This window comes from Mustela nigripes, chromosome 11 (assembly GCF_022355385.1).
Source record: "Mustela nigripes isolate SB6536 chromosome 11, MUSNIG.SB6536, whole genome shotgun sequence".
Classification (NCBI taxonomy): domain Eukaryota; kingdom Metazoa; phylum Chordata; class Mammalia; order Carnivora; family Mustelidae; genus Mustela; species Mustela nigripes.
Window position 1 is genome coordinate 16,045,836 of NC_081567.1, and position 105,698 is coordinate 16,151,533.

General features: G+C 53.4%; 7 protein-coding genes and 1 non-coding gene across 21 annotated transcripts in view; 2 read left to right on the forward strand and 6 right to left on the reverse strand.

Moving 5' to 3' along the window:
- The first annotated feature begins 513 nt into the window (after positions 1-513).
- Positions 514-9,294, forward strand: ZNF629 (zinc finger protein 629). Its single transcript, XM_059414885.1, has 3 exons — positions 514-708; positions 3,151-3,258; positions 3,412-9,294. The coding sequence occupies exons 2-3, from the start codon at positions 3,186-3,188 to the stop codon at positions 5,955-5,957; spliced, it is 2,619 nt and encodes an 872-aa protein (XP_059270868.1). The 5' UTR covers positions 514-708; positions 3,151-3,185; the 3' UTR covers positions 5,958-9,294.
- A 2,948-nt stretch (positions 9,295-12,242) lies between these two features.
- Positions 12,243-23,849, reverse strand: RNF40 (ring finger protein 40). Its single transcript, XM_059414884.1, has 19 exons — positions 23,489-23,849; positions 22,924-23,091; positions 22,648-22,789; positions 21,769-21,975; positions 21,115-21,236; positions 20,867-21,013; positions 20,699-20,773; positions 19,689-19,808; positions 19,414-19,593; positions 19,081-19,216; positions 18,084-18,205; positions 17,576-18,003; positions 17,372-17,489; positions 17,104-17,253; positions 16,740-16,952; positions 16,534-16,659; positions 15,439-15,579; positions 15,228-15,329; positions 12,243-13,521 (listed from the first exon to the last, which is right to left on the reverse strand). The coding sequence occupies exons 1-19, from the start codon at positions 23,618-23,620 to the stop codon at positions 13,345-13,347; spliced, it is 3,006 nt and encodes a 1,001-aa protein (XP_059270867.1). The 5' UTR covers positions 23,621-23,849; the 3' UTR covers positions 12,243-13,344.
- A 56-nt stretch (positions 23,850-23,905) lies between these two features.
- On the forward strand, positions 23,906-27,650 carry CFAP119 (cilia and flagella associated protein 119). Of its 2 annotated transcripts, XM_059414890.1 has the most exons (9): positions 23,906-24,559; positions 24,830-24,861; positions 25,393-25,458; positions 25,616-25,785; positions 26,336-26,406; positions 26,601-26,717; positions 26,791-26,860; positions 26,940-27,029; positions 27,371-27,650. In XM_059414890.1, exons 1-9 carry the CDS (start codon positions 24,353-24,355, stop codon positions 27,547-27,549), a joined length of 1,002 nt encoding a protein of 333 aa, XP_059270873.1. In that variant the 5' UTR covers positions 23,906-24,352; the 3' UTR covers positions 27,550-27,650. The 2 variants fall into 2 exon arrangements, with proteins under 2 accessions (XP_059270873.1, XP_059270874.1); XM_059414891.1 differs by lacking the exons at positions 24,830-24,861; positions 25,393-25,458; positions 25,616-25,785 and having other exon boundaries at positions 26,501-26,717.
- A 201-nt stretch (positions 27,651-27,851) lies between these two features.
- Positions 27,852-37,089, reverse strand: PHKG2 (phosphorylase kinase catalytic subunit gamma 2). 3 transcript variants are annotated; one of them, XM_059414886.1, is made up of 10 exons: positions 37,017-37,089; positions 36,506-36,618; positions 32,311-32,486; positions 31,981-32,035; positions 30,897-30,962; positions 30,647-30,810; positions 28,785-28,875; positions 28,539-28,692; positions 28,341-28,466; positions 27,852-28,235 (listed from the first exon to the last, which is right to left on the reverse strand). In XM_059414886.1, the coding sequence occupies exons 2-10, from the start codon at positions 36,598-36,600 to the stop codon at positions 27,942-27,944; spliced, it is 1,221 nt and encodes a 406-aa protein (XP_059270869.1). In that variant the 5' UTR covers positions 36,601-36,618; positions 37,017-37,089; the 3' UTR covers positions 27,852-27,941. The 3 variants fall into 3 exon arrangements, with proteins under 3 accessions (XP_059270869.1, XP_059270871.1, XP_059270872.1); XM_059414888.1 differs by having other exon boundaries at positions 36,944-37,033; XM_059414889.1 differs by lacking the exon at positions 37,017-37,089 and adding an exon at positions 35,732-35,785 and having other exon boundaries at positions 36,506-36,573.
- Positions 37,090-39,975: 2,886 nt separating this feature from the next.
- Positions 39,976-43,632, reverse strand: TMEM265 (transmembrane protein 265). 2 transcript variants are annotated; one of them, XM_059414893.1, is made up of 3 exons: positions 43,151-43,632; positions 41,967-42,137; positions 39,976-40,460 (listed from the first exon to the last, which is right to left on the reverse strand). In XM_059414893.1, the coding sequence occupies exons 2-3, from the start codon at positions 42,132-42,134 to the stop codon at positions 40,299-40,301; spliced, it is 330 nt and encodes a 109-aa protein (XP_059270876.1). In that variant the 5' UTR covers positions 42,135-42,137; positions 43,151-43,632; the 3' UTR covers positions 39,976-40,298. The 2 variants fall into 2 exon arrangements, with proteins under 2 accessions (XP_059270876.1, XP_059270875.1); XM_059414892.1 differs by lacking the exon at positions 43,151-43,632 and adding an exon at positions 42,845-43,100.
- Positions 43,633-43,735: 103 nt separating this feature from the next.
- Positions 43,736-76,321, reverse strand: SRCAP (Snf2 related CREBBP activator protein). Of its 9 annotated transcripts, XM_059414883.1 has the most exons (36): positions 75,560-75,736; positions 74,789-74,837; positions 74,605-74,678; positions 73,614-73,876; positions 71,987-72,238; positions 70,331-70,516; positions 69,941-70,081; positions 68,942-69,164; positions 68,549-68,826; positions 67,826-67,916; positions 67,595-67,684; positions 66,908-67,096; positions 66,479-66,822; positions 66,198-66,375; positions 65,531-65,667; positions 65,117-65,286; positions 64,809-65,001; positions 63,296-63,432; positions 63,021-63,207; positions 61,223-61,392; positions 60,573-60,838; positions 60,079-60,366; positions 59,442-59,606; positions 58,995-59,180; positions 58,530-58,796; positions 56,720-58,209; positions 53,005-53,270; positions 52,666-52,868; positions 49,781-49,950; positions 49,451-49,647; positions 49,247-49,361; positions 48,673-48,792; positions 47,157-47,351; positions 46,918-47,001; positions 46,758-46,805; positions 45,894-46,005 (listed from the first exon to the last, which is right to left on the reverse strand). In XM_059414883.1, the coding sequence occupies exons 1-36, from the start codon at positions 75,642-75,644 to the stop codon at positions 45,988-45,990; spliced, it is 7,515 nt and encodes a 2,504-aa protein (XP_059270866.1). In that variant the 5' UTR covers positions 75,645-75,736; the 3' UTR covers positions 45,894-45,987. The 9 variants fall into 9 exon arrangements, with proteins under 9 accessions (XP_059270861.1, XP_059270863.1, XP_059270858.1 ...); XM_059414878.1 differs by lacking the exon at positions 75,560-75,736 and adding an exon at positions 76,040-76,321 and having other exon boundaries at positions 43,736-46,805; XM_059414880.1 differs by lacking the exon at positions 75,560-75,736 and adding an exon at positions 75,746-75,849 and having other exon boundaries at positions 43,736-46,805.
- LOC132027349 (small nucleolar RNA SNORA30/SNORA37 family) lies at positions 68,007-68,135 on the reverse strand. The gene has a single exon (XR_009407136.1). It is a non-coding gene; the product is annotated as a small nucleolar RNA SNORA30/SNORA37 family (small nucleolar RNA).
- A 27,875-nt stretch (positions 76,322-104,196) lies between the features above and the next one.
- FBRS (fibrosin) overlaps positions 104,197-105,698 on the reverse strand; it is a 12,368-nt gene continuing 10,866 nt past the window's right edge. For both annotated transcript variants that reach the window (XM_059414894.1, XM_059414895.1), the window contains exons 17-18: positions 105,453-105,660; positions 104,197-105,369 (exon numbers count right to left, since the gene is read on the reverse strand). In XM_059414894.1, the coding sequence (XP_059270877.1) occupies positions 104,781-105,369; positions 105,453-105,660 (797 nt within the window). In that variant the 3' untranslated portion in view covers positions 104,197-104,780. The remainder of the gene's footprint in view (positions 105,370-105,452; positions 105,661-105,698) is intronic.

Below are 105,698 nucleotides of genomic sequence, written 5' to 3' on the forward strand. Positions count from 1 at the left end.
CCCCCCCCCCCCCCCCCCAACTGACTTCCCTCCTGCCACCAGGGCAGCTCAGAGGAGAGCCAAATCCCTTCTGGCCGCCGGGGACCCTCAGCCCAGACTTCTGCTGTCATGACTTATTTCATTCATGCCGTTTTCAGCCCGTAGGATACTCCCTCTTGGCATCTGCCCAGCCAGTCCATGCTCCCACCCCACAACCCAGGCATCTGAGCCCCATGCCTGAGTCCGAGTCCCAACAAAGGCAGGCCCCAGGGGACCGGCAGCCACCAAATCCAAGCTCGGGGTTGCCAGGAGTGGCCGGCGGAACCCCCTTCAGATGGAGAGCGGCCAGCAATCCAGAGACCCCTCACTGGCATCTGGGCTTCCCCCGAGGACGCGCTCCCGCTGCAGCCCGAGAGAGGGGCGTCTCGGCCACCTCCCCCGCTCCCTGTCCTCTTTTTTTTCTTTTTCCCCAGGCTGCGGGAGGCAAAGGGTTAAATCCCATAGAGCTGATGCTCTGACTCCAGGCTAGAGGGGCCCGGGAAGCTGGGGTCACTTCCTGCTCCGTCCCAGTCACCCTGAACTGGTCCCCGGGTCCTCAGCCCGGGATCACCCCTTGAGAAGGACCCCAGCGTCCTCGGCGCCCAGCCTGCCCCCCGAGGCAGGGCATTCAAGGGGTTAAGTCCCCGGGGGCTGGATTCCGCCTTCCGGCCTTCCCCAGACCCCAGAGCCGTGAGTGGGGGACGCCTGGGTTCCCGGGGGGTGGCCCGGAGGGCCCGGGACGGCCGCCGGGAACAATGGGGCGCGGGAGGCGGGGGCGCGCGGGCCTGCGCCCCCTCCCCGCCCCGGGCGCCGGCGGGGGCTGGGGGGGCGGCGGGCCGGGGCCGCGAGGGGCCGAGGATTCTGGGAAGAGCGCGAGGGTCTGGCTGTGGGGGAGGGGAGGAGGGCGTGAGCATGCCGGGAAGGGGGCCGGGGCGGCCGGCGGGCGGGCGAGGCCGGGACGGGGGCTGCGGCCCGGAGCCGGGGCAGGGTCGCGGGGACGCAGGCGAGCGCAGGGCCGGGGTCTGCGCTGCGGCGGGGGCGGCCGGGGCCGGGGCGGGGGCCGGGGCCGGGGCCGGGGCGGCTGCATTCCCGCGGCCGCGTCCACGTCAGGGTCCCCCTGGGCCGCGCTCCAGCCGCCCCGGCCTGCCCTTCCCCGCGGGGGGGCCGCCCGGGGTCCGAGGCCGGGGCCCGCGGCCTGTGCCCGGGGGGAGGGGGGGGGCTCCCGGCGCTTCTTGCCTGCCTCGGTCTTCCTGCTTTCCTCCTCCGCCGCGGCCTTGGCTTTAACCCCTTCCCCTCTGCTCGCGACCGCCGAGCTCGCCTTTCTTGGGACCATCAAGGTACATGAGGTCTTACCTGTCCCGGGAAGGCCAGCGGGCCTGTTCAGAATAGGCGGAGGCCCCTGCTCCCTTCGCTCCAAAGACACTCACAGACGGGGGAGGGGACATTTCATGGCCTACGAAGCTGCAGAAGTGAAGACATTAATTTACTTCCCAAAATCCAGCTCCTGTCTCCCCGGCCGCTGTTCGGCAGGGTGCAGCTCGCTCCTGCTGCACTTGGGTGGCCTCCCAGCTGCCGCCTCCTGAGCCCTGTCTTCCTGCACCACTGCCCCCCTAGGCACTGGGCCCCTCCCACACAGCCTCTGGAAGCCAGGACCCTCCCCAGGGACTCTGTTTAGGCTCTAAACATTGTGGGAGCCTAGAATTTAGCTCCCGAGGACCTATTCCCTCAAGCTGGAATCCCGTCACCCTTTTTGGAGGGATAGCTAGCTGTGAAGTTTTACCAGGAGGCCACTCCGAACTCCTGCTCCTTGGCGCCAACCCGGTTGCAAACTGACCTTTAGAGGCATTAGACCAGATAGGTTTTCCAGGAACGAGGGGCATCTCCTCATTCACCATTCATTCAACAAAATGTCTAAGGCACCTCTACGTGTCAGGCACTGTCCTAGGCACAGGGTACAGCCACAACAAAACAGAACAAATGAAACAGAAGAAGGGCTGTTAATGGGGGCGGGCCTTCAGCCCGGAGTACTGTTTTGAGGTCATCGGCAGAGACTGTCAGATCTAGTCACCAGATCCGACCAGCCAAGGAAAGTGGACAGTCCTGGGAGTTTCTCCATGTCATGGCCCACAGGTTCTGTCTGAGCTTTCCTCATCACCGGTCTCCTGCCAGCAGTCCACGTTTATGAGTTTCACGTGACTCCCAAGGTCATCTCCCTCCCAGAGGCTGGGGCGAGCCAGACGCAGAACCTTGCATTTCTGGTCTGAGCTCTGACACTTCCCAGCCCGTGACCTTGGAGAAATCTCCCTGAGTGTTGATTTCCTGATCTGTAAAATGGACAGCCGGACTCCTCGGTCCGATGGGGAGAGAGAAGGACAGCACACGCACCCGCGCAGCGACTGGGCGGCCTCCACACATTCTCCCCTTTCCATTTCCCTCTCAAGGTCATCTCTGCAGAAGTCCCCCACGGCTTCAGACTGCCCCCGCCCCCACCTCTGGCTTGAACTTTTTGTGCTCGGATAACGGGAAAGTGCCACGGTCCTTTCGGAGGGCCCCATCCCCTCAGGGAAATCTGATTGCTCTCGTGCTTGCTTGGCTTGCTTTTCTTTCTTTTCTTTTCTTTCTTTTTTTTTTTTTTTAACTCTTCAAGTGTTCCAGGCACTGTAAGTTCTCTGGGCTCATAAGGAAAGTTTATTGGTCCCAATTAGCAGCCCCATTAAGGAGGAAAATTAGAGTCTTAATGAGCTTCCTCTGATTAGCAAAATAACAGGTTTCCCAGCCTCGGGCATCAGAGGGGTGGGGTGAGAGCCTCCTTCCCCCGTGGGTGTCAGATCCTTCTCTAGCCCCCAGCCGGGGTTCAGAGGGTTATGACTGATGAGTTTTTAATTACACACTTACATTCATTTACCGGCTTAGTTGTGATCTTAAGATCTGGAGCAGGAATCGGGCCTGCAGGGGTAGGGGGGCCGCTGTGAGAACGGACGCCGGAAAAATGGGGAGGTGGGAAACTGAAGTTCAGCCGAGGAGGAACACGGCCTGGGGCCAGCAGGTGAAGGAGTCGGGCTTGGGAAGTAAAGACACTTGCAGATCAGCTGCGATCGTGTTCCTCTCTTCTCCCCTGTCCCCCTCCCCCAGGCTCCCTGGAACACTGGGCAGTCCTGAGCTCTGGGATGGAGCCCGAGACGGCGCTGTGGGGCCCCGATCTGCAGGGTCCTGAACAGAGCCCCAGCGATGCTCACAGAGGTGAGGGCCACGAGAAGGGACTGCAGGCCTGACAAGACAGCGGCCCGCTTCAGGGAGGGGCCCAGACTCTGGGGGACACCCAGGGGAGGGAAGAGCGCCCCGCCCCGTATTCTGAAAGGAAATGGGGGCTGGAGACTCCCTTTCTCTCTGTAGGTGCCGAGAGTGGGAACGAGAGCCCTCCGCAGGAAAGCTCTGGGGAGGAGGTCATCTTGGGAGATCCCGCTCAGAGTCCAGAATTCAAGGACCCCGCAGCGATGGCCCCGGAGAGACCCTCCCAGGATCCGACAGTCTCTCAGGACTCCCCAACCCCACTGGGTCACCCCAACCCCTTGGACCAGCAGACCGCTCTGGATCCCCCCGCCCCCGAGGTGGTCCCTACGCCCTCGGACTGGACCAAGGCCTGTGAGGCCAGCTGGCAGTGGGGCACTCTGACCACGTGGAACAGCCCTCCCGGGGTCCCAGCCAATGAGCCCAGCCTCCGGGAGTTGGTGCAGGGCCGCCCTTCCGGGGCCGAGAAGCCCTACATTTGCAACGAGTGTGGCAAGAGCTTCAGCCAGTGGTCCAAGCTGCTGCGCCACCAGCGCATCCACACGGGCGAGCGGCCCAACACCTGCTCCGAGTGCGGCAAGAGCTTCACGCAGAGCTCGCACCTAGTGCAGCACCAGCGCACGCACACCGGCGAGAAGCCCTACAAGTGCCCGGACTGCGGCAAGTGCTTCAGCTGGAGCTCCAACCTGGTGCAGCACCAGCGCACGCACACGGGCGAGAAGCCCTACAAGTGCACGGAGTGCGAGAAGGCCTTCACCCAGAGCACCAACCTCATCAAGCACCAGCGCTCGCACACGGGCGAGAAGCCGTACAAGTGCGGCGAGTGCCGGCGCGCCTTCTACCGCAGCTCGGACCTCATCCAGCACCAGGCCACGCACACGGGCGAGAAGCCGTACAAGTGCCCCGAGTGCGGCAAGCGCTTCGGCCAGAACCACAACCTCCTCAAGCACCAGAAGATCCACGCCGGCGAGAAGCCGTACCGCTGCACCGAGTGCGGCAAGAGCTTCATCCAGAGCTCGGAGCTGACCCAGCACCAGCGCACGCACACCGGCGAGAAGCCCTACGAGTGCCTGGAGTGCGGCAAGAGCTTCGGCCACAGCTCCACCCTCATCAAGCACCAGCGGACCCACCTGCGCGAGGACCCGTTCAAGTGCCCCGTGTGCGGCAAGACCTTCACGCTGAGCGCCACGCTGCTGCGGCACCAGCGCACGCACACGGGCGAGCGGCCCTACAAGTGCCCCGAGTGCGGCAAGAGCTTCAGCGTCAGCTCCAACCTCATCAACCACCAGCGCATCCACCGCGGCGAGCGGCCCTACATCTGCGCGGACTGCGGCAAGAGCTTCATCATGAGCTCCACGCTCATCCGCCACCAGCGCATCCACACGGGCGAGAAGCCCTACAAGTGCTCCGACTGCGGCAAGAGCTTCATCCGCAGCTCCCACCTCATCCAGCACCGGCGCACGCACACGGGCGAGAAGCCCTACAAGTGCCCCGAGTGCGGCAAGAGCTTCAGCCAGAGCTCCAACCTCATCACCCACGTGCGCACGCACATGGATGAGAACCTGTTCGTGTGCTCCGACTGCGGGAAGGCCTTCCTGGAGGCGCACGAGCTGGAGCAGCATCGCGTGGTCCACGAGAGGGGCAAGACCCCGGCGCGCAGAGCTCAGGGCGACAGCCTGCTGGGGCTGGGCGACCCCGCCCTGTTGACCCCGCCCCCAGGAGCCAAACCACACAAGTGTCTTGTCTGCGGAAAGGGCTTCAACGACGAAGGCATCTTCATGCAGCACCAGCGGATCCACATCGGAGAAAACCCCTACAAAAACTCGGATGGCCTCACCGCACACCCAGCCCCCAAGGCGCCTCAGTTCCGACCCGCCAGGCTCCCCTTCGGAGGCAATTCCTACCCAGGAGCTGCGGAGGGCCGAGCTGAACCCCCCGGACAGCCCTTTAAAATGCCCGAGGGGCAGGAGAGCTTCAGCCAAAGGCTGGGCCTGCTCTCTTCCAAGTCCTACATTTGTTCCCACTGTGGAGAAAGTTTTCTGGATCGGGCCGTGCTCCTCCAGCATCAGCTCACCCACGGCAATGAAAAGCCCTTTCTCTTCCCTGATTATAGGATTGGTCTAGGGGAAGGGGCCGGGCCCAGCCCCTTCCTAAGTGGAAAGCCCTTTAAATGCCCTGAATGCAAAAAGAGCTTTGGCCTCAGCTCTGAGCTGTTGCTGCACCAGAAAGTCCACGCAGGTGGGAAATCCCAGAAGAGTCCGGAGCTGGGGAAGAGCTCGGAGCTGGGGAAGAGCTCTTCTGTCCTTCTGGAGCACCTCAGGAGCCCCCTGGGGGCCAGGCCCTACAGCTGCTCAGATTGTGGGGCCTCCTTTCTTGATCGCCTGGCGCTCACCCGGCACCAGGAGACCCACACCCAAGAAAAGCCCCCCACACCTGAGGATCCCCCTCCAGAGCCAGCCACCCTGTCCACGGGCCAGGAAGGTGCGGCAGAGGCCCCCACCCCCGCGGGGAGTGGCCACCATGGGGACGGGGAAAACCCCAAGACCGTCTTGGAAGAAAAGCCCTATTTGTGCCCTGAGTGTGGAGACGGCTTCACGGAAGTCACAGCCCTCCTCCTCCATCGGAGCTGCCACCCTGGGGTCACCTTGTGAAATGGGTCTGGAGACCAAGGGCCTCTCTCTCCTGAGAGGAACACTGGCTCTCCCCAGAGATGGTGTGGGGGGGAAGGAGGAAAACCCTATCCGGTTGTAGAGAAGCGGAGGATAAAGAACCCGGGGTAAAAATAGTTCTTTTACATCAGTGACGAGAAACCCTATAAAAATGTTGGTGGGAACCACTTAATAAGGCAGTAGAGAAAAACTGTTGGGTTAGAAACCCTCTAAATATGTAGGAAAAAAAAAAAAAGCCCTTTAAGTCTGTAGCAGAAAAACCCTATAAACCATAGTGGATAAAAGCCCTATTAATTGTAGGAAGAGGTCCCAATACGTCTCTAGACAACCCTATAAAACTGTATCAAAATCCTTGTGAAACTATAGGGTCGGGGAAGTGCAGGGAATCCAGTGGCATTGACTTGAAAGGAGTGACCCTCAGAAGGTGTAGCAGAGCCTCCCGAGGACTTGTCCGCAGTGTCCCTCCCCCTGGAGTTCGGAGGGGGCCTCTCTCCCAGAAGCCTTGGACAGTGGCGCTGAGGAAAGCGTTCAGCTGGGGACTAGTGTGGGGAGAGGAGAGAAACAAGGGATGAGGAGCCCCCAGGCCCACAGAGAAGAACTGACCCAGGGAGCTAGGAGGAGAAAGTTCACTCGCTGCCCTGGGGCTTCCTCGGGGGGCGAGGCCGCTCTTAGGGGATCGCGTGTTAGAGGAAGAGGCCCACGGAATTCCTTAGGAGGGAGAACCCAAAAATGGGGAAGGAAAAAAAAAAAGTGATGTCAAGCCTTTTTAAAGGCTCAAGTTTGGGGTGCATAGAAACTTCAAAGAATACTGGGTAACCACCACAATAGGGGGCAGGGAGGGATTTCTGGGATTTCTTTGAGGAGAGCAAGCCAAGGTGACGCGGTGTCCGGATGGAGGCCAGCAAACTCGGGGCTGCCCAGTGCTCCCCGTTTCCGGGAGCTTGTTAAGCTGCAAGTGCAAGCAGATCCCAGCTCCGGCCACCAGGGCTCTCCTGGAGACTTCGACTCCAAGAGGCCTCCCCAGATGGAGGGTCCCGCCTACCCATTCTCAGGTCTCACCGTCAGGAGCTGTCTCCTGCCATCTAGCTAACTGCCACCAGACTCGCTGCCGTGGCAGCTCGCGTCCTCGAATTCTGTCCTCAGTGGAGAGGGGGAACCCGCTGCTAGTCGACCTCCAAAGAATAAAGCCCTTCAGAGACTCCAGGCTTGTGTGTGGTTAAATCCTCCCTAGACTTCTCTTCTCCGAGTCAAAAGAGCTACGTGTTGGTTCTCTGCGGCCACGAGGGACAGCGAGTCGACAGAACAGAGCGCTCGGATTAGCTGGCAACCTGCTTTTTTAAGCCTCACTCTCCCGTCTGAGCTGTTAGCCAGGCTGCTGGCGGGATGAGCCAGCCGGCACGTAGTGGCGGGCATCCAGACACCCCCAGATGGGGCCATGGGTCCCTGAAGAGCATCCGGAGGCCTGACCACCTTCCTCGCGCTGGTACTTGGAGCACTCTGAGGTGGGGATGACCCACCCGATCGTGGCCTTGGAAGGGGACAGACCCCACCTCTCCTCCTCAGCCAGAATCCTCCAGAGGGAAATGGAAGGATGAGAAACCCGCTCCCGGCCAGGCCCGTCTCCCATCCTCATACACACACAGGGATGCTCCTTCATTAACCCAGCCCAGCCCGCTACCATGACTGGGGGTGTGTGTGTGCGGGCGGCAGGGGTTGGGGGGATACAGAGACTGCTGCCCTAGGAAATGGTCGGGCGGAAACTCTCGCGACCCCTGTAACAAGAGCCACCCTCTAGCCCAGGAGACCCTGAAAGGAGAGGACTCCGTCCGGTGCTGGGTCCAAAGGAAGTGCCCGTGGGCCCCACGCTGGCACCCGCTGTGCGCTGCGGTCCTCGACTCGGAGAACGGAGATGCTGGCTGAGGGGGCCTTTCCCTGGAGAGGGCGACCCGCGTTCCTCAGAGCTGTGGAAGAGACCTCTAATCCCACGACCTAAAAGCCCGAAAGGTGAGAGCACTTCAGCCTTCATCTCTCCTGCCCGCCTGAGGAGATGACCTTAAGTTCAAAGGATCGAAATCTAGAACACTGTAGGAAGAAAAGCCCAGGCCCGCTGGGGAGAAGGGAGTGGCCGGCCTTGGGTAGTGGTGGGGAGACCCTGGTCGCCGTCTGCCTAAAGCCGCAGCCCACCCAAGTGCCGGGTCAGGAAGCACTGCTGAGAGGGGAGAAGGGATCTGCCCCCCGAATCTCTACCGACAGAAGCATCAGCAGAGGGGGTGTCCCTGTGAGACTAAGGAAGAGGAGACCGTCCTCCAAGTCAAAGCAGATTTGTTCTAAGACGGTAGTAGAAAGAAACCAGTTGTAGAGACAAACCCCTTGTAAAGCTAGAAACAGCTCCGCTTGGAAACAGGTCTGAGGACTCGGTCTTCGGAAGAGTCCGGGAGAGCAGCCTGTGGGGCTCCGGGGCCGGTCGGGGGCGGTAGCGGGGGAGGTGGTCAGTGTGGTCGGAGGCCGGCCGTCAGCCTGCTGAGGACTAGGGTGTAGCATACGTAGTAGGACGCTTGCATGTGTGGGGACAGGTGAGTGCCAGCGGTCTTGGCTCCGGTGCTGAATGGATGACGCGGGCATGACTAGTTGGGGTCCGGGCTTTTGTAGCAGGAAAGGGGCAGGATCGGAGACCTTTGGGGCATGACCTGTGCTCTCTTGCCCACGTCCCCAGACGTCTTTACCCAGGTGCTTCCCTCCCAGAGCGAGCTGCATCTTGGGAGGAACGAAGCAGGGAGCTGGCTTGGGGAGGCGGCCGTGTCCAGAGTCCCTCCGGCCAGATGAGGCGAAGGCCCAGGGGGACGGTCGTGGCACATGCCCGCCAGAACTCAGTCCAAAAGGTGCAGCATAGCCAGACCCTCTTGTCCGGCTCCTCGCAGGCCTGGCTTCAGGCTTCAGCAGATGCCCTGGGGGAGGGGCCCAACAGACCGGTCGCAGGGGCACTGGCGAAAGCAGAGGGGAGAGGAGACCCTGATCTGAGCTTAGGGAGCAACTTGAACCTCTGTGGAGGTCACATGGGAACTCGACAGAACTGGGCATGGATCCTGAATGGTGGGGACACGTGAAACGGTCACAGCCAAGAGGGGAGACTCCGTGACCCTGCTCCGGAGGCGGGCAGCCCCCAGACGCCTTGGCCCCCATTAGGGAAGCCCCACTCAACCTGACTTGTCCCCGTGGAGTGAAGAGAGGCCCCACTTTTGAGTGTTGTGTGTCAATAACAGTGTTGTGTCACCGGTGGTCATGTTGATTAGTCGAAGAGAATAAAGGGAGTAAGGTTTCCCAGGTGTTTCCTGTCTTGTCTTTCAAGCCTGGACACGCAGAAGGCGCTCTGTCCTCTCCCGGGGCCAGGGGCTGTGTGTCTGCTCAAAAGCTCAGCTGGGCCCCTTCTCGCAGCTGCCCTCAAATTCCCACACGTTGCTCACAGGGAGAAGCCAGAGGGTTTATGGATCGTCAAAATCCCCGTGCTAGGGAGAAACACGTGGGGATGGTGGCAGAGCCAAGCAGCTCTTGTTGGTGCCCGGCTTTTGTCACCAGCAAAATGACCGCTGGGCGGCTGCCTGGTGATCCTGGCACTTACTGGCTCTGGTCCAGCCAGGCGGCCCCAGGGAGGCCTCTCCTGTCACAAGGAAAAGCTCCAAAGATCTAGTTCCAAAAGCCGGTGGCACCTCCCCTGGTCCGCCTGGGGCCCAGTCAGCCCACCTCTGGAACAGAGCCTCCTAGACCCTGAAGAGGCATGGGTGGAGCTCTCCCCCCAGGAGGCAGCGACAAGCCCTCACTGTGTGGAGAGGCTCGGAGGAGGGCACCCCTTGCCCAAGATCCACAGGAAGGCAGCAAGGGAAACCAGAACGGGCGGGAGCAGGCTCCGTACCCAGCCAAACCTGTCCTCCCCCAGCATGGGACCTGCCTGGGCCTGGCCTGGGCTCCACACTGTCTGGCCAGGCGGGGCTGCCCTCGCTGAATCCTCGGTGCCAGGCCTGCCTCAGCTGCCATCTCCGGGGCCTAGGCCGGGCCACGGCCCCCTGAACAGCCACCTGAGAGCCACAGTTGCTTTAACCTGTAGCCTGCCTCTGCCCCGGCCTGCAGGGAGCCTCCTGTCCCAGCCAGGAAACGTTCTCTCCACTTTCTCTGCACCTCTCTGGCCCAGACCTCCAGCGCAGTCTCGCGGTCTCTCTCCTTCCCCTTCCCTGTCGGGACAGCCGGAAGCGGGGCAGTAAGTTAGGGACAAGGGACTTGCCTTTCACGGGGAGGCGAGCAGGGAAGTTGATCCTGCGTTCTGGGCTCACCATCCTGGTCCCAGCGCAGGAGTCTTCAGTCAAGTGAGGGGACTTCAGGGAGCACAGTGATTGGTTCGGAGACTTAGCACAAAGGGCTGTGGACCCAGACACGGTGCCCGCCACAGCAGAGGGTCAGGAAGCTGGCTGGAGGAAGTGACCTGAGGCAAAGGGCAAGGGGTGGCGTGGGGGGTAGAACGTGCAGAACACTACGCTGGCTAGGCGGTAGCACAGACACCAGTAGAGACAGGTAAGGCAGAGAACAGAAGCCAGAGTGGGGTGCACCTTGCCTGAGGAGCCTGGGGTTAGGGCACCATCTGGAGGAGAGAGACGACCTTGCCCTCCGCCCTCCCCACCATGGTGGCGGTTTTGTAGGTCGAACTCAGGAGGGAGAACTGGATCTTAGCAGCGTAGCTGTAGCCAAAGCCGCGGATAAAGACGGAAAGTAGTGAAAAAAGGAGAGGGGGTAGCCTAGGGTGGGAGGAGCAGGGCGGGCAGAAGACGGCGTGAGAACAACCAGGAGTGCCGCACCACGGTCCAAGGAAGTTTCAGAGAGTGGGCAATGCCAGACACGCCGCCGGACTGCGCGGCCAATCCCGCAGCAGTAGCTCTAGTTCTAGCTAGAACAGGTGCATTCACCATGAGGCCTGCTGAGGTGGAGCTCTGGCCCATCTTAGGGGCCCAGGGTATCACAGAGCCACGGAGGCCACTGGGGGTTACTGGGGATTGTCAGGATCTGACCTGAGAGAAGGGACCTGACCAGCCCCGGAGGCAGAGCCTCCCAGAGATCCTGGCATCTTTATTCTCTGCGCTTCGCTTGAGAAAGTGGTCTGATGCCCACCAGACGAGACAGGAGTTGTGACTTCTCGGAATCCGGACCCCAGCCAGACCGACCTTTGGGGAGGTGATGGGCAGTCGCTAGTGTGCACTGAAAGCGCGCGTGGAGACGCTCGCGGGGGGCTGGCGGACCCCGACCCGCGCGGGGCAGCCCTGCTCTCGGAGCCGGCCCGCGTCTCTGTGATGCAACAGGCCGCGTTTCCGCAGCCTGGCGTGCGCTGCGCTCGGGCGGCCGACACTTCCCCAACGGCGCGATGCCGTCGCCGGCCGCGGCCCGGGTCTCGGTGAGCGCGCCCACCGCGGCCGGCCCGGCGCCGGAGGTCACCGCAGCCCGCGGCTCCGCCTCTACTCCGACCTGGTCCGGCCGCCGCGACCCCGCCGCGACCCCAGACGCCAGGTGCAGCCCGAAGGCGGACGAGGCCGCGAGCCCCCGCAGAGGAGCGGCCGCCGAGGGGGCCGCGGGGCCGCGCGAAGGCGCGACGGCGGCCACCACCCTGCGCCCGACCCCGGCCCCCAGCTCCGACGGGGCCGGCCCCGGCAGGAGCCCCCCGACGGCCGCAGTGAAGGCTCCACCCGCGGACCCGACAGGCCGCTGAGCCCACGGGCAGCCGTCCGCGCGGGCACAGTGCAATGAAGGACGTCACCGCGGCGCTGCTCTCGTCTGTCCGCTCGCGGGGGCGGGGACGGGGCGGGAGGGGACAGCTCGCAGCCTGCGTCCGGGCCGGGCAGGCACACGCCGGGCACCCGCTCACCGCACGGAGGAGCCCCGCGGCCCGGTGCCAGCGACGGACTACATCTCCCGGGGTGCAACGCGGCGCTCCCGGCATCCCATGCGAGCGAGGGGCGCGGCGAGCCCGGCGGAGGGGCTCCCGGGCCGCCAGGATCCCCGCCGAGCGTCACCACCACGGGGGCGGGCAGCGAGGGGCCGGCTGCACGCACGAACGGGCGCCTTCCCCCTGCAGACGTGCTCCTCCTGCGAGCGGACTCCGGCATCCGAGCGGCAGTTAGGTCCAAATGGAACTCGACGCTGGGTGGTTAGGGGAGGTCTATGGAGGGCCTTGGGGTTCCCGTGCCAGCCAGGGCAGCGACGGGAGAAGTGTAGCAGCCCAAGCCTGGGACATTTAGGGCAGGAAGAGGGGGACGTTTATTCATAACAATTAACAGCCTGTACAAGAGCTCTCTAGAGCAGGGCCTGCGGGTCCGAACGGGCCCTTGCACCTGCCAGCAGCTCCACCTTCCAGGCCGCCGTCTGCCGCCTTCGCACCCCATGGGCGTTTGCTTGGGCAGGCGGCACAGGGAGCATCATGGGGACAGGCTCAGTCACAGGGTGTTCGATGAAGCTCCTCCACCTGGAATGATTGGAAGTTGGCCCAGCCCCTCGTCTGTCCCTTCCCCTCCTGGGAAACTCCGCCTCCACTGCAGTTAAGGCCATCAAGATGAAAGCAGGGTCAGGCTGGGGACCCAGTGGAGTCTTGGGAAGCACGGGACAGGGGCAGGTGAGTGGGTTTGGAAAAGAAACAGAGATGGTGTGGGGGAGGCTGATCGGAATAGAAGCTGATGATCTCGCTTCAGCACTCCGGAGATGAGTGCAAGGCGACCGCAGCAGCCGGAATCCCCCCAAAAGAGGACCGTGCCCCCCACCCAGGGGGTACCTCCTTAGGCCCTTAGCGTAGGAGCCAGACCAAAGAGCCCAGGGGAGTCCAGAGGAGGGAAGCCCCACCCAAGTGTGGAAAGTCTCCCTGGGCCCTAGAGTTGAGGGGCTGGGGAAAGTGGCCCACCCTTGGTCCTCACTTGTGGGTAAGCAGGTAGCAAATGAGCATTCTCTTGGGTAGGAGGTCACAGCCTGGGGGATCGCACCCTTTGGACTAGGATGGGCCCGTGGAGACAGCGGACTAGGAGTCAGCCTGTGGAGAAGGGCTAGGGCCAGCTTCCGGGAAGCTCAGGTGAGTGCTCCAGGCTCCACAAGCTGCTCAGAGCAGACCCCTCCTGCAGGGCAGCTGCGCCCCAGGCTACATCTCTGACTGTGGGGAGAAGACAGAATGGAACATGACAGATCTTACTCCCACCAGCATGCACTGGGACCCCCAAACCAATGAGGTGGAGAGGGGCTGGGCCCACAGGGTCTGGAATGGAGCGTAGGGGCCACTGAACGTGGGGTAGGGAGGGACTGGAGGCACAGCCCCCGGGTCCGTGGGTGTTCCGAAGTCCCCTGAGTTGCGGGTTCAGCTGATGTAGACGCGGTGGAAGTCGTGGGCACCGAAGGCCGCGTTGCACTTGGGGCACTTCCTCTGGCGGGCCTCATAGCGGCCCCGCACACACTCGAAGCAGAAGACGTGGAAGCACTTGGTAAGGACCGCGTCCTTCTTGCGGGTGTTACAGCAGGGGCAGGTCAGCCGCGCCTAGGCCGGGCAAAGGCAGCAGCTCGGGCCCAGTCCTGATGGCACCCAGACCCTGAGCTGAGGGCAGGAGGTGGTCCAGGCCACGCCCACCACATACAGACTCTAACTCTCCCCAGAACCAAGAGGTGGGGCAGAGCGCTCTCTGGACAAGGACTGAGCAAGCTCTCAGGACTTGACAGAAGCAGAGTCTGGATTCTACCCTGCTCACCGGTACCCGTGAACAACACGTCCCCGCTCAAGGCTGATACTCTACAGGCTCAGCCTGGGCTCCTCTGCCCTGGGGCTCGAGCTCTCACTCCTCTGGCCGCCTCTGGCCAAACCCCAGTCTTAGCTGAAGCTGTCTGTCTACCTCTCCTCCTCCGCACCTGCTAAGTCACAGCTGGGCAGAGCGGTGCCACCGGAAATCCGCCGTCTCTACCGTGAACTGAGCGCACGCCTGGTGCCACCCAGAGATCTGGCTGGGTCCCTGGACTCACTCTTCTCTACGAAGGTTTACAAATCTCCTCTCCTGACGCCCCCCACCGGCCACCAGATCTCACCTCTAAGTCCGGGAATCCGTCCACTCCGCATCCCCCAACAGTCCTCCTCCGCTCGCCCGGCTTGAAATCGCAGCCCAGCCGACTGCAACTGCGCCACGATCAGGCGTTCCCCCGCTCGCAACCCACCCCAGGCAACCTCTCTCATCTGGGAAACCTTCCCCCCCGCCCCACGGCCGGCCCCCAGCTGCCTCTGCTTCCTCAGGGCCAAACCACAGGCTTCTCTTCCTCTCTCACGGAAGCTTTGGGGTCCCAAGGGGAAAGAATGGGCCGTCTCTTACCGGGCCACAGACCCACCCTGGGGGACCACAGCTGATGGAGTGCGCCCCGCTGCCTCTGCTCACGACCCCCCAACCCCCTGTCGTCCAGACAGTCTCCTGCTTCAAGGGCCTCCCCAGCAAGCTTCCCCCGGGCACCTCATTTTCAACATCCTGGAGACACACCGTCTGCCACCACCTGCTTCTCCACAGTCTCCCTAATGCCGTCACATGCCCCTAGTCACCCAGCTCGTTTCTCAAATCCGGGACGCCGGCGCTCAGCACCTCCCGCCGCCTCCCTCTGCGCATCGACCCACGCGGAGTCCGAGCACTTCTGCCTCCTGATCTGTCGCACACCCAGGCTAGCTCCCTGTCCACTCTTTGCCTCAGTGACTCCCAACAGCGGAACAGGCTTCTCTGCCTCTAGTCTGCCCCTCCTCTAAGGATCTAACAGCACATCAGGCCACATCACTCTCTGACTTAAAACCCTTTGATGTCTCCATGCGGCCTGCAGGATAAGCCACGCAGCTCAGCCGGACCCACCACACGCTCCAGGGTCTGACGCCTCAGGTTTTCCTCGGATGACAGTCATTCCAGGAAGCCTGCTAACCCCCGGAGCTGCCATGCGCCCGGCCTCTGCCACCACAGCGCGCATCACTCAGAATACTCGGCCGCCTCCTCTTGGTCGGCTTCAAGAGGTCCGACACTCAGGCTAGCTCCCGGCCCTCCCACGCCCGGGCCTGGCCCAAGCACACACACGGCACCTGGGCAGCTGTTCGAGTCCCCACAACCAAGGTGCTGTCCACTTTCTGCGACTCGTTTCGGGGGTCCCCAGACTGTGCACTCCAGCTGTCACCAACTCGCCATCTGCGAGTTCCTGGGTGACGGGGCCTGCCTCTGCCCCGAGCCCCACCTTGTACTCTTTGATCTCCTCCTGGAGGATTTCATCGGCGTCCGCGTACACCTCCACCTTCCGCTGCTTCTCCAGCTTGCGCCGCAGCCGTGAGATGTCCTCCTGGGGCAGGGGGAGGACCAGTTAAGTGCAAGGGTTCTCCTCCGGAAGCACCCAGCCCCAGGCCACAGCAGTGACCCTGAGCCACACGGCCCCTGCCCCACGCACACACCTGAGCCCTCTTGAGATTGAAGCTCTCCTTCTCACGAGCAGCCCGGCTCTCGGCCAGGCAGGGCTGGATCTCTCGCAGCCGCGTCTGCACGTGCTCCAGCTGCACCTTCAAATCCTCGGCCAGCTGGGCCGCTTCCACAGCCTGTGGGTGGGATGGGGGGCACCGATCACCTGAGCCTGAGAGTCAGGCGTGCCGAGCCACGCTCCAGATGCCTGTGCTCCGTGTTCCAGTGACTCTTGCTTTTGGGATCAAGTCCGGTATCGTCACAAGAATCGGTCCTGCCTCCTGACCTCCCCACTTTCGCCTCCCCCCGTTCTCCACAGCTCCCGACACACTCCCCCGCACAGCCGCATGATGCGCAGCCCATCCTTCAGCCTCCGCGGGGCTCTTCTCTGCTCCCCTCAACTCCCACAGCGCACACACTTCTTCCCGGTGGCCCCCAAGCCCCAGCTCACACTCAGCTCCCGAGCCAGGCTCCCCCGTTTTCCTTTCACGGCACCTTAGTGTCCTTCACAAGACTTACTGGGATCAGCAACAGCCTATTTCTCCTGTGGGACTATTGGCTGGTTATTTGCCCCTCGAGACCGGAGGGTCCCACCTCTGGTAGGGCCCCCTGGTTCCAGGTTCTCCGCAGCACTCAGTGCCGCGGGCTCACAGTAAGGGCATGACTACAACTGCTTTAATGAAGGAAATGGGGAAGAAAATGAAAACCAATGTTGACCTTCAGCCTGAGGTTTCATACAACTCTGTGACAAGGACCAGCATGCCTACTTTACAGCCAACCAACACGGTGCCCAAAACGTGGGTTATGGAGCCAAGGAGATCCAGGGCCCAATTCCAGGTCCGCTCTTTCCTGAGCAAGTCGGCTGCCCGCCCTAAGCCTCCGTTTCCTCACTGAGGAAAGCAAGTAACAACACACACCGCCTCACGACCGTTCCGAGACCAAAATGCAAGCGGCCGGAGATAAGGCTCAGCGCGGGGACTGGAGCCCGGTAAGCCGTCCAGACATGAGCTGGGCTGGGAGCCGGGGCCCAGCAAGGCTTCAGCTGTGAGCCGCCATCTCAGGCTGCTTTCTCCCCTGGGGCCTGGCCTCACCTTCCTCTTGTTGAGCTCCAGGGCCTGGCTGCGCAGCGTCAGCTCCTTCTCCACACCCCCAAGGCTGCCCTGCAAGGCCCGCTCTTTCTCCTCCAGCTTCTGCACGGTCAGCAGCTGGGCATCCACCTGAGGTCAGGGGTGCTGGCTCAGTGCTGGGGAGCCGCTGGCCCTTCCGGCTCCAGCCTGCAAGCCCCAAGCAGCCTTACCTGGGACTTCAGCCCCAGAACTTGCTCGCCCAGCTCGTCCTTCTCCTCCCGCAGCAGCTTGTGAATCTGGTTGGCCTTGATCCGCTCCGACATCAGCTTGAAGTTGGCGTCATCCTTCTCCCGAAGCTGCTGCAGCAGCCGCCCGTTCTGCTCCTGCATGTCTTCGAAAGCCTGGCCGGTCACATCCATCTCGGACAGCAGAGCCTCTTCTTCCTGCGGCCAACGGGCAAAGAGGACCCCGAATACGGAAACCGTGGGAGAACAGGGCTGAACAGCGTGGGCCCCGACCATCTGCTGGACGCGCTCCACAAGGAGTCACGGGAATCCCAACACTCAGAAGCAGGCGGACCGCAGGGGCTCTCACCTGCTTGGTAGCACCCAGCTTGCGCTGCAGGTGCTCGATCTGCTCCTCCGCCTGCCGAATGCGCCGCAGGGCGTCCTCGTCCGCGATTTTTTTGCTTTCCCGCCTGTCCCTCTCCTCCAGTTCCCGAATACGGTTCCGCAGCTCATCAACCTACAGCCACCAGAGAGTGAGCGCTGGCCACAGCCTGCTGCTGACCCAGGGCACTGCTCTGGTCAGCACTCCCCAGGGCGGCCTCTGTGCAGGCTCTGCAGGCCCTACCTGTCCTCACCTCAGCCTTGGCCTTGCGCTCAGCTGCCATGAGCTGCACCTTATCCCGCTGTTCCTTGGGTGCGGACTTGTACATGTCCAGCAGCAGCTTCATCTCCTTCTGGCTTTCTTGGGCCTTCCTGGGGAGCCACAGGAGGAAGGCTTGGTGACTGGGGCTGGAGGCCACTTTGGCAGGGGTGCGAGGGAAACAGGAAGAGGGGCTCACTTGAGCTCTGCTCGGAGACCTTTGAGGAGCTCTGACTCCTTCCTCTTGGCCTCCTCCACCTTGGCCTTCTCCCGATCAGCCCTTGAGAGAGCTGAGGCTACAGATGGGGGTCCCAGGCCAGGCCCTTCCCGCTCCCGAAGCTCCCGCTTGGGCCTGGGCTCAGGTTCTCGGCCCCGAGAAGAGGAGCCCTGGGACCCAGGAGTTAGGGCCTGGGCCTCCTCCTCAGAGGGGACCAGCTCGTCCTTCTTCACCGAGGAGGCAGTGGTGGGGGCACCGGGCACTGAAGCCATCTCCTTTCTGCCGTCAGGGGCAGTGACAGGGCCTGGCCCACCCTCTTCTTTCCCTGGGGCCGGGGCACTGAGGCTGGAGTCCTCTGGGTGGCCCAGGCTGGGGATGGAGTGGGTTGAGCCGCTGGCCTGGGCCCGGAGCTGCAAAGACAGAGAACAGGGCTGAGGTGAGACGGTGCTCGCCCAGGTCCAGCCAAGGGTCTTCCCAGGCAGCCCCTCACCTTGCCGATCTCCGCCTGCACTTCCCGCAGCTTCCGCTTGTACCGCTGGGCGTCCCCCTTCAGCTGGTGGTTGTGGTTCTGGAGGCTGCTGATCAGGTGGCGCATCTCCCGGTTGATGGGTCCTAGGAGAGGGTTGGGAAGAAGTAGTTCGACTGGCCTCGGCACAAAGGGCCCAAGCCCTCCATGGGGGAAGAAAGGGAGCCGCAGCCATCACTCCCACTGCGGACGACAGGGCAACTGAGGCCTTATGTAGAGCGTGATCACCTCAAAGTGATAACCTAGCCTCAAAGGAAACTCACCCAAAACTAACACGAGACTTCCTACTTGGGTTATTTCTGTTAACGTAGATTTTGTTTTAGTGTTTCCAAATTTCCTTTAAAGGAACTTATGACTAAGATTCACCCAAGTAAATGAGTCCGCTTTCTTTGTACTTTTCAACAAACGTCACCTTGTAAATTTCACTTCTCTGGCCTCCAGAACCGAGACCCCAACCCCTTTCTCCCCGTGCTTCCTATCTTTCTTCCCTGCTTTCTTCTTCTGGACGTATTTGCCACCATCTAAGATCTGGTTAGGCAGGTCTATTTTTTACTTTGTTGTCTTCCTTCGCTACAATACTGTTCCACAATACCAGGGATCGTCTGTGTTTTGTTCATGGACATAATCCCAAAGCCTGGAAAAGAGCCCGGCTCATCGATCGTGTTCAAAAATCTTCATAAAATGAGCGAATACCTCTGAGAGAGACACGGTAGGGCCAGAGAACCACAGGCGGGGCCGAGAGCTCATGTTCTGGCTGTGCCTGCTCTGTCAGCCACCTCACCTGGTTGTGACCCTCACCGTGCCTTTGAGTCCGGTGGCAGGAGCCCCGTTTTGGCCAGGGAGAGGCGGCTCTGCGAAAGGAAGGGGCTTCACCCCCTCGCATCTGGATAAGCGGCAACCCCACACCAGGGACGAGCAATCCCAGATAAGGTCCCCCCTCCACCCTGCTCTCACCACGTACCCGCCTGCTCGTTGGCCGCCAGGTTCTGTTCGAACTCGATGCGCAGCATCTCGTACTCCTTGCGTACCTGGGCCAGCGTGTCCTCCAGCTGGATGACCTCCGTGCGCAGCTTCTTCTGCAGCCCCAGCTCATCGCTCTGTAGGTTGAAGCGTCAAGGACCCACACGACCCCTGAGCCCCCTAGCAAACTCCTCTCCTCGCATCCCCCGAGTCCCCCCCCGACCTCAGGCCTCCGTGGCTTGGGGCGAACTTATTCCCAAGGGACCCCTGGCAGCACACAGGGGCTGCAAAGGCCAGCGACACCTTGACACTGAGGTCTGCTCCAAGGCCGTACCTCCATGTGCTCAATATGTCTCAGGTGGGAATTCTTGGTAGCCAGCAGCAGCCCCCGGGCCTCATCAAGCTGCGTCTTCACTTGCAGAGACTCGTTGTAGAGCAGCGAGAATTGGGCCTGCAGCATTCGGTACTCCCCCGTTTCCCGCACCACCTCCTCAGGAAGGCTCCGCAGGGCCACCTACGGTCAGGGTGCCCATGAGTGATCAGCAACAGGGTTCAGGACCTGGCCACTACCTTGCAGGTTTAGGCCTCCCAGTCCCAAACAGGGCCCACCTTGAGGCGCTCGTTGGTCCGCACAGCTCCCTGAAGTTCGGCCTGCAGCTTCTCCAGCTCTGCCATCCGGCTGTTGGCCAGTTCCTGGTTCTCCTCCAACTCCGCATTCAGCATCTCAAACTGCAGAATGGGAGGAGCTACGGGAGGCAGGGCCGGGCCGGGATGCGGGCTTCCCTCTCATCCCCACCCAAGGTGGGCAGTAATGGGTTCTGAAGCCCCAGGGACAAGCCAAACCCAAGCGTTTTCCTAAGGGCTTCCAGGTAAGTGGGAGAAAACACTACGTCATCAGTGCTGGGAACCAAAGCTCATAACTGACAGGGAATCAGAAAAACCTTCCTGAAAGACCTGAAAAGGAACCTGAATTAAGGCTTAACAGGGAACAAAAATATGTTCGATGAACAAGAAGTGAGATAGCCCTCCTGGTGAGACGGCTCCTTCAGCTAAGCATGCCAGTCAACTCCAACACACTTCCCTTTCCGCTCCCTTTTTTCTGAAGATTTATTTACTTTCACGTGTGAGAGAGAGAGTGTGCACCTGCATGAGCGGGGTAGGGACAGAGAGAGAAGCAGACTCTCCACTGAGCAGGGAGCCTGACAGGGGACTCGACCCCAGGACCTGGTGATCACGACTCGAGCTGAAGGCACACACTTAACCTGATAAACCACCCAAGTGCCCTCGTCTGTGTCTTTTCTGTGCTTTTCCTTTGGGGCACCTTTAACCACCTGATGAACTATCTTACTTCCTGTTTATTCCCCCCACTAGAACCCGAGTTCCATGAAAGCTTTGCTTTTTGTCTCTTTTGTCTTCGCCTGTGCCTGCTTCCAAGCACCGTGCCTACGATTTAACATTAATAATTACTTACTAAATACACCAATCAATGAATAAAACAGAGCAGCATGAATGACAGGGAACGGACTCAGAGCATGCAGCTCTCTGTCCTAAATTCTGAGGGGACTTTCATGGGTGGGGCCGAGGTTGTAGGAGGAACGGGAAGAATGGTGCCTACTCACCTTCTGCATGCTGAGTGTGATCTGGCCCCCCTGGAAGCCGGAGGAGCTCCCAGACACATAGTAGCCAGAGTTGAGCTGCGGAGAGACAGACCCATGGGGGTGGAGGAGAGAAGCAAGGGCTCCACGTGCCTAGCCATGGCTCCGTCTGACCCAGCACCCAAGCCCCACCTGCTCTAAGGCTTCCGCCAGGTGCTTATTGAGCTTCTGCTCACGCTTGCGCAGCTTCTCAATGTCCCACTGCAGGTCCTCCACTGTCGTCTCCATCTCCAGCACCTTGGTCTCTGCTGATGTCACTTTATCCTGGAGCTCAGAGTACTGGAGACAATGACAGGGTCAGATGCTTAGAGCAGGGAGCTTGGGTCCCTGAGAGCCTTCGTATGTGTCTAATCCAAACCCTGCCCTGGTTTTAATCCCACCTCCAACGAGATGCGGTGGTGCTTCTCCTGTAGCTGGGTGGCCAAGTCCTGCAGCCGCCGGTTCTCACGACCCAGCTCCCGGGTGCGTGCCCGAGCCACCTCACCGGGGGGCTCACTGTCCCCTGAGAAGGCAGGGCTCGGGTAAGAGCCAAATCCAGGGCCATGGGGCAAAGTACTAACTCATTCTGGAGTCTGCTATGTGCCCAGTGTGATCCACCAGCTGTCTTGCCAGTTTCTCAGGACAAAGCCCGGAGTCTTTTATCTCCACTGCACAAAGGAGGAAACCAGCTCAGAGAGGAGAACCATCTGCTCAGAATGACAGGACTAGGGCTGGGAGAGCCTGTCAGCCTGCAAAGCCTGGACACTTGCTACTACGCTTTGTGGGTCAGCCGCTGCAACTAAGATCTGTGCAGTGTTCCAGAGAAGTCTCCAGCTGGAAGGCAGTGGCCCCAGAAGCATCAACTCCTCCCACCTCTCTGGAGCGCAACCCCACGAACCAAGGGCAGAGCCGCATCTACTAACTACCGCTTTCCCAAGAACGTGGTTAATTCATTCCCTGGAGAATTATGGCTGCCCCTGGACTCGGGCATTGGGGGGACACAACCAGACACAAGTGGGGACGGACACCTCTGCGGTGGGACACAGAGAACTAACCTCGGCTGTACACTCGCTGACAGAGTTCCTCCACCCGGCGCTGCAGGCGGTCTGAGGCCTCTACGACTCGGGACACGGCGGCCTTGGAGAACTCCATCCGGCCCTGCAGCTGCAGCTCCACCTCCTCACTACTGCTGGCGCCCAGGGCCACCACAAAAGCCAATGCTGGCTCACTGAGCGGGGGCCGCAGCTGCACGGGCAGGGGCTCTGTGGGAGGTGGACAGACCCTCATGAGGATCTCATGAGGTTGAGAGCAGCAGTTACCGCCACTCCATACCAAGTTCCAGACTGAGCCCTTTGACGCCCTGTGGCTCACGGATTCAGCACGCGCAGTGCCCGTTAATACACTGGTGTCCCCATCATCAAAGTGAAACTACGGAGGCCCAGGAAACTTAAGTAATTTCAAGGCCACGGAGCTTCCAAATCATGCCTCAGGGAAGCCGCCTCTGTGTTCGCCATCTCAACGAGACCCACACGCAAGTGCACATACACTAATTCCGTTTCATGGGCTCCTATTCTTTTTACTTGTGGTTTATAATCACTTCCTCCCCGATGGCAAAGACAGTGTTTCTTTTTTGGCTTATCTTTGTCTCATCCAAGGCTGTTACAGTATGAATTCACAACTATCACTTGGTATTGTTATTTTCTGAATTAAATGAGTGTCAAACCTGACACGCACTATGAACCAGGTCACTCAGATTCCAAAGCCTGGGGCCCGAGTCCTTAACCGCTATTGCTCGCTATCCAAACATGCAGTCAAATGTGTGTCTGCGTGAAGGGTGGGGAGGAACTCAGGAGATTAATACAAAAGTTCCCTCTTCAGCAGGACCCTTCCCAGGACTTAATTAAGCTCCCCAGCTCCTAGGGCTCTGGCCCTACCCCTCAGGTCCGACGTCCCTGGCTCTGTGAGAGGGGTCTCATCACGCATCGGCCCCTCCTGGGTCCCAGGCGCCTCTGTCCCTCCAGACAGCTCCCCCTGGCTCTCATGGTGTCGGAGAAGGGCTTCCACAGTTTCATCCAGCTGAAGGGAGAAAGCACCAAAAATGTTAGGACTCCCTCAGGTGCTGCCCAGCACGACGCTGGTTTCCCAGGAGAGCAGTCTGAGGACGGGCAGCTGGATGGAGGCCGGGTCTTGGGAAGCAGAGGGGCAGCCACCTGGGCCCAGTAGCGATTGACAATGAGGAGCGTGGCGTCATCTGTGGCCTGCCGCTTCTCCAGCTTCTCGATCCGCTCTCGGAGCTCGTCCTCACAAGCCTGCCGCTGTTCCAGCCGCTCTGCTAGTTTCTTGTTCTTGAACTGCAGCACCTTGAGGTCCATCTCCTCCTACCAAAGGGGAACAAACGGAGAGGAGAGGGTCAAGCAGGGCCCCAGAGGGCAATCACGAGGGAGAGAGGAGCGCGCTGGGGCGGCGAGGGCAGGACCCCACCGTAACCACCGGCAGGACCTACGGACATCTAGGCACCCCGGAGAAAGCCGCTAATCGAGCGGGGGGCCAAGGCCTGCTGCTGCCTGTGTCTAACTCTCGGGTCTCTGACAAGCCGCGCGCTGCGGCCAGCCCGTTCCCCGTCTGCAGACAGCGGGCAGAGGTCCGTCCCCGGCTTCTCAGCCGCGCGTGCTGGAAGCGGCCCCGCTCGCCTGGGGAGCGGGGAGCACAGGCTCCGGACGGTCCGGCGCTCGGAGACGGGACGAGCGGGGAGCGCCGGGCCAGGGCCCCACGCACCGTGGACGAGATGCCGCCCAGGCGGATGGGCTCTATCAGCGTGGTGGTGGTCTTCTCCTCGCGGCTCGGCTTCTTCTCCGGGGGCCCCGAGCCCCCGTCGCCCGCGGCGCGCTTGTTGCCGGGTCCGGACATGGCCGCGGCTGCGGGGAGCGCCGCAGGGTCTCCCGAGGGACGGCAGGAGGGCGTCGGCGGCACTCCCGTCCCCTGAAGACGACCGAGGGCAGAGGTGGCGAGGCGGCCAGTGCTCCGCAGCCCCAGGCCTTCCCCGCACACGCCTGCCGGGACCCTCACCCGCGGCGGGCCCGGCCTCGCGCCATCTTGGACTGCACCGGACGTCACCGGCCTCCTCGGCGCACTGCGCAGGCGCCGCAGGCAACGCCGGATGTGGCGAAACTTCATTTCCTGTTTCTATTGGTCGCGCTTTGTCCCGCCTCTCGGGGCCGGTTCGGTCTCTTCCCGAACACCGCCTCTTTCTCCCGGTGATTGGCCAGCAGACAGTTCCCGTGGCAACGGACACCACACGCCCATCCTCCAGCCCTAAGGGCATCGCCTACCTCCAGTTAGCCACTTTGAAGCGAGGGCACGGGGGCGGAGCCTGAAACTTGCTGCGCATGCGCCCTGGCTTCTCACTGATTGGTGAGCGCCCTCCCCTTGCTCCCCCCGCCCCGGACTCCCTTAGCAACGGTCGCCGTTGAGACGGAGGGAGACGCTCGCTGCGGATTGGCCGCCCCGGCCCCTCTGCGCCGCGGATTGGCTGAGGCGTCGCCGGAGGGAGGACTTGACAATCGCGGCCCGAGAACCGGCGTTCCCAGGCCCCGGGCGGGACGCGGCCCGCGGTGACCCGCGCCCAGGAAGAGCGACGAGATGATCCGCCCCAAGTGCAGCGAGTTGACGGCCCTGAAGATCCCGTCGGAGCGTGACCAGCCCTCCGCGCTGCCGCGGGAACCCCCGAGGGGCCTCGGCTCGGTGGACGGGTCCGCCACGCGGATGGCGACGGGGGCGCGGCCCGGGCCCGGAACCACGGCGGCCTCGGAAGAAGCGGATGAAGACGCTGCGGCCACCTTGTTCCCGGTGAGGGCGGGACAGCGCGGCCCGCCCCGCCGCGCTGGCGAAAGGGCTCCCCGGCAGGGCGTCCCGTCGAGGCAGGGGTCGTGACTCCAGGTTGCTGGTCCCGGGCCGTGCTCGGGGCCCCCCGAAGCCTGGGCGGCCGGCGGGGCTCGCACACAGGCCTTAGCATGAGAAGGCCCGCGAGCAGGTCCTTAGGCTGGAGAGTCCGGAGGGGTCAGGGACTGGGGCCGGGGTGGCAACGCTCCGCCTGCCCACTCGGCTTTCTCTCCGCAGCCCCCGCTGCCCCAACCGCGGATCTGCCTGTGGTGAGTGGGAAGGACCCGGGGGAAAGCGACACCGCGCGCGCGATTCCCCCGACAGGCCTGTCCGACAGCCGCGGCACCCCGTTTGCTAGATGAGGGAACTGCACTTGTCCACGGCGACTAGAGCTCCAGGCTTCCGGCCTCCCCGGTCCAAAGAGGGGGCTGGGAAGGCGCCGCGGCTGCGGAGGCACCACCCGCGGCTGCGGAGGCACCACCCGCGGCTGCGGAGGCACCACCCGCGGCTGCGGGGCCCTGTGTAGCCGGAGACAGAACTCGCTACCTCACCCTCCGCTTTATAAATGACGAGAACCCCAGGCGCTCCTTTACAGCACACACCACACCCCTCACTTACAGATGGAGAACGTTACACCCGCAGAGGAAGTGACTTGCCCCGTGAGGGTAGTAGAAGGGCGAACCCTCAGGCTGAGGTCTCCTGGTTCCTGGTTCCCAGCCCAGGGCTCTAGCCATGGCAGCCCCGTCAGGGGACTAAGGCCTGCGGCCACCAACACCTGTTCTCCTCTTTCCTTACGGCAGGAAGTACCTGGATACGCATTCCATGCACAGGCTGCAGAAGACAGCCAGCACGGAGGAGATGAGGGAGTATGGGGACGGGGCAGGGAAGAGCAGAAGCGCTGGCTCCGGGGAGGGCTGAGAGGGCCGGGCTGGAAGGCAGGATGCGCAGCTCCAGGGTACGTGGGGCACCGGTGCGGGGTGCGGAAGGGGCTGCTCAGTTCTTCCTTCCTGTCTCCCTCCCAAGGGTGCTAGCTGAGCTCTTGGGGCTAAGCTGTCCTGAGCCAAGCCCGAAGGAGGCCATCACCCTAGACCTCTTCTCCCACGCACTTATCTTCTGCCGTCAGCAGGGCTTCTCGCTGGAACAGACATCCACAGCTTGTGCCCTGCTCCAGGACCTTCATAAGGCCTGTGTTGGTGAGAGGAGGCAGCGACCAAAGGGTTTCAGCCCAGGGGACAGCGGAGGCGGGGACTGCACACAGGGCCACGGGAAGCAGTCGTGGGCCACCCCCTGCAGTCTGGTTCTGCCGTCACAAGCAGCATTTTCACGCACATGCTACTTCAGCTCTGAAACCACCACTTCCTTACAGACAGCACCAACCTGACGGGACCGTTCTGAGGAATACTGTGGGTACTACCCACCAGTACAGAGACAGGGCTCAGGGAAACAGCTCCTCCTTCAGCTCCCACTTTGTTCCGGGAACTGATATCCTGGGGGATGTTCAACAAGGGCTGAAATTCCGTAGTTTTTGTTTTATTCTATGTTACTTAAGGGCAGGATCTCGTCTGCCTTGTCCAGTGCCTGGAACAGTGCATTGTGGGTGCTGCTGAGTGAGTTGATGAAACAAGCACTTAACCTTAGAGCTGTTCACTTCCAAAGCTCATGCTCAGTAAGGTAGCTGGTGAGGGAGCGAAATGAGTGACGATCCAGGAGGGGACTCACTTGTTCATCTTGTTTCTCTCCCAGCAACCCCCCTGGGCAACGTGGAGGAATGTTACCGCTACTTCATCAGTGTCCTTTTTTGCCACGGAGTCAGGGTCAGTTCCCCTGACACGAGATCCTCGGCCTCCCACAGCTAAGCTCTAGCCCAGTCTCCTGGCGCACACGCCTCACCCTCGTCTTCCTCTGAAGGCTGCAGGGGCTCTCCCTGCTCCTCCACAGCTGGGCACCTGGAGAAAAGGTCAGGGTTCCTGGGCGAGGTCAGTCCGCTCACTCCCAACCACCCCCACAGCGGCCCCCCTTCAGCATCAACCTCTTTAGGGAGGAACAGCTGCTGGCCCTGGCAGATTATGTGGTCAACACCTACTTCCGCCACTTCAAGCTCTACAAATACGTCTTCACGCCCCAGGTACGGAGGCCGCCCTTCACCTCCCCCACTCGGCGCAGACGTCCGCCTCTCAGCCTCTCCTCCTCCTCCCCAGGTGCGACTGGATCTGTCTTTGACTTACGTGGGGCTGCAGCCCCCCAAGCTCTTGCCAGAGGAGGAGACAGGTAGGGAAGAAGGCTGGGGCTGGGGCTGGAGTTGGGGCTGGGGCTGGGGCTGAAGGCTCTTCCTGCTTCTGGCCTGCAGAGAAAGGCGGCGAGGTGGAGCAGGGCGTCAGCCCACAAGAGGAACCAGAAACAGGGGTCCAGCCGGAGCCGGAGCCGGAGCCAGAGCCAAGTGAGGATGGGTTAGGGTCCCCCGTGACTTTGGGCAGGTATAAAATGAAGGGTATGGACCACATCAGGACTGCATGTCTGTGTTAGGGACAGTGCCCTTTCTCCAAATGCTTCCTTATGCAGAAGTCCAAGGTGACAAACAGGTACTAAGACGCAGCTGCTGGGGGGGAGGCAGGAGCTATCTGCCTGCGGATCAGCAACCCGGAGGACCTAGGCTGGCCAGCTCCCCCACCTCTCTTCGCGGAAGGGGTGTAGCTGCTTTCCCTGAAATAAAGCTGCAATGCTGCTGATGCGGCGGCACAGCATCTCTGCTGACCTGCCCCTTCTTCCCTGTCCCGGCAGGCCGGGTCTCCAGCCTGCAAGCCTACATCAGGACCCAGATGAACAAGGAGCTGAGGCAGCTCCAACAGCTGATGGAGGAGCAGCTCCAGGCCAGCGAGGACCGGCTCAGCAGCAAGCTGACCACCCTAGAGCGGCCCTTCCAGCCACCTTCTGGCAAAGGCAAGAACAAGACCAAGTGACCCCCAGCATTTTCCCCAATAAACCCCCAGGGCAGGGCAGCCCCATCCCCGCCCTGCTCCCTGAGCACCTTCTGGGCTCCCGTGCCAAAGCCGGACACCAGACACTGGGCACCGGCTCCCTCTGGCGCGCAGATTTTATTGCAAACGTGGCCGAAGCAGCACAGATGAGACCAGGCGTGGTGTTGCGAGTGGCTGCCTTCCCCCTCTGCTCCGACCCCAAAGCCCCGGCTGGTGGGGGCAGGGATACACGGCTGCTCTTCATGGTAGTACAAGCAGTGGTGGGCCTGGCCAGCCTGCGGGGCAAGGCCCGAGGCCAAAGCCCAGAAGAGCTGGAATGATAAAAATCCTCCTCCTGAAGAGTCCTACACTCTGGGGTCCCCGGGGCCAAAGTGCTAGCCCAGCGCCAGCAGCGCATCCTCCTCCGGGATAGCAGTGGAGTCCCCCTCCTCTTCAGGGCCCGGGACGGGAAAAGGCCCGGGGGGCTGGTGCTGGAAGAGCGCGGCGCGGTTCTGTTGCTCCCCCTTCTTCACCCAGTGCCCATAGAGCCGGAAGGCACAGCTGTCGATGAGGCGCCGCACGGGCCGCAGCGCGTAAGGGTCCCTCAGCAGTGCGCTCTTGGTCAGTGGCCGGACACGCTGGGTGCTTAAGGCCACGCGTCCCGCAGCAAGCACGGTCCACACTGCCACCTGGTGGGGAGGCGGGAGGCCGTGTGAACTCCAGTGCAGTAGCCACCGTAGGAGAAAGATCACGGCACAGAGGAGCAGGCGCAACCCCGAAGCTTGCAGGCTTACCCGGAACCGCTGGCGGGGCGTGAGGTTCCAGGGCTGGCTGCCTTCACAGCGCTCAAAGAACGGGTGCTGCAGGGCCTGGTCCGCTGTCAGGCGCTCCTCAGGGTCCACCTGGAGCAGCTTGGAGATCTAGGGGGAACCCCAGAGCGTGAGAGGCAGCGCTTGGGCCTCCTCCCCACCCCACTCACAGCCTCGGCTCACCAGGTCTTTGACCGTGTTGGAACGGTCATCCCACTCGGGCGAGCTGAACTGGTACTGGCCTTCCATGATCATGCGTAACATCAGGATCTGGCGGCGGTGCCAGAATGGTGGTGAGCCAGCCAGGAGTGTGAACAAGATCACGCCGCAGGCCCAGCTGGGGAGGAGAGCGGAGTCAGGCAGGTGCCAGGCAGGCGTGCGGACGACGGGCCCCAGAGGAGCAGGGAGGCGGGGAGACAGGAAACTCACAGGTCGACCTCCTTGCCGTAGCCGGGGTGGGTCTCGTCCATGGAGCATTTAAGGATCTCTGGTGCGAGGTACCCTGGGGTCCCACACAACTCTGGGGAGAGAAGGCGGAGATTGGCGGATGCCACCAGCTCCTTCAAGGGTCCCTAACTCCAGACTCTGTTTGAGCCCCCACACTCCCAGGGCCTAAAGGGTTCCCATTCTGCTCCTGCCCACCCCCCGCTGAGGGCTCACCTAGCCCCATCCCTGCTGAACAACTCAAGTGCCCACCAAGGTTCCTTGTGGCATAGCTGATTTTTGGACTGACTTCAGTCCCCATATCTTTTGGCACCGCCACCCCACCCCCTCACCCCTTACACAGCCTTTTATCACGTTTTGACATACATGATACACATGGAAAACAAACCTTCACTCTTTTTTATGTTCCTTTCTGCCCGAATCGATTCCTCCACCTATGATCGCCATTCTGTATGGTGGAATCAGCACTCAAACCCAAGGAGAATGAGTGGGAGTATGGGATTTCTTAAGGCATGCACTAGCTAAGTCCCTCATTTAAAATCCCTCCCTGGCTGTCCCCGCCCATTCGGCCTTGGGCTCAAGTCTAGACTCCTGCAACACAGAGCCCTCCCCGACTTGATCCAAGCCTGTTACATGTAGCTGCTTCTGCTTCAGGTGCCAAATCTTCCATCTGCAGCTGCCCAACCGTGTTCTTTGCCACACTTCCAGGAGAGCTTAACAGGCCTGACTCTTCTGGGTAATTCCCACCAAAAGTATTGAAGAATGCCCACCACGTACCAGGCACCATACTAGACACTGGTGAAATTAGATGTGCCCTTACCAAGCTGTCTATCCGAAAGCAAACAAGAAATAATAGAGTAAGAGGTGTGTCCCGAAGGGGGGAGGAGAAGAGAAAGCAGGGGACCTAACCTAACCTGGAGCTTTAAAGGGGAACCTCAATTCCTGAAGCCAAGGGCAAGGGTGGTTCCAGAATGGGAAAAAGTATATGGGGAAGCCCAAAGGGAAACAAAGCATCCGCAAGACAAACGTGTTAAGTCCACAGGTCATGAACATGAGCTCTGGAGTCCGACTGCTCAAGTCCCAGCTACCTGGCTGGGCAAGTCCCCTCACCTCTTTAAGCCTACTTATCAAATGGTGATCCAGACACTATCTCAAAGAGGGGTCAAGAGGATCTGGAGAACCCAGCCATATAAAGACTTAGTGGGGTGCCAGCGAACGTCAGCTGCTAATAGCACAGCGCCAAGCCAACGACGGACAGAAAGTACCTTAATAGCTCTAAGGAGTCCACAGTCAGACTTTGTGAAGTCTTCCATTTGCACTAAAAATATCTGTCACAATGGTGACACAGTGGTGTTACAGAGGGCGAGTTCCAGTGCACCAGTGGAGCCGCACAGTCTGGCCGCATGGGGCTCTTCCTAGCTCCTAAGCAGCACACTGCCATCCTATCTGTGCCAAAACCCAAACACGCAGCTGAGGCCTGTTCTCCACCCCCACCCCCACCCCTCCACCGCCTTCTTCCTCAGGGGACAGGCCCAGCTCTGGAGACCCCTCCTTCCGTAGGTCCCTCCAGCTGAATCAGGCGCTCCCCCATCCTGGCTTCCCCTGCACGGTCCCTTGCCTGGCTGTGTCCCACGACCTGCACACCTGTCTCTGTCCCCTCCCCTGCGCAGACCGGGAAGCCCCCTCAGATCCACACGAGGCTCTGCACACAGAAGGTACTTGGCAAGTGCTCACTGACTTCTCCCTTTTTCTTGATACCTGGGTACTCGGTTGTCAGACCCCGCTAACCAGCGTCAGGCCTGGGTCTCCTTCCCTCCCAAGCCTCTTAAGGCGCCAGGCCCCCTCACCTCGGAGCTTCTCGCCAGGTTCCAAGTGGCAGGAGAACCCAAAATCTGAAAGTCGGATCTGCATATTGTCATCTAGGAGAATATTCTCGGGCTTCAGGTCTCGATGCACAATGTTGTTGGCGTGGAGAAAGCTCACTGCTTCCAGCAGAGACCTCATGATGGACCTGGGGGAGGCGCAGTCTCCTCGTCGGCTTCTCCCTACCCCGCCCTGTCCCCTGGTCACCCCACGGGCCACAGGCTCAGTCATTACCTGGTTTCCTTTTCGGAGAGGGCCACCTTCTCTGTGAGATAGTCAAACAGCTCTCCCTTCCGCATCCTAAGGAACAGGAGGGGTTGGGAGGTAGGTGCACCTTACATGGGGTCTAGGAAAAATAAGCCAGCGCTCATAGAATATACCACGGAAGAGGCCAGGGGAGAGAGAGTCCTCTCTGGTTTTTTTTTTTTTTTTGAGTGGTCAGTGTGCCCCAAGAGTGAACTGGATGCCAGGGACAGTTTGGCCCAGGGGTCGCCAGTCAAAATACATGCGCCATGCCACGGCTGCTATGCTAGCAAGAATAAGAACCTTCCGGCAGCAATTTACAGGAGGTCCTCATTATATGAGACTCATTATTCAAAGAGGACCCTCTAAAGTGAATCTATCTAGATATGGGCCAAAATTTCACAGGTAATAATGGCAAAAAAGTTGGGCAGGATGTTATTTTTATCTTGTCTTTCAAAAACCAAGTTTATAACTGCAACTCTGCGTGGACCCTTGAAGTCAGGTGTTGCCTGGGGGCTTGCACCTGTTCTGCAAAGCTGCATGATGAGGGGACAGATGCTTCCTACCTCCCCCGCCCCTTTTAGAGAGGGTCACTTGTATACGAAGACTTTGTGAAATTTTTCCAGGGGTCTCTCTTAATTATTTGCTATTCAAACCACTCTTCTGAAGTGCCTTTGCACTGGTTTACACTGTACTGTAGAACATCTCACACTTGGATTCAGACTGCCCAGGAAATGAACCGATGGGCAGAGACAAACACCAAGTAGGGTGTTCAGAGCAAGAGACAGGGGAGCAAGAATCTGTCGGTAAGTATTCAGCTCTTCAGTGTTCCCTGCTGATCTTATAACCATGGGGACTGAGACAATGAGCCCGGGGGTCACGGAAGCCCTTTTCAACTGGCTGGTCCTGAGCACTCTGGAAGAGCTCGCCTCCTCAGGGCACCCAGGGAGAGGGGCCAGGGCCACGGGCCCATGGGAAGTGGTGAGCAGGGCGACCGGCCCACTGCGCCGGCAGGCTGGGGCCATGCATGGAGGGGAGGAGGACGCGTCTCAGATCAGGGCAGGGAGATACTCACAGGTCAAACACCAGGAACATGAAGCTAGAAGACTCGTAGGAATCGATGAGAGTGACTGGGAAAGAGGCAGAAAAGGCAGAGATACGAGATGGGAAGGAGCAGGAGCAAGTTAAAGGGGCGTTCCACCCCGAGGTGGCAGCGGGCGGTTCCTGGGAAGGAAGGAGAACCAAACGGAGGCAGGAGGGACCCAAAGGCTGGCCGCACTGGGCGGTGGAGCAGAGCCGTGATGAAGGGAGCAGAGGTGTGGAGGCAGTGCTGGGGGGAATGGGCTGGGGGCAGGGCCGGCAGGAGGTGGCTGTCGGCTAACGGGAGCGGGGAACGCAGCCTCACTGATGTGGGGGTGGCCGGCGACCTGGCGAAGGATGTGCGTCTCTCGCCGCGTGGCTTCTCGCACCTCCTCTAGCTGTTCAGGACTCAGCCGCTCGGCTGTCACCTCCATGATCTTCACCGCAAACTCGTGGCCAGTGGCTCGATGAACACAACGGCGCACCACGGAGCTCACTCCTCTGCCAGAGTCAGACCGCACACGCGTCAGGGCCTCCTGCGCGCTCATTTCCACCAAGAGTGGAGCCTGGCCATCCTCATCCCCCTGCTCCGTATTCGGAAGCCCCATCCAGACAGTAAGGCAGCCTGCTGCGGCCCGCCCTGGCCTACGGCAGCTTCACAGTAGCCTCAGCAAGAGGCAACACAAAGCTCCCAGGGAAGGCAGGCGGGGTGCTGGGTTCGAATCCAGCCTCAGCTGCTCCCTGCATAGAGAAGCTTAGGGAGGTCCTTTCCAACTGAGCCCCAGAACCTGCCCCTTCTCCCGGAACCGCACAAGGAGTAAGCAAGAAGAAATGATCTAAGGCTCCCTCCAAATTTTACTCACACTCCCCTTGATTACCCCTTCCAAATCCCAAAGTTCTCCTACAATACCTCAAGTGTAAGAGGCTCCAAATAAACAGCAGACCACTGACTGGAGAACAAAGTTGTGAATCAGGAGACCTTGGTGTAGGTCCCAAATGTGCCACTAATTAACCTCCAAGTGACCCACTGACATCAGGTCTCTGGACTTCCACTTTGCGGGCTCTGAAGTGTGGACAAGGCCAACTTGAAGAGGTGTCCAATGCCACGAGGTAGAAGACGAAAAACCCATTTGGCATGGTGAAGAGAAAGTCCTAGACATGTATTTCCTGGCTTGGAATCAGTCGCCAATTCCTTATGATCCCACGAGTACCTCAGGCTAGTACGAATCTCTCAGGCCGGAGCTCACACATTTCCTGGGCTTGTTCCCTGGCTGCCCTTCACGGCTTCCTTTGCTCTTACGTAATTCCTTTTGCCTAGACCGCCTGCCACCCACATCTCGGGTTCCATCAGGAGATCTCAACCACTGACCCTCCAGCCAAAGGGTGTGTTGTGTTTGGTCAGTGAGCGGTTCTTTTCAAATCTGAATTCCCGTCTTGAGTGGGACGAGAACCTTCCAGCCGCTACAGTGCTCACCACTTCCTACTGTCTTACTCTTTGCCACTTGACAGTTTTAATTCCCCCATTAACAGTAATGCCATTCAATCAGACATCAGACTCCCGGACTGGAAATCTGAGGAGAGTTCCTGGCATGCCCCTTTCTTTCACAACCTACCACATGCAGCCAGGCCACTCCCTCGGGTGTGTTTCTCAAACCTGCCTCCTAGTACTGACCCCATAGCCTTACGGCCTCCTCACTGACGCCTCTACTGCCGACCCCGGCCACGCAGCCCGCCCACCACGCTGCTTCCAGAATGACCGCCCCAATTATGTCATTGCTGCTTAAAACCTTTCCAGCTTAAATTCTCAACTAAGCTCTAAGCGTACCCTCATTCCTCAGCAGGACCCGTAGAGCAAAAACTCTGCTCTTTTTAAGTGAGCCCTAATAATTTCAACCGTACCCAGCGAACTACGGAGGACACGCCACACTGCCTCCCTGTTACCTGCAAGATGGAAGTAAAACCCCAGTTCCTTCACCTGTCATTCAAGGCCTTCACCAAATGGTCTCCAGTTTCTTTGCAGTCTCATTTTTGGCTATGTCCCTGCTATTCAATCTTTGCTTCAGTGACTTAGAACTTATCACCAATTTCTAGAATGCAGCAAGCTCTTTTAAAGCTGCAGACATGAAGATTTCATACATGAAGAAACTGGCACTCTGGGAACTCATTTAGTGAGGGTGTACACGTCATTTACTGTGCAGGAGAAACACAGGGAAAAGACAGAGACCAGGGACGCTGCTGCCACAGCAATGCTGGAGCGAGAGGCTAACGAACCCTCTTCCCTGACCTGCTTCCTCCGAAACCGATCTCTCGGCACCCCGTGGCAGCAGAACCACTGTTCTTCCCGAAGGGCTCTCCTAGCCTCGGTGAGCCCTCCCTTACCTGGTCCTGAAACCCCACCTCAATTTAGGACTTGGGTGTCAGCTCTCTTCTTTTCCAGACACCCTTTCCCCCATGACCGTCCTGTCCTGGGCCATTTAAGTTACCGGTTGTGCAAACGGCTCCCACTGCACTGCCTCAAGGCTTGGTTCCTTTCCAGAATTCCTGATCCTAAAGGCCTCTATCACGTCTGCATGTGGTCTGAACACATCTAATAGTCAGCCCTTTCTGCTTTCCTGGCCTCAGAAGCACGGATCACAGCAGACCGCGCCAGCCTTCTAGAAGCACATTCTTTTCCTGTTTTTATTTCTAACTCAAAGATGCTCTCTCCTTAGCCTCCCTTGCTGACTCCTCCTTTTCTAGCTCCTTAATGGCGACATGCCCCAGGGCCCGAGCGTGGCCCCTTTCGCTTCTTTCCATGTATTTTCTCGCCAGCTACGATGTATATGCTACTGCCTCCCAAACGGACTGCTCTATACAGCTGTGTCTTGAGCTGCAGAGACACGTACCTACTTGACAGCTCTGGCTGGATATCCCAAACTTCCCATTTCCAAAGCTGAACTCTTAACTTGCTCGGCCCTCCCGGCCACCCGATCCTCCTCGGCCTTCCTCATTTCAGAAAATGGTTCTCAGGCGCTCAAATCCAAACCTTAGCCATGATTCCCATTTCCTTTTCTTCTTCTTCTGGCCCTCGTCTGCTCTCTCAGGAAACTATCAGTGTCTCCTCAGTTCATCACCTCGATCTACCCACCTCTCTCCATCTCCACCGGCGCCACTCAGATCGAAACCACCACCGTCTCGGGTCTGAATCAATCAACAGCTTCCCAACTGGTCTGCACACATCCCTTCCTGTCCGCCGCCTATCCATTTTCTACACAAGAGTCGGAATGATCTTTTTTGAATGTAGTAACAGACTCACGTCGAGCACTTACATTTGCCAGAAGTGTACTAAGACAATCATATTAATTCCTCCCATCCTCACAGCAGCCTACATGGTAGGGTCTATTTTTATTCCCAATCTAAACGGCAAAACTGAGGCACAGAAAGGCTGAGTGCCTAGCCCCCAGATCACAGAAATATAAATGAGACCATGTTAATTTAACTACCCTGTTTGAAACCATCAGTTTCACTAGAATAAAATGGAAATTCTTTCTCATGGCCTAAGGCCTCTATTGACCTGTCCAACTGCATCTCCTCCACCTGTCCCACTCTTACTACATCCCAGGCCCCATGATCATCTGCCCACTGCTTTAGAATAGGCCTTTTCTTGCCTGTGCCTTTGTATGTGCTGTTCCCTCCGCCCCAAATATATCCCCCGTTCGTGCCCATCCTTCAAGCATCAGCGCCGTTAATTACTCTCATCCCCTCACCTGAGCAGATGAGGACCGTTGTCTTGGTTTCGTGTTTACTGTCTGTCTCTACCACTGGAATACAAAGTCCAGGAGAACAGAAAACATGTGAGACCTGTATCCCAGTGTATGTGCTAGCCTAGCACACCGGACGTGCTTAGGAAAGCTTGGATGGGTGAGTGTCCCTGCCACTGTCTCTACAGGGGAGCCGTGCTTCTATTTTCTGCTTGCTGAACTACTCATCCTTCCAGACCTAAAGATCACCCCTTGCGGAAAGCTGTGGTTTTGAGCCCCATCCCACAACCTGATACTACGGGAACGCTCATGTGTCTCTTTCAGTTACTTCTCCAGGCATAAATCTCTCTTCTACGCTCCCTGTGTTTGGCTTCGTGTCTGGCAGACCTTCGTTGCTTTAACTACGTCTGGTGAACACATAAATGAGTGAATGTGAAAGAAATGGGGATTAACCCAGACAAAGACTTAAGTCCCCAAATGGTCCTCCACTAACCACTGTTCGTTCCCATTTAGAACCATGCAGGGGCGCCTGGGTGGCTCAGTGGGTAAAGCCGCTGCCTTCGGCTCGGGTCATGGTCTCAGGGTCCTGGGGTCGAGCCCCGCGTCGGGCTCTCCGCTCGGCCGGGAGCCTGCTCTCCCCCTCCCCGGGCCCCCCGCCTACTTGACGTCTCTCTCTCTCTCTGTCAAATAAATAAGTACTCTGTCCAGCCCTCAGATGGAGCCGTGCGTTCTGGCCAGGGCCCGACCCCTCCGGGCCGGTTTCCCTGGCCTGAGCCTCACCTGCCAATGACGTCCTTAGGGTCGTACTTCTGGTAAAACTCCTTGGCCGCGGCCCAGTCGGGCAGCTCATCCTCCGGGCCCACGTCCAGCGTCATTCTGAAGGCGGCGGGCGCCTGGGCGGGGGAGACGGACGGCAGCGAGGGCAGTGAGGCCCACGGGCTCTGGGAGGACGCGCATCGCGGCTCGCGGAGGCGCAGCCCTTGCGGCTGGGGCGCCAGGATCTTCGGGGACGGGGACGGGGTGGGGGAAGGATCGGGGCTGGGGAGACCCCGCGAAAGGGCCTGGGGGCGGGAGGGGTGTCGGGGCAGGGAGGGGCGGGGGAGGGGAAGGGAAGAGGTGCGGAGGAAAAGGGAAGGGGCGCACGGGCAGGTGGCTGTTGCTGCGCAGGCGCACTTGGGCGGGCACTGGGAGGGGGCGCGGGGTCTCGCGCAGGCTCACCCGCGGGGGAGGGGAGAGGAGCCGGGGTCGACGCGAAGCCGCTCAGTCGCGGGGTTCGCCTCCCGTCCCTTACCTTGCACCCGGGCGGCGCCGGCGACGACCCCAAGCCCCGCCCCCGTCCTGTCCGCCAATGGCCAGCGGCGCTGGAAAACTGTGGTTCAAAAACAATTCCGATTGGGAGCTCGCAGTCCAATAGGAAGCGGAGGGTCCCGAGGTGGGCGCGGGCGTGAGAGCTCGGCGTTTCCAAAGGCCGAGACGCCGGGGCGGGGCTTCCGATGCCGCCAATTAGCGCACAGCATCTGCCAGGGCCGACGGGGGCGGAGCGCTGGTCGTCCAGCGCGGCCGGTGGCCGGGAACGCGAGCCGGAAGTGGCTTACCCGGAAGCGAGGCGTCGGGGAGAGCGGGGCGCGGGGCTGCGGCGCGCTCGTTCGCGGTCTGGGGCGGGCGCCGCTGTCCCCTTCCTGGCGCCACTGTCCCCAGCCGCTCCTTGGGAAGTTGGCATTCTGGCCCCAAGGGGGTGCTTTCGGGGGCCGCGTCCCGCTCTGGTCTCGGAGCCCGCGGCCTGGGCCTCCAGCTTGCCCCTGAGCGGCCCTGGACGACGCGTGGCCCGTCCCCCAGCGGGGCTGCCCGGGTCCCTGGACACCTCCCGAGCGCGCGCCAGCTGGGGCCCCACACTGCCCAGTCCTCTACCGGCGCCTCCCGTAAGCCTCGGGAGTAGCGCTCCGTTCCCAGCCCGGCGACGGAGGTCCTGCCGGCAGCGACTCGCCTCTTAAGACTTTAGTGCCCCGCTCAGCCCCGGCATTCACGGGCTCGTTCCGTGCAGACGCGCCGAGCGTCCTACGCTAAACTCCGCGGCGGGGCCGGAGGGAGGCCGTGCCCTCGTGGAGATCCCGTTCCCGCAAGAGGCCCAGGAGGAATCCTGTCCTTCTAACAACTGTCTTAGAAAGGGCACTTGGGGATCACAACCCTGTAAGAGGAAAACGAATCCAAGTAACTTTGGAGCAGAGCACTTCGACTTCACACCACCAATCTAAAGACCAACAATGGCAAAGAAAACTTGAACTTCACTTAGTAGGCTTATCGTTTGTTATTATAATGGGATTATTCAGAAATTGAGCAAGTGAATATATTGTTATACTTAAATAGATTTGCAAGTGAACAACATTCTTAATACGGGACGATGGAATTTGAGATGGGAAACGGAGAGAAAGACTTACGACTGATTGAAATTGGAGGTATGATTTTAAACATAGATCTAAAAATAGATATATTTTCTAGCTCTAACCTCTGAAAGGGCCTAGAAGCAGTCACATCTCAGGAGAATGAGGACCGCTAGTCTAGATACTGATTTCAACGTGACAGGCCCCAGTTCAAGGAACCAGGACTTCTTGGGAGAAATGACCAATTCCCAGGCTGGAGCAGAGAAAGTGTAAGATGAGCCTGGAATAATTTGTGCCAGAAAGCAAGTGAAGAAATGTGGGGACTTATCAGGACAAAAGAACTAGGCTGATGCGATTTCCACTGGTCAAAATCGGAAACAAAAAGAATAATGAGGGCCATGAGGGAGTCTTCTAATGTTCTATTCACCTAGGTGATTATACAGATGAGTTTATATGAAACATTCACCAAGCCACACACTTAAGATCTGTGCACTTTACTTCATGTAAATTATACTCCAACCAAGTATTTTAAAAGGATGACAGTAATGGATAAAACAAATTGAACTAAAAAACAATCTGAGGGTCCCTGGGTGGCTCAGTGGGTTAAGCCACTGCCTTTAGCTCAGGTCATGATCTCAGGGTCCTGGGATCGAGTCCCGCATTGGGCTCTCTGCTCGGCAGGGGAGCCTGCTTCCTCCTCTCTCTCTGCCTGCCTCTCTGCCTACTTGTGATTTCTCTCTGTCAAGTAAATAAATAAAATCTTTAAAAAAAAAAAACAAAAAACAATCTGAGACCATACTGACACTAAAAACTGTAAGTAAGAATTTAGGAATGGGGCGCCTGGGTGGCACAGTGGGTTAAGGCCTCTGCTTTTGGCTCGGGTCATGATCTCAGGGTCCTAGGATGGAGCTCCAAGTCAGATAATGGCTAAACCGTTAACAAAGTCATATAATGGGATACTCTACAGTATGACGACAACTACAGCTACACCAAATATTGACGAATCTCACCAACAATATTAAGTCATAGAAGTCGAACATAAAAAGATACATAGGACTCCATTTAGATAGTGCTCAAATGCAGGCAGAACTAAACCCCACTGTCAGAAGTCAGAATGCTGGTGCCTGTGGGAAAAAGGACGGAGTAGTGATTGGGAGGGGTCTGTCGACAGGTGGTTCGGGAGCGCTCTTCACGTTCAATTTCTTGACTGAATGATGGTTTTCAGATGTTGGCTTTGTGTTACCTTAAAAGCTATGTATTCCTTTTGGATATTTTCCTACATATATGATATGCTTCACAATTTGAAATATGTTTAATCGCTTCTTGGCCTTTTGTTTAAGATCAGGAGGTGTAAAATGTGTTTAAAATATTACTGGGAGGGCCCAAGATAAAGGATATAAAAATCCATGGTAATCCTACAGACTTTCACATCCAGGGCAGAGATTCCCCTGCTGCTGCCATCCCGTTCATTCCTCTCTCAACTCTGGAACCAAAGGCTCTGAGTTCAATGCCAGCTCAGAATCTCACTAGCTGTAGGACCTTGGGGGCCGGCTTCCTCAACTATAAAATGAAGAGTGAAAACACTCTCACTGAGTGGCTGTGAGGGGTGAAGGAGTTAAGTAACAGAAAGTGCTTACGAACACAGCTTGGAATGTAGGAAGCACTCCATAAATACAGGAGCAGCTGCTCCTTGTCTTATCTGGCCGCAGGGGCTCTCTGTTGATGTGCAAGGGAGAAGCTGGGTTCTTTCCAAGGGAAACCCTCTTGCAGCTCCTAAGTAAGGAAATGCAGACTTTTGCCATCAGTCAGGTGTCGGTCTGGCTCTCGCCAAGGGCCAGGGGAAAGTAGGGGAAGAACAATTAGACAGAAGCATTTCACCGCTAAAAAAGATTTTTATTACAAAACAAAGTCTAATAAAATCAGGCCTGGTCTTCAACCCCACCTCTGGGTCGAGGCCCCTAGGATGTAGCAGGCTGGGGGATGGTGGGCACTGAAAGAACAGAGCAGGCTGGCCTCCCCTCGACAGTTTTAGCTGCTGCCCCCTTTTAGAAAGGTCTAGAAGAGCTCTTCCAAAGCCTTTTGAGAGAGGCATCATCCTTCCAGCCAGGAAGGACCACTGCTGGCCTCAGACGCTAGCAATGCCGCACTGCAGGATCCAGGAGGTCTTGCTGACTCTCAGCAGAGGCCACCCAGGGTCACTCAGCCTGGGCGATGGCATAGGAGAGCAGCCACAGAAGCAGGGGGCCCAGAATGAGGACAGCAAACCAGACAGCAAAGCTGGCCAGGATGAAGTTCCGGGCCCGGGCCCCCCAGTGCACTGCCTCCTCGAACCGGCCGGCCTTATGCCGCTCTTCTGCCTGCGGGGGCAGGTTTTTGGTTAGGTTCTTCCCCAAAGAGCCCACTGTCCCATACCAATCCTCCATCCTTGTAATGGCTCAAAACCTGACACCCAAACCCCCTGAAATAAAATGGCTTTTCCCTTTCCAACGTCTATTTCTCATGCCTCCTCTACAAAGTAAGGTTTCTACTCAGCTCTGTGTAAGCTTCCAAGTAGCCATTGTTAGCTCACAAGATCACGGATGGGAAAGTCCTTTTCAAACCTTTTATCCCCAATCTTTTTCTACTCATCCCACATTCATTCAGAATTTGGAATCCTTGGCAAGAAACCGAGAGATATCTTGGAGTCTTTCCCTCCCGTCAGCCAAACACCACCCCCTTCTCATTAGCCCAATGGGCCTCATCATTTTACTAAGAATTCTTTTTTGATATGATGAAGCCAGAAAGTCTCAAGGTCATAAGAATACAGTTTCTGATTATTAAAATAAAACCAGGATTGAGAAAATTCCCATGTGACACTTAAGTTGCCTGTGTGGCCATTCAAAAGGTGCATGTGGGGGCACCTGGATGGCTCAGTCCGTTAGGCGCCTGCCTTTGGCTCAGGTCCTGATCCCAGAGTCCTGGGATCCAGCCCCACCTCAGGCTCCCTGCTTCCCCCTCTCCCACTCCCCCTGCTTGTGTTCCCTCTCTCGCTGTCTCTGTCAAATAAATAATAAAATCTTAAAAAAAAAAAAAAAGGTAAACATGCAGTTTCGGTTAGGTGTTTGGAAATGGTGGAGCCCTCTAAAAAACCCCACAGCTTCTTCCTAACTGCTATAGATTGCTCTAATCACTGCTCAACTGCCTCCAGTCCTGCCCCTTCCAACCCACTCTCCATGTAGGCCTTAGAACACAAACCTGACCATGTCACTCTCCTCTGCAAGGTCTTTAAAGTACTCCTCAGTACTTTCTTTTTAAAAATATTTTATTTATTTGACAGAGATCACAAGTAGGCAGAGAGGCAGGCAGAGAGAGAGGAGGAAACAAGCTTCCTGCTGAGCAGAGAGCCCACTTGGGAGGCCCTTGGGAGTCTGGGCCCTCTGGCTTCATCTTCACCATTCCTCACTGGTCCAGTCGTGGGCAACGAGGAGCCCAGGCCTTTGCACACACTGCTCCCTTTACCTGGAATGCCCTTTCAGCCCTTAGTCACTCATCCTTTAAGGCTACCTTCCTGTCTCCTACTCTACATACACAGGTACGTAATCACACATATATATCCGCCCTTGCTTCCAGAATACCTTGTGTTTCCCCATCACAATACTGATGAGCTACATTTCATTAATTACCCATGTTCACAGCTCTCTCTTTCATTAGACTGTGGCACTCACTCTGAGGGCCAGAAGCAGGTCTCATTTCTGACACCAGGCCCGGAGCCAAGCTGTGACAAGTACTTAGCAGCTGTGTGATCAGTGTACATAGATCAAATACGCTAAACCATCACCTGACTACACCCACCCCTCTGCTCCCACAGGAATCGCACTCCTCACCTTGATGGCAAACACGAGGGCCACAACTCCCAGACAAGAGCAGCCACAGATAATGCTAGTAGCTGCCAAGTAGCGGAGGCGGAGCCAGCAGCAGCGGACGGGGGATGGAGGGTGGGCAGCTTCCAGGTTGCTCACCAAGGTGTCCACTGCCTTCTCCTCGTCCTCCATCACCTGTGGGCGACAGTCAAGGTACTTGTAAGCCCAACAACTGAGCCACTGGCCTGGGTCGTCAGACTCCGCCCCTCTCTCTGCTGTGTCCTCGTGACCTAGCCCAACTCTCAGGAATGCTGCCGTACTGGGGAATTCCTCTCATGACTCACAGACCAAGAGAGGAAACGTTCCGCCGGAATCCTTTTTTCTCAGCCTAAGATTCTGAGTGTTTCAAGGGAAGCCGGCACAAACGTAGCATTGTCTGTATTGCTTAACTGTTTTGACAAGCAGGGAAAAACAAAATGACAGGTGCACACACTGACAAGCAGAAGCCCAGAATCTCAAAAGCTGGTAGGAACCAGACTCCACCAATCAGTGACTTTAAACTGTATTTCAAAGGGTCTTAGCATTCTCTGAAGTCCCTCAAAAGCTGCTCGTGAGTATGAGGAAGGGCTCACGGAACGGCCCCCGAGCCCTGCCCCCCACTTCAAGCACAGCAGCGTCTCACGTGAAAGCAGAGTGGATGAGGACACAGAGATGGGAGAAGGCAGGGGCAAGGACCCCTCTAAGCTGTCTTCTTGGCTGAGGCAGGGGACTTCAGTCACAGCAGACCTCCCCAAACGGCCTCCTTTGCTAGGCTCACTCCCGGCTGCCTCTTTGCCCCATCGTAACCCGGGCCACCCAATGTATTCAGAGCAGCGCCATGACCTCATAGCCCACACAGAAACCTGCATAATGATGCTTCATCATCTCTCCTCTCCCTAACTTCTCAGCCCCTCCGAGCTGCGGCGGCCAGCCACCTTGCCACCCGCATCTCCCACCATCCGCGACAGCCTGGACAAAATGGAGCCTCGCGGTTCTCTGAACACAAGCAACAAGCGTTCGGGTGACAGGAGGCAAGATAAGCAGAGCCAAAGACTCTCGGCCACGCAGCTGCAGGACGGGAAGTGAGGAAAGAACTGATGTGCTGAACACAGACACAGTCATTAGGAGAGGGTTCAGGAAACATAAAAAAAACGAGCAGCGGCTCTTACCTGGCTGTGGGCCTCGAGGGACTGCGGAGTTTCGTTCGGCTCCTGCCTCTGGTTGGATTTGGCTTGGGTGGAGATGGAGCTGACTCAGGTCTCCAAGCCAAGCCCGGGGGTGGGGGTGGGTGGCCAGCCACCACCCAAAAGGCCCCAGGAGCTCGGAAAGGGGTGTGGCTGACTCAAACTAGTTTGGCTAGATGGAGGAGAGCAAAGACAGGGAACGGAGCGACTGAAGGTCGGATGCCTGCCTTCTGGAAAAGGAGTGAAAGCCCCTGAACAAGAGGGGTGAAAGCAGGGACAAGTCCGAGCCATCAGAAAGCTCTGAGTGAAGGTCCAGGAACTAATGGAATAGGAGGAGAGAAAAAAGTGGGAGTTGGAGTGACTCAAAACTGAAAATTTAGGGAAAGGCACCCTACCAGATCAGATTTGCCAATCTTTCCTCCTCTTGCAGGATTTCTGCCTCAAAGACACATAATTCTGGGTTAGGGATCAGGTACTAGGGTTTTGGCAAGAACGAGAAGAAGCAAACGATGCCCAAGTTCCCACCCAACCCTCCACCAGACCAGAAAATCAGAAGCCTCCTTACGCGGATGCTCATACAGAAACTAAGTTTATTATTTTTTCTTCTTAAAAAAAAAAGAAAAAAAAAAAAAAAAAACCTCATGGTAGAGAGAAGCCCCTCCCCCTTCCCCTAAGGGCGGGGCCGTGAAAGATAGCTGGGGAATCAAGTACAGGGGGTGGGGACAGACTATCTTGCCACCCTTAACACTGCCCAGCCACGTGGGGTGGAAGGGAAGGGGTATGTGAAGAGCCCCATTTCCATGACAACCAGTCGCCTACCCCCTACTTTGGTGGGAAGAAGGGAGAGGCCCCTATGTCTCCCGGGAGGCTTTCCCCCTCAAGACTTCAAGTAGTGGTTAACAGAGTCAGGCCTGGTTGCGGAGGGAGGGGGGCCGTGGCGGAAAGCCTAGGTGGAGGGGCAGCCCACTCACGTCTTGGCCTTGCGGCCTCTGTGACTAACGGCAGGGCCAGTCAGATGGGGAGGGGCACTGCTGCGCAGAACGCGCTGGTCCCCTTGGCTGGCGGCCCCACCGAGGCGGCGCGGGCCAGGCCGGCGTCGTGGGGTCCCGTCCCCTTCCTCCTCCTCACCTGAGGCTTCAGCCTCAGACTCCTCTACTGAACCCTCAGGTCCCAGGGGACTTGGAGGTTGTAGGCGGCCCCGCTTTGCCAGCCCAGGACCGCCGCCAACTGGGGCCCCTGCCCGTTTGCGAGGCACCTTCTCAGTCTCTAGCGGGGGCACTAGAGACCCTGGCCGCAGGCGGGTGGAGCGCAGTTTTGGAGCTAGCGAGACCGCAGGAGGTGTCAATTCCAGCCCGCCCGGCCCACTCTCTGCTAAATCCAGGTCATCCTGAATCACAGCCACCACCATGGACCCTTCGCTCTTCCGCGCCCGCATTCCTTCCGCTTCAAGCCGCAAGCGGGCCAGGCGGGTGAGGGGGCGGCTTCCGTCCTCGTCAGAGGAACTGCCCTCACTCTCCCCCTGGCCCTGGGGTTGCCGCCGCCTCCCCAAGCCACAGCTCTCAAGGACTGAAGAGCTGTCACGGTCCAACACAGGGAGCTGGCTGGGCCGAGGTGATGGTGGATTCTTGGGAGGTCGGCCCCGCTTCCGCTTGGGTGGGGATGTTGAAATGGTGAGATTGGTGACAGTGTTGGCGACAGTAGCAGTGGGACAGGCTAGGAGTGGTGGGAGTGGTGGCAGGGGAGGTGGCAGCGGGAGTGGCTGTGTCCGGCTCTCTAAGCTGCCATCCCCTGGAGAGGAAATGGTCCCAGGAACGGGCAAATCTCGGGCCTTAGGGGGCCGCCCACGCCTTCTTTTCTCCACAGGTGATAGGATGAAGGGCTCTCGTCTGTGAACCGGCGGGGCTCCGAGAGGCTGGGGCCCAGGACTGAGCTGGGGTCCCATGACAGGCTCCGCCACAATAAGGGTCTCAGCCCCAGGGACTGGGTCAGCCCCGTTGGTCTTTCCCTTAGAGGCGGATGAAGGTACCTCATCCACCCCTCGCCCAACATCTGCCGGAGACCTGTTCTTCTTGGGGGGCCTCCCCCTCCGACGCTTCACAGCTGGAGGGGTGATGGCAAGCAGTGCCCTGTCTCCATTCTCTGGGCTGCCCCCACCAGTCACCCCCAGCTCAATGCGACGGCGAGCTATGAAGGGCTGCTGGGTTGGGGTGGGCAGTGCGGATGGGGGGGCCGCTTCACAGGGCCCACTGGCGGGAGGTGAGGATTCCGGCCCCGACATGCTGCGGGCAGACGGGCTTCCCGGGCTGGCGCCCGTCTCAGACACGCCAGGCACTAGGGAGCTGGCAGGTCCCCGCTGCTGTCGCCGCCGCCTCACCAATTCCTTCTCCTCGACCACGGTCACCAGCCGTCCCGGCAGCTTGCGGAGCACTTTGGGGCCTGGAGGCTGCCCTGGCCGACCAGCCCCCTGACCCCTAATTTCTACATCGGCACTGGTGCGACGCCGAGGGGGCCGGGCAGGTGAAGGACTCTCAGGCGAGGAGGTGGCGGAGGATGAGGTGGATGGGGCTGCGACCTCTGGTGAAACAAGTTCCTGGGGCTTCTCTGGGCTGGAGGTTGGGGTCTGGGCCTCCATCAGCTCTTCTGAGCTCTTGTCAACCTCCACTGGCTCCGGAAGTAGCTCATCAGATGCTCCTGAAGGTGGGAGATCCAGCCCATTGCTCTCACTCAGACACGAGGGCACCTCCTCACCGTCAGGCAGCACTGTGAGGTCGGTCCCCTCAGCAGGCTCTGGAACTTCCTGCTCTTGACCGTTGGGGACGCTGTCAGCCTCCAGGGTTGGGCTAGGTGCAGAAGAGGCGAGAGAAAGGTTCTTCTCTGATATAGGCAGGATCTCAACAGCAACTGGCAACAGATCCTTAGGGGGCACAAGAGGAAGCGGGGACGTCTCGGAACTGGCCAAGTCAGCCAGCTCCGGGGACTCGGTAGATGCCAATGCTTGTGCACACAGCTCTGTCTCAGGCCCCAAGCCCAAGGAGAGGTTGGTGACTGGCGGGGAGACGGGCACAGAAGGCAGACCAAGCAGGAGAGGGGAGGAAGGAGTTGAGAGAGAAGTTTGGGTGGGAGGGGGCGTATGAGCTGGCGGAGGGGTGCAGGCAGGAGGAGGGGCACAGGCAGAAGAACAAGAGGGAGGAATCGGTGAAGGAGGCAGTGGGGGAGAAGGCAAGACAGGAGCAGGAAGCATGGTTATTGGACTGGGGGCCGGAATTGGAACAGGGATTGGGGCCGGAATTACAGCAGGAGCTGAAGCTGGAGTGGGTCGAGGCCTAGGTGCTGGCCGGGGAACTCTCTCCCTGGCAGGGCTGCAGCGTGGGGTTGTGGAAGTGCTGCGGGTATGATGGGTGGATGTGACAGGAGTGTGGTTTGCCCCTTGAGTCTCAGCCCGGGCTCCACGAAGACGCTCACTGACGCGAGTCCCTGGCCTTTCAGGGGCCTTGGCCTTCTTACTGCGCCGGTGACTGCCTCCACCAGTCCCACAGGAAACCTCATCCCCAGCCCCTGGCCCCTCCTCCTCCTCTTGGGGTAGGCGGAACACCTCCTCCTTGGCTTGGTCCAGATCCTTGCGGGCAGCTTCCACTTGTTCCTACCAACAAGAGAGCCCAAATGGTGGGCGGTCAGAGGGAGGCAAGCAGGGTCAGGAGTGGGTAGAAAGCAGCCGCTTCTCACTTCCATCCCCACCTTCTAGAAATACTCACTTCTGCTTGCTTGAGCTCCTCTCGGCTCACCTCCTCCAGTGAAGCTTCCAGGAATTTCATGGCGTAGCGCTCAATGGGGGTCAGCTGTGGGAAGAAACAGTGGTAATCAACAACATAAGGACTTGATAACCAGGGCCCGATAGCCTTATTTTCACCAGAGAAGACAGGAGGAGGATCACAAGGCCCAGAGGAAGAAGCTGTGAAGGGTGAGGTTGAGAACTAGTGGGTCCAACACTGACCTGTTCTACAAGGGCAGCGATTTCTTGCTCAGCTCGGGACATCTCTTCATCCTCAGCCCCAGGCCGGCTGGCCTCCTCTCCCTCACCAGCAGGAAACCCATCATTCTCATTGAATTCTGCAAGCTCAGCCACCTGTTCGGCCTTGGCCTGGGTGGCTGCACGGATATCCTCTTCATCCTCTGCCCGACACAGTGCCTGCAAAGGTGTGGGGAAGAAAAACCAGGAGAATTAAAGAATTCTACATCCCGTGGTTTGATTCAGACAAAAATCTGAGGCCACATTTATACCAAACCAGGTATATAACTGAACTCAACTCCCTTCTGAGCCCTCGAAGTTATCAAAGCAATGCGATATTCCACATAGGATAAACTAGATCTCACTTGGAAGCCCACTAGTGAGAAAGCATCTGTTTTAAAAACCTCTAGCTCCACTTCCTTTTCCATTCAAGTCCACCTTCTGTCTTCTTAAGAGAACAGTCCCAGAAAGCTGTAATTACAAAAAATCCCTAACTCTTTTTTGCACTGAGATACCGCTTGACAACAGACTAAGCACCTCTGGTTTTTTCCCGTGATGAATAGCCAGAAAGCACACACTGAAGTCACCGAGGAACACAACCTAGAGTGCGTGCAGGGAAAAGCACCTCCGTACTGTACCTTATAGTTCCCAACATCTACCTCTGAAAAAATACAAATTCCCAGCCTTTGCCCCCCCAAAATCATAACTTAGTAGATTCTCAGATGGGGTCCCAGGAATCAATCCTTTAAAAAGCTCTTTAGGATCACCTGGCTGGCTCAGTCAGTAGAGCACACGACTCTTAACCTCAAGGTCGTGAGTTCATCGAGCCCCACACTGGGCGTGCAGCCTACTTAAAACAAATTAAAATAAAAAGCCAAAAGGTTCCCCAAATGAGTCTACTATGTATCAATCAGTATCTGGAAAACAAGAGGTCACACCACACACAAAGCACTTCTTACGTCCACTATTCCATTTTATCTTGTTACTTCCTTCCCATTAGCAGTTCAGAAAGGTGAAAAGCAAGATTCCAGGCTCAGAAGATGAAGCTGACTTGGCTTAACAAACACAGCTAGTAAGAGGTCCTATTAGAATTCAAACAAGTGGGGCGCCTGGGTGGCTCAGTGGGTTAAGCCGCTGCCTTTGGCTCAGGTCATGATTCCAGGGTCCTGGGATCAAGCCCCGCATCGGGCTCTCTGCTCAGCCGGGAGCCTGCTTCCTCCTCTCTCCCTCTGCCTGCCTCTCTGCCTACTTGTGATCTCTGTCAAATAAATAAATAAATCTTATTTAAAAAAAAAAGAAAAGAAAAGAAAAGAAAATTCAAACAAGTAACTGAGGATTCCAAATCCTTTCTTCTATGAAATCTTATGAGCCAATAAGCAATCTACTCACAACTCCTAAAGGCCACCAGTCATTCGGGAAGCAGCAGAAATGTTCTTTCGCCCCAGACAGCCCACACCTTAACTATTCGCTCTACTCCAGAGAATGCGGGCTCTTTTCTCACCTGCTCCAGGATATGGGTCTGCTTGCTGGCTACAGTCTCTTCCTCCTCTTCCGGGGCAGAGGGTACAGATGAGCCAGACGGCTCTTCCAGGGGCATATCAAACAGCTCTCGGATGGTCTGCTTTGGAGAGAAGAGAGGGAAGTGTCAGAGCCAATGGAATGCTGGACCCAAGTCTACTATGAAATAAGAGCTCTTAGAAATAATCAGGAATGCCACTAGTTGAAGAGGCAGATCTGTGGAGAACAAAGCATCTTATTTACTTATTTTTGTTAAAGATTTACTGTCTAACTGTTCTAATACATCCAGCATTTATCTCAGAGAAAAAAAGAGAGCGAGCGAGCGCGCGGGCACTTGAGGGGAGGGGCACAAGGAAAGACTCTTTCAAGCAGACTCCCTGCTGACTGTGGAGCCCAGCGCACAACTCAACCCCAGGAGATCACAGCCTGAGCTGAAACCAAGAGTGGACGCGTAACAGCCTGAGCCACCCAGGTGCCCCAGAATCGACTTTCATGAGCAGGAGCAATCCCTACGGGCACAGCAGTTGTCTTCTGCATAGACTGGAAGATCTTAGTACCTGCTTAAAATAGGCTGTGGTGAAGTTGCCTCCCTCGATGGCCATGTCTCCCAGCATTCTCTTCTGATTTGCCTTTTTTAGGATGTTCTCCTCCACCGTCCGCTCACTGATAAGTCTACGGAGTGACAAAGGCGCCGTGTCAACTGCCAGAGTAATAAACCTACCAGTAAAGAGGCTGCAAAATGAGGGGAGAGTAGGCAATACCTGTAGATGTGGACATCTCGGGTCTGGCCAATTCGGTGACAGCGATCCTGGGCCTGAGCATCCATGGTGGGATTCCAGTCGCTGTCATAAAAAACAACAGTATCTGCTCCTGTCAGGTTCACCCCCACACCCCCACTCCGAGTTGAAAGGATGAAGCAGAATATGCGTTTGTCTGCATTGAATCGTTCCATCAAAGCCTAGAGAGAAAGAGAAAAGACTGTATCAGGAGACACGGCCACCCACACAGACCCAAGGCTTAGTGGGGCCCCTTCTGGAAAATGGAGACCGTAGCTGAGGTGAGCCTCAAAGGGCTGCAGATGTCCAGGTTACCTGTCTCTGTTCAACTCTAGTAGACCCATCCAGACGCAAGTAGAGGTGGCCATGGTAGGTGAGAAACTGTTCTAATACATCCAGCATCCGGGTCATCTGGGTGAATATGAGCACCCGGTGGCCCTCCGCCTTGAGCTGTCGCAACAGCACTGCCAATGTTTGCAACTTCCCTGACGAAAAATGAAGGGTATGGGGAGCTCGTTAGAAGCTGGAATAGGGAGAACACTTAGCACTCAAAGACTCTAGTTGAAAAATAATAAAAGCTTTAGCTGAGGGTTTCAATTAGCCTAAAAGATCAAAAATATTTAACTTTAGGGGTGCCTGGGTGGCTCAGTGGGTTAAAGCCTCCGCCTTTGGCTCAGGTCATGATTCCAGGGTCCTGGGATCAAGCCCCGCATCGGGCTCTCTGCTCAGCAGGGAGCCTGCTTCCTCCTCTCTCTCTCTGCCTGCCTCTGTCTACTTGTGATCTCTGTCAAATAAGTAAAAATATCTTAAAAAAAAAAAAAATTAACTTTAGGAGCGCCTGGGAGGCTCAGTGTCTGACTCTTGGTTTCGGCTTGGGCTATGATCTCAGGGTTGTGAGACGGAGCCCCGTGCTGGGCTCTACGCTCAGCGCAGAGTCTGCTTCAGATTCTTCCTCTCCCTTCTCATCCCCATACACATGCTCTCTAAAATAAGTTAATTTTTTTAAAGAATTTTATTTATTTATTTGATAGAGAGAGATCACAAGTAGACGGAGAGGCAGACAGAGAGAGAGAGGGAAGCAGGCTCCCCGCCGAGCAGAGAGCCTGATGCGGGACTTGATCCCAGGACCCTGGGATCATGACCCGAGACGAAGGCAGCGGCTTAACCCACTGAGCAACCCAGGCGCCCCAAGTTAATTAATATTTTTAAGTTAATTAATTTTTAAAAAAAGATTTTATTTATTTATTTGTCAGGGAAAGGGAGCACAAGCAGGCAAAGTGGCAGACAGAGGCAGAGAGAGAAGCAGGTTCCCCACTGAGCAAGATGCCAGATGTGGGACTCGATCCCAGGACCCTGAGATCATGACCTGAGCCGAAGGCAGCGGCTTAACCGACTGAGCCACCCAGGAATCCTTAATTAAATATTTATTTAAAAAAAATATATATATACATATATACATATATATTTTTTAACTTTATTTCCTTCTTTTATGGGATCCCCCTCTTCAGTCTGCGCCTGTCTAGGATCTACCTTCTATGTCTAACCGGGGGTAGGATAACATAAAGACCCTCAGGGGAAAAAAGGAAACCCTCAATGGTAAATGAACAGGAAGGAAATCTTTAAGGAGCTACTCTGAGTTGTGCCAGCTAAAACACACAACAGATTCACAGGACAGACATCAACAACATCCACTGGATGTATGACTTACATACAAGGATTGAAGATCCCTAAGATCATAACCATGGATAGAGGATCCTATGAGGTTATCTAATTCAATCTCCCATCAAACACAGAAATACCTTCTATAATGTTTCTGATGAAAAGTTTAAATGCTTTTAACAAAGACTTTCAATTTGTCTACTTACTCTAAATGGTTTCAAATGTTACAAAATTGTTTTTTTACTAAAATATTTCTTGAGCATATGTTAATAAAAATTTTGTTGTCTTACATTCTAAGGCCATTTACAAAATCTCCAAACATGTTACTGAAGAAACATCTCTGCTGGGTTGTTGCAGAAACAATTCACTACTGTCCAATAGATACTCTTGCATAATAGAACCTGACTTACACTGTAAACACCCTGGCAGAGATCCCTTGATCCAGGGAGGATAAGCCCCAATCCAACCCCAAAAGATAGATCATGACTGGTCTAAAAAAGCCATAGTTGGGGCGCTTGGGTGGATCAGTCGGTTAAGCCTCTCCCTTTGGCTCAGGTCATGATCCCAGGGTCCTGGGATCGAGCCCCACATCTAGCTCCTTGTTCAGCGGGGAGCCTGCTTCCCCCTTTCTCTCTCTGCCTGCCTCTCTGCCTACTTGTGACCTCTCTCTGTCAAATAAATAAATAAAATCTTTAAAAAACAAAAATAAAAAAGCCATAGTTCCTCTTTGCCATTTCCCTTTGTCAGAGATTATTCTAGGGATGGGCTTATTGCCCAAATTAAAGCAGTGCCCTATGAAGTGTCGTCAATGAGGAGAACTTTCTTCCCACCCCCCAAAGAGAGAAACTTGCTGAGAATATTTTCTCTCAAGCCCTGTTTCCTGCTCAGAGCACTGCTGTGCTCCCTGGAGTTGTGGCAGCCATGGTAGAACCACCAACAAATAAACATGAGAAGAAGAAGATGAAAGCTAAGGATGGGAGAGAGACCAGAAGGTCCTGCGTCCGCGAAAACATCAGTAAGCTGAACCGGCCATACACCACTATTCTCAGAATTTCTCAATAAATGCTCTTGTGGTTCAAGCCACTATTCAGTTTTACAATACTTGTAGCCAAATGCATTCTAACCAAAAAGATTCTAACCAAAGACAGGAAGATCCTTGTGTTTTCCTAAAACACAACTTACTATTTACTGTGCAGTCTTGTACCAACTTGCACCTTTCCCCATACATCTGAAAACTCTCTGCTGTGCTATCTTATTTGGCACCATATCCTAAGTGTAAAATACAACAGATACTCACAAAATAATTACCAAATGCATGAGTTAACACACCATTTTCAACTTTCATCGAAGTCAAATCCACGCATGTCAAGAATCCATCATAAGGTCTACATTTCTCCATCCTACCTATCAGCGTAGCCTGAAAAACTGGCTGATGTTTAATGAAACTCACAAAAATCAAGCTATAGCGTCCCTTTGATATAGTCTTTGCTACTCACAGTGGGGGAAAAGGTCTAGGGATCCTTACTGACCAATGAACTTACCACAGTCATACTGGATGAGCCTCAAGTCAGGGAACTGGGTGCGCATGTTGCACACAATACGGTGCAAAGGACGAGCCCGTGGCCAGAGCTCGCAGGCCAGTTGCTCTTGGAAGGCTGCCTGACGTGGAGCCAGCCAAGGAGGAGGGTGGCAGGCATGCAGGGAAGGGGGAGGCGCCTCCACAGGAGGCATGACAAAGATGAACCTGTGAAGGAAGAAGGCAAGCAGCATAAAAGATGGAACTCGGAAAGGCCCCAAAAGTGCACCTTCACCAGCCCTAACCACTATATCCACTCAGAGGCCCCAAGACCCGGTTCCCATTAGCACTTAGCCCTGCCAACCTCTCAATGATTTCTGACAGCTGGTCTAGTCGTTGCTGGGGAAACAGTACAGCCTGGCGGGCAGCCTCGGTATAAGTCCAAAAGGTGGGGTGGCTGGGGCCAGGAGAACGAGGGCCGATGGGGCTGGCAACAGGTTGGGGCAGGGTACAGAAATCCAGGACTTCAGTCCCATACACAGGTGCCAGGGCCCCATGAGCCTCACTAAGTTGGAAAATCCGTTCCAGGCGTTCAGACCGCTGCCGCTTCCGCTTTTCCTCCAGAGAGTCCTGGGGATGAGAGGAAAACACGCGCACACGCACGCACACACACGCACACGCACACGCACACAGAAAAAGTGATCAGTGTCCTCATAGAAAACCTGACCATTCATCCCAGAATTAAACATAACCTATGGAAACCACAGGATTCAAAACTACATTATGCTTTTAGTGGTTTTTTCCAAGCTGTCAATAATGAGAGTTACTCTTTTCATAATTTTATATGAAATAACTTCTCTGCAAAAAAACCCCGATCTTCCTTTATATGTTACCAAAACAGAATGCCTAAATATTCAAAACTAAGATCTGTATACTTAATAAGCTTATAAAATGGATGATTTCTGGGAATTTTCTTAAATAACACTTAAACTCCACAACATTCAAATTAATTTGGCTTTTAGAAGTGGACCCGAAACAATTATTGAAAGCCTTCCTCCAATCACTGACCAGGACAGAGTGGCTAATCAAATCCATGGGAGGTTTCACCCAGGAGCCATACTAGAATGGGGTAGAATTGGGAAAAGCTAATCAGACACCTGGGTTTCATCACCCTAAGAGAGAAAAGGGGAGGGCCCTGGCAGACAGGAAATTTGTAGGACTTTGACCCAGTCCTTTCCCATCACTAGCACTTCAAGTTTCACAGGCTAAAAAACTACCTCTTTTTTTGCAGCACTCACCACATTGTTTTACATCTGTATGAGTCTTTGACTAATATCTTCTATCCACGAAACTGCAACCATAACACAAACTGTATCTTACCTTGCTCACTATAATTACCCACTATCTAGCTCAGTTATCTGGCACCAAGCAGGCTCTCAATAAACAGCTGCTATGAGAATGAACAAATGAAGATGAACCCTAGGAGATGATCCTGAGAAAAAGCAATGTCCCAAATCTCCCTTCCTGTCTGCTCCCTTAAACTTGAGGCTCCTGGGGATCAAAGTGAAAAAGGAAAAAGCATCCCAGCAGAGCATGTCACTCTCAAAAGTAGTAGCAAAGGAGAAAATATCTGCATACCATGTATCTGAAAAGGTATTCGTATCCAGAATGTATCTTTCAAATCAGTACAATAACCCAATTAAAAAGGGCTGGCTCAGTTGGTAGAGCACAGTTTTGAAGAGATTTTATTTATTTATTTCTGAGAGATAGAGAGCGCCTGCACACGCGAAATCACAGGCAGAAGCAGAGAGAGAAGCAGGCTCCCTGGGGACCAAGAAGCCCGATGCAGGACTCGATCCCAGGACCCTGGGATCATGACCTGAGCGGAAGGCAGTGGCTTAACTGACTGAGCCACCCAGGTGTCCCTAGAGCATAGTTTTGATCTTGATCTCAGAGTTGTGAATTCAAGCCCCACACTGGGCATAGAATTTACTTAGAAAAAATAGTAATAAAAATAAATTTAAAAAAATTAAAAACACAAAGGATCTGAGTACCTAACATTTCTTCAAAGAAGATACACAAATGGCAAACCACCAAAAAGATGCTCAACATGACTGGCCATTAGGAAAACAGACCAAAACCACAAGATACCACTTCACACCCACTAGCACAGCTACAATCATAAAGACATAACAACAAGTGCTGGCAAAGATGTGGAGAACCTGGAACCCTTCTGTGCTGCCTGTGGGAATGTAAAGTGGTATCAGTGGTTATCGCCACTTTGGAAAACAGTTTGGTAACTCCTCAGTTAAACACAGTTACTATCCGACTCAGTAATTCTGCTCCTAGGCATATATCCAATATAACTGAAAACATATGAAGACAAAAAAAATCTTACAAGTGAACTTCAGGGCAGCATTATTCATAAGAGCCAAAACGTAGAAATATTCCAAACGTGTCCATCTACTGCTGAATAGACATATAAAATGTACTGCCACACAATGGAATGTTATTCAACAATAAAAAAACCAAAATGCCAACATATGCTACAACGTGGATGAACCTCAAAGACATTACGCTAAATGAACAAAGCCAGTCACAAAAGACCATATGCCATGATTCCATGGCAAAATCTAAAAAAACAGAAAAATTAGTGCTTGTCTAAAGTTAGAAGAGATGGAAGAGTTGGAAGATGACGGCTAAGGGTGTGGGGTTTCTTCTCAGGACCGTGAAAATATTTTCAAGTCGATAGCAGTGATGGTTGCAACCTATGTGAATATACTAAAAGCCACTCTTTACATGGGCAAACTGTGCGGTATGTGATCTTTATGACAAACTGCTTAAACAAAAAAAGTGCTTAAAAAAAAGTGTTGAGAAGCTTCTACAGGGGGTCATTAAGCGTCTGCCTTCGGCTCAGCTCATGATCCCAGGGTCCTGGTAGGACCTGCTTGGTGGGAGGCCTGCTTCTTCGTCTCCCACTCCCCTTGCTTGTGTTCCCTCTCTTGCGGTGTCTGTCAAATAAACAAAAACAAAATCTTAAAAAAAAAAAAGCCTCCACATACTTGCAGAGCAACCAGAATTTAGCACAGACCATGCAGCTGCCACTCTTGGGCTGGATCTAGCTCCCTTCTCTCTCCCTGCAGCAAGCCAGAGCAACCTGGCAGCATCAGGAAAAGGCCGCAAGGCGGAGTCAACGGCACGGACGGAGTGGGGGTCTGGGGCTGAAGAAAAAAATAAGCAGCAGCTCTGAATAAGCAGCAGCTCCCTTTATGTTAAAGGACCTGGAACAATTCACTAGATCTTTCTTCCTATTAGTTCTTGAATTACTTACTCGAATTTGAGCTACAAGTTTAAGTTAGGCAAAAATATGTATGGATCCGTACATGTAACAAAAAAAAAATGGGCCCACAAAATTCATGGAAGGACAAGAAACATAGCTCCTTTTACACTGTGGAGGTAAAACAAACCAACAAACCTACAAGAGAGAACCATTCGTCAGAGGCTTGTGATCTTAGGGAACTGTAGTCCATGGTGCCATTCCCTTCCCCCAGAAGCTCAAATACTTGACAACTGCGATGGTTTTAGCAACTGAAAAAAGTTTTCCTATCTCTGAGGAATGCCTTTTGCGTGGATGAGGAGAAAGCAACAGAGTCAACACATCTGAGTTCGCACAAGTTGTGCCACCTTTATAGTATCACTCAGTGGGCTAGCTTTTCCATCTGTAAAATGAGGCCATCAGATGCTAACGCTGACTCAAGAACAAGCAAGTACCAAAAGACCAACAGTACCAAGGCAGCCTTGAATGTATCAGTAATTCTTCATAATTTTAAAAAGCACATTAGGTCCTCAATTACTCCTCTGAGAAAAGCGGAATAAAGATTATCATTCCCATTACACAGAAAAAAGGAAAGGGCCAGGAAAGAGAAGGGGCTTGGCCAACTGCACACTCTAAGTATCGTGTCCACAAAACTAGGCTGTGTCATCTACCCGGATTAACATCGTTCTGTTCCATTCACTCTACCAGAACTCCAAAGAAACCCCAAATTCCTGTTCCCTCTCTCTGAGGGAGTAAAACTTACCAGATAGAAAGGGGAACGAGGTGGAGGTGGGGGCTGGCGTCGAGGCCGGGGACCACTGAACGAGGTAGCAGTGGAGGGAGGGCTGGGGGGACCAGGGCGCAATGTCAGTGTCTCAGGCTCATCCTTGGAAACGGGCAGCCGGGATACCATGGTGACGGGCAAGGGAGCAGCGCCAGATGCCGAAACCACAAGGGAGGATGTCTGGGAAGCTGGGGCCTGTGTTGAGATTGGGGCCAGCGCCAGAGTCTGGGCTGCAGCTGGACCCAAGGTGGACACCGGAACTGGGGCAGGGCTCAAGGTCAATGTTTGCACTGAAGCTGGGGTCAGGAGGGAAGCAGATGACGATACTGGAGCCAGAGTCAGCGTGTGAGCTGGGACTGGGCCCATCGGAGAAGCTGGAGTCAAAGGGGGTGCTGGAGCCAGAGACAGCGTCTGTGATGGACCCAGTGGTGGTCCTGGCGCCAAAGACAATGTCTGGGCCGGAGCCGGCACTAGGGAAGACGCCAGAGTCAACGGCGATGTCCGCGCTGAAAAAGGCCCCGGAGGGCTCCCCGTTCCCAAAGACAGGGCTGGAGATGGAGACGAGCCACCCAGAGTGGCTGGTAAAACTGGGGCTAAGGCCAGTGTCTGTGTAGAAGCTGGACTTGGAAGAGGTGATGGAACCGGGGCCGGTACCATGGTCTGCGTCGATGATGGAGCCAACACAGGGGCTGGGGCTGGCACCACTGAAGAAGCCGAAGCTAAAGAGGTTCCTGGAGTAGAAGATGAAGCCAGAACTGGAACCGGAGTCTGCGATGGAGCCAGGAGGGGAGCAGGACCTGGCGACGGAGCCAGGACTGGAAGAGGAGCCAGAGAAGTAGCTGGAGAAGGAGCCAGGATTGCTGTCTGTGGAGCCACCATGGGAGCCAGAGAGGTGGCTAGAGCCTGAGATGCAGAAGGTGCTGGAGCCAGAAGGGAAGCCTGAGCTGCAGCTGGATTTGGTGCTGCCGGAAAAGGACTGGCCAGAGCAGAAGCTGGTACCAGGACAGGTGAACATGCCGGGGCCACAGCGGAGTTCAAGCCTGGAACATGGGAACAGGCCGGAGCCAACAACAGAGGGTGACCAGGTGCCTGAGACGAAGACAGGGATGGAGTTGTGGCCAAACCTAGAGTCAAAGCGGACGCTGACGGGGAAGCCCCAGCCGGTGCCAAAGAGGGAGGTCCAGGAGCCGCTGAGACAACAGGTGCCAGTGCTGGGGTCACATTGGTCAACAGAGCTGGGCCGGAAGCCGAAACAGGCAGAGGGGCTGAGATAGGGACGGCGAGTGGAGCGGACACTGGGGCAGGAGGCGTGGTGGAGACGGAGATGGGAAGTGAAGATGGCACCGGAACGGAGACTGTAGAGGACACGGGACTAGCAAGGGGGGAGGAGTTGGGAACTGGCATTGGAGAAGAGGCTGGCCCAGGGAGAGGAGAAGAGATGGTCAAGGGAGCAGCTCCGGGCGCTGAAGCTGTGGAGACAGAGGATGAGTTAGCCCCCCAGAATTCCTTCCCTTACCCCCCCACTTCATCCCTTTCCCAGAAAACCTTCACTCCCACCCCATGACGTCAAAGATTCAAGGACTTTGACAATTTAACATTTCCTTTCCCTCCCACGATTCTAAGAAGTATATTCTAAAATAAGGCAAGACCTCAGCAGCCTGGTTCTGGGGCCCACTACAAAGCAAGTCAGTACGCGGATAAACAAGAAACCTGTGCGACTGAGAAATCGTCTGGACCACCCTCTGTCTATTCCTGGAAAAAACATCTGCTCTTAGCCACCTGGACTCACCACTGACTTCGGGCGAAGGACTGTGGACCAGCTTGAGGAGGGGCCTCACCAGAGTGGACGTGGGAATGGGGGCCCGGGCGGTACCCAGAGTAGGCGTGGGTAGCCGGCCAGGGGCTAATGTGGGGCGTGGAGTCAACACAGCTGGAAGCCCAGAACTCGGAGGCCGGGGTGCTGGGGCCAATGGAGGAACAGGAGTCAGTCCATCCCGAGGGGCCTGTCTCACTACAATCTTCACCACGCCTGTATTATTCACCATGGTTGGTGGCACTGCAAGAGGAAGCTACATTGAGGGGAAGGTAGAAAAGAAACAAGAGACCCAGAGGATGGAAACAGTCCAGGGGCACGAGAGGGGAGCAGACAGATACTGGAGATACTGGCGAGGGAAGGCCGGACAGACAGCAGCCCAGGGCATGCCTGAAGGGACCGAGGCCGGCAAGGGCTAAGTAGGAAGGCCAGGAGCCTCACCCTGGTTAGCAGCAAGCGGAAGGCTGAGGCCAGTGGGGGCAAGGGTGGTGCTGGGGGTCGAAGAAGGCGGCACAGAGACAGGGGTGGGGCCAGGGGTCGGGGCCACGGCCTGGATGAGAGCCACATGGGCAGGCTGGCTGATGAGGTGGTGCTGCCCCCCTGCGGACACCAGGTGCACCACATTCCCTGGGTTAAGGGGAGAGAGAGAGAGAGAGAAGCAGCTATCAGCCGGAGGACAGAGGCGAGGGCAAGAGGAAATGGAAGGAACAGAGGGGGGAGAACTGCTCCAGAATGATGGCAACCCTGTCTTTTCCAAACGCTCCCTTTGGCCCCACCCACCAGAAGCTCGGGAAAGAAACATTAAGACCGACGTCTGAAAAGAGCAACAAAAACAAAGAGACAAAGAAGAGGAGAAAAAAGGCAGGACAGGGGGTGGGTTTTACCTACTTTGCAGCGGGCGGGGCTGCCCCACAGCAAGCTGGCGCACCTGCGCACCAGTCAGAGTCAGCTTGTTGCCCTGGATCTGGAAGGTGAGAGGTTTGCTCCCCCCTGCGCTAGCCACGGGACGTTGTGCCAGTGAGGCCAACTGCCCGATGCTGACCACTTCACCTGCTGGGAACAAAGAGAGGGCCGAATATACCCAGGGACGCCTTGAACACCACTTTGCCCCACGAAGCACAGGTCTCCACTTCCTCCAACCCTCCCCCTCAATTTACCAAATTCCAGTAAACTCAGCCTTTGAGCCTTCAGTGTGCTGCTACTTTCAATCCCACTGGTTTGCCTAACCATCTCCTTTATGTCTTCTAATGGGCTGCCGGGCTACTGAGCTAATCGTCACCCCAGCTCCACGCTGCGCTTTCACCCCAAATAAGCGCTCCACTGCTAGGGTTACCATTATTCACTCATCTCTCAGAACTCCCTGACAGCTCTCGATTATGAATTTCCAGCATACAGCAAGATACTTCACGGACATTAGCTACCTAGAATTTTACCCTTTTATACTCCTCAGCAGCTTTTCTCCAGCCCTGTAGCATGTAAAACTTCTCGTCTCAAAGCCTTCACTCACAAACCACGGAGAACTTACAAGGCAGGCGAGCCTGCATATCCGGGGACAAGATGAGGCGCTGCGGTGCAGGAGCCGAAGCTGGTGCTGCCGTGGTGGGAGCAGCAGCCGTGGTGGTGGAGGCGGTGGTGGCAGCAGCGGAAGGGAACGTGTAGCCTGGTGGCACTGTCAGGGGCTTCAACAGGCTGGAGGAGCCCGGAGGCGGGGCAGGGCTTAGGCGAACAGGAGCAGGTGGGGCCGGTTTCAGGGACAGGGTTGGCGTAGGAGGCCGTGAGGTCCCACTAAGGACCCCCAGGGGGGACGGCAACACTGCAGACACAAAGCAAACATCTGTCAGGTATACCGACTGGAGCCCCAGCCCGCTCCCAGCAAGCTCCACACACGCTCCCAAGCCAACAACCACCACAGCTCTGTCTCCAACTTCGCTCCCTCGACACTAATTCCATTACTCCTTCCCCAACCTGAACAATCTGCCTGAGGTGACCCCCCAGCAGGTTGGCCCCCTTGTAACTCACCCTGGGGCAGAGGCCCACTGTTTGGCTGCAGTGGGGGCAGCAGAACAGGGCCGGGAGGCCGGGATGCCGGAAGAAGCGGGGGCCCAACAGGCGAGGCCGACACCATCAGCGGTGCTGGCAGCACTGGGGGGGCTGGGCCAGGGGCGGGCTGGGTGGAGAGCTCAGGGCCTGGAGGGGGTCGCACAGGGACAGGGCCCATGGGGGTCCGTGGGCTGTTCACCACCACCACTGTCCGGCCTTCCTGCTTGGGCACCGGCTGCAGCATCCTGGAAGGACGGAATGGAAAGGGCGGGAGGGAAGGAAGGAGCGCGGGCCGGGGAAGGAAGGAGTAAGGAAGACGAAGCCGACGCGGAAGTCGAGCGCCACAAAAGCAAAGGCGATAAAGACACAAAGGACACAAGGGAAAGAGGGAAAGAAATCACGATGACCAAAACGCACCGAGCACAACAAGGGGGCAACAGATCGGCGACAACACAGGGGCGGCTCCCAGGACCCTCTTCTCTCCCCAACTTCCTCCAGGACTTTGCATCCGTCCCGCACAAACATTTAGCCGAGCCTCCGACTCTCTCCTTTCCACCCCAATTTCTGCCCCCAGCCAGCTGTAGCCACTTTTTCCAGGAACCCATCCCTTTATCCGTCAGCCCTGGTACCTGTTGACCTTCATCTTGACGGGTTTGGGCCGGGGTGGGGGATCAGGAGCAGTGGCCACCTCTAGCAGTACCCGGCGGGAGAGGCGGTGCCGGGGTAGAAATGTGTCAGCTTCGTATCTAGAGACACGACCCTCCAGGCCAATAAGATCGAACCGACCCATGTCTATCCGCTGGCAGAAACACAAAAGCGTGGTGTCAGACGAGCCAATAAGGCAATGGTTTCCTGGATACGACGCCAACAGCACAGGCGACAGAAGAAAAAACTGATCGCAGGACTGCGTCAAAAGATACTACCAACAAAATGAAAAGGCGAGCCATAGAATGGGACAAAAACATTTGCAAATCATGTATCTGGTAAGAGGATAATATCCAGAACATATAAAGACCTCCCACAACTAAGCAACAAAGCCACCCAAGTAAAAACATCAGGCAAATATGCCAAATAAACATTTCTCCAAAGAAAATACACAACGCACAGGAAAAGTGCTCTGCATCACTAAGCATCAGGGAAATGCAAATCAAAATCTCAATGAGGTGGGGCGCCTGGGTGGCTCAGTGGATTAAATCCTGGGATTGAGTCCCTGCATCGGGCTCTCTGCTCAGCGGAAGCCTGCTTCCTCCTCTCTCTCTCTGACTGCCTCTCTGCCTACTTGTGATCTCTCTGTGTCAAATACATAAATAAAATCTTTAAAAAAAAAAAATCACAATGAGGTACTGCCGCCTCACACCTGTTAAGATGGCTATAAAATAAAACAAAAAAACACCAAGTGCTGGCAATGATATGGAGAAATTAGAACCCTTGTGCACTGCTGTTGGCAATGTGAAATGCAGCAGCCATTATGGAAAATAATACAGCCGTTTACCTCAAAAAATTAAAAATCAAACTACTATATGATCTAGCAACTCTATGTCCCCAAAAGAATTGAGAGCAGGGATTCAAACTGGTATTTGTACACCCATGTGCACTGTAGCATTATTTATAATAGCCAGAAAACGAAAATAACCCAAAGTTATTTACCCATCCATGATGGGTAAACAGGTGAACAAAATGCAGGACATATACATGTGTAAGCATGGATGTATACAGACATGTAGACACATGTATGAAACGGCATCCCCACTTAGCAAGGAAATTCTGGCACATGCTACAACATGGATGAGCCTGGAAGACAATCTGCTAATAAGCCAGTCACAAAAGGATAAATACATATGATCCTATTTATCTGAGTACCCAGAAGAGTCAAACTTAGAAAAAGCAGTGGTGGCTGCCAAGGGCTGGGGGACAAGGGAGAATGAGGAGTTACTATTTCGTGTGCATGGAGTTTCAATTTGGAAAGATGAAAAAAGTTTTGGAGATGCGTGGTGGTGGTCGCACAACGTGACTATGCTCATGCCACTAAAATATACACTTAAAAAGGGTTAACCTGGTAAAACTGTGTATTTTACCACAACAAAATCAAAAGTTTGGGGGGGCGGTGTCCAAAAAGAAGGAAGGAACAGGAAAACAAAATAGTATTTAAGTATCACTAACATGCCAGGCACTTTCAAAAATATTAACACAGTTTTCACAAACATATTGCAGATAATAGGCCTTTATAATCCCTAACTTTCAAGGGCAACCAAACTTAGTGTTAGAGATCAATTAAAAATTAGCTTGCCCTAAGTCACACAGACAGAAAACGATGAAACCAGGGGAAAAGTGCTCAATTTATAAGGGAAGGATGCCATAACTGGACTCTAGCCTTAAAAAAAAGGATACAGGGTTATGCTAGGGCCAATAACTTTGGGAACGACTTACCTGGAGGGGGTGGACATCAGTGGCCCTTAGCACCAGAGAGGCGGTGCTGAAGCAGATTCCTGGGGTGATGAAGGGGGAGGTAACAGGTCGAGGGTCAAACAGGTTTGGATGATTGCAGACCTTTCGTAGCTGCATCAAAATGTTGATGACACTCATGAAATGGCCTGTGGCTAGTGTCTCCTTAGTGCTGGGAGAGAGGAAAAATAAATGGGCATCCTGACAATCACATCTGTTCCAATATAGGGCCCCAGGGCCCACCCTCTGTCCTCCCTTACGTGGTCTGTGCCATGAAGTCATCATAGAGACAGCGCTGACGCTTGGAGAGCCGGCAGCGGATAACATGCTCATATTTTTTAGGCATCTGCTTCTCAACGTCCACCTTAACCCGACGCAGCAAAAAAGGCCGCAAAACCTAAAAGCAAATAAGCAGGAGGCTAATAGGAGAACGATGGGCACTGAGCCCCAGCCTCGCTCCTCTAGCTGGGTTTTGGCCTAATGACCAGCAGAACCCTAGCTTAGCCCTTCTGTAAATACTCGTAAAGCCATAAAGGATGCCAGGAATCAATCACAGAAAGAGGAATCAAATGTAAGCTCTCCACTCAGGACTTTACGGTCTATTGGAGGAGATCCATATAAAGATGGTAATACCACTCCTTAAGAAATGCTTTAAAAAAAAAAGAAAAAGACACCGAGGGCAGAGTAACTATGCAGAAGGGATAACTTAAATTACATTTCAAGAAGGAACTGTAAATTTGTAATATTATGAAAGTAAATCCAGGAAAGAAGCTGAGAACAAAAATTGTGGCAGTGACAGAGAGCAGAGAAAAAAGGCGAATCTGAAATCCGAGGAGGTAAAATCTGATAGGATTGTTTTTAAATACACATGGAAGAAATGAAAAATATAAATATAATGAAGGAAAGACACATAGTTAAAGAAGATTCTGGTTTCTCGTTTGATTTACCGAAGTGACAGTGTGAAGAAAACAGAGTAGAAACAGTAGGCTATAAAATTTGAGATGTTTGGCTTAAATACTGTGTATTCAAGACTCGAATTCAGTAACTCTGAATTAAAGATACCAAGTCAGAAATTTAAATACAGATTGGTTGGGAGAGTAAAAATACAAATCAGAAAGTCTTTAAAGCCTTAAGACACATGAACTGAGACAAAAGAGCTGTCTCACCAAAATGCTGAGAGATGTTACTTAGAAGCTGGACAAAGCAGTAGAGCATCCGACTCTTGATTTTGGGTTGGGTCATGATCTCAGCATCACGGAACGGAGCCCCACATCATGCTCTGCACGCACTGCGGAGTCTGCTTGTCCCTCTCCCTCTGCTCCTCCCCCTCCCCTTCTCTAAAATAAATAAAATCTTCAAATTAAAAAAAAAAAAAAAAAAAAAGGCTGGAAAAAAGGATCCAGAGAAAACAAAAGGAAAAAAAGAAAGAGAGAGAGAGGAAAAAAAAAAAACCCACAGAAAAAGAGAAAGAACCCAAAAGTTGAAGAAAGCCTGGTAAGAAGAAATCTAAGCAAGGACCAATCAGCAGGACCATTCTATTCAGAGAATAAAGACAAGTGTCACTGCTTGGGGGGGGGGGGGGGGGGGACACACAAGTAAAATAATGACTAAGATGAGGTCACTCAGTTTGGCAATGGGTCAGTCACCAGAACACTGCCACCTGACAACTGAGCAAGTTCAGCCCAGCACTGATTTCCCTCTCCCTAAAGGTCTTCCAGGTACTGCCCTTAGTTTGCCGCTCCCAACACCCTGCCAAACTGTTTCCGGCCCTACCTTGTGCAGGCGTTTGACCAGACCTTCATTGTACTCCTGGCTGCCCTCAATCATGCCAGTTAGGGGGTTAGAGAACCATTCTTTAAACTCGCGATGAGACTGGAAGACATGGGGCATCAGAAAGTGCATCAAGGACCACAGCTCCATGAGGCTGTTCTGCAATGGAGTTCCTGTGAGGAGCAGGCGTCTCTGGCTGCAAAGAAACAGAGGGAATTGGAAGAAGGATGACCAGCAGGGTCCCAACCTTCTGAGCATCCCACTCTTCAAGTCAAGTCAACCCTCCTCCAAATGCCCATTTGCACCCCCACCTGTTGAAGTTGAGCAGGGACTGCCAGCGCTGGGACTTGAAGTTCTTGATGTTCTGAGCCTCATCCAGAATGAGGTAACGCCAGTTCTTGCGACGGAAGGCCTGGTGGTCCTGCAGCACCAGCTTGTAAGACGTGATACACACGTGGAAGGCATTGGGCTTGGTCCAGCCCTGAGGAATCAGGAGAAAGCAGCAGATGGTGGGGTGAAAAGGAAGGAAAGGATAAAGAAAAGGTACGCTAAGGTCCTCAAAGGACATAAGTCAGGACTGGAGAAAACAGCCAAGTCCCAGAAGAAGGAGGCAGCAATAGAAAGCGGAGGGAAAGAACTTCTTTGAGAAAAGGGCCTAAGAGTAAGAGAGGCATCAGTGTGGGGCAAAGGGGGCGCGGGAGTGATCCATCACACAGAGCGCGAACCTGCCGCTTGAGCTTCCTCTCTTTCTGGGCTCCGTAGTAAGTGAGGATTTTAAAGCTGGGACACCACCGCTTCAGCTCCATCTCCCAGTTCAGCATCACACTGGTGGGGACAATGATCAAATGGGGACCCCAGTTACCTGTTTAGCAAAAGAATGAGACATGTACAGCATGGTGACTATAGTTAATAATACTGGACTGCATATTCAAAAGCCATTAAGAGAGATGTTAAAAATTCTCAGTACAACAGAAAAAAAGCTTTTGCAACTGTGTGGTAGTGGACGTGTGCTGTGCTAATCATTTCGCAACACACACTAGTTTCAGAACGTTATACTAGACACCTAAAAGTCGTATAATGTTATATGCCAACTACATCTCAACTTAGAAAAACAAAATAGAAAGATTTTAAGCAGAATTAAAGAGAGAGATAGTAAGGAAATACAAACTTTAGGGCTCTGTTCTGGTTCCTCAGGTATAACCCCGATCACTCTACCTAATGGCCCCTCCTAAGAATCCTACACTGGCATCTCCAGTTACAGACCAGAGTCAATAAAGCTACCAAGACAACACAAAACAGGGAGTGGTTCACCATCCCGCGGTTAGTCCCATTAAACAGTCTTTGCAGGGGACTGGCCAAGAAGACCCAAATGGGAGGGCCCTGCCTCGTTACCTTTTTCACAGGCCAAGTGAGCAAGCAGGGAGATAGTCTGGATTGTCTTGCCTAGCCCCATTTCATCAGCAAGAATACCATTAAGTTTCTTCTCATACATAGTAACCAGCCAGTCCAGCCCAATGTGCTGGTACTCCCGGAGCTGGCCCCGCAGGAGCAGGGGGATGGGCGTCTTCACCTGGTAGGGAAAAAGAGAGGTAGCACAGTAGAAAGGAGGCACGAGTCACTGGGAAACAGAAAAGTCAAGATATGAGAAAGCAGAAGCTGGGCTCTGGGGTTACCTGCGTGGTGGCCAAGGTATAACCCTTGGGCTGAAGACTTTCAGCTGCCGCTGCAATGTCAGTAATTTCCTTCTTAGGGCCTAGAGCAGCGGCAGGTCCTGGGGTGGGAGGTCCACTCCCCGCGTCTACCTCACTCTGCTCCTCATCCCTGGCAAGCAAGTACTCCACCCCGAAGTCGTCATCGTCTTCCTCCTCCTCCTCCTCCTCCTCCTCCTCTGCCTGGCTCTGTGATGGAGACTCCTCAGACTCGTCAGACTCAGATTCCTCTGATTCAGAACTGCTGCTCGTTTCTTCCTCCTCCGAATGCTCATCTTCCTCTTCCTCGCTCTGCTCCTCAGCAGATTCTAAAGCACAAGACCAAGGCTTAGTGCTCCCCATGCCTACTCCTCCAGTATCTCCCCTCCAGGGTGCCCGTGGCCACAGAGTCACCTGACTGACTGCTACTATCCTCTTGAGGAGCCTCTTCGGCTTCTGTGGCCCCCTCTGGTTCACAGTCAGAGCTGTTAGCCTCAACCTCATCTTCGTCTTCCTCTTCACTACTCCCAGAGCCTGGGACCGAGGCGTCGGAAGCATAGGCTCCCGCGTACTGCTGCAGTAGCTCCTCCATGGAGAGCTCACCTGGAAAAGAAACCACGGCTAAGCTTCTGGGTGCTCTGAGGGAAAAGGGGTAAAGACAAAACAGAGGTCTGAGTGGTGCCCATTCATTTTATCTGGGTTTCTACAGACACTACTGGGCTCAGGTCTGAAGGGAGACAGAGAGTGTGCTTTCAGCACCCGCTTCAAAGCCAAGCCCCACAGCCTGGGCTAGAACTATGGATGCTGCTGCCTTCCACTGGGAAGGACAACATCAAACTAAACCTGTCTTTAAGGTTCAGGTCAAATGTGGCCAATATGCTCTTATATTAGCTCCACTTCTCCAACATGGTCACGTCACTCTGTTCAAACTTCCATCATAACCGGTCGTCATAGTCTATTTATAATTATTTGCTTCCATCTCTCTTTGTCATTAGACCTGTAGTTCCTCCAAGGGGGATGAAAAGTCCCTTTCTTATTCATCTCTTTATCCCTCACATTCTGCACCAAGCGGATGCTCATGAAACGTCTGGTGAATGTCACCTTCTCGAGCCAACTCGCTCAGCTCCATGGCATGGTCCACATCCCCTTCCAACTGCTCCTCAGCTGCTATGGTATCCTCTTCATCCTCCGCTGCGAGAGAGAATGACCCCAAATCAATGGGAACAGAATCACAGGAGCCAGTCCAAGTTGAGGAGAGGAGAAAGCATGAAAATGTTAGGTCCAGAGAATTCAAAGGGCAAGGGGCAATAAGATAAAGAGAACATGCCTGACCTTCATCCTCATTGGCAGTAAACTCTTCGTCATCCTCATCTGGATGCCAAGGCTGTTTGTTGCGCTGTGTGACAGAGGGTGGGGGCTTCACCTGAATGGCAAAGCATGAAAAGGGACAAGACCTGAGGTTAGAACAGCAGGAGAAAGATGCAATGTTGAATATGACGTCACAGAACAATCTCTTTGTCCCACTGAGTGACAGCTGCCACTGGCACAGTCCCAGAGCAAGGATGCAATCAAGGGTTTTCTTTCAGCACCAGCTACCAAATCCTGGCCCCACTGTCCAGAGGAGGATCTGTGAAAGTGCTAGATAAGAAACACAGGCCCCGGGCACCAACCCCACACACTCAGACTTCTAAGAAAGAGACAGCTTAGGTCCAGAAAAGACTTCAGGATTATCATCCTAGCTCCAAACCTACAAACCAATAGGGAGTATTAGGACCATTTCACAGAAGTGGCAGAACTAGATTAAGTATTTTTTTTCAAGGTCACGTAACAGTTGTAAAGTACAGTACTCTTCCACTACAGCATTGGAAACTTCCCATCTCAGAACGCAACTTGCCCCAAACCCAGATTCTTCACTATCCATCCCTCAACGAGAGCCAAATGCCCTCGACCAGGGAGAACTCCGGAAAACCACAACGACCTTATGAGCCAGAACTCAGTCCTTGAACCTCCAGCTCGGCTCCCACGGAGTCCTCCCTCTACCCATCCTCCGCATACCTGTAACACCCGAGAGGCCTCTTCTTCACCACCTTCCTCAGGCCCATCGCGGGGGTCACTGTCACGAGATGAGGGGGTTCTTGAGGGGCTGGAAGGCCCTCCTAGCAGCTGAGGGGGGAGGGAACGGAGCAGCTCTTCCAATGGCAATTCTCCCTCACGTCGAAGCAGCTCAATCTCACGCCTCTGGGTCTCTGCATCATTGCCTTCCTGCTGTTCTTCAACCTCAATCGTCTCCTCATCATCCTCTTCCTCCTCCTCTTGGGGTTGGAAGTCCCCATCTATAGCAGGAGAACAAGGTCACAAAGTCCACGGGGCCCTGCAAGCCACAGGGTGGGTTTTCAGCTCTGGAAAGGGCACGTGAGGAAGAGTAACAGAGCCAAAGAGGACACACACCTTCATCATCCAGCCGGGAAACCGGGGGTGGAGGACTAGAGGCAGCTGAGGAGGAGCCAAGGCAAGGGGAAGAGCCAGCTTTGCTGGATGCTAGTGGCTGGTTGAGGCTCTGAGATAAAAGGTCTGAGTACTTTTCAGTTTGCCCCACAATGAAGTCCAGGTGCAGATCCAGAGCTTTTTTACGTTTTTCCTCAAGCCGGGACTGTTGCTTGAATTGCACCACCTGCCACAGCATGAAATGGACAGGTCACGAATATAATCTATTATTCATGTAATCTTTAACCCAACATTTAGGGAAACCTCCTCTGTGCTAGTCTTTGGGCTTGCTTTTCAAGAGGGAAAAACTAAATGTCCTTAAAAGTGCTTTTGAAGAAAACAAAACAAAACAAAACAAAAAAGTGCTTTTGAAAAAAGCACAAAGGGAGCACAGGAAAGAGAATAGCCAATTTAACTTCAGGCAGCAGAGAAAGAGTTACAAATGTATCTGGGGCTGAATCTCAAAGACTAAGTAGGTGTTCCCTAAGTGGGCATGAGAAGAAAGGCACTCCCGGCAGCAGAAAGAACATGGGTAAGTTATCAGGGATGTGCAAAAAAAGAATATTTGAAGTAGAAAAGAAAAGGAACTGGCAGGAGACAAGACTGAATATACAGACAGAAACCAGGCAGTACTTGAGAAACAAAACTTCCTATATGAGAACAATTTGATTACTGAGAACTTCGATGATGTTTAAACAGGTAAATGGCATAAAGAGGTTTTAGGGAAAGCATGCTGAATGCCCTGCAGAGAGAGAGAGATGAGGAAGCAAGCTCCCCGCTGTGCAGAGAGGCCGATGCGGGGCTCGATCCCAGGACCCCAAGATCACGACTTGAGCTGAAGGCAGAGGCTTCACCCACTGAGCCACCCGGGCGCCCTCTCTCCAGCAGTTTCAGTCACTCCTGCTACCACGCTAGCACTAAGCAAACCGGCGGCAATGCCCTTTCCTGATCCCTGGCGCCTACCTTCTCCACATTACTCCAGAACTGCCTGACGTCCTTAGCCATGGCAGAGGCAATTCGGCGCAGCTTGGCTTGCTCTTCTCTCCGAGCCCGTTCCTCTTTCTGCCGTTGCTCCTCGTGGTGCCGGATGACCATGCGCACAACCTGTGGGAATACGGCACCAGAGTGAAAACATTCCAAGGCCAGTCTCCTACTCCCTCCTCAAACCAACAGCAATGAGAATAATCAAGGCCAAGAAATCTGGGAAGTCAGAGCCTGCCTCCTGAAACTATGGGCATGAATAAGCACGCTATACTGTTTATTCTGTTTGGTTCCCTTCAAACCAACCCACTTATCAAGGAAAAGGAAATCTGGAAAAGAAATACTGGAAGGTACGCCCAGCAGATGACCTACCTTACGGGCCACACCCCGTTTCCAACGACGCTCCTGAGCAAAGTCAGCAGAGAGCCACTGCATCTCCTCACAAAGATAGTCCCAGTGCCCCTTGGGGCGGGGAGGCTCGGGCACCTTAGGCAGCCTCTTCAATGACCAGAAACCCTCCTTCCGCAGCTCAGCAATCCGAGTCTCAATCTCAGCCTCCTAACAGGGAAGAGCTAGGTCAGTCAAGTTACCGCACATATATGCTACCTCATGAAGACAACTGAATTCCTGGGCACTGATTAAATATAGGCACTGTCTGGACGGAATGTTGTATGTGACTTAAAGTCCGCATACCAATCCTGCAAGTAAGTAGGTATTATAACCTTTTCAAGTGAAGGGGGGGGAAAAGATAAGAGATTAAGGGATTTACTTGAGATCACAGAACCAGGAAGTGGTAAGAGCTGGAAATTAAAAAATAGGTCTAATGATTCCAGACACAGATTTTATGTTCTTTCCATTATCTCACTCAATCTCCATGCCCCACGAACATAGGAAAGACTGAGGAAAACAGATTTCAAGGGAAGCCTCCAGGGAGGCAGGGGCCTACCCTCCCTTATAGACTGGATACAAAGGATCTTCATCGCTGTTGAATTCCACTTAAGAGTATGTTCATGCTTAGATATATAAAGCCCAATGTACACAATCTGATTTGTTTTTATAAAAATATACATTTTGGTAAAAATACTGAAAAGTTATACATAAAAGATTAAACAATAGTATGATAAAAAGGTAACGTGTTTCTACTATGGCTAAATTTCACACGCAAAAAAGTGAAAGCATTTCAAATAGACAAAAGTGACTTAAAAACTCAAGACAACTGGGAGCCCCAGTGGCTCAGTCAGTTGAGCACTGGACTCTTGATTTCAGCTCAGGTCATGATCTCAGGCTTGCAGGATCCAGCAACCCCATCAGACTCCCCTCTCAGCTTTTCTCCCTGTCCCTATCCTTCTGCCTCCCCCTGAACAACTTACTCTCTAAAATAAAGAAAGAAATCTTTAAAAACAAGCTCAAGACAACTGCTTCCATTATTCTTGTCTTCTCCTGACAAAAACTAAGTCATAGGAAACAAGAGCCAGAGAGGACAGGGAACTAAATGGCCTGATGGTGAAGAAAAAAATCAAGAAAGACAAGGGTATTATTAGACCATAGCTCTTATATTTAAGCATGCATCAGAATCACGTGGAGTGCTTTTTAAGACAGATTGCTGGGCCCCCACCCTCTAGCTTTAAATGGATAGATGTAAAAAGGGTACCAACAAACTTGAATCTCTAACAAATCTGCCAGGTGATGCCAATGCTGCCGGTCCAGGGACCACACTTACCACTGGGTAAAGCAGCAGAGGCTAGAGGACAGAAATGAGCAGTAGAAACCAGTAAATCTTAAGAACCTCACAGTTTAAAAAGCATTCCAGGTCTATTTCCTCCTTTAACTTAGAGCTCACAACACTTTATAGACTACTACACCACCTTTAACTTACAGACAAGGAAGTTCAGAGACCAAGCAACTTGCTCAACATTTGCAATTTAAGGCAGAGCCCACCCTCTAAATCCACAAGGAAAGAAATGTAAAAAGTTCATGGCACACAGAAGTTGAGGAAAGAGAATCCTCATGGGCCTTCCCAATACGTACATGCTTGGCCTGCTCTGCAATCTCAGCATGGCTCTTCTCCCACTTTGGGCCCTTGTTAGCCAGGTCAGCAGCCTGGGGTAAGTTGAGCCCCTCCAGGGGCACTGTGGCACCATCTGGGGGCCCTGGAGGTCCATCCAGAGAAGAATCTTGAGCTATATGCTGGGGGGAGATGCCGCCTGCCCCACTAGAGGCTGGGGAACTGGATGAGGCAGGGGACACAGGATTGCTGCCTGTCATGCCGTCCGACACCATCTAGAAATAAACAGAAAATGATAGATAAAATGAATGCTTAGCAAGATATTGGACGTTCTCATCATATTATTTCATTCTACCTTACAAGAAAAAACTCGAGTAAATAACCAATCTCATTTTTATAAGTATAAATATACAAGATATTATGTTTTGGTAAGGTGTTCAATATAGCAGACCCAAGTTTACAGATGCCTGGCGTGCAAAAGGAGTCACAGCCAGACATTTACAGTTCCCAAATTCAAGAATAATACCATACCATATAATTTCAAACACTAATGATCCTTTCAGAACCTAAAGAAGTTCATTCACATACACACCTCCCCATTTTTTCTTCCTTTACACTGAAAGGCAGATTCACCTATTAGAATCAATCTCAGTTACCACCAAGTTCAAAAAGCAACCATGACCACCTCCCAGATTACTTAAACCTCTTAATGTTCTTCATCAATCTTGGTTGTTTCGTTTACTAGGAAAGTGGAAGGGGACGGGGACTGGTCACTGTTCTCAAACACTCAACTACTACTTCATAAAATAGTGCAAAAAAATAGTTAAGTAAAGAACAAAGTCTCACTTAAATGTGGATGTGAGCAAACTCATATAAATTACTCCAGCACACTCGCCTAACAGGTGTGCCACTGGAATTCCTACCTCAGTTAAATGACAAATGAGTGTGTATCACAAAATTCCCCAGCTGCTCAGGAATTTTTTTTTTAATTTTATTTACTTGACAGAGAGAGATCACAAGTAGGCAGAGAGGCAGGCAGAGAGAGAGGAGGAAGTGGGCTCCCTGCCGAGCAGAGAGCCCGATGTGGGACTCGATCCCAGGACCCTGAGATCATGACCTGAGCTGAAGGCAGAGGCTTTAACCCACTGAGCCACCCAGGCGCCCCACGCTCAGGAAAATTTTAAGTATCAAATCCATGCCCATCAAAACCCTACTCTATGCAAACCTATGTATGTCTACTCTCAAAAGCCACATTTTTCCTACTCTTACATTTCCTCAGTATGAGAAAAGTATAAACACTACACACCATCCATAATACTTATGTTTTTCCAGTTCCTAAGGAAACTAAGCTATTCTCAAAGCTCAGTCTTAGGAAGCATGTTGTCCCAATCTCCATTTCCAACCTGGCCTAATTCCACCCTTTTTAGGTAACAATGAATTTCCACAGTCTTAGCGATCAATATCATATTACTGTCAAAAAGCGTGTGAATATCTAATCACACTGATGGTCAACCTGAGCACCAAAAATTTTCCAAATACAGATAGCTGTAGGATCATGGAAATGTGGCTAAAACTTGCCGCATTTCTTCTGACTCAGATCTAACAGCCCACAAAGCAGAATCGGAGAAGGAATCCTCCCCACGTTCAAACCTGTGTCTGCAGGATTGGGAGCTGAGGGTGAGCAGGGGAGGGGCTGCTCTGCATGGTCCCACTCCCAGGCTCCTCTTTGGACGCCTGAAGAATGACTGGGTCGTTATCACCACTGCTGCTGGCCGAGGGGCTGGCGTCCGGCTGCAGGGCATGCTGGGAGCTGGCCTCATTCTGGGCCACCGGCCACCGGGACCCGCCTTCCAGGGCCCGGGGCCCACTAGGGCGTCCCAGCCTCCGCTCAGGTCCACCGGCCTCTGGAGCACCTAAAATAGGGTAAAAAGAGTAAAAATGGGATTTGAAAACATTAATGAATCTTAAAAAAACAAACACAAACAAAAACCAAGAACAATGTTAAGGAATAAAGATAATGGGGGCGCCTGGGGGGCTCCGTGGGTTAAGCTGCTGCCTTCAGGCCAGGTCATGATCCCAGGGTCCTGGGATCGAGCCCTGCATGGGGCTCTCTGCTCAGCGGGGAGCCTGCCCCCCCCCCTGCTCTGCCTACTTGTGATCTCTGTCTGTCAAATTAATATCTTAAAAAAAAGTAAGAGAAAGAATAAAGAGAATGAACGATGATTATAGCCTATGTTTCCGGAGCTTCCACTGTGGGTCACACTTTACTAAGCCCGACCCGGTACGCTGTATAACCCTCACACCTGCCCTGCAAGCCAGGTACCTTTCGCACCCTAATAAGAGCTTAGTTCCTTCTTTGGAGTAAAGAGAGGACATCCCTGGCGGAGATGTGCCCTCCCCACCGCACGCCACAAAGGGCTCACAGAGACGCACACGGGACCCACGGGAAGACTGCAACTGAGGCAGTTTCGTGCCAAGACCACGGAGAACGTGCTCCGCGCCTGGCGACGGCAAGGACGGTCGGACGTTTGTCTAAGCGCGCCCGGTGTGTTCCCGCACCCCGCATCCAGCCGGACACCCTCTGACCCTCGAAACAGCGGTCCCGCCAGCGCCGCGCACGACGCGGCCCCTGCACCCTCACCTGCGTGAGCCGAGACCGCAGCCCCCGTGCAGGTCTGCACTTCCACGGTGCCGCCGCGCCGCGGGGAGCCACGCCTGGAACACACAGCAGGGAGGGGCACCGTGAGGGCCGACCCGCAGCGACCCGCAGCGACCCGCAGCGACCCCCGCTTCTGCACCGCCACGTCCGAGGTTGTTAAACACACCCACATCCGAGGCCGGGAAGACAGCCACAACCGCAAGAGAAGCTCACATCTCGGGAAAACAGAAGCAAACCATGTTTCGCGGAAAAGGAATTCCCCACGGGCCGAAGGCGCCGGCCGGAGGGAAGCCCCGACGTGAAGCCCGAAGTTCCAAGGCGCCAGTGCGGGCGGCCGCGGCGCGGCGCGGCGCGGGGAAGGCGCTGTCACCGCGGACGCTCCGGAAGCCGCTCCCGGCCGGGCGCGGGCCGTCCTCCGCCTGCGGCGCCGCACGCTCCCGCCGACACACGCGCGGCCGCAGGCCCCTCGGAGAAGTCAGGAGCAGAAAGGCCGCTGGGCGCGGAGCCGTGCCCCGGAAACAGGTGGGCGAAACCCACCGAGGCCCGGAAGTGCTTCCCCGCGCGCGAGGACGGCCCTCAGCACGGAGCAGCCTCGGATTCTCGCCTTCCTCCGCAGCCGATTCGCAGGACCCGAGCGGACCAGACCCCAGGACGCCTGAGCTCCTGACCCCCGGCCGCACGGCTCTCTCCCAGCGCCTCCCAACAGACTGACCCGGCGTGACCCCTGACCTCTGCCCCCAGCTGCCACTAACCCTAGGCTAGCCCCGCCCCCTCCCGACTCCCACCCCACCCAACGTGCGCGACGGACTGGGGGAGGGGCCCGCGCGTGCGCGCCTGGAGGCGGAGAGAGCCGGCTGCGCGCACCGCCCGGGGGCTCCCGCCGGAGCCCAAGCCCACGCACACGGGGGTCGCAGGCTGGGAAGTCTCTCATGCCTACCCGTCAGGGAGCCCCCCACCACCTGACCGCGAAGGGCTGACATGAGGGAGGGTTCGTGCCGCCGGGTCCTGGTTACTGACTGCATAGGGTGGGCGCGCGCCCCGACTCCTCGTCCCACGCCCCCCTTCCTCTTCCCGCGCGCCCCCGGGGGGGGGGGCTGGGGTTGGTGGGCGGGCAGGAGCGCACCTGGGTCCGTCCTCTCAGGGCTCGCTCGCTCGCTCAGGCACGCGTGCGCAGACGGGCGGGAGGGGAGAGGAGATGCGCCCGGGCCCTGTGCTGGCCGGCCTGGCCCCCCTCAGCCTGTCTCTATGGGCGCGCGCCGACAGCCTCGCGCACCGGCCCCGGGGCCCCGGCCGAAGGTGCGCGCGCAGCACCCCGGGAAGGTGGGAGGAGAGGCGGCGGCGGAAAGATGCGCGCGCAGTCACCCGTCAGGGGAGGGGGAACTGTGGAGCGTCCGCCATCTTGTCTCCCTCTCCTTACCTGCGTCCTCGGGGGCGTGCGCTCCACCCCCCCTCCCGCCGAGGAGGGGGGAGGGCCCCCTCTTGGCTGCCGCCTTCGCGGCCTTTAAATTCCCCTGGGGCCCGCGGCTACTTTCACCGCCTTGCTTCCACTGCCTCCTCTCGCGGCACAGGGTTGCGGGCGGTGGGTGGGAAAAATGGAAGACGCTACTCTCAGCGAACCGCCGCCGCCGCTTCCGAGGCCCCACCAAAATGGCCGCCGCCGTCTCGGCCGCCACCGCCACCACCAGCACCAGCACCACAGCTCGCTATCGCTACCGCCGGCGCGGCCCGTCCTCTCGCGAGAGACAGTAACGAGGTTGGGGGAACGGGAGGCTCGCGTGCTAGCGTAGGGCGCTGCCCGAAGCGCAAAGCAGGCTGGGTGATGTAGTCTTGGAGACCCGCGCTCGCCCGGCGGCCCAGCGTCTTGGTCCACTGGAGGCCGTGCCCGTGAGGCTGCACTGCGGCTGCCGGTCCGGAGCAGCCCCCGCTTGCGACCAGATCACCCGGAGAGCTGAGCGGTTGGTCAGCAAGCCGGCCGCAGACCTGGGCCTCTGCGTTCCCTGCGGTCCGCTCCGTCTTAGGCGGGGCTGGTGGTGCCGTCCGCTGGCCAGCTTTCTGGTTCGGGGCTCCCTGGAGAGGCGCCAGCCCAGAACGGAAGAGGAGCGGTCGCCTTCTGCCGAGAGCGCTTTATGCACTGGCCCTCTTCATCCCGACAAACTCCGTTTTACGAATGAGCTGAAGCTCCTGGATGGGCCCGTGACCGCGGAGCCAGGGTCGGGGCCGAGCGTCCAGCTGCACCGACTCTCGCCCACCTTGGGAGCCCGGATGAGGTTCTCCTTCAAAACCTCCTCCCTCGGCCGAGTTCTTCCCGGTTCACGCGGAGCTGGTCCTTCTCTGCTGCTTCCAGCGGAGATCGGGGCCGAAAACAGACAGATGCGCGTGAAGCAGCATCACACTGCAGGCTGCTCACACTTCAGTAAGCAGATCAGTGTGAAAACGACGACACCTGAAAGAGCCACGAAAGTCATGGAAGTGAAGAGGGTCGGGTGAGGAATGAGAGGGCCTGGAGACTGCTCCGATTCGCGAGAAGAGCCGCTGTTCAAACCACGATTTTCCAGTGGTCACCCGGCGGGCCACAATACGTCTGGGGGTCAAATTCAGCCACAGGTTGCCCATTTGCTACGTCTGGCCTCTGCTGGAGCCTCGAGGCATACAGAAGGACTCAGGACAGATTATTTGGTTGAAAAAGTGGATGAATGTCCACCCATTTAGGCCCAGGCGGGTGTGGTGGTGGGTGTGGTGGTGGTGGTGGTGGTTTGTTCCACACCAAGCTTACCTATTTCTGAGACCCCCTCATAGGACCACCCTGAGCTCCCAAGAGATCTCCCATTTCTGGGCCTTCCCATGAACCATTCCGTCCTTTTTCAGCTATTCTTCCTTCAAAACTCAGCTCAAGGGTGACAACCCCCAGGTGATCCCATTCGACCACCCCTAGGCTGCTGCCCTTACTGTTGGCTCCCAAAGCCCCTGGGTTGCTTGGTTTCTTTCTTTCTTTTTTTTTTTTTTTAAGATTTTATTTATTTGTTTATTTGACAGAGATCACAAGTAGGCAGAGAGGCAGGCAGAGAGAGAGGAGGAAGCAGGCTCCCTGCAGAGCAGAGAGCCCGATGTGGGGCTCGATCCCAGGACCAACAAAAATAACTGGTATTGGATTCATGAGCTCAAACTGAAAATAAACCCCAAATCTCTCTTCTGTTTCTATGACTATCACCCTAGAGCCAGCCACCATTATCTCTTGGTTGGATTACTCCTGACTGGCTTCCCCACATCCACTCCTTTTTCTCTTTACTCCATTTTCCACATAGCAACCAGAGTGACCTTTACATATAAATAAGATCATGTTGCTCTCATACTTATGACCCCTGAGTGGCATCTTAATTCACTTAAATTATGTATCTTAAAATCCCCATAGGACAGACATTATGTTGAAGAAGCCAGACACAAGAGAATTGACATATGATCCCATTTATATAAAGTTCAAGAGCAGACAAAACTAACTGACCGTGGGGCGCCTGGGTGGCTCAGTTGTTAAGTGTCTACCTTTGGCTTGAGTAATGGTCCTGGGGTCCTGGGATGGAGCTCTGCATCAGGCTCCCTGCTCCGTGGGAGGCCTGCTTCTCCCTCTCCCACCCAGCCCCTCCTTCTCTCACTGTGTCTGTCAAATAAATAAATAAAAATCTTTAAAAAAAAATAACCGATGGTGATAAAAATAATACCCATTGAGAGAGAGGGCTTCTACCTGGGAAGAGACACAAGGAGGACACTGGAAATGTGTGTCAGGAGCTGGTAAATCATGGCCCGGAGGGCAAGTCTTGTACAGCCCCAGGTTTCATACAGCCTGCCAGTTAAGAATGTTAACAAGTCTAAGTGACAAGCCTTACACTTACAAATGGTTGAGAGACAGTCAAAGGAAGAAAACTCTTGTGACACATGAAAAACAAATGTAAACCAAATTTCACTGTAACTAAAGATTTCTTGGCATCCCACCATACCCACTGACTAACATGGCATCTATGTCTGCTTGCCTATTACAGTACTATAGCTGAGTAGTTGCAAGAAAGGCCCTCGGCCCACAAAGCCTAAGCAACTTTCTGTCTGGTGCTTTACCAAAAATGTCTGCTGACCGCTATTCTCTATCTTGATCTGGAGGAGGTCATTTCCAGATCGAGATAGATGCGAACATTCATTGAGCTGTGTACTTAACATTTGTATATTTTGTGTACCTCAAAGCATGTATCTTATACTTTAATTTTAAGAATAAATATCCTATAGGACATGACCCCTGTCTACTTATTTTTTAAAACTTCGTTTACACCTTGCTCACTGCACTGAAGCCACCATGTCCTTCTCCAAACCATCAAGTTCATTTCTGCTTCCAGAGCCTTCATTTTTGTTGTTTCTTCTGTCTGAAAGTTTTTCTTCATGGCTAGCTTTCCCTTTTCATCAAAGTCTCAATTTAAATGTTGCCTTCTCAGAGAAGTTCCCTGACACTGAACAGCCCTTTCACTGCCAGTCACTCCCGATTCCATGCTTTCTTCACAACACTTACGTGGAAATTACTAATTTATCTGATGCTTGTTTATTGTCTGCCCTCCTCCTGTCTAAAAGATAAGCTTCCTGAGAGCAGGGATATTGTGCTAGGGATTACAGTACTCTGGATAACATTTCAGACAACGCTGTAAAAAGGAGATTATTCCATTTGACAAATGAAATTTCAGTTGAATGGAAAGTGAGTGTTGAAGACCAAATATTGTCAAGATGTCCATTCTTCCCAACTTGATCTACAGATTTGGGGCGATCCCTATAAAAATCCCAGCAAGTTATTTTGTGAATATCAACAAACTGATTTTAAAAGTTTATACCTTAAACTTTAGAGGCAGAAGAGCCAAGATATTATTGAAGGAGAACAAAGTTGAAAGACGTCAAGACTTACTGTAAAGCTGCAGTACAAGAAAGCATGATATTGGCAAAAGTATAGACAAATAGGTCAAAAGAACAAAAAGATCAATAGAGAGCCCAGAAGTAGATCCACATTGATATGGGCAACTGATCTTGACAAAGGAGTAAAGGTAATACAATGGAGCCAAAATACTCTTTTCAGCAAGTGAAGCCAGAACAGCTGAACGTGCATAAGCAAAAATATTAATCTAGACACAGACCTTACACCTTTCACAAAGATTAACTCAGAATGGATTGCAGACCTAAATGTACAGAGCAAAACTGTGAAACATCTAGAAGATAACATAGAAAATCTAGATGACCTTGACTGTGGTATTGATGCCTTTTAGAAACAATAAGGAAAGGATGATCCATATAAGAAATAATTGGAAATCTGGACTTCATTAAAATTCAAAATGTCCCTGTGAGTGCTCGCTTCAGCAGCACATATACTAAAAATGTCCCTGTGAAAGTCAATGTGAAGAGAATGAGAAGACAAGCCACAGATCGGGAGAGAGTATTTACAAAGACATCTGATCAAGGACTGTTACTCAAAATATTCAAAGAACTTTTAAAACTCAATAAGAAAACACTAAAAATGGGCCAAAGACCTTAGCAAAGAAGACATACAGACAGCAAGTGAATGTATGAAAGGATGTTCCACATCATGTGGCATCAGGGAAATGCCACCTAAAACAACAGTGAGATACCACTACGCATCGATCAGAATGACCCAAATTCGGAATGTTGACAACACCAAATGCCAACAAGACTGTGGAACAATGGGAGCTCTCATTCATTGCTTTTGGGAATGGTATAGCCAGTTTGGAAGATGGTTTGGTGGTTTCTTACAAAAGTAAACATACTCGGGCACCTGGGTGGCTCAGTGGGTTAAGCCGCTGCCTTCGGCTCAGGTCATGATCCCAGGGTCCTGGGATCGAGTCCCGCATCGGGCTCTCTGCTCAGCGGGGAGCCTGCTTCCCTCTCTCTCTCTGCCTGCCTCTCTGCCTACTTGTGATCTCTGTCTGTCAAATAAATAAATAAAATCTTTAAAAAAAAAAAAAAGTAAACATACTCTAACCATCCAATCCAGCAATCACACTCCTTCTGATTCCCAAAGGAATTTTTTTAAAAACCTACATCCTCACAAAAAACTGCAAATGGATGTTTATAGTGCTATTCATAATTGCCAGAACTTGGGAGCAACCAAAGTGGCTCTCAGTAGCTGAATGGATAAACCATGATACATCCAGACTGTGGAATATTATTCAACACGAAAAGGAAGTGAGCTATTGAGACACACAGAAACATGGAAGAGGGGGGTGCCTGGTTGGCTCAGCCAGTTAAGCATCCAACTCTTTTTTTTTTTTTATAAGATTTTATTTATTTATTTGACAGAGAGAGAAATCATAAGCAGGCAGAGAGGCAGGCAGAGAGAGAGAGAGGGAGAAACAGGCTCCCCGCTGAGCAGAGAGCCCGATGCGGGACTCGATCCCAGGACCCTGGGATCATGACCTGAGCCAAAGGCAGCGGCCTAACCCACTGAGCCACCCAGGCGCCCTAAGCATCCAACTCTTGAGTTTGGCTCAGGTCATGATCTCAGGGTTGTGAGATCAAGCCCTGCATTGGGCTCTGCCCTAGGCATGGGGCCTGCTTAAGATTCTTTCTCCCCCTCTCCGTCTGCCCCCTCTCCCCCATAATTCCCTCTCTAAAAATTAAAGAAAAAGAGAGAGAGAGAGAGAAACATGGAGAAAACTTAAATGCATGTTATCAAGTGAAAGAAGCCAATCTGAAAAGGCTACATACTGTATCATTCCAACTGTAGGACATTCTGGAAAAGGCAGAACTATGGAGACTAAAATAATCAGTGATTGCCAGGGGTCAGTGGGGGAGGGATGAATAGGAGGCGAGAACAGAGGATTTTTAGGGAAGAAAATACTCTCTCTATGATACTGTAATGGTGGATACACGTCATATATTTGTTTAAACTCATAAGATGTACAACACCAACAGTTAACTCTAAGGTAAATCATGGACTTTGGGTGATTAGACTGTGTCAATGTCAGTTCATCAGTTGTAACAAATGTCCCACTATCATGAAGGATGTTGGTAATAGAGAGACTCTCATGTGTGGGGACCGGGTGTATCTAAGAAGTCTCTGTGCCTTTCCCTCAATGCTATCAATGCAATATTCTTCTAAAAGTTAGCCTTAATTTTTATTTATTTTTTGTTTTAAAAGATTTTATTTATTTGACAGAGAAAGACACAGCAAGAGAGAGAACACAAGCAAGGGGAGGGCGAGTGGGAGAAGCAGGCTTCCTGCTGAGCAGGGAGCCCGATGCGGGGCTCGATCCCACGACCTTGGGATCATGACCTGAGCCAAAGGCAGATGCTTAACGACTGAGCCACCCAGGTGCCCCCTAAAATAGCCTTAATTTTAAAAAATTAAATGGTGCCCATCTTTTTAGACCCTCTTCCCATCACCTTCAGAAGACAGGAAGGCAGGCCAGAGTCCGAAAGGGTTGGACCTAGCCTTGTGCTACTAATTCCTTGCTATGTCATCTTAAGAAGCACCTCACGTCTCTGAGCCTCACTTTTCTCACACGTATAAGGGAGATAGAGTTACTGATGTAAAATTGCTTTGAAAGCTCCAAAGAGAGGGGTGTACTTTGGATCGATATTTCAGTCTCAAACTCATGGCTCTTCAGGTCAAGTTAGTTTTAAGATATGATTTACAGGGTGTTTTAATGTTCCGAGTGTTATTAATACTTTAGGCAGAAGAATGAAAGCTCCTACTTGCCACAGACCCCGCCATTCCTAATTGTCTTGCTGTAGGTAACTTCATGCACTCATCTGTCTGACTCCTGAGGGTAGTTGAATCTGCAACTTCTTGTTCCTGCATTTGGGTGGTAGTGGGTGTGCTCTCCTGACCAGCATTTTCTCTGCCCACTGAGTGTCAGGGCCTGTACTGGGTTAAATGGGAGAGACAGGAGAGATGATGACACAGTCTCTGCTCCCAAGAACTTAGCCTCACTGGGAGTGATCTTTGAGCTTGGTGAAAATCAGGGTAGCGTTTTGCTATCACAAGAGAAGGTGGTCAAGGGTCAGATCAGATCAAGTCCGTATCAGGGAGGGCTTTCTAGATAAGATGTCATTGGAGACTGACCTTGAAAAATTTAGGCACGAAGGGTGGGCAATTCAAGAAGATGACACAGCTGCAGCAAGGCTGAGGGTTGTGGGGATGGCGAATAGACCATAGGGAGCAGATTGAGATAGACAAGTCCCCTGGAGCCAGGCGGCCAAAGGTCCAGCATTCTAGGCAGTGGGGTTCGTTTGGAGGTGACAGGGAGCTAGTGAAAGTGGCGGAGGTGGGATGGGCGTGGTCCAGGCTCCACTGGAGGCTGGAAATGGAGATTCCCGAGCAGTCCCCCAGTTGTAATGGGGGCTATTGACCAGGAGGTGGCAGTGGAGGTAGAGGGCGAGACCTTGCGGAGGCTGCCTTAGCAGAACTTGGCACACGGTTGATGGCTAGTGCTAGTGATCCTCTAAACAGCCATTCTTCTTGCCTTCTGTGAAGCCTTTCCCAGTCTCCTCCTACCTCCCTGGACGCCCCTTCTCAGTCTCCCTCGCGGGCGGCTTCTTCTGGACCCGTCCACCAGTCGTAGGCGTTCCTCAAGATTCTGCCCTCCGTTGCTTTCTGTTCTCCAACACATCCACAAGGGCAGAGGCGGATACCCTGAAGCTAAGAAGTTTAAGCTTCTGGACCCCTTCTTTACAGAGGCCGCCCATTGCTAGAAGTATCTGGGGGCTATAGAACAGGCTAGATGAAGTGGAGAAGCCCATCTGCAACCAGAAAACATTGACATGGAAGCTTTTCTGGTGGCAACTAGACTTAAGGCAACTTAACTTGCCTAAAGAGGCCTCAGAAGAACAAGGCATTTTGTCATGATTTCATTGTGCATTCCAACGTCCATCTCTTAAGCCAGACGTTTGCCCCAGCTCAGAATTTGTGTTCCCATCTGCATAACCCCTGGATTCCTCCAGGCCTCCCAGCCGAACCCCAGAATCTGCTCTGAGGAGATGACACCACCATCCCCCACGCGCTTAAACTAGAAACGAAGACGTCCCCCTCCCTTCCCTCCCGTTCCACATCTGGCCGCCAAGTCTTGTCCATTACATCTTAAAGATTTCTGTATTCTTGGGGCGCCTGGACAGCTCCGTCGGTTGAGCCTCTGCCTTCAGCTTGGGCCATGATCCCAGGATCCTGAGGTTGAGGCCCGCCGGGCTCCCTGCTCATCGGGGAGTCCGCTTCTCTCTCTCCCTCTCACCTTCCCCTGGCTTCTTCTCTCTCTCTGTCAAATAAATAAAATCTTCTAAAAAGATTTTTAGAGTGTATTTCTATATTCTCTTTTTAAAAAATATTTTCTTTCTTTATTTGACAGAAGGAACGTGAGCAGGGGAGCGGCAGGGAGCGAGAGAGGGAGAAGCAGGCTCCTTGCTGAGCAGAGAGCCTGATGGGGCTCCGTCCCAGGGTCCTGGGATCATAACCAGAGCCAAAGGCAGAGGCTTAACTGGCTGAGCCACTCAAGCGCCTCCACATTTCTATATTCTATTTCTCTCCAGCCCCACACTTGATCCTTAGCCCTTGATGACTCACAGTCCGTGACCGTACCAAGAACTGGCTTGTGGGGACTGCTGGCACTTTAGGTACTGACTGAGCCAGCCGGGCGCCCCGAGACCACTGGGACTTCAGTCCGCCTTCCTCACTACCACTGTCTCACCGCCTCCCCTCTCCGTTCTTTGATATGGACAATTGCTCTTTCTAGGGCTGGTGTCAGGTGTCAAGCTGTCAAGTCCTCTAGCCTCCTGCTCTCTACCAGCCAGCCAGCTGCTCCTAACCCTCCTAGTAAATCAAAGCTCCAGAACTCTGGCCATCCACACCAACCTCCTCATCCGTCTTCCTGTGGCCAGTCTCTCTCCCCCTCCCCAAAGTCCCAGCTCTTTTGGACGTTCCGTTTCAAGGGGGGTGACACGAGAGCACGCGTAAGAGAGAGTGACAGAGGCTGACTGGGTGACTCAAGTCCCGCCTCGGGCTCCCTGCTGAGCGGGGCGCCTGCTTCTCCCTCTACCAAATAAATAATTATAAATAAATAAAATCTTAAGTAAATAAAATCTTTGAAAAAGGAGAGAGTGATAGAATGTCGGGCTCATGATATACTAAAGCAGGTGAAGAGGGGCAGAGATGGGGAGCAGGGAAAATGCCATTTTATTTATTTTACTTTTTAAAGATCTGGTTTATTTATTTGATGCACAGAGAGAGAGAATACAAACCGGGGGAGAGGGGAGGGAGCAGCAGGCTCTCCGCAAAGCAGGGAGACCGATGTGGGCCTCGAGCCCAGGTCCCTGGGATCATGACCCGAGCCAAAGGCAGACACTTAATGACTGAGCCACCCAGGCGCCCTGGGAGATGCCATTTAAACAAGGTGGTCTCTGGGGGCTGTTGAACAGAGACTTAAAGCAGCAGCCAGGGAAGACCTGGCTAACTGTTAAGTGGACAGAGTCAGTCTCCAGCTCTGAGTCCCTCCTTTACACGACTCCTGTGGCAGTCTTTTCTGAGACCACCGAAGCCCCGCCTGCTGGTCCCCCCAGACTCTCCCGCCGCCTCTCTCGCACTTGCAGCCACACAGGCCTTCCCACTGTACAGGCTCTTTCTCCGCCTGGGCTTTCTCACACGCGGGTCTCTCTTTCCTCTCCACCAGCTCGGAACTTACAGAAGTTTCCAGGACCTCTTGCTGACCCTCAGACTAAGTTATATCTCCTGAAAAATTCGGTGCTTTGTTGTCTCTCAACACTTTTAACTCTAGGAATAATTATATGAGTTTCTGGAGACTCACAGTAAGAGAGGGGTCACAACTGTCTTGTTAGTTTCTGTGTCCGTGTCTATACCCATGGCCTGGGGGAGTGACAGGCACATACACTGGAAGGTCAGAGTTGGGTCACGTTTGCATATATGTGTGTGAGTGTGTGAGTGTGTGTGTGTAATAAGAACCCGTAGGTGTTTAACTCCCGCAGAAACTGTAATAGTGACAAACACCAGCCTATGTTTTCACGTGGATTAACTCATTTATCTCTCAAAACAACCTAATGAGAGTAGATTATCATCTCTGTTTTATAGATGGTAGAAAGGATGGTTAAGTAACTTGCCCCAGTGACGCAACTGGAAAGCAGCAAGAAGATCGGGGCTTGAACCCAGAGAGACTGACTCACGGCTGTGCCCTCAACTGTGGTGCGGGACAGACGGTCAGATCCCGCTCCGAGAAGTGCCGGGCATTATCCTAGGCCCAGGGGAGATAATACTGGAAAAACAAACCAGTCAAACACTTGAAGTTCCAGCTTTTATCAAGCTTCCATTCCCGGTGAGGGAAGACCAGAACAAACACACTAAGACACACTAAGTCGACGTATAAAATAATGACAGGTGATGTGTGTCAGGGAAGTAGGAAGCAGGGTTCGGGCAGGGGAGGTGCTGTTATAGACAAAGGTGGCCTGGAAAGGCCTCTCTGGTGTGATGATATTTGAGCAGAGAATGCTTGGGGGAGAGAGAATTCCAAGTAGAGGTAAGTAGGTCCAAAGACTCGGAGGCCGGCCCAGCTTATCCTAACAGGGAACATCCAGGAGGCCCAGGGGACTGCAGGGAACTGGGGAGCTGTTGGCATTGAGATCGAGAGAAGAGCCGGGCCTGGACTGGGCAGGGCTCTGAAGGCCCAGCTCAGCAGTTCCGATGGGATTCCAAGTGTAGCAGGAAGGCTGTGAGCAGAGGCCAGTGTCGAGAAGGACTGTAGGGGTGAGGCCCGGGGGCAACCGCTGCAGTCGAGGTGAGAGGCGTGGAACGGGAACCTGGGAGTAGAGTCGCCAGATTCAGCAAATAGCTCTTCGGGGGGGCCTCTGAGAGGAGCCTCTGAAAGGCAGCTGTCAAGTGGCTGAGATCCCAGGAGGCTAGGAGAGGGTGGTGAGCTACTAGAACCCCTCTCTCCTCTCTAGGAGGACTGGGAACTTTTTTTTAAGAAAAGATTTTATTTATTTGTCAGAGAGAGAGAGAGAACGCGCACAAGCAGGGGAAGAGGCAGGCAGAGCGGGCAGAGGGAGAAGCAGGCTCCCCGCTGAGCAGAGAGCCCGATGCGGGGCTCCATCCCAACCTGAGCCAAGGCAGATGCTCAACCGACTGGACCACCCAGGCATCCCTAGACTGGGAACTTTTGAGAACACAGCCAACACAGTGCGGGGACCTTGCGGGTGGAATCCAGTCGTTCTTAAGCAAGCACGCCGATCCAAAACATCCGCAACCCTCCAAGAAGGCAACTAAAATCGTGACGTTCTGTTCTGGGGAGGGCGTGGGAAGACGGGCACTCACACGCTGCGGGGGGTGGGGTGTGTACAGGTACACAGTATTTTTTTAATTTGGATTTTTATTGAGATTTTATGTATTTATTTGAGAGAGAGAGAACACAAGTGAGCGTGGCAGAGGGAGAAGGAGAAGCAGACTTCTCGCGGAGCAGGGAGCCCAACCTGGGGTTTGATCCCAGGATCCTGGGATTGTGACCTCGGCCAAATGCAGATGTTTCACCTACAGAGCCACCCAGGTGCCCCTGATTTGGCTTTTTCAACAATTGTTTCTTAAAAAGAAAAAAAAAAGTTGTAAATTTAAAATATATCTTTGGTCCCAGAGACCCCTGGGTGGCTCAGTAGGTTAAGCATCTGCATCCGGCTTGGGTCATGCTCCCAGGGTCCTAGGACCGACTCCCACGTTGGGCTTCCTGCTCTTCAGGAGCCTGCTTCTCCCTCTCCCCCCTGCGTGTGCTCTCTCTTGCTATCCCTGTCACTTGTTCTCTCTCTCAAATAAATAAAGTTTTAAAAAATAAAATAAAATATGTCCTTTGTCCCAGACATTCCACTTTTAGAAACTCATGCTAAGGAATGAATCAGAAAAATGAGCAAATGTGCAGGTGTGAAGATGTCCATCACAGCATTATTTATAAAAGCAAAACAATTTGGACATGCCATGGAAGTTTTAACAACAGAAAAACAGGCAAAGAAGCAGCAGTTGGGAGGCAAAGAGATTCAAATGACCAGTAAGTATATTGAAAAGATGGTCTACCTCATGGATGATGGACCAGGGGACAGTGATAACTACTATTTCACGGAGCAAAGAGGACTTCACCTGTATCTGTAAAGTTGCGTTTATTTTGACAGTTTTGCATCCTAACAAAGCATCTTAGTGTTCAGGTCATAGTCTTAAAAAGGAACTAGGAAGGGCGGGTTGCCGAAAAGGCTGAGTCTGTGACCACGGCTGAAAGGTACAAGGTAAGCCTGCGGTATCTCGTTGAGCCAGGAAGCCAGGCGCTTTTCCAAGATTAATGAAGTCTTATTGGAAAGACACAGGAATCTTCACTCAGGGTCAACTCTAAGACTACCGAAACCTCAAAAGGAGAATATCAACCTGTCGGTATTAGTCTTGGTCCATTGAAGTTTTCACAAGAGAGTAACCCTAAAGTACTCTATTCTAAAACAAGGTGTTAGGGTAAAACACATTCTATTTTGTTGTCTTATTAACTAAAAACAAGGAACCAAAAAATTAACAGAACACATGTTTACTAATCCTAGGATATAAGTACACAGGTGTTTGTTTTAGTTTTCTTATTTTTTTAAAACTTAAAAACAATTTTATTTTCTTTAAGTTTTTTTTTTTTTATTATTTGTTTGTCAGAGAGAGAGAGTGCACAAGAAGGGGGCGAGGCAGGAGGAGGAAGAATCAGGGACCCCGCTGAGCAAGGAGCCCCATGCGGGGCTCGATTCCAGGACACTGAGATCATGACCTGAGCCGAAGGCAGCCACTTTTAACCAACTGAGCCACCCAGGCGTCCCAAAAACAATTTTAAAATAATATTTCTAGGGTAGAGGTCACATAAATGTTTGCTTTATAATTATTTTTTTAAGAATACATGTACTTAGGGGTGCCTGGGTGACTCAGTTTGTTAAGTGTCTGCCTTTGGCTCAGGTCATGATCCCATGATCCACTGAGCCACCTGGGTGCCCCAAGACAGACAAAATTTTTAAAAGAATATACCCCGAACTATTAAATACGACATTTTGTTAAGGGTAAGAAGGCAAAAACTGACATCTTTTCTTACTCATGTGCTCCTATATTTTCTTTAACAATTTTTTATGCACTGAGCAAAAATTTGCTTCTTTTTACATTGCTTCTATTTTTTTAAAGATTTATTTATTTATCTGAGAGAGAGAGCATGAGGGGAGGGACCCAGGGGGAGGGAGGGAGAATCTCAAGCAGACTTCCCCGCTGAGTGCAAAGTCAAAGTGGGGCTTGATCTCATGACCTTGAGATCACAACCTAAGCTGAAACCGAGAGCTGGATGTTCAACGGACTGTGGCCTCCAGGTGCCCATGGTGCTTCTTTTTTCAAAAAAGATTTTATTTATGGGGCACCTGGCGATTAAGTCGGTTAAGGTTAAGCGTCTGCCTTGGGATCAGGTCATGATCTCAGTCAGGGTCCTGAGATCAAGTCCTGCCGTGGGGGCCGGGAGTCCCCAGCTCAGCGGGGAGTTTGGGTCTCCCTCCACCCTTCCCCCTGCTACATGATCTCTCTTTCTCACTCTCTCCCTCTCCCTTTCTCAAATAAATGAATAAAATCTTTAAAAATATATTTTATTCTTTTGAAGATTATTTGAGAGAGAAAGAGCATGCACAGGCCTGCACTAGCGGTGGAGGGACAGAGGAAGGACTCTTCAAGCGGACTCCCCACGGAGAGCAGAGGCTGATCTGGGGAGGGGGGGGGGGGGCTCGGTCTCACAACCCATGAGATCCTGACCTGAGCCAAAAAAACCAAGAGTCAGATGCTCAACTGACTGAGCCACCCAGGAGCCCCTTAGGATTTTATTTTAAGTAATCTCTACATCCGGGCACTTCGAAGACGTCCACCTTTGGCTTAGGCCAAGATCCTCAGATTCTAGGATTGAGCCCACGTCAGGCTTCTTGCTCGCAGGGGGCCTGCTTCTCCCTCTCCTCTTGGCTGGTGTTTTCTCTCTCTTACTATACCACAATAAATAAATAAAATCTTTATTAAAAAAAAAAAAAGTAGGGGCGCCTGGGTGACTCAGTGGGTTAAAGTCTCTGCCTTCGGCTCAGGTCATGATCTCAGGGTCCTGGGATCGAGTCCCGCATCGGGCTCTCCACTCAGCAGGGAGCCTGCTTCCCCCCCTCTCTCTGCCTACTTGTGATCTGTCTGTCAAATGAATAAATAAAATCTTAAGAAAGGTAATCTCTATATCCAACATGGGGCTCAAATATTGTAGGATCTTGATCCCAAGATCAAGAGTCACGTGCTCTATGGACTGAGCCAGCCAGGCGCCCCACATGGCTTCTTTTTAATTTATGAACTGCCCTCCAGCTTCACTGAGATGTAATTGACATGTAATACTTTGTTTTGAACTTCTAAAATACATTTTTAATTTAATTTTTTTAAAGTAAGCTCTATGCCCAGCATGGGGCTTGAACTCATGACCCTGAGATCAAGACCTGAGCTGAAATCAAGAGTCAGACACTTAACCAACGGAGCCACCCAGGCACCCCTGAAATAGATTTCTTTTATTACAGTAATAAGTGTTTGCTGTTTATAAAAAAAATAAACTCCAGCATTGAATATAGACCAGAAAGGATGTCCTTCCCTTTACCCTTTCAATTTCACTCCTGAGAAGTAACTGGTGTTAACAGCTGTCTGCATTTGCTCAGGAATTTTCCATGCATATGTGTGTCTTTTATGCCTGCAGATGATATCATACTATATATATTGTTCTGCATTTGTCTTTTTACACTTAATGTATGTGTAACATCTTTCCAGGTTAATACATACAGACATCTCTTACTATTATTTTATTTTATTTTTTTAAGATTTTATTTATTTGTTAGAGAAAGAGCGAGCACAGCAGGCAGAGTGGCAGGCAGAGGCAGAGAGAGAAGCAGGCTCCCCACGGAGCAAGGAGCCCGATGTGGGACTCGATCCCAGGACCCTAGGATCATGACCTGAGCCGAAGGCAGATGCTCAACCCACTGAGCCACCCAGGCATCGCTTACTTTTATTTTTTAATATTTTATTTATTTATTTGACAGATCACAAGTGGGTAGAGAGAGAGGAAGGGAAGCAGGCTCCCTGCTGAGCAGAGAGCTCCATGTGGGGCTCGATCCCAGGACCCTGGGATCATGACCTGAGCTGAAGGCAGAGGCTTTAACCCACTGAGCCACTCAGGCGCCCCAATCTCTTACGTTTAAATAGTGGCTGAGTACTCACTTGTGTGGCTATACCACAGTGGGTAACTAATTTTGTGTTGTGCTGTGACGGCAATCTTGTACACTTATATCTTGGGCGGTATGGTGAATCTATAATTTTTTTTTCCTTTTTTAAAAAATTAATCCTTATGGGGGCGCCTGGGTGGCTGGGATCAAGCCCCGCATCGGGCTCTCTGCTCAGCAGGGAGCCTGCTTCCCCCTCTCTCTCTCTGCCTGCCTCTCTGCCTACTTGTGATCTCTGTCTGTCAAATAAAACCTTAAAAAAAAACCCTCAATTTTTATTCTAATTTCTTTTTTTAAAGGTTTTATTCATTTATTTGACAGAGAGATAGAGAATGGCAGAGAAAGTGGGAGAAGCAGACTCCCCGCTGAGGAGGGAGCCCGCTGTGGGGCTCGATCCCAGGCCCTTGGGATCATGACCTGAGCCAAAGGCAGATGCTTAACTGACTGAGCCACCCAGGTGCCCCTATATATTTACTTATTAATATTAAGATTATATTGACAATAATTCACATCTTCTGATGACTTCTACCTCTATCCTATTCAAGCTGCTTCTCCCCTCTACAAACCAGGAAGCCACTATCTTGAATTTAGTGTTTATTGGTTTTTGCCTTTAGTTCTGTAGCTTTGTCCCCAGTATGATGATTAAACAATATATTGTTTAGCTGTAGTGTTTCTGAATTTTAGAAAAAGGATATCGTGGTGTAGGTAGTCCTTGGCTTCCTGTTTTCTTTTTTTACACTCAGTATCATATTAATAAAAATCTTGGTTTTGGCTCAGGTCATAATCTCAGGCTCATAATCTCATAATTTCAGGCTCTGCGCTCAGCACGGAGTCTGCCTGAGATTCTCTCCCCCTCTCTCTGCCCTTCCTCTCCCCCCATATGCACTCTCACTCTCTCTCTCTCAAATAAATAAATAAGTTTTAAAAAATCATCCATATGGGGACGCCTGGGTGGCTCAGTTGGTTAAGCGGCTGCCTTCGGCTCGGGTCATGATCCCAGCGTCCTGGGATCGAGTCCCACATCGGGCTCCTTGCTCCGCGGGGGGCCTGCTTCTCCCTCTGCCTCTGCCTGCCTCTCTGTCTGCCTGTGCTCGCTCTCGCTCGCTCTCTCTCTGACAAATAAATAAATAAATAATCTTAAAAAAATATATGTCTCTTTAAAAAAAATAAAAAAATAAAAAATCATCCATATGGTATGTGTGGCTGTGATTCATTCAAATCTCACTCTGTAGTATTCCATTTGGTCTATGTACCTTCATGCACTTATCCATTCCCCTGTTGAAGGGCAGTTGGAGTTCTTTCTCTTGTTGTTGGGATTTTCTTTTTGCCATTTATTCACAGCTGTTATGAATATTCATATATTCATATGCATATATCATGTTAACATAGTCATATATTCCTAGGAGCACACATATAAGACTTGCTCCTGGATATTTGCCCAAGAGTGGAACTGCCATTTTTCAAGGTATGTGAGTGTTCAATTTTACAAGAAAATGATAAATTGCTTTCCAAAATGGATATACAGTCCTGCCAGCCATGGACAGGAGACCTACGGCTCTCCCCCAGCACTTAGTGTTACCTGACTTGTTAACTGTCGCCACAGACTGCATATAAATCGATGTGGCATCTCATTGTTCTCTTGATTTGTATTTCCTCGATTACTGGTGATGTTGAGCATCGACCCCTTCATGAGATTTTCAGCCACGTTTCCTTTCATGTGCATTTTCAAGTCTTTTACCTATTTTGTTTTACTGGTTTGTTGTTCTTTATTGATTTGCATCTTGACTTCATTACTACAGCCTTGAAACAATCCTGGTACAGCAAACCTTTTCTCTTTATTCTTCCTCTTCTTGCCCCTTTACTTCTCTCTCTATATATAAAAATAAATATATTATTTATTTGAGAGAGGGAAAGCATGAGCAGGGGGAGCAGCAGAGGGAGATGGAGAAGCAGACTTCTACTGAGCAGGGAGACTGATAAGGGGTTCAATCCCAAGACCCTAGGATAGTGCCCTGAACCAAAGGCAGACACTTTAACAGACTGAGCCACCCAGGCGTGTGTGTGTGTGTGTAAAGTTGACTTCTTCAGGTAATCTCTACATCCAATATGGGGCTTGAACTCATGACCCAGAGATCAAGAGTCATATGCTCTTCTGACTGAGCCAGCAGGCGCCCCCTCCCTATGTATTGAATTTCATTAAAAAAAAAAAATCCTGTTGTCCCATTTGCAGCACTGGTTTTGTCTCCTTAATAAATTTTTAGTTATGAAAAAAAGATCCTGTTATTAGTTTGATTGGCATTGGATTGACTCTTACCAACCAATTTGGAGAAAATTGCATCTTTGCAATCCTGAGTCTCCCTCTCTATGAACATAAGATATCTCCACTTACTTATTAAAAATAAATCTTGAAGATTAGCCCAGATGTTCATGTTAGATCTATCTTATACTTTAAAAAGCCATATTGGGGGGTGCCTGGATGGCTCAGTGGGTTAAGTGTCTGCCTTCAGCTCAGGTCATGATCCTGGGGTCCTGGGATCGGGCCCCACATTGGGCTCCCTGCTCAGCAGGAAGTCTGCTTCTCTCTCTCCCTCTGCCCTTTCCCTGGCTCCTGCTCTTTCTCTCTCTCTCTTTCAAATAAAAAAAAAAACAAACTTAAAAAAATCTTGGGGTGCCTGGGTGGCTCAGTCTTTTGGCATCTGCCTTCAGCTCAGGTCATGATCCCAGGATCCTGGGACTGAGCCCCACATCAGGCTCCCTGCTCGGCGGGAAGTCTGCTTCTCCCTCTCCCACTCCCCTGTTGTGTTTCCTCTCTCGCGCTCTCTGTCAAATAAATTTAAAAATCTTAAAAAACATATCTTTAAAAAAACATATTGGTGGGGCGCCTGGGTGGCTCGGTGGGTTAAGCCGCTGCCTTCGGCTTGGGTCATGATCTCGGGGTCCTGGGATCGAGCCCCGCATCGGGCTCTCTGCTTGACGGGGAGCCTGCTTCCCACTCTCTCTCTGCCTGCCTCTCTGCCTACTTGTGATTTCTCTCTGTCAAATAAATAAATAAAATCTTAAAAAAAAAAAACAACCATATTGGTCCATTCATTGTGTGAATGTCGAATGATGTATTTTCTCTGTCTCTTCTTTTGGACACTGGAATTGTTTTCGTTCCCTTCGTTCTAGAAAGAATGCTTCAGTGAATATCTTCACGTGTATGAAAAACAGTGTACATATATTTTTTCATCTCTCTCTATTGCGTACCTAACCAGCCTGCTCTGCAGCCAGCACAACGGGCCTAGGTGCCCACGGCCCTTATTCCTCACCGTGTTCCTCCCCGTGTGTTCCCCGGGAGACCGTCAGCGGCTCCTCGATCCCCCAACAGTTGTGGTCAGCGTCCTCCTGAAGTTAAGGTTGGGGTGGGGAGGTCTGGGGTAAAATAAACTGATTTCCTTAGACAAGAAAACTTTCTAAGTGGTTCCCGGCTCTTCAGACACATTTCATCAAAGTCCTCCCGCTCCGCCCCCAGCCCTGAGGGCTTAGCGTCCTTTAGCCTGAAACACGCTGAGGCTTTGGTTCACACAGAATTTTAGAGACCGCAACAGGGGTCCAGCCTTGGGTTATCCCAGCAGGCCTTGGGAAATCTTTATTGACGAGTGTGAGTACATCAACAAACACGTGTGAACCGATTTTTCTCCTTTCAAAGTTTGAAACATTTCCACCGCAGGTGTCAACGAGCTCATTGTTTTGTTAATGAAAAAAGTCAACATTCATTTGCATCACTGAGGGCCTCTCCGGCCTCATTCACAGTGGGGCTCGGGGAGGGCAGGAGCCCGTGTTAGGGAAGGAGTTAGAGACCGCAAGACCTAGTCTGTCATCTGACCTCGGCACCTAACACAGGCGACACCTTGGTCCCTACATATTATCATGCAGAACCTTGCCAGAATAATTACCCTAACAGCAGCTCGCTCCTGGACAGCTGCCGTGCTCCAAGCACTATGGGAGGCCTGTTCTTTTCCAGCAGCTTTGAATCCTTGAAGTCCGGTGAGGTCTGAGGCCTTGTCCCTTTTTGATAGGTTGTGGTTAACTCTTGGAGAGAGCTAACTAGCCTAAAGGCTGCAAAGCACAGACTCAAACTCCTATTTCTGTACGACCCTAAACTCTGCCCGTCTTGAATTTTTCACCAAGTCTGAAAGCCCTTTTCATCTCCGTGCCTCGCTGTACTTCCTTACGAAATGGGCGTAGTAGTACCAGCCTCGCCTGTCTCTCTGTGTAATTGGGAGGAGGATTATACTCTTTTTATTCAATAGGCAACCCGAGTAGTCAGTGCTGAAGGCAGACTAATATTCACAGTAATTCTAACTACTTTTATTTGTTTATTTTTAAAGATTTTATTTATTTGTTTGACAGAGAGAGACACAGCGAGAGAGGGAACACAAGCAGGGGGAGCGGGAGAGGGTTAAGGCGAGGCTGAGCAGGAAGCCCAAGGCAAGGCTTGATCCTACGACCCTGGGATCATGACCTGAGCTGAAGGCAGACGCTTAACAGCTGAGCCACCCAGGCGCCCCAGTTCTAGCTACTTTTTAGAACTCACGACAGTTCCACGGAGACAGGCTTAGATCGGTTTTCCCATTTTGCAGATGGGGAGACTAAGGTTCAGGAAGGTGAAGTCCTTTGCTCAAGAGTCATTGCGGACTCGACTTGATGGAGAAAGGGTGGCAGGGAGTGAAACAGGCAAGAGAGGACTCCCTCCAAGACCGAGGAGGAATTCTGGGAGTTGGGAGGAACTGGGAAAAATACCTCAGTCTTACCCACCACCGCCCACAACAAAATGCCAGGCATGTAGAAAGTGCCCCACAGATGCTTGTCACAGTCTTCCCTTTGATCAGTAGCCAGCGACAGCCGCGCACGGCCTCTGGCTGATCCCCCGGGGCCACCCAGCACATTTCCGCCTCAGCCACTAGGCACTGCTGCTCCCTCTGCCAGAGGGTGCATTCCTCTCCCCAATTCTTGATTTTTGTATTTTCTAAATTCTTCTTGTGATATTTAAAATGTATGTTTGCATAAGAGTTACACATAAACATGTTTTTAAAAGATTTTATTTATTTATGTTATATATTGAGGGAGAGCACAAGTAGAGGAGCAGCAGGCGGAGGGAGAAGCAGCAGCAGGCTTCCTGCTGAGCAAGAAGCTGATGCGGTGCTCGAGCCCAGTATCCTGAGATCGTGACCCGACAGGAAGGCAGATGCCTAACCGACTGAGCCACCCAGCCACCCCAACAGATGTGTTTCTTTTTTCTTTAAGATTTATCCATTTATTTGATAGAGAGAGAGATCACAAGTAGACAGAGCAGCAGGCAGAGAAAGAGAGAGAAGCAGGCTCTCCGCCAAGCAGAGAACCTGACACTGGGCCCGATCCCAGGACCCTGGGATCACGACCTGAGCCAAAGGCAAAGGCTCAACCCACTGAGCCACCCAGGTGCCCCTCTCGCCTTCGTTTTTGAAAACGTAACAACCCATCGCAGAGAGCCTTCTCTGTCTCCCACATTTGCAAAGGCAGACACACCCTGTTCTTTTTGACATTTCCATGTTTACCCACTGATGATCCTACAAGTGTATTTAACAGATCCTTGTGGATGGATATTTGGGTTGTTTCCAGTCTTTGTGCTGTGATGAACAGCGTTTCTGGGAACATCCCTTGTCATTATTATTGTTATTGAATTACAATTCATGTACCATACATTCCAACCCTTTAAATTATACAATTCAGGCATTTTTGGTATATTCACAAAGTTGGGCAGCTATTACCACCTACCTAATTCTGGGGAACATTCCTGAACATGCATATTTATGGCTTTGTACAAAGGGCTCAACAGAAGGCAGTTCTGGGGTGTGGCTGCTGGGCTTGGGGGAGATGATTCCTTCCACTGGGAAAAGGGTCGGCTTACTTGTCGTCCATGAGCAAAATCTTTGGGATTAGGGGCTTGGGATCACCACATTAGCCCATGGCCAAACTGAGCCCATGGCCGTGGCTGTGACTGCCCAGTCCGTTAAAGAAAATCAGGTGCATCTGAAATTTCATACATTGGATCTGCTTACAGCAGGCGCAGCTCCTAAACATCCCAGTTGAACAGGCTAATGATGAGAAATGCTCCCAGTGGCACCTGTACTGTAATGTCTCAATTCCTAGACCGTGCTGTTGTTTGGTCCTTTATTTTTTTTTAAAGATTTTATTTATTTATGAGAGAGAGAGAGAGAGAGAATGTGTGTGTGTGTGTGTGTGTGTGTGTGTGTGTGTAGAGGCAGATATAGGGAGAAGCAGACTCCTCACTAAGCAGAGACCCTGATGTGGGACTCGATCCCAGAACCCTGAGATCAGGACCTGAGCCAAGAGCAGACACTTAACCGACTAAGCCACCCAAGCATCCTATATGGTCCTTTAAAAAGCTAAATTGAATAATGTCACTCCTCTGCTCCAAAACTCTCCAAAAAAATTTTTTTATACAGGTACAGCCGAAATAAACTTTGGAATGACTAGCTAGCACCTCTCTCAGAGAAGCAGCCAAGGTCCTTACAAAGGCCTCCGAGGCCCAGCGTGATCTGGTCTCCACTTACCTTCGAATCTCACCTCCACCCGCTCTGCCTCTCGCTCACTCTGCTCCAGCCCCCCTGGCCCTCTGGCTGATCCCGCAGCTCACCAAGCACACTCCTACCTCAGGGCCTCTGTGCCGGGAGCATGCCTCTCCCAGATGGCCGCATGTTTCCTTTTCTCACTGTATTCCCATCTCCGCACCCTGGGCAGCCCCCACAGAAACCTCCTTGAATCCATCTACATAAAATAGCACCCCAGAACTTTCTAGCCCAAACCCTACCTTTCCCCCCAACAAGTATTGCCAACCCACATGTATTTGTTCCTTTACTCTCTGTCCACCCCTCTAGAATTTTAATCTCCCGGAGCGGAATTACCTTTGCCCTCTGCTCACTGTCACACTGCTCACACAGAGTCTGATACACAGTAGGTAAACAAATATTTGGTAATGGAAGAAATGAATGAGTAGCTTTCACTGAGGCACAAAACAAAGGTGATTAAAAAAAACAAAAAACAAAAAACAAAAAAACCCAAAGAGGGCGCCTGGGTTGCTCGGTCAGTTAAGCGTCCACCTTCTCAGGTCATGATGCTCAGGTTATGATCCCATGGTTCTGGGATTGAGCGCCACATGGGGCTCCCTACTCAGCGGGGAACCTGCTTCTCCCCTGTGTGTGCGTGCTTGCTTTCTCTCCTCTCTCCTCTCTCAAATAAATAAATAAATAAGTAAATCTCGGGGCGCCTGGGTGGCTCAGTGGTTAAGCCTCTGCTTTTGGCTCAGGTCATGATCCCAGGGTTCTGGGCTCGAGCCCCACATCTGCTCAGCAGGGGGCCTGCTTCTCTCTCTCTTTCTGCCTGCCTCTCTGTCTGCCAAATAAATAAAATCTTTAAAAATAAATAAATAAGTAAATAAATAAATCTTAAAGAAAAATAAAAAGAAAGAAATGGAGAGCAGGGCGTGAGGGGAATGAGCAGGTGTTTGAAAAGGGAATTCACAGAAAACAGACACAAAGGACTTGTAAATGTCCAGCAAGATGCTCAGCTTCACTCAAATTTAAAAGAAATGCAGATTCAAACTTCTATGAGTCACCATCTTTCACCTATGGGATTGGCAAAAGTCAAAAAGCTTGTTAGCTCTCCGTGTTAGCAAGGGTGTGGGGAAACAGGCCTTCTCTTACGATGTTGGTGAGAGTGAAAATCGGCAGTTGCTACAAGGTTTGGGCAGGACAATGCAGCAGCATCTAGATGTTGAAAGCATGTACCCTTCGACTCAGCAATTCTCCTCCTAGAAATTTATCCTGCAGATGTATTTGCTCACGTATACAAAGGGGTGGGTAGTCACTGCAGCACTTTGTTCTAGTAAGACTGGAAAGAACTTAAATATCCACTAAAGGAGATTGGTTAAGTGTATTACGGTAGAGCCTTCCATAGGAATGCTATAGCCTGCAAGAGATAGTTACTTTAGAAAAACATCACACAGAACAGTATGTACTATATGTAAACATTTGTTTGAAAGAAGAAAAAAAGAGGGACGCCTGGGTGGCTCAGTGCGTTAAGCAGCTGCCTTCGGCTCAGGTCATGGTCCCAGCGTCCTGGGATCGAGTCCCACATCGGGCTCCTTGCTGGGCTGGGAGCCTGCTTCTCCCTCTGCCTCTGCCTGCCATTCTGTCTGCCTGTGCTCGCTCTCTCTCCCTCTCTCTCTCTGATAAATAAATTAAAAATCTTTAAAAAAAAAAAAGAAGAAAAAAAGAATTGTTCTGGAGGAACAAACAAGAAATCAACACGGTATCTCTGGAAAGCTGAAATGGAGCAACAGGAATGATCGGGGAAAGAAGGAAACTTTTTATTCTACCTTCTTTTTTTAAAAATTTTTTAAAATTTAAATTTAAATTTTTTAAATTTTTAAATTTTAAAAAATATAAATAAAATATTTTAAAAAGTAAAAAATGAATACATTCTTAAAAATAATTTTTCTTTAAGTCATCTCAAACCCATGCCCCCAAGATCGAGTCACATGGTCCACCAAACGAGCCAACCGGCCACCCCTCTCCTACCTTTTTCTATAAGCTACACAATTTTTATGTTAATTACACTGGCAGTTTTTAATTTTTAAGAACAGATAATACATGCACATGAGACAAAAACTGAAAGATTTAAAAGGATAAACATTAAAAAAAATCAGCTTCTGCTTAAAAAAAAAAACAACCCATAATGAAAGGGACGCAGGAGCCAACTGAAAACTGGGGAGTAATAAATAAAATAGTACTGAGGTATGACATAAGTAGAAAAGAAATATCCATGAATCCATGATAATATAAATAAATTATTGAATACATAAGTAAAGGGAGAGGAGACAGATTTCCCATACAGAATTCCAAGTAACGTAGGCAGATGCTCCGTCCTCAAAGAGGGGGAGCGTGACTTCCCAGCTCCCGCAGTCTGGGCCGCAGAGGGACTTCCTTCTGAAGAGCAGAACAGGCAAAGAAGGGGGAAAGACTAATTCGGCAGCAGAAACTGACAAGTGCTGTCTCAGCCACAGCAACCGATAGATGGTCTGGAAGGGGCGCACCGCTGATTCATTGTAAGAAAAACAGCCCTTCGCCTCTGCTTCCTCCCCAAACCCAAACATCTGGTCTCATCCTAAGAAAAACAACATACGAATCCCAAATAAGGGTCATTTTCTAAAATACCTGACCAATACTCCTCAAAACTCAAGATCATCAAAAACAAGGAGAGTTTAGATAAGTCACGGTCCAAAGGAGCCTGAGGAGACATGATGACCGAACCGAAGGTGGCGTCCTCGTGGGATCCTGGAACAGGCAAAGGACGTTGGGTGAAACTAGGAAGTCTGGACGCACCTGCGTGGGGCAGTACGTTAAGCATCTAACTCTTGGTTTTTGGCTCTGGTTGTGATCTCTTCTTGGAGTGTCAAATCAGAAAGGTATTACCAAGGTGCATCTGGGTGGCTCAGTCGGTTAAGTGTCTGCCTTAAATAAAATCTTTTTTTTTTTTTTTAAGGCATCACGGATAATGACAGCAACCATTGTTCGAGCACTTACTCTGTGCTAGGCACTGTTCTAAGAAGTCTGTGCTAATTAACTTAGCAAATTCACATAGTAATATGAGGACAACTATTACAAAACTCCATCTGGGGCGCCTGGATGGCTCAGTTGCTTAAAAGTCTGTCTGCCTTCAGCTTAGGTCATGGTCCTAGGTTCCTGTCTGGCTGACTGCTCAGGGGGGATCCTGCTTCTCCTTCTAATCTGCCTGTGCCCTGGCCCCCAGATTTGTGCACATGTGCTCTCTCAAATAAATCATCTTTTTAAAAAAGATTTTTATGTATTTATTTGAAATATATAGAGAGAGCACAGGCATGGGGAACAGCACGCAGAGTGGGTGGGAGATTTTAAGAATAAAAAAAAAAAAGATTAATTTATTTAAGAGAGATAGTATGCACGAGCAAGGAGGAGGGACGGACGGACAGAGGGACGGAGGGAGAAGCAGAATCCCCACTAAGCAGGGAGCCTGATGCAGGGTTCAATCCCAGGACTCTGGGATCATGGCCTGAGCCGGAGGCAGATGCTTAACCGACTGAGCCACCCAGGCGCCCCAAATAAATAAAATCTTAAAAAAATATAGTGCAACCACGTTGAAAACTACTTTGGGGGCTCCCCCAAATGCTAAACATAAGAGTTACCATACAACATGACAATTCCAATTTCCAATCCAAGGTATATACCTAAGAGAATTAAGAACAAAAATTAGAATTAAAAAATTAGAATTAAAATGAAAAATTAGAATTAAAGAATTAAAAACAAAACCTCATTCCTGGATATTCATAGTGGCCATAATGGTTAAAAGAAAGAACTGGGGCACCTGGGTGGCTCAGTCAGTTAAGCGTCTTGGTTTTGGCTCAGGTCATCATCTCAGGGTCCTGGGACCCAGCCCCACCCCCACCCCACCTCCCCCCCTGACTCTGCTTGCCCCCCCCAGCTCCTCCCCCATCTCACATACTCTCTCTCCCCTTCTCTCAAAATAAATAAATAAATACTTTTTTTTTTTTTTTTAAGAAAACAACTTAAACGTCCATCAGCTGAAGAACAGGTAAACACCATGTGGTACATCCATATAATGGAGTATTGTTTGGCAATAAAATGGAATGCAGGACTGATATGAGCTCCGACACAGATGCACCTTGAACACTTATCCTGCTTAAATGAAAGAAGCCAGTCATCAAAGACTGGGTGAATTATATGGCGTGTGAATAATATCTCAATGAAGTTGTTTAAAACCCCTCCATTTGCTAGATGGGGTTCTGCCCAATCTATGAATCATTTAATAGAGCCAATTAGATATTCAAATTAAAAAGCTCCCCTCCGTTCTATGTCAGCCATGGCCCAGAAATAAGCACATTGCTCAAGATTACATAGCTACACTTCTGAGTTCATTCAAAACAAACAAAAATGCCTTTCCAAATAGCAGCCTCGTGATGCTGAAGTGATTTTGGTTCTGTTTTGCTCTTCTCTGGCAGTCAAGTCTTCCCGGAGTCTCAGATCCGATCACGCAGAGACGGGTCAGTGGAGCGCAGCGGTTCGGAGCGCAGGCCCCGAGAAGGCAGCCCTGGGGACTGCCCGTCACCCTCCTTTTCTTCTCGAAGCCTGTTCTGTTGCTCCTCCCCGGACCTGCGGGTGAGCTCCAGGAGAGCCGGGATTTGGGGTTTTGTTCGCCTCTGTGCCCCCAGCCGTGAGTCCGGTGGCGGGAGGACGAAGAGAACAGAGCTAGAAAGAACAACAGGCGGCGCGGATGCGGATCAGAGGAGGGCAGATGGCGCTTTCGGACTTGGCGCCGCTCACAGAGATGGACACGGGTCGGGCTTGGGGGCACAGCATCAGATCTCGGAGATGACTGGGTATCTAAGTTACTTTTGGAGGGAGCTAGGAGAGGTTGGACACACGTGTCTAGGAAGTACTCGGAGAGTTCCACACCCAAATGTGTTTGGGAAACGGGGAAGTACCTCAAGAGTGATAATGGCTCCTTCCTAAGCAAGAGTGGAGGAGACGGTGGCAACCTGGAGAGATCGTGTCCCATCTCAAGTGGCAGCCGTAGACAAAGCAGCTGTGAAAGGATTTTTAGATTTCTCGAAAGAAGCTGAATGGAAGGACTGCCGTGTCCTTCTGGTCAACCGTGTCTGGTTTCCCTTGGAACAGTCCAGGCTTGAGCTGTCCTTCGAGGCCTTGGGCATGTGCAGGGGTGCCAGAGAACGTTGGCCGCCATCTTTCCTGAGGTGGTGAGTACCGCGGAACAAGACAATTGTGGGTGGCTTGGGTGAGAGCCAGCCTCTCTAGCTTGGTTTAGTCACTTGGGTTTTGAACGATCATGTCAAAAAACAACGTTAAGTGTCAAAAGGTAGCTGCGAAACTGGACATCTCACGGGACCCCATTCTTCTGCACAGTATTTGAGGCATACAGCTAGAAAAATAACTGGAGGAAGATACTCCTGGCAATTAGTAGTGGTCAGCTCTGAGGGGTAAGATTATAAGACATTTTCCCTTTGTAGAACATATTTATGTTCATTTTATTTTATAGTGACCATTTATAAAAGGAAAACCAATAGTTTCTAAAAAAAAAAAAATTGTGTCTCTTTTCTAACATAACTACGCATATACATTAAGTGCAGATAAACGCACAGAAACAGGCCTGAAGAGCACAGACCAAATGCCTGAAGGGCTCCCTCGGGAAAGGAACGGGGCTGAGCACGGGCTGGCAGGTAAACGGGAAATTCAGTTTTTCCTTCTGTCTTGTTTGAATCTTGTGGAATAGGTCTTCCTGGGTTGCAGAACACGTGAAAAGCTGCAACGCCCACTGCTCCCCTGTATCCAGCCCTCACCAGGACACGGACAGGACGCGGACAGGACGCGGACAGGACACGGACAGGACGCGGACAGGACGCGGACAGGACACGGACACACGGACAGGACACGGACAGGACACGGACAGCATCGTCCCCCTCATGCCTCCCCGACCCCCCCCCCCCCCCCCCCCCCCCCCCCCCCCGCCATGACCCACACGCACTCAAAGAGCAGCCAAGGGGCCTCATTGTAACACTCATTTTTATATAAATATCCGCAAGTCATGTTACAGAATAAGCCCCACCGGGGAAAAAAGTCAACGTTATGTTTGTTAAACGGACCCCTGCCTTCTAGGTTGGGCCCCAGCCTGGGGGCGCCTGCTGCTTTGGGAAGGCTGGGGCTGCCGCCGAGAGGCTGCTGCAGAAGCTGCCTGTGTGGCCCACCCCCGGGCCGACCCCCTTCTTTGGTGTGTGGTACGTGGTGACCTTCTCTGCCCGCCCCCACCCCCAGCCTAGGGTAGGGTTCTGGGGAACAGGGTTCTGGAGGGCAGGGCCCAGGAGTCCTGGGGGCACTTGGAAACGGAGTTGGGGGACTGAGCCACGAGGAGGTGGAGTCTGAAGCTGAGATTGAGCCTTGTGGGGGGGCACGCAGAGGTTAACGGGAACACGCTGGGGGGGGCCGGGCCGTCAGCCAAGCAGGAAGCATTTGCCCTTCTCAGCCTAGGTAGCCAGGTCCCTGCCCCGCTGCTCTGTCTGCTGCTCACTCCGCGCTCCCGGGGACGAGCCCCGGGTTCCTGCCTGTCCCCTCCTGGCTCTTCGCTCTACAACCCCCCTCCCCCCACAGAGAGGCCGGAGGCTAGGAACACAGCACCAGTCTGAGGATTTAATTAACCAGGAAGGGGGATCATGGGGAGGGGCACCCCTGTAAAAATGTACAAAAGGTCGGGGGGCTACGTGGAGGGGAGATAGATATGTACATGGAGCCCCCTTCCGTCAGCCCCTCCTCCCCCAGCCCTGAGAGGGCGTGAGGACTCGGGTGGCAGGTGAACGGGGGGCACTTTGGCCTCTGGCTTACTGAGCCCTTGGGGAGGCAGGCCAAGGGCCTAGGGGCCCTCAGGGGGAGCGATGGTGTACCTCAGGGGGTCATGAGCGATGACCCCTGACACGACCCCCGCTCTCGCCTCTCATGCACACGCGCAGACACATACACACACTCACACACACCCCTTTCTCTAGAGGCCTGTGACCTCTGCCCTCCCAGTGACCCCAAGGTCCCTCTGATGCTTGATCTTGCGGGGGCTGGGGCTTCGGCTCCCAGGTTCGGTGACCTCAGAGGTGGCTGGTGAGGTCACGACCTCTGCCCTCCAGCCCTGGCTTCCAACCTCAGCTCGAGGACCTTGTCATCAGGAAAGGGGGATGGCCCGCGCCCCCGGCCCCTCCCCGCCCCTCACCTGTCAGCCCGGGCTGGGCCAGGGGCCCTAGGTGGGGAACTGGGCCGGGGCGCGGGCACGAGCGGAGGCGGTGCCCCCAAAAGGGCTCCCGGGGGGGTCTTGCTGAGAAGGTGAGGGGTCCCCGGGGCTGCAGCGGGTGGCGGTGGTGGCGCCAGGCGGCTGTAGAGCAGGGGATGGGCGGGCTCCAGACCGTACAGGCGGGCGGCGGCCACAGCCCCGGGGCCGGTCAGCTCCTCACCAGCCTCATAGAAGCGGGGCGGCCTGGCCAGGCGGGGGGGCCCTGCCAACCAGGTCGGCTCCAGGAAGCCAGTGCAGCGCTCCGGGGGGCTAGGGCCCAGGAAGGGGGGTGGCCGGGGCCTCTCAAACAGCAGGTGGAGGCCCTGAGGCCCGGTGCTGGCGGCGGCGGCGGCGGCAGCGGCGGCGGCGGCGGCAGCGGCGGCGGCGGCGGCGGCGGCGGCGGCCTCCTCCTTCCGCTCCTCCTTCACCCGCACCGACTCCTTGGGCGGCCTGGCCCCTTCCTCGCCGGCCCGCGCCTTGGGAGTGGCCGGAGAAACGCGGAGCTGGGGCCGCGAGAAGGGGAGGTCCCTGCGGAGAGAAGGCAGGGCCTGCAGCGGGTGGCACCGAGGGCGGCACCGAGGGCGGGCAGTGCGGGGTCCCGGGAGGCACACCTGTCTTTCTCCTCCTTGGTGAGAGAGGGCTCCCTCCGCTCCACGGGCCGCTCCTTGTCTGAGCCTGGCGTCCGGGCGGCCTCAGGGGGCCGGACCCAGGCAGGAAAGGCCAGAGGACTGCGGTGCAGGCGGCCCCAGGGGTCTGGCGGGGAGGCGAAGGCTGGCGGGGCCCCTGGGCTTTCTTTCTGGGCAAAGACGGCGCCGGAGTCTAGACAGAGGGTGAAGCAGAGGGTGACAGGAGCCACG

Excerpts from the sequence above, each read along its gene's own strand:
- ZNF629 (XM_059414885.1), top strand. The coding sequence starts at position 3,186 with ATGGAGCCCGAGACGGCGCTGTGGGGCCCCGATCTGCAGGGTCCTGAA. Across the intron at positions 3,259-3,411 it reads CCCCAGCGATGCTCACAGAG|GTGCCGAGAGTGGGAACGAG; the intron begins GTGAGGGCCACG and ends TTCTCTCTGTAG.
- TMEM265 (XM_059414892.1), bottom strand. Across the intron at positions 40,461-41,966 it reads CCCTCGTGTTTGCCATCAAG|GCAGAAGAGCGGCATAAGGC; the intron begins GTGAGGAGTGCG and ends CTGCCCCCGCAG.
- RNF40 (XM_059414884.1), bottom strand. The coding sequence starts at position 23,620 with ATGTCCGGACCCGGCAACAAGCGCGCCGCGGGCGACGGGGGCTCGGGG. Across the intron at positions 21,976-22,647 it reads AGGGACGTCGGACCTGAGGG|AGCCCCTGCCCGTGCAGCTG; the intron begins GTAGGGCCAGAG and ends CACCTCCCACAG. Across the intron at positions 15,330-15,438 it reads TCAATCTCAAGAGGGCTCAG|GAGGACATCTCACGGCTGCG; the intron begins GTGTGTGCGTGG and ends CCCCTGCCCCAG.
- CFAP119 (XM_059414890.1), top strand. The coding sequence starts at position 24,353 with ATGATCCGCCCCAAGTGCAGCGAGTTGACGGCCCTGAAGATCCCGTCG. Across the intron at positions 26,718-26,790 it reads AATACGTCTTCACGCCCCAG|GTGCGACTGGATCTGTCTTT; the intron begins GTACGGAGGCCG and ends CCTCCTCCCCAG. Across the intron at positions 26,861-26,939 it reads CTTGCCAGAGGAGGAGACAG|AGAAAGGCGGCGAGGTGGAG; the intron begins GTAGGGAAGAAG and ends TCTGGCCTGCAG.
- PHKG2 (XM_059414886.1), bottom strand. The coding sequence starts at position 36,600 with ATGACGCTGGACGTGGGCCCGGAGGATGAGCTGCCCGACTGGGCCGCG. Across the intron at positions 30,963-31,980 it reads ATGTTCCTGGTGTTTGACCT|GATGCGGAAGGGAGAGCTGT; the intron begins GTGAGTATCTCC and ends CCTGTTCCTTAG. Across the intron at positions 28,876-30,646 it reads ACCTGGCGAGAAGCTCCGAG|AGTTGTGTGGGACCCCAGGG; the intron begins GTGAGGGGGCCT and ends TTCTCTCCCCAG.
- SRCAP (XM_059414874.1), bottom strand. The coding sequence starts at position 75,644 with ATGCAGTCAGTAACCAGGACCCGGCGGCACGAACCCTCCCTCATGTCA. Across the intron at positions 70,517-71,986 it reads TTGCAGAGCAGGCCAAGCAT|GAGGCTGAGATTGAGACTCG; the intron begins GTACGTATTGGG and ends CTTCCCTGTTAG. Across the intron at positions 66,376-66,478 it reads ATACCTTGGCCACCACGCAG|GTGAAGACGCCCATCCCCCT; the intron begins GTAACCCCAGAG and ends TTTCCCTACCAG.